The following is a 127213-nucleotide window of genomic DNA, read 5'->3' as shown; positions in this document are numbered from 1 at the left end:
TGAAAATAATTATCTTCATTTAAAAAAAGTTATAAAATAAAACAAAAAACATTTCTATCGCCAATCAAATATTAATGTACCATAAATCAATTAAAGTAATCGTATACGTCGATAATAACATTAAATAACCAACATTTTATATAATAAAAGCAAGTTATCATTGAAAACCATTTGAAACAATTTTCACAAACCTCTATCAATGCAGCTACTGAACTTTCGATTCGTTTTTCACATTTTAATGGAATTGATCAATAAAATAAAAAGCGAAATTTGTTGCTGAATAATTCAAATCCAAAAACCTAATAAAGATATTTGAAAACACATTAACAAACAAGCATGTACATATTTTTTGAACTCTTCTTTTTTTCTTTTTCAGTAAATATAGATAAAGTTCTTTTCCAAATTAAAATATTATAAATCCAATTTTTTGAAAGTCTTTTCATTAAAAAAAATAAAATATAATATTTTTTAAAACAAGTTTCAAGCAAATTCACTATCAATGAACAACTGTGAAAAGCAAAAATAAATATCTCGATTTTCAAGAAATTTGCAGGGGGGCGGGTTTGGCACCAGGGTGCGGGTTAAGCACCCATGGTATTTGTCATTTTTTGTATGTGAAATATAACATTAGAATTTTGGTTTTGTTTAAAAAAACAAATGTATTAAATATTTAGAAGATATAAATAATATTGTGAAAAAAAATTTTTTACAAACATTTTTTCAAATTAAAATTTTTGGAAGATGAATTAAAGAAAATATAACATTTTGCATTTCAATAATTGCTAAACACGTTTATTTGTTAGTTGCAGCTATTTAATTATTTATTGAAAAAAAAAATGATAGAATTCTCTATGAAACTTTTCAAGTCTTTTCAAAATGATAAAAAATACTGAAATTGAAGATTTTATTTGATTTTAAACAGTCAAATTTATTTTATATATGATTATTATACACTTTTAATACTATAAATTGAAAAATTTTTAAAAGTTGAAAAAAATAAAAATTGATCACATCATCCCATAATAATAATATTTTATCTATGAAAACGTTTAAAGTGTTTTTTTTTTGTCAATTAAGTATTTTTAGTGAAATTTGTGTGTACGTTACATGTTTTTAATTGCAGTATGTTGCTTTGATACATTTGTTGATAATCAAAACGCACATTTTATCCATTGAATTTTCAGCTGCATGAAGAAGGTGCAAAAAGGTGAGTGCTTGTGATCACACTTCGGGAATTAAATAAAATGAAGTGAATGTATGTATCTTTCATTCTATATTATATTTTTTCAATATTAAATTCATTTTCAACAGAATTAGCTGTTACAATCTGTTTTTCTTATATTTGAACCGATTTTCATAAAATTATTGGAATGTTAAGTCAATTTGTAGTTTTTCATTGTGTTTCTTCATAATTAATGAAAGATTAGAACATTTAAAGTTAATTGGTTTTTTTTTTGATGTTATGTTTATGTTGTTTTTGGAATTTCATATTATCTTTAAATATTCATTTAATATTTTGTGATTTTTCTATAAATTCACATTATTTCAATGAAAAACTGTTTATTTTAAAAAAATCAGCTTTTTTTTCGATTTTTCCAAAAAAAATAATAGCAAAGATGACTTGTGAAAATTTTATAACTACGTTGTTGGAAATTGCTCTTGTAAGTTAGAAAATATTATTCGAAGAATTGGGAAACTTAAAGATCCACTATCCGAAAAAACACTTAACAGAAAATTGGACTATTTTGAAATGGTGACTTTCTTTATTATTTGACAAAGTATTTGTTAAAATAACACGAATTTGATGTCATCCACAAATCAAAAAATTCAATGTTTTTCTTTCCGAATGATATCAAAACTTTTTAATTAGAAAATTAATGAACAAAAGAAATGCAATAAACAAACATAAGTCACAAATAAAAATTTGTTTTGGAAGTAAAATAATGAAGAAAAAAAATTGTTTTTTCGTAACAATTATCTGATAGCATAAATGATGTGAAAACAATAATTGAACAATACCGTGATAATTGAAAATCAACAACAGCAATTGCAACAAAGAACTGATAAAATTAAATGATGTTGTATTTTCATGATTAAACACAAAATTTTTCACTGCGTTGGAATTAACAAATGCAAAATCCTTTCTTTCTCATTATGTGAAGGCAAATTAACTCATATTTTTTCTTAAAAAGTTGATATTGGTTTTTGTATGTATCATAATTTGTTTATTTTTTATGTTTTGCTTTTTTTCTTCATAAAAACAATATATTTAATTGATCAAACTTATATTTATCATTTGTGAATGAAAAAAGTCATGGATCAGAAAGAAAAAAAAGAAATATGGAAATTTTATAGTGGAAAAAATTGCTATTTATTAAATAAACAATGAAATTATTTATTATGCATCAAATAAAATTTAATAACACAAACCTTCAAAAAGTATGATTTCGGAAATGCGTTGATGAAAACAGTTGGTTATTGAATTAATTCATTATATACGATGTTTACAATCTTGTTTTGTTGATATTCTCTCTTATGAGGGAGTGCAATGTATAAATTTTTGCTGTAATGACATCTGCTCATGGCAACATACAGTTGACCATGAGAATAAACTGGGTTTGGAAGATACAACCCAACGTGTGAAAAAGATTGCCCTTGCGCTTTGTTAATGGTCATAGCGAAAGAAACACGAACCGGGATCTGCAGGCGTTTGAGACAAAATGGCAGCGTCCTATCTCTGGATGTTGTCAGTATTGGAGCAAGAATTACTGAAGAATTTTTATCAAATGAATACGAAATTGGATTGCATCTTATACACTGCTTCACCAGTTGCTCCACTATTCGCCTTGTTCCGTTGCAAAGGCCATTTGCGAGATCCAAATTTCTGAGAAGAATAACAATTGCTCCAACCTTTAAACGAAGCTGGTGCGGTGGCAATCCAGAATAAATCAGTGAATTTAGATATTCAATACTAAATGATGTGAAATCGTCATTGGGATCTTCGAACTCTGCTGAATCTGCACTGGTATATGTTCTAGATTCTGAATTAATTAGATCAAGAATTTGACTATTCACTTCAAATGTGTCATCGTTTTTTGTGCATAATATACAACGATCTTTCATCATTTTTATTTCTTCCACTTCGTTGAATTTGTTTCCGAACACGCTTTGAATAAGTTGATCCTCATTTATTCTCCACCATGAGACATCAATTTTTTTGTTTTCATCCATGATCGATATATCACCATCACCAACTTTTCTGAGAAAGCTTGCAAATGCTGTATCTGCTCCTGTTCGCATGTTTGTTGATAGGGAATGGACCTCAAATGAACTCCATAAATCACAACTCTTGATACTGCAAGAAATCATTTCTTTCCTTCCTCCTCCTCTTTCCACGGGTGGAAGTTGCCTAAAATCTCCTCCCAAAACCATCAAAACTCCTCCAAAAAAATTCTTGTTCTCATGTTAATCTTGAAGAAGAATACTGATAGCAGTTAATGCATTTTTCGGTGCCATTGGTGCCTCATCCCAAATAACACATTTCACTTTTCTTAATGATCGGGCTTCTTCTGAATTCAGTTCCATTAGAGAAATTGCATTATGTTCCTCAATGGGCACAGGAAGACGAAAAAGAGAGTGAACTGTTTTCCCTTTTGGAAGCAAAGTGGCAGCGATCCCAGTCCAAGCAACACATTGACATTCAACTGAATGAGCAGACAAATGATGGTAAATAACATTATATAGAAAAGTTTTTCCGCTTCCACCGGGTCAATCCAAAAAATGACAATTGCATTCTGTTGAACCTCTGGATGAACTCAGGATGCTTTCTTTGATACTCTCAAACGCCTCCTTTTGTTTTTCATTTAACAAAGGAATATTTCTTGAAGCAAGAAACATGTGATCATCTTGCGATAAATCATCAATGCATTTTATGGGTGTAGGTCCGGGAGGGGCAGATATCAGATCTTCAAGATTTTTATTTTCGGAACGAAATAAAAAGTATATATCGTAGTAAGCTTTTGCATAAGCGGAATTTTCCTCATCTCCTTTCATCAAATAATCTTCGGACATATTCTTTTTGAATTTCTTCCACAACACCTCTGGATTCACAACATTGTTGAACAGCAGAATTTGTGCGAATACCCTTCGGAGTTGATTTGGCGATCCAACTGAGGCAACTTCTTCTAAACATTGATCCCAGTTTAAATCTTCTGACAACAAACCTCTGGATGCTGCGGCTTCCTTAAAAGTGTTATGAATGTGGTTGTCGAATGTTTTCAGATACTCATTAGAAGTTGGACCTTTGACATTCAAAAGCAGCAGGCGAAGATAATATCTTTCTTGATCTCTTGGACTGACAGTGTACAACCTTGTGACTATTTTTGATTTGTAACTTCGATATTTCCAGGAATAAATTTTTTTGTCGAAAATGAATTTGCTTCCAACATCTGAATATGTCAAAGATCTTGAATCATGGGGATCATCCGAAATGTTCTCTCCATATTTCTTTTGACTGTCAGCATTCAATTTAAAAAAGGCAGTCAGAGTTGTATCTCTGTGTTGTGCATTTTACATGGCTTCATATTCTTTTCCCGAACGAAAGAAAACAAACTGCTTGTCAGTGAGATGAACAGCCAAACGAACTACAGTGTGCGACATTCTTTGCATTGAATACTCGAACAACCTCCAACATGCTTCTGGGGATCCAACATATCTCATATCAATATAGTTTCTGATTTCATCAATTTTTTCTGTTTTTCTTTTTTCTTTTTCATTTTCTGTCTTTTCAAAATTAGAGATCGTTGAAGATGAATTCGATGCGGATGGAGATGCGGATGAGGAAGTGATTGTTATTGGTCCATCTGAACCTAAAGAAATTTCTTTGTTCAAAATTTTCATGGATGCTCTATCTGGCCCTTTGAACACATATTTGTAAAGATATTTCACACTGAAAACTGAGGAACATATTTCAACGTTGATATGTGCATTGAACTTTCGAAGCAGGTAGGGATTGTACGAAATAATCCATCTATTATCAATTTCTTTTTTGTTTAAAATGACCACTTCACCTTTTCTTCTTTTGTATTTAATAAAACCTTGTCTATCCTTGGTTGTTTCTTCACAAAATTGTTTCGGAAAACGCTTTTGACACTTTCCATCAGCCATTCATTGGGCATTTGGTTTATCGAGCCCACATGGTCCATGAACCATATGCCTCAATACTATTTCTCTCAAATTATTATTTGATCCATCTTCACTGAGAGGGGGAATTTCTGCACATATGCATTTATCAATATCCTCTGATGTTCTTAGTTCGTTTTGATCATTCAAAGTGAGAAGCAAATGGCAATGCGGGAGTCCCCTTTTCTGAAACTCAATTTTATATACATATGCTTTGAGTGTACCGAATGGTATTCCCTTCTTTATGTCTCTCATTAATTCGTCCAGCTTGAGTTTGAACACTCTAGCAATTAGATCTGGCCTATCCGCTTGGTATATGTGAGGTGAAGCGATGTTCTCGATTATTTCAGACCATTTTGGATTGCACGTGAATGTCATGAAGATATCTGGCTTTCCATATTTTGATACAATGCTCATGGCGTCCATATAGCATTGTTTTGACAATCGGGGACTTCCAACAAATGAGGAAGGAAGTATTATTCTTCTTCCCAACAACATTTTTTGATTCACAGAAGATGAGGAAGATGGGGAAGAGGGAGAGGATGAATGAGTATCAACATCTAAATCATTGCTGTTTAACGCATCATTCAATTGATTACAATAACCTCCAAACATTTGCTGTTGGTGTGTATGATAGTGCAAAGTCTTCATTCCTTCGATTCGACAGAATGAATCCACAATATATTGTTGAAATAGTTTCCCTCCATGATGAATTGGAGACCATGAATTTCTGATTGCAATTACGTTGAGTGCATGTGTTCTAATATTTGATCTGAATCTTCTTTTTTTTTTGTTTTGTGTGATCTTCTTTTTTTTTCATTTCACTTTCATAATCTGAATTCGATTTGTTATTGTCACTTTGTTTCTCATCTGAAAATCCAACTTCATCATCATTTGATGAATTTTCTTCTTTTTTGTCTTTCTCCTTTTTATCGTCTTCGTAAACTTCTCCATTTGGAAAGAACAAAGGATAAATAAGTGGATCACACAAAGGATCGTTCATGGAAATAGTTGACAACTTGTTTTCTTCAGCATATATGGTTAATCGCTGCACAGGAGGCAGTCCATCGTCACTGACGAATACTGCAGCAACTTCGTTCGATTGCGGAGCAGCAAACTCTTTCCCAAGTTTTCTGCCTTCTGGATCAAAAGTGAGGCAAACTTTTTTCATTTTTCTTCCCATTTCAATTGCCTTTTTCCGCTCCTTTGAGTAAACATCATTCATCATTTCATAGCTTTTTGCAAATGGATTAGAATTTCGGAACCATTGAAATAGAGAAGAAAATAGATTAAAAGAAACTCGCTTATTATGTGTGTTTCTTTTGAATTTTTCAGTTGCTTCTTCTGTGTCAAGAATATAAACTTGACCAAATTTTGGATCATCATAACTTAATGACTTCATAGGATAGGCTCTTCTCTTCGTTTCTCCTTTAATAGTGAATTGCATGGAGAAATAATCTGGTGTTTCTGCATAAAAAGAACCGCAAGCAAGTAAACAGTTAATTTTTCTGATGTTTTCAAAAAAAATTGTCACTTTCTGGATGCTCATGATTAAAAAGAGAACGGAGAATATCTGGAAAGTGATCGATATCGATTGGAGGTTTGTGTAATCCACTACAACAGTCATTAAAATATATTATTCCATTTCTCTTTCTTTGAATCTCAGATTTGAAATGCAGTGCTCCACATATAGTACATTTAAATTCCATTGGACCCAAATAAAATAAGATGTCGGAATAATTGTTTTGTTTTCTCCTGCACGAAATGGACACTTCATGAATTTCATGTTTTTCAAAATACTTTTCGTTTTGTAAATCATTATTTATAATTAACATATTTTTACGACGAATTTTGACTTTTTCCATCGCTTGAAATGAAGAACATGCTTGTTTGTTTTCATCTTCACAATACAAAGATGATGAACTTTCACTTGAATTATCTTCTTCATCGAAATTTGTTTCATCGTAATCATCGTCAAAAATGGTTATTTTTGCTTTATTTTTAACAACTTTCAATTGTGTTTTGGATCTTAAATAATTAGCAATAAAATATGAAATATATTAATAAAATAAATGTAACTTGAGACATATTGAGGTTGAAGGATACTCATTAACTTTTGGTCTTCCTCTCCCTCGCTTTTTCGGCCTTCCTCTTTTGCTTCTCTTCTTGCAGTTCATATGCGATGAACTATTTAAAACAACTTTGTGAAATATTAAATACAATTATTAAATTCAAATGTTAAATACAAACATTTCTGTATATAAGAAGTTATTATAAATATAAAATTGATCAAAGATGAAATTAAGATTTTTTTAACTACAAATAATATTTGTATATCAATACTGTCAGAATGATTGATTATGATTCAATAAAGAATATTTGACATTATTTTGGAGAATTACACATGAAATGCATGTTAATAATTAACGAAAAGCTCGTGCAATTAAAATCTGTATTCCTTCTGCAAATGACAAAAAAATTCATGTTTGAAAAATTGCAGAAAAACAACGGACAAAGCGATTCTAATAAATTATGGTATGATGTGTGGGAAAAATCCAATTTCCAAAATAAAAATAAAACGAAGTTGCAGAGCCTTCTGAGAATCCAGATATGAGTGTCACATTTTTGATCTTTTTCGACTTTTTTTAATTCCATCCAGCCAGATGTGGGGCAGTTGGCAGAAAAAGGGTCGAATATGGGGTCAACACATGGTGAACAGCACATATACAAAATATAAAAAAAAAAATCTGAGATGTGGAGCCAAATGCATGTTTTAAAGTATTACAATAGATAGATGTTACCAAAACAGAAAATTCGGATAAAAAAATAAATCATAATTGTTAATAAAGAATAGCGTATTTTGTTATCTTTTATTTAAAATATTTTTTTGAGCAAATTGATTATTATTGTTTTTATTATTATTATTCCAATTTAATAAAAAGAATTGTTGATTCCACATATTTTTGTTGCAGAAAAACAAACTGTTATTTTTAATGATTCTCAACTTTTCTTGTTTGTTTTTCTTTTTTGTTTCTCTAGAGAGATATCACATTTAAACGCATTGATATTTCTCTTTTTTATAAATGATTCGTGAAATTCGTGTGATGATTATAGAAATCTAGTTATTTCAATAAAAATTTATGGAATGAAAGTTTTCTTCGAATTACGAAAAATTAACACTGAAAAGTGATAATGTCATTTTCAGATTTGTTTGTTGAGTATTCATCTCAAACATTTCTTTGAGAAATAACTTATTGATATTTTCCATTTTTTTTGGAGAAGTTTTTTTTTTCAATCAATTGCAAACTTTATTAATCACAAAATGCTAAGAAAAAGTGGATGATAAAAATAATATGGGTGATTATTTTTGGAATCACATTTCTTTTGTCACATTTTTTAGTCAGAAAATATGTTTAGTAATTTTGAAGGTGAACATTGAAAAGTGATTGCACAGTCCACAAAATAATTGTCATGAATGCATTTCAAACGTTTGATTTTGTCACAATTGCAAATCAAAAAGAATGAAAATAATATTTTTCAAGCCATTTACAAAAGATCTTTTTGAATACAACACCCAGAAAAAAAGTTGTGATTTCAAAAGTGATCACCCAAATCATTCCATTTTTAGCATTATTATTTTTCGAAAGATTTCATTTTACCATTTTTCTTTTAGCTTCTTCAGTTTAATCTATTCTCACAAGATTTTCATAATCGAATAATCGATCCTAATCATCAAAAAAAGTTAAAAAAATACATGATGTCATGGTAGCATTTGAATCTTCTTTATTTCACAATTAACTTCTTTTTATTATAGATAGTTTTTTTTTCAACATAATGATCGTTCTCACTTCTGCTCCTCAAAAATAATCTCAATACACTCCAAATAATCTGTAAAAATACCGAAGTGTCAGTCATATCTTTTCAGCACGAATGATAAGAAAAAAAGTTCTTCTGTTCAAGTTTCAGATATCAAAAAAAATGAACCAAGTTTTATGAATCATTCTATTAAAATGCAAAAACACACTTTTGATTTATCCGAATTTTCTTTTCAAATTCATTCACAATAATGTCTTTTTTCGTGTCTTTTTCTTTATTTTCCAATTAAAATTCATTTATAATCATCAATCATTAAATGAGAATAATTTCAATATTTCACAGGAATCAAATGGATCTTTTATATTTTTCATTCAAAAAAAATCCAAGTTTTTTGAAAATGATAAACAAAAGAATACATGCAATTCTTAAAAGCTCATTATTCCTTGTTATTTTTTTTTTATGAATATTTCTTTGTTGAAACATATTTATTGACAAGTTTTGTATATCGCAGATATAGCGTTTTATTTTGAACATTATAATTATTGATTACTCGCTTGCGAAGCTCGATGATTGGAAATACAAGAGAAAGTTATCGTAAAACAAACAATTTCGTGAAAATGTCTAACTGAAGTTTTAATAATTTATCACGAACAAACTTACAACAACAACAACAACAACAAAAAATAAAAAAATTATTTTCCACTTTCTTTTCAATGTGGAATATTTTTCTTATCATTTTATTAGTCAATTCATCTTCAACGACTCAACAAATTATCATTTCAAAGATTGAAAATATGGGGGGAAATACTGACTTTCAAGCTTTTTTAGCACAAGGCATTTTAATATTGTTTAGTTCATAACTATATTTCACTTTCTCAGATTTCAAAATACATTTGATTTTCATATCCGAAAACATGCATCGTTGAAATTAAAACATGAAGTTCTGTGACATTCCGATTTTGTCAAAAAATAAACACATTTTTTAGATGTGGTGTGAAATATTGACTTTCAAGCTTTTTATGCACAAAGCATGAAAAAATTGTGTCACTTACAACATTTATAAAACAAAACCAGATTTCAGTTTAAATTGGATTTTCATATCTGTAAAACAAACATCACGATGTTATTTCAAAAAGTTTTGTGACATTCCATAATTGTCAAAAAATGAACACATATATTTCAAATTTTTTGAACACAAAAAGTCTGTCAAAAGTGCATAATTTTTCTTTGAAAATGCCTGAAGTGAAATATTTTACCCCATATGTTTATTTTTATCTGATTATTGTTTAATTCATCTTTCTCATAAAATATGTCTCAATTATTTTGAAAACTTCCATTTGAAAAATTTTCAAATCAAACGAAATTTTCATATTTTCATCAATTTTTTGTTCCCGCTAATAAAACTACAAAAAAATGGAAACATAACCTGAATAAAGTCACTATTTTAATTACAGTGAAGTTTCGTGAGCGTGAACGGAAAAATGATAAAAATGTGGGTGATTATTTTTGAAATCATATCTTTTTTCGGTGTGTTGATATTTCAATGATTGTTTGTTTTTGGGAAAAGATTTTGTGTTTAAATGCTAAAAATTATTATAACTATTTCAGAAACAAATGCATGATCTGAAATAAAAATATAGAGGTCTTGAAAATGCTTTTTCACTTTTCATTATTCTTTTGTTGATACCCAAAAGAATTTTTCGAATCGAAATTATTGAAAGAAAAAATGTGGTTTCAAAAATAATCACCCATATATATAAAATGTTGTCTACGGTCCATAAACTTAGAACTTGTTTTATTATTCATTTTGCTGAAAATTTTTTAATGATTTTTAATAAAAGTGTGATAAAAAATTTTTCAAAAATCCATATAATTTTGAAAGAATTTTCGGTTTTGGATTGAATAATTTTAAAACAGAAACCAACTTATTTTTTTATTATTCAAAATTACTTATTTTTCTGTTCTGAAAAAACTAATTATTTTTTTATCGAAATATTTTTTAACCAAATTATATAACTATTTGAGATCAATAGTAACAGATTGAAATGGCAACTCCTGAAGTTACAATGACATTGGCTCTTATTAAGCCAGATGCATATCCAAAGCGTGCAGAAATTATAGAAGAAATTAAAGCAAATGGATTTACGATTGTTAAAATGAGAGAAGAAAAATGCACTCCTGATTTGCTTAAAGTGTTTTACAAGGAACATGAAGAAAAACATTTTTTCAATGATCTTGTTAACTTCATGGCAAGTGGGCCTATTGTTATACTTGCGTTATCTAAGGTGAATGCTGTACCTGAATGGAGAAAGTTAATTGGTTTGTTGCTTATTTTTTTCACATTTATGTGCTTATATAAATGTTTATAAGGTCCAACAAATTCACTTGTTGCAAAGGAGAAAAATCCAGAAACGCTCCGCGCAAAATATGGAACTGATGGCCAATGCAACGCATGCCACGGTAGTGCAAATGACGACGATGCAAAACGCGAACTTGGGATATTTTTCCCCGAATTATCTGCATAATAGCACAAAGATTATTTTTCTTACGATTCTTTTGGAGACTTTTGTATTTTTGGTTTCTTATGAAACATGAAAAGTGAATTATCTGTTTATATTTTCAAGTTTATTTAAAAAATTGTATTTCTCATTCAAAAGCAAAAATGAAAACTTATTCGATGAAAATGCATTAATTTTTGTTTTTCTTCTAATCTTTCGCAAATAATACCTTGAAGGAGACAATTAAAACAAATTAAAGAAAAAGCACAATAATACAAATAGTTATATTCGGCCTTAAGTGATAATTGTTAAAAAGCTTTCACTTCTTATGAAAATATAAAAAAAAGCACAGAACAAGAATGCGATTTTTATTATTTTGTCCCATAGAACGTTTGCTTGAGATCAGACAACAATTAAAATGTCTCAAGTTTGCAAAAAGCTCGACAAATTTTTGGAACCCAATCAGGTGGTTCAAAAAAAATATAAGAACCTTGTATCTTTATTCGGTTTGAGTATTTTATTCATTCTGCAATAATTTATTTCATTTTTACAGGTTCATTAAAACCTGAGGAATATCAGGAAGCTATTACCAGAAGATGCGATGATATAAATACATACTTTTTTGAATCAGTTGATTTTTTGGAACAAACAACATCGAAAAGTTTGAAAATAACTTGAATTATTTGACTCATGCAATTTATATCTTTTTACTTGTTAAAACGCAATACAAATAAAGAAGCGTTATCCAACGAAGCTTTAAAGGAATTGTATACTGTAATTATTGCTTGGGTGGAATTTTGCCCCCTTGAACGCCTCAAAGCCGAATCAGAGAGATTAAGTATTCTTTTCGTTTTTGACATTTTTACAATATTTGTTTTAAAATTAAAGGCAGATTTATAGAAAGGAGCATACCTATAAGTGTAAAAGGTCCCGCAAGGGTATGTGCTTTTGTCTCGTTAATGCATATGACAAGGAGACTGGGGGATGAATATCCCAAAGCAAAAGAGATCATATCACGATCCTTCTGCTACCAAACATTTTTGGTCGGAAAAAACAAAACGTCGCGAATTCCTTCAGCAAATCAGGGACCGTATTATAAATTTGCTGAAACTACTGAACAAGTGAAAGTTGGTGACACAGTAGAAATGTTTGAAGCCCTTCTGAAGCAAATTGAGCTTCAACCTGAAAAATTTGAATGGTGGTACAAATTGTTTTTGGAATGTGTTGGACAAGTTTTGTTTGTGAAGCAGTTTTCACTCGAAGCAGCGGAAGGCATGTTATTGTTCCTCGAATAATATTCGAAAAGAAATGCAATTGAGTTTTATTTTTTGTTTTAGAGAATTTCCACATTGAAAACATTTGACTTTGTTTAATTCCTTTTTATTAAATTTGCGTTTATTTTACACATTAATTATTCTCGACGAATATTCGTTTTTTTTTTTTTTAATTTGATAATGCAGATCCAGCACTTACGTCACCAGACAGGCAAGGATTTGTTGGAGGCTGCCCCATTCAGCTTCTGTCTGTATTTGCGCCTGTGTTTGCAAGGATCTTGAACCAGCCTGCCACTCACAGCATTCTTTTGGGCAGCATTCCAATGATGGAGGTTGGCATCTCTCTCTCTCTTTTTTTTTTTTAATAAGTTGTTATCACAATAATGTTTATTTATTAATAATTATCACCATTATTATCGCTTATATTATGTATCTATTTGTTATGTTCCATTGTTTATTATCCATTCACATCACAACGCTTCTTCTTCTTCTTCTTCTTCTTCTTCTTCTTCTTCTTCTTCTTCTTCTTCTTCTTCTTCTTCTTCTTCTTCTTCTTCTTCTTCTTCTTCTTCTTCTTCTTCGTCTTCGTCTTCGTCTTCTTCTTCTTCTGCTGCTGCTGCTTCTGCCAACCACAGATCACTCTGACCATCCTCTCCAACATCTTCTCCATCTACCCGTGCGAAGTGCAGAGGGACTTCCATTTTGTGATGGAGAGCTGTGTCTCCTTTGTCGCCATGTGGATCGAAGACACAGGAAAGAAAAGCGGCAGAAAATGGCCAGAGCTGTCGCATGCTGCACAGATGGTGTGATGGATGATGATTATTTGATTGTTAGATTATTTATTTATTTATTTATTTATTTATTTATTTATTTATTATTTCTTTGATTTCTATTCTTTGATTTCTATGATAAATCTGTCATTACCTATCATGAATTGCCTCAATATTATTTTTCTTCCTTTGCAAACTCCCATGACTTTATTGAAATGAACTTATTCATTTATGTTTTCAGAGGTTTTATCTGGCTGTGTCGTCGATGATCATGAAGCCTTTGCTGCAATGTGTCAATCATTCAGTGGTCTGCAAATCCAGTCAATCTTTTTTTTTCCCCTTCTCTCTCTTCTTTTGAACACTAACAATCAACAATATATCATTCTATTCTATTCTATTTCAATCTCTTCCCTCTTCCCTCTTCCCTTCAGGCCGACTTATACCGCCACATTGCGAACACACTCCGCAACCTCTGCTTCTGCCCGCATCGTCTGGACTACCCCACCCGCTGCCAGCTGCTCATCAACTTTGCGCGGCAGACACAGGAGATGGGTGCAATGGGTGAGAGAGAGAGAGACGGAGTCACTCAGAACAACATCGGCCTCATTGCTGAGACGCTGCTGCTCTGCCTGGTGCAGACAGGGGTGGAAGAGGAGGACGTGTGGGATGCTGCGAAGGGGGCTGCGTATCAGCTGCAGAAGGTCAGCGGGTTTGTGCTGGCGTGGCAGAATGTGCTGATGCAGATGACGAAAGGGGTGGTACACTACCTCAAAAAGGCAGCAGCGGAGAAGTCGTGTGGAATTAGAAGAGAAACTGGTGTGATGAATTGAATATGGCTATATTCTTATGAATCTTTTAATTTCATTGCTTTTTCTTTTTCTTCTTTTTTTCTCACCATCCACAGAATCCGATGAACCCCTCCCTTATCCCTCTCTCCATTCTCCTCCAACCTGTTCCTGTGGCCTTCCGCCGTATCGCAAGCCTCCTCGTTCATCCATCGCCACCTCCTCACAAGACAGTGCTTCTTCTTCTTCTCCCTCCTCCTCCTCTTCTGCCTCTGCCTCCTCTTCCTCAGCACACACAGACCCAACTGCACTCAAACCAGAGCCCCTCATCCACATCTCCTTCGGCGCGCCTTCCTCCTCCACACAGACAAAGGCCTCTCCCTTTGCACACGCCCAGTCCCCTGCCTCTCCTTCCAGCGCTGCCCCGCGCGGCTCCACTTCCTCCTCTCAGCAGTCGATCTTGGCGACCCACCGCATCCCCTTCCAGGCCTTCTCCACACAAGAGGAGCACATCTTCAAGTGGCTGCGTGTCGTGTCTATCTTCCCTGCTGCTGTCGAAATGCAGCCAGCTGACCATCTTGTCTTCGTCCGCACCATCGCCTCGCTCGTCGACACCTTTTTGGGCCTCAGCGATGCGCAAAAGAGAGGCGAAGGAGCTATTCTTGGTGGGATCAGCCTGCCGAAGATTGTCTCCAGCCACCTCACTCTGCAATACACGCCCATTCCGATGAGTCCCAGTGGAGCTGACAGAAATGGCCTGTCTGTGCTGTCTGCTGTGTCGATGCCGCGTGTCTCTTCTCCTCCTCTCCCGTCGGCTGCTGCCACGTCTGCTGCACTGGCATCTGCATCTTCCACTCCTCTCTCTTCTTCTTCTTCTTCTCAATCAAGTACTGCTTCCTCTTCTACTCAGCCTTTAAACTCTTCTTCTTCTTCTCTTCCTCAGTCTCCATTTTCCGTCAAGCATCTATCTTCTTCTTCTTCCTCCTCTTCTTCCTCATCTTCACTTGCACCCATTCCATTTGGATCAACCTCTCCTTCTTTCTCTTCTTCTTCTTCACAAATTGGCTCTTCTCCTTCTCTCTCTCCTGCTGCTTCACCTGCACCGGCATCATCATCATCATCATCATCGTCTTCTTCTTCTTCTTCTTCATTGCCTTCTCCTCCAGTTGCCCCTGCTCCTTCTCTCTCTTCTTCTCTCAATGGCCCTTCTTTCTCTTCTCTTCAGGGCGATATCGATCCAAACACCATCCTCTGCTTGTTCTCCAAGTGTCTGTGTGAAGTAGAGAAATTGAAGATACAAGAGTATGTCTAACATTGCTATTCATTTCTAATGTTAATGCCTTTATTTGAATGAATTTATTATTATTATTATTATCATTGTTATTGTTATTTCAGCTATCCCCAATCGGTCTCTCTTGCCCTTGTAACTCTCCTCAACATCCTCTCCCGCCACCATCCTCAGCCCCTTCTCTTCGTCCACTTGGCATCCACCCTTCGTGCCCTCTCCATTCCTTATCAGCGCACAGATGTCCCCCTCATCACAGACATGGTTCTTCCTCATCTCCCTCCCTTGCTCACCACTCATCTCCCCTTCACTCTTTCTCTTCCTCTCCTTTACGTCTCCAACTTCCCCTTCCGCTCTGAAGCCTCCCCCGCCATCCACACCCACTCCCTCCTCTCTCTCCTCCCTCTCCCTCTCCTCCCCTCCTTCTACACATCAGCCTCTGCCCCTTCCTTCCCCCCTGCCTCCTCTCCCCTCGCCAGCAGCGCCCTCTCTTCCACCCTGGCGCCTGCCTTGTCTTCTGCCCAGAGCACAGCCACGCCTGCCGAGTGGAGTTTGGTCAAAGCGCGTATCTTTGAGTATCTCAAGGCACAGACAATGCACACCCTGCAGCTCCTCACTGGGCAGATAGCGATTCCTGCGTGTCCTGTTCCTCTCCTGCAGATGAAGGAGAAAGAGAGAGAGGCTGCCAGAAAAGGAGCGCTGGCATCAGATGCGGTGCTTGTGGAGTGTGCCAATTGTGTCCTGGCTGTGAGGGGACTGCTGCTGCAGTGTATCGACAGCGCATACTCTGGAAAGGACAGGACGTATTTGAGGAGCAACGTGAAGGAGCTGCTCGCATTCTGCACAAATGTGTCAGCCATCATATCCAATCCGTCGTGTATCTCTCCTGCTGTGGTGGATGCACCTGATGTATTTGTGGTGCTGCTGAGAAGAGCTGTTGATGACGTTTGCTTTTGTGATCATTATAAATATGTTAGAATCTTTGAATCTTTGTGTATTCTTTCTTTCTCTTTCTCTTTCTCTCTCTTTAATGTTTGTATTAATAGCTTGGAATTCTCTCTCATTACAGCAGTCTTATCATCAACTTAGACACAGATGTGCCGATGTTGGTGGTCTCAGCCCTGACTGATGCATTGCAGCGTCTTGTGACAATCTCCTTCTCAGCCACTCCTCTCTCTCTCTCTCTCTTCCATCGCTCCATTCTCATCAGAAGCATCCTCTCAACCATTCAGCAGTGGGCTCTGCGATGTGAAGTCATCCTCCCTCAGTTTCATCTGGCTGAGGTTTGTTATTTCTTATTCTTCATTTTTTAATATTGATATCATCTTCTCTTTTGTGTCTTTTTATTTTTTTTTATTATTTTTTAATATTGTCATTCAAACATCTCTTTCTTTCTTTTCCCATTTCTCTTTCAGGCTGTCTTTTCCGCGTGTGACATTGTCATGGCACTTGCCCAGCCCAACCCAGCTGCCCACATCAACCGCCAGCTGACCACAAAGCCGACAATCGCGCTGATCCAGTTCTCTTCTGCCAACTACGCTGCATCTGGCGCCAACGCCCCTTCTGTCCGCTCTTCTGGCGGGTTCAGTCTGTTTGGCAGGGGGAAAGGAGACTCTTCAGACAGACAGGCAGCAAACGACAAGGACGACACGAATTGTGTGCTGGATGGGACATCTCCTGTTTGGACAGGGAGGAAGAGAGGAACAGACCTGCGCCCGTATGCATTGCTGAGTGAAGTGATTAGAGAGAAGAAGAAAGAGGAGGAGATGACATCTGCTGGGGCATCAGGTGAGAATGCCAATCTGGAAGCAGAAAGTGGATATGAGCGGCTGTATGAGGAATCCATCTCATGCAGCACTGACGAGAAGGAGAAACATGCTCCGTCTTCTGCTTCATCCTCACCAGCATCATCATCAACTGAGTGTGCCCTCCCTCCACCTCCCAAGACAGTTGCACCAACACCCCCAGCTGCCTCCAGTTTCATGACTCTTACAACAACAACAACCGGTGGCTCTTCCTCTGCTCTGCCAAATCCATTTGCGAATGCCCAGCAAAGACAGCGCGGCTCTGCAGCATTGCGAACAGTCTCATTTGGAATGGGCAGCGCACTCGGCCCAGCTGCTTCACTTGCTTCAGCCACAAAGACACCTCTGGCTTCATCATCAACATCTGCCCTTGAGCCGCCAAGTGTGCCGTCTCCGCTCCCTTCGCCTTCATTCGGTGCACCTGCCCAGCCGGGCACAACCACCTTGTTCCAATACCCTCCTTCCCCACACACAACAACAGCAGGAGATGAAGTGGTAGCAAAGGCACGTCTCACGCAGAATGCTTCAATGGCATCGCTGGCATCGTCTCTTTCATCATTTGTCTCTTCACTTGCTGACACGAACATCCTTCTCTCAGACAGCTTCAGCACAATCGATGCACTTTCTGCGAAGATCATTGCGATGACTGTTTTGGGAAGGGGAAGAGAATACTCGCCATTTGAGAGCAGTGAGTGGGCTGACTCGCAACTAGACACAGACACAAGACTGCAGCTGCACAAGAGCTCTGAGGCTGACAAAGAGAATGAGAATGACTCAGAAGGAAAAGAAGGTGTAGTGACATCCGAAGGCGAGCCACGCAATCCACGCACACTCTGGTTTGCACTGGGTGATGAGTGCATCATTTCTGTGATTGATCTCCCGATTGCTGCACCGGCACTTGTGCCTTCATCAGTCACAGCAGACAGCCTTTCCCAGCCGATCTCGCATGTCACCCGTGTTGTGCTACGTGACTGTACTGGGAAGCACGTCTGGGACTTCTCTCCAGTCTACTTCGACAGCATCGCATCTTCTCTCTCTGCAGACCAGGCGGAGGGCATCAGCAGCACCAGCACAGACGAAGAGAGCAATTTGCTGGCACCTGCCTCCATCGCATCTGCACTCTCGCCGCCTTACTGCACCTCTCCTGTGCCAGAAACAATGTCTTCTCCCAATCGCTCGGCTGTCTCTTCTCCTGCCCCAATGCCGTTGCCTGCTGCTTCAAATGCTCAGACTGCATTCTCTCTGCCACCTGAGCTGAAAGACACTCCAACTGCAGAAGAATGCGAGCTCTGCCCAGAAAGCGAGCTTGTTCTGCCTGAGCAGCCAGAATATGTTCCGAATGAAGAAGCTGCAGAGGAAGACGGAGGAGCAGAGAAGAAGAAGCAGAAGAGCACATCAGCGTCTTCTTCGCTTCCTTCACCGTTTGTGGTAGGTGGCTTAAAGATGAGTGGAAGCAAAAGCGGGCTGAGGACAGTTGCATTTGGTGCTTCGCCATTTAGAAAGGGAGATCCATCACTCAAAACAGCTGCGAAGGAGAAAGAGGCATCTTTGTCAGCATCTGCTGAGAATGATGCTGAAGGGGATATGTCATATGAGCTGATGTTGGAGAAGCTGAGGGAAAGAGGAAGAGGAGCAGGACTGAAGGAGGAGGGAGAGAAAGAACAGGAAGGAGAAGAAGGAAAAGAAAGAGAGGAAGATGAAGGTGAGCCCGTTGATCCACAGGCGATGCTGATTGAAGAGACAGCTCACAGACATCCAGCAGCAGACATCAAGTGTCCTCGCTTGGGACAGAAGAAGCTGATTCATGTGCTGGGCAATGCCATCATACACGACACAGCACAAATCAAACAGTTCATTGACACTAACAAGTTGAAGTTGGGGTTTGTGATTCCTTTCTTTTCTGGTTTTGCTTTTAAAAAAGTGATTTTTTTTTTCTATAAATATTTTTTTTGAATCTTTTAATCCATTCATATTTGATATATTTTGTATAGTCGTCGTCTTGGTGTCTTTTCGCAGCCTCTGTTTCGACAGACTCCTCTGTCACGCACAAGAGCACTTCTGTCTCAGCTGCACATCATTGACATCTCAATCGAAGGATCACTTACTCTTCTGTCCTCTTCTGAGAAGTCGAAGAATTTGAGGCTGTCATCAACCACAACAACGTCTGACAGCACGGCTGTTGTTGCGCGTTCAGCGAAAGAGGAAGGAAATGCGGCTGTGGCACAACTGCTGTGCAGACACATCGACAGCATTTCAGTCAGACCAGAAAGAGAGATTGCTGTGTGGATGTTGTGTGATGCTGATGTGGATGACGATGCTGGTGTTATCAAGCCAAAGAGAATGAATGAGCTACTGAGGCTGAAGAGAGCGAGTGATGAAAGAAGAGACGAGGATGAAGAGAGTGAGGAAGACAGTGCATGTGCTGTGACTGAGGAGTTCTGCGCGTTTGTGGCAGGACTCGGCAGGGTGCTTGATCCGAAGACACACATTGGCTACAAAGGGACTCCTCTCTGGACATCCACCTGGCCAGCGACATCAGCCTCTGTTGGATTGAGGCCAGATGCTGCGCAGTGTGTGTATCCATCGCGGGTGGTGTATGCCTGTGACCCAGCAATGGAGGCAGTGTTCCAGGTGTGCCAGTTCATCTCGGTGGATGAGACAGAGGCACGCAAATGGGAGAAGAAAGAAGGCAGCACAAAAGATGAGGTGGATGAAGAGAAGCGGAGAGCAAACGATTCCAGTCTGAAAGAGCAGCTGCTGCGCAAGCCTCGTGTGGCTATTGTCTGGTGGGAAGGGCAGCGGACATACAAGCCATCTTATTTAGCACCGATGGAGTATGCTGTCCAGATAGTCATCACTCCACATCCAACAACGCTGCCTTACTACAACGAGACATCACACAAGCAGACAGCTATTCCGATTGCGCACCATCTGTTTGCCATCTCCATCCACACAAACCTTCCTCCACCTTCTCCCACAAACACCCTCCTCCGCTCGTCTCTGTCTGTCTCTGGCTCTTCTTCCCTCCCGCTCTCGTCTGAGATCTGCAACACGCTGGCTCCTCTTTCTATTTCTCCGCTCTTCCACGGCGCAATCGTCCCGCCCCATCTTCTGCCCACTCTTGTGCGTGACACAGCGATCAGCGCAGCAGCAGCGCTGGATTCGAATGCAGGCAGACATCCGCTGACTGACCCGAATGCCATCCGCCTGACAGCCATTTCGAAGGCAATCCAGCTTTTGTCGCCGTCGGAGAATGTGCAGAAGAAGAAGGAGCATTCAGAGGAAGACGCCATCCGCTCTTATTACACACCATTGTTCTGCCCTGTTTAATCCTTAAAATTATAAATTTATTGTATTTTTGTGAAATCGTGCGTATTGACATTATGAAAATTTGTCTTTTCTTTTTCTTTTCTATTATTTTCAAAGGAGTTTGATAATATCTTTTCCATTACAATTTTGGAGTTTTCAAATAATCTTAATTATCTTTGTTATTATTTATTCGTTTTATCACTGTTTCTTCTAATTCATCTAAAATAACTTGCTCTGAGTTATTTCTCCCATCCTTTTAACAGCTAAGAATTCTTTTATTCGCATTTTGTCCTTCTTAATGCGTTCTCTTTGTAAATTGCTACATTTTTTTTTCCTTTTCAATTCACAAACCGTTTGAAACAAATCGCCATATCTTTTTCTTTGGCTTTTTCATCGAAATGGCTGAAATTATCATCAATATTATGATTTGCTAGTTTTTTCTGTGAACAAATTATTTTCTTCTGTTTGTGAATGAAAACAAAAACGAAATGAATAACAGATAAAAATGTGTGAATGTGAAGTGAATAAAAAAAGAAAAGCATAAAATCCTATTTCGGCTTTGCAAACGAGCTGCAAAGACCAGGCTTTACCTTTGCCCAATGCTGTGCACGCTTCAATTTGAGTGCATCAGACGAGGTGGCGCTTGGTGTGCTCGATGAACTGGGTGTGGCTGATGAAGAATCAGAATCAGAAGAAGAAGAAGAAACAGAAGCTTCAGAAGTCTCAATAGATGGAATGCAGTCATTCACTGCCTGCTCAGTTTCCAGCAGAAACAAATGAGAGTTTCCAGTCTGAATGAAGTGAGGCTGTGCAGGCTCTTCCCACGGAGAGAGCGAATATCTCTGGATGAACGCATGGTCCTGCTGGAGCAGAGCACATTCGCCACTCAAAAAGGGCGAGTGGAGCAGGTTTTTGATGCATGTGCAGTCAGACCAGTCAGGAATGACCACCACAAAGCGGAGGGAGGAGTGATGTGTCTGGGCGTGTTCGAGTGCTGCATTCAAAGCATTGCTCATTCGCTCCATCACACCTTCCTGGAAGGGAGGGTTCACTTGGTATGTTCCCTGTGATTGAGTGTGTTTTGTTTCATTTATTGAATGATGAGAAAGAAATTGTTTAAAAATTTTAAAAAAAAAATGGACTACATTTAAAAATATGATATAAAGATGTTTGGAAAAAAACCTCCGTGATTTTATTCTGATGGATTGCATCAAAAAACGATCCTTTTGAACCAAACGGCCAGTCAACATCAGGAAAAGCACTGAAGAATGTTGTGCAATAGCAATTCAGAGGAGAAGCAAAGCACTTAAATAGTACATGAAATTATCAAGCAGAATAAATAAACAAAAATTTGTTTGAAAAAAAAATAGGTGAACAATATTCACACTTCGCAGTTGCAAGAAAACTTTTGATTCAAAAATGCCATGAACGGGTCAGGGCAGCCCCACTGGAATCCCCTTCCCTCGCCTTTTATTTGAAGGGTTTGATATCTGCTGATCAGACAATACATTCGATCTGTTAGCTTCGATTGCCATTCAATCTATTTCATTTAATTGGAAATGGAAATTATAAAAAAAAATGCGAGGCAGAAATTCATTAGTCATCAATATTTGAATCGAACAACGACAATTGAATGAATGGAATGCAAACAGTATTCTCTTTCAGTTTGATTCCAGTCAATTCATGCAGCTGCCTCAGCCGAACAGCCATTTCTCTGAACATTAACAAAATGAATCACTTTGAAAAAAAAGATTAATCCAAAGCATAATAACACACTTTTGGCAGACAATCGTGTCCAACAGCTTCGACCTCTGTGATTTATGTTCAACTTCATACAGCTTCAATTGAACGTAATTCCGACTGCTTTCATCGCACTTCACATAATGCTTCAAAAAATGGATAGATTTGCGTATTATTTTGTCCCAATGAAATTAAAATCATACAAATTTTAACAGATAACGGAGAATAATTAGATAAAAAGTGTATGTTGTGGAAAATATTTATAAAGTCAAATAAAGTCAAATAAAACAGAATAGATCAAAATGAAAAATAAAACGCAAACTGCGCAACTTGTTTTTTTATGTAGAGCATTTCCTTCGTGCTTGCATACTGTTCTTAGCCCAGCTTCAGATTTCGTGGAACATCGCTTTGATGTTAAATCCTCTTCATCAACCTCTTCAGTCTCGGTTAGCTCAGCTGTTCGCCTTCTCTTCTTCTTTTTCTCAATGTCGATGCATTCGTTGCTTTGTTCTTTTTCTTTATGCTCAGTCTTTTCTTCATCTTTCACGTTTGCCTCGCCTCCGCTTTCAATTAACTTCAATCTGTGTGCTTCTTCCTCGGCTGCTGCATCAACTTCTTGTGTAATTTTGAGTCCTTCATTTTCAAGCCAAGCGCACAGCTCATTGACTTTGCTTTCAAATATTTTTGCTAAAGTTGTGCTTATTTCAGAGTGAAATCTTGTCACTTCAGCTGCAATTGCTGAAAAATCTCCTTTTTTGCCTCTAGCTGGAAATTGAGTTTTTAGCTTAGAGAGCTTTTCCGACAATTCGTTGAGCTTCGATAGCTAAAACAAAAAATTGCAAAATCGAAAAGTTTTAATTGCAAAGCACACTAAAGAACAGTTTGAATCGTCTTTCTGCTCCGTTGTTGAAGTAGCAGCAACAATTTTTTTCACTTTTCCAATCCAGATGTTTGAAAACTTTTGGAGTTTTCTTTAATCAGATTATAAAAACTTTTGATAAGAATATAACTTTTTTCAAACTGATATATGTTTATGATTTGATCAATCTCACTGCAATTTTCAAAAGGATACATTCTGCAAGGCATAACTGCATATAACTCTCGCTTAATCACAGATGTTTGACTTGCACATTGTGGCCATTTGAGAAGAGGATCACATGTCGTTTGCCGTGATGGATACTGCCCAACTTGTTCATAAAGCCAGCGATTAAATGTTTCTGGTGGCGGCGGAACTTGTAAAATGTCGAAACATTTTTCTGATAAAATGATTTTATTTCAGTGTTATAATTTAGATCAATGAAAAATTAATAAATAAAACACCAGCGAATTTGCTTCGAAGACTTGAAATTTTTGCATATTCCAAAAATGAAAGATATGGCGTCATTTTCCTTACCAAATTTTCATCATCTTCTTTGGACATTTGTGCTGTAATAACGCGGAATCTCCAAATGTTCCAAAATTTTTGAAAGAATTTTGTTATATATTGAAAATTTTTCAGAATAAAATCTTTGTAAAAAAAATCAACAATTTTTTCCAACATATTTTGCACTTCTTGGATAATAAAATATTTTTTTGAAAATGAATTTTTCGTATGATGGTAAATATTGATCATTTCTTTAAATGATTTCGCCCTCATCGCCGGAGGGTTCATCGCAATCTAATAATTCTCAACAAAATCAACCATCAGAATCTGAGCAAATGGATGAAGGATTGTGCTTGGATGAAACTCTTGAACAACAAGAAAAGCACGATTCTGTAAGTCCATTAAAATCCCATCGTCCTTTTCTTACTCTTGATTCCTTACAAACATGCCAAGAAGACGATCAACAAGATGATTCTGGTCAAGAAATTCTTGAAGAAATTCATCGAAAAATGCAAGAAGTACTTCAAACTCCACCAATTCTTTCACCAAGCAAAACTCCTTCACTAACTCCTTCATCAACTCACAGCAGTCTTCATCTCATTCCAGGTTCCCCTTTGCCGCCTCCATCGCCATATTCTCCGCCTTTGTTAACTTTCACAACACCTACTCTTCCTCCTGAAATTCCACTTTCTCCTCTTCTGCCATCTCCAATGGAAGATCCTCAGTCAATCGATCCAATTATTGAAGCTGATGAATGTTCGCATTCTCCATTTATAAATAATGCGGATACTGAAGATCAGCCCGTCCAAGTGGAACAAACTCAACTTCGAGTTAAACCTTCTCCAAAAATACCTTCGCCAATTCATTCTCCATTCACTCAGCCAACTTTGATTCCTCAAGTGGAAAGAATTCCAGAAAAACGAAATCCATTTTTTGATATTTCAAAAACTGATTTGATCCAGCAATTTAGTGATATAGTTAGGCTGCTTGATGTATGTGTAAATGAAGGAAGCGACACAATCATACAAGTTATGGAGGAAGAGCGGAAAAAACAGAAAGGAGAAATTAAAGGAAAAGCAGATATCGAAAAGGAAAAGCGGAAGCAAGGAAATCAAACAAATCAAAACCAAAATGCCTCTCCAATCAGCAAATCCAACAAAACACTTGTTGAAGTTTTAAAACGACTCGGATTTATTAAAGATGATCGAGAAAAGCTCAAAAAGGTAAAGAAAGGTGCATCTACATCACAAAATTCAGCATCGCCAGTTTCACCAGGAGACATTCCAACGCCTCTGTCATCAGCTGCAGAATCCATCAAATCACCGTTTGCAAGCTCCATTTCAGACGATTCGAAGTTCGAGTGTCTTCAGCGCTCGCCAAAAGGATCAGCATTCTCATATGTCCAGACGATGATGTCTCCCTCACCAGCCTCCACACCTTCTCGCCGGTCTACTCAGTCTCCTTTGTGCTCCTCCCCCTTTTCTCCTCTCGACAACTCGTTCGCTTCGCCCTGCCGTTCGCCTTCGATGTATTCGCGGAGCCTTCTTTCGCAGACGCAGATGACACACGTCTCAGTCACCGATGCGCAGAAGGAGAGAAGAAAGAGAGAAGCACACGCCGTCAAGCGCCTGATGGCTGCAGAGGTTGTATGCGGCGTGGCTGTCCCGCGATGTGTTGTGAAGCTGCTCAACTTGACTGTTGAGGCTCTTTTTATCGTCGACAATCTTCAGCTCGTCCTGCTGCCGAAGCACAGCCTGCAGAAGCTCCTGGCGTCTGCGCTGGTGTTTCTGTCCTTCTCGATGTTCCCTCTTTTGAGCTCGAAAATTCTGAGGTGGATTTCGTCTCTTTATCTTCTCCCGTTCGACATGCAGAGCGTCCTTCACATCGACTCACAGGCTGTCCTCTCTCTTTCTGAGCCCATCCCAACCATCACACCAGAATCTCTATTTCCCTCCGCCCCTTCTTCTTCGCTGGGCTCTCTTGTTGCTGTGGCAGATGTGCTGAATGTGGTCCCATCGCTTCTCTTTGCCTTTCCTTCGTCTCTTCCGCTGCTCGCAAACATTCTCCTTCTTCTAGATCGCACAATCACTCCACTTCCTGTCTCTTCTTCTCCATTGGCTGAAATACCAACTGCTCAGTCTCTTCTGCCACTGCTGGTTGATGGAGTCCTCCACTTTGTGCGAGGCATCTCACAGCAAAAGCAGCTGGAAGAGGAAAGCAGATCAGCCTCAGAGCATTCAAACACCTCCTTTGCGACATCGCTGATACGCCCAGCAGCTGTCTCTCTCCTTCGAATACTGCGCCGGTCGCTCATTTCACAGTGCCCGTCTCCGTCTTCGTCTTCGTCTTCATTCACTTCACTTCCTCCTCAGACTGAAATGCTGCTGGCACTTCTGCTGTCTCTGATTACTCCAAATGCAGCTGAAGAGGGAATGGATGATAGATGCAAATGTGATGCCCAGCCAGACAATGAAGAAGGAACATCAAAAATACGCTCTCTTTCACCAGCAGATGCTTCGCTGTTCTTTTTGATTGTGTCCCTTCGTTCATTCTTCAGCTGTGATTACTGTTTGATGCAGCGTTCAAAGGAAAAGCATACGAGAAGCCAAAAAAGAGATAAAAGGAAGAGAGAAAGAGCAGAAAAGAGGCAGATGCAGAAAGAAGAGACAGAAAAGAAGAGAAAAGCAAGAATTCTTGATGAAAGCGAGGAAGACAAAGAAAACAAAAGGAGAAAAGAAAAAGAAGCAGAAAGAGCAGAAGACAAAGAAGACGATGTTGAAGTCTGCCCCAAACTGGCTAATCCGCTTTATCCATCCACTTCATCAGCGTTGTATTCATCGTCTAACTTTCCTCCTGTCTCGTCAACGTGTTTTGTGCAGAGCGTGTTGTCTTCTCCGTTTGAGACAGAATCTCTTCTATCCACTCACATCGAGCGGACTTCGCTTGCACTGTCCACGTCGATGTGTCGAATTGGCATCCACCCGATTCACAGAGAAGACAAAAAAGAAAATGAAGGCAAAGAAAACAAAGAAAACAAAGAAGATATTAAAGTGGGGAGCACATCGTGCTGTGTGCAATGCCGTGTGATGTCCAGCGAGATTAAGAACTTCCACTGGCATCTGATGAACATCGTGCAGCAGTGTGCAGAGGGAGAGCTCTGGGGCATGTTGGTGTCTGCAGAGTGGGAGAGCCAGCAGCGGAGGCAGAGGAAGTGGAGGAGAAAGCAGAGGAAGTGGATTCTGGCAGCACGCGAAGAAGAGGCAGAGAAGAAAGCAGAGCGGCGGAGACACAAAGAAGAAGTTGAGTTGGCGAAGGAGCAGAGCAGACGAACAGGCGGAAAAGACGCTAAAGAGACAAAGGCAAGGATGGATGGAAAGTTCAAAGAGGAAGATCTCTTTGAGAGAGACGATGCTTCTGTCACAGACGATTATCTGTTTGGAGCTGAAATTGATGAAGTGGATGAAATGGATATGCTGCCTGCTTTTGATGATACTTTTGATGTGAATGCTCCGTTAAGTGGAACAATAGATGCTAAAACCTATTCTGATACATCTGCCACCAATTTCTATTCATCTCGTCCTCTTTCATTCAACTTCACTTCTTCTCCAGTTAAGCAGCAAAAGCTCCACATCCGCACAGAAGTTGACGAGCCCACAAATTTGTCTGACTCAGCTGAATCAGCCGAGACAGTTCGCTTTTATCTTCCTCCTGCGTCTCCCTTCCCGTCTGCTTCCTCCTCTTCATCTTCATCAGCTGCATCTGCTTTGAATTCTCGCAGTGCAATCATTCATTCGGAGGCATCGCTTGTTCCCTTTGGCACTCTGCATTTACAATTTAGGCTGCCAATTGTTGAGTCTCCAACACGCACCATCCAGTCCTTCTCTTCTCAAACATTGTCGTTCTCAGGCTCTTCTCCATTTGCCAGTGAAATGTCGGCGTCTTCTCCCTTTTTATTCACCTCGTCTGCTGTCGCAGAGCAGAACGAGCGGAATCAGCAGAGAATCTCCGAAAAGCAGCAGAAAAAACGAAGCAGGGCGCTTCCGTTCAATTTGACAGCTGCACCATTTGATGAGACTGGCTCGCCTCAAAAACGGCCATCACTGACATCCGCATTGTTATATTCACCTTGCTCTCAGCTCTTTTTGCGCTTTGTGTTGGATGCAGTTATGACGCTGAGATTCTTCATACATGTTTCATCATCATCATCATCTTCTTCTTCTTCTTCTTCTGCTGCTGCTGCTGCTGCTTCTGAGTCTGCGTCTTCTTTATCATCTGCATCAGCTTCAGTTTCTGTCTCTTCCTCTTCATCACTTGTTTCAGAAAAGTCGCTCTGCTCTTCTTCTCATTGTACATCTTCATCACGTTCTGAAGATCAGCTGTCTTTGTGTCTGAGTGCTGTTCTGGATGTCTGTGAACTTATTGCTGCTGAAGTTGTGAATGGCACCAAATATTGGACAGTTTGTGAAGGTGATTCCGAAGAGTGTCATCTGCCAACATGTGAATCTGCTTCTGCTTCTGCTTCTTCTTCTTCTTCTTCCGAAACAAGTTATGTTCATTCATCCAGATCTGCATTGCTCACACACGATTTCTCATCGTTTGTGTCATTTTCAACGGCACTGTCAATGTTTGTTTCGCTTCTTTCGGAATTCCCATTGGAGCTGGTCTTTTCTGATCGGGCATCTTGCGACAGGATAATAAAACTTGCGATAACTCTTTTGAACAACAATAAGAATCTTCATAGGAACATACTTCCATTTGGTATGAACACTCAGCATAATGATTCAGAAATGGAAGAATTAACCAATAAAATTGATGGCAAGCAAGCATCCGAACAAGAACTGTCGGAAGAAGCACTGCAAACTGCACATTCTCTCCAAAGCTTTACTCTTCCTCGTTCACAGGCACGTTCTCCAAACTATCTTTCAACTGACACTCCACCCATTCCTCTCCGGCTGTCTGCCCCGATGGTGAACATATTGGCACAAACTCTTTCTTTGCTACTTTGCTCTGCTTCGAATATTCTCTCCCTTTTCTTCAGAGGCTCTTCCGCTGCATTGATCAACAAGACAGCCAACGAATGCAGCAGCGACCAATGTTTGAATGACAGCTCAGACAAAAATTCAGAGAAAAGCAAAGCAGAAAAAAGCAGTGAAAAGGGTAATCCGTCGTCAACACCTGGTACTGAAGATACTATTCATAATTCTTGTGATGAGGAAAAATGCTCTTCGAACACGCTTGCCTCATCATTATTGGATGCAATTTGCACAACTTTGCAGTGTTTCCAGACACATCCTCTTTTCTTACCTGCAAATGATGAAATGAATGCACTTTCTGAATTAAAAGAAAATCTTGTTAAAGACACAACTTCTTCTATGAATGGACCATTTACTGCAAATCAAGAAACAACAAATGAATGCAATGAAAGAGGTGAAAGTGCAACAGCAATGTCACCTCTGAAAGCTTCTTCTGACAATTCTGTGGATTCGATACCAACAAAATCTTCTTCCACAGATCTTGTGCAGCAGCAGGATGCATCTCAAGTCGACACATCTAATTGTTCATCAAATGAAGCTTGCATTGATTTGCCTTCTGATGTGTGCTGCGATGCGAAAGGGAAGAAAAAAGCACTTCCAATTAGTGAAGATAAGCTTTCAGACAGCAGAGACGAAAGCACAGCGAATGCAGACGAGCAATCAGCATCAGCAGATTTAAAGGCGGCAATAGAATCATTGATGTCCATAACAACAAATTCTAATGTAGCTGAGGATACTTCAAATGCTGTATTCCCAGACAAGTTGAATCAAAGCGAAACGGATAATTTTAGCAATGCGCAGCAAACTTCTGGTTCTATCTCTCGTCTTATTGATGAATCAGATGCTTTCTCATTGTCTTATGATCCACAGCCATCTTCACCTCAAATTGTCGATCCTCAGAACTTCTCTGTTCTTCGATCACGTTCGCTTGTTTCTCCAAAACTCCGCCGCGGAAATGTTCAAATGACACCAAAAACAGATTTTGGAATTGGTGAAAACAATTCATCTTCATCCTCTGCAGGAGATGAATCTTCTGCTTCATCTATCGTTGCATCCACCCCATCTGAGCATAACTCAACAGCTTTATTGAAACAGACTTCATTAGCAGCAGACACTCCTCATAACATCAAGGCGCCTGTTATTCCTTTGCATCCTATTGTTACATTTTCTGATCGTATTTGCATGTTCTCTTCACAGCTCACAAACCTCACTAAATCAAATATTATTTCTGCATTTAACTCTTTTTACAGAACAATCTCTGCCTGCTTTGCCAGCGAGGATCATTCAACACAGATTGCATGTGCTGAATCCAAACAAGCAGAAACATCAATTTTGGAGCAGTCGGATAGGAAACTTCAAGAAGCAATGTCGTCATCTCTGTTCTCAAATCTGATGACAGACAATTCCGCAGATGTGATAGAGGAGCCTGAAAAGATGCCTGTTCATCATTCGCTGATTGCAATTCTCAATGCTTTGTGCAATTCTCTCCGTCATTTCTGTGCACTTTCTTATTTATCTCTCCCATCAGTTGAGGACTTCCAGCGTCGTACACTTTTTCAGCCTTCGTATGCTGTTGATGCCTCGTGGATCTCTGAGCCTGTGAAGAATGCCATTGCAAATATTTCTTCATATCTTGGATTGTATTCATCTGAAGCTGAGCCACTTGAACAGAAATCAAAAATGAGAGAAGGGAGCACCGAAGGTTCTGAGTTGAATGAGGATGGTGAAAACAGAAGCGAAAAAGAAAGGATAAGTCACTTGGAGTTGAATGAAGAATCAAACATTTCAAGTTGTGAGCCAACTTCATCAGCAGAAAAGCATCCATCTTCATTTTTCATGAAGATATCTGGAATTGATGATTCTCACAGAAGAACAATAGCACTGTCAAATACTGATTATCAGTCTTTCATTCGCCTTCAGAGAATGTTGCTGAAAACCAATAAATATCCATCTCCTTCACTTCAATCACTTTCACAGTCTTATTCATCACATCCTCCACAACTGAATAATACATCTCCACAGTTCAATGATCTTATGAGTGTAAGAGATAAAAATCCATCTTTTTCTACAAGCTCTCCTCAACGTCTTGCTTCGTTGCGCCCTTCTTCTTTTATTACTCCATTTCATACTCATTTCTTCGGAATAAAAGATCAAGATACAATCAATGATGTTTCATCTGAAAAGCCAATTGTTGTAGATGAACAGAACATCAAAAGTTCGATTGCTGAAAAATTAGACACAGATGCAAAGGATACAATATCGTTAACTCCAGAATGTGCACAGAAAACATCAAAATTAAAGTCACATTCTTTATTAACCTCTCCAAGAATTAAAAGCAAGACTCAGAAAATAGCATCTGCAGAAGCAAAGACTCCAACAAGGCAAAGAGAGCATAAAGATGTTGGATCTTTGCGCCAATTGGATAAAAGCGCATCAAAACAAGCCGCTTCCTCTGGTGTGGATAATTCTATTGATAGAAAAGAACTGGGAGTTCAGTATTCGTTTGTTGAAAGTGGCTCCTTCTCTCCATTGTGCGAGAAAGCTTTAATACGTCTGCGCTTGTTTGAGAAATCATCGCCGGATACTTCTGTTGCTGTTGGTTCAATTATAAAAGTCGTGTCATATCTATTGCTTGGCTTTGAAAACGAGATGAAAAGACAAATCATGAACTTCAATTCTCAGAATGGAAAAAGCTTCACTCACAAAGAATATGACAAATCTTCATTGAGATGTCCAGGTAATCCAATCGACTCACTTGGAATAACTTTGCTTTTCCTCCTCAATTCTACTTTTCTGCAATCATTTTCTGAATGCTTGTTGTCTGCTGCTGTTTTTCGTGATGCTAGCGAAGCCGCTATGTTGAGTATTGCTTCCTTACTTCGTTTGCTGAAATTGTGGTTTTCTTGTTTCTCCGGAATATCACTTTCTTCAAGTGAAAATTCGAAAACTTCTTCATCAAACAAAATAGAAATAAAAAAAATTGATAAAGCAGAAAAGACGCAGAGTCCCATCAACGAACTTAATGCGGGAAAACGTAAAGGGCAATTTCTTCAGTCTCCCAAAATGCGAAAACAATCAATCGAAAATGCGACGGTTTCTTCTCAAAAAGGGAAAGAAAGCACAGCAATGCAACCATCTCCAAAAATAAATGTTTCTAAGTTGAAAAAAATCATTATTTCCTTCGATTTGGAAGCAGTTGTGGAACCTCTTTCTCCTCCTGATGCTCATCATGAGCAATCAAATATTAATTTTACAACGTCCAACAATCTTTCTTCTTCACATTCTCACTTTTCAATGTCTCGCACTTCCCAAGATCTGAAAGACAGCAAAGCAACAACTGTTAATTCAAGTATCAAGAAAGAGAAACAGAACATTCAGTCTGACATGAAACGTTCAGATTTGTTGCAATCAAATCATTCGTTGGATCAATTCAAGCTTTCTCCAACAACATTTACACTTTTATTCGCGCAAACCCTTTCATTTCATATTCTGTTTGACCCATTTACAAACATATCATTCTATGAGCAAACTTCAGATCATCTAGAAAAAGAGATAAAAATCAAATCAAAATTTTATCCTCGTGTTCTGCAACCATTTCTTTTCGATTCTCTTTGCATTGCAGCTTTGCTTCATCCTGATTTAACAGCCCTTCTTGATTATATTGTATCTGAGTTTTGTCAAGTTACTAACATATTTGTTAATTTATTCTCGCATTGAATCATATGATCGTATTTATTTTTTAAATATTATGTTTTTATAATGTTTAATTTGTTTGAATGTTAAAGCACATTAGCTTTGCTAAATATGTAATGTTTATAAAATAAGGATCAAAAAATCTTGTGTACCATCGTTAAAAAACCCGGGAATTTTTCAAAAACCCGGAGAAGCCTTTTTTTAAATTTGCATTCAAACTTATTCAAAACAAGTATTCCTCTATGATTTCCGCAATACAAACTAATATAAAAGCAGGTATGATTCATACATCAATTGAAATCATATCTGTTCTTTCAATATTTATTGAGTTATATGTTTTAATCATAGAAGAAATTCTAACTGCTTTTTGGCTTTGTATAATTGAAAGTTAGAATTTGTTGTTTGTTTCTTATATTTCCATGCCACTTGTGTTTGTTCGCAAATAAAATTGCTTATATTCAAAACTCTATGCCTCAAACATTAATACGAATTAATAAACTTCAATTATTTCTATTTTGTTGGACTTTTCTGAAATGAGAAAACAATTGTTATATGAATAACGAATAAAAAAATATATTCTTCATGATAAATGCACTTTTCAAGGATTTGATTGAGTTGCAATTGTTTGTCGTTCAAACCAATGAACAATTGTCTGAAGAATTTTCGTTATATCTTCGATATCTTTCTTTGATTATATGCGTCGTCGTCATAATCAATCCTCATGCATTTTCTTTTCCATTTCATTTTGTAGCTATTTCTCCTGCAACTGTTTTCTTTTCTTTTCTCCATTTTCTCTTCTTTCTTTTCTTTTCTTTTCAAATCCAATAAATCTTCTCTCGATTGTTTCTTTTTTTCTTTTCGAAGAATGGAAGCACAGTTGTTTTCTTTCATCTTTTGAATAGATTCATTTTCACAATATCTTTTTTTTTCATCTTCAATTTTCTTTTTCTTTGGAGAAAATTTACCAAACAGCTGCTCTTTATTCTCATTGTCATTCAATGATGCTTCCTTTTCAGGTGTTCCACTTATTCTTTCAAGAACCGGAGTAGCTTTGACCGGCCAAACGCCCGTCTGCCTGAATGCATGCTTAATATTTGAAGGTGCGACCACAGCAGAAAGAGCTTCTGGAAGAATATCGAAGATGGCTGAGCGAAACGCTGCAGAAGAATGATCAGTTGGAGCTTTGAAGCTATTATTTTATGGGTGATTCTTTTTGAAAAGTCACAAATGTTTAATTTTCAAATAAATTAAAAATATCATATTTGGCAAAATATATTGTTAACAAATATCAAATTTAACATAAACGGAATCAAAATCTTGATAATACAATTTCATTCATTCTTGAGGAGATTTGTGAGCTGAAACAGAAATTTGAGCAAAATATGAAATTTTTGATTTATTTGAAAATTAAAGATTTGTGACTTTTCAAAAAGAATCACCCATTGTTTTCTTGAATCGTGCAAAAATTGAATTATCGCACGGTTGTAGAAGATGAGTAAAATTCGGTGGAAACTTTTTTCTGATGATGTTTTTCTTTTTTGCAACCATTTCAACAGCTTCACTGTTGTGGGAAGAATGGTTGTCCATCAGGAACAATGCAAATTTCATTCCTCCATCTTTCATCTTTTTTTCAATATTATCAAGCCAATAATCAAGCATAATTTTTTCGAAGATTTTTGAAGTGATCCATCCTGAAGATGCGAAGATATAATTTATGTTGAACGATGAAAGCATACGAAATTCCACTGGAATTTTTTTCGCAGGCCAAAGAAGAAAAGATGACAAACATGAGCCATCTGCGCAGGCACATAAGCACAATGTTGTATTAGAAGTCTTTTTCGGAAAAGGAGTCGAAGGAGGTTTCTGGTTTTGCAGACATACCACAAGTTTGCAAGAATCCTCACCCAGATGAAGTGAAGTTTCATCAAAATTTAAGATACCTGATGGGACTATTTCTTTCTCATTCACAATCTGCGGAAGTTCATCAAACCACTTTCTGACGGAATCAGAAGATTGGGAAGATATTTTTGCAGTGTCCAATTGCTTTGAAACAGCTGACTTCAATATAGAACTTTTTTGAATAACATAGTATGCGGCTGTTAAACTTGGTATTTTTTTCGCTTCTTCGTCTTTTGAGAATTGTTCCAAATGCTCCACAATCTAAAAATATTTAAAAAAATTAATTTTTATAATAAAAATTAAACATAAACCATTTTGTGCACGTCTTTAACTCTTATTGTTTCACCTTTTGAGAGATGAACAATAACTTGGTTTTCGATTTTTTCTATTAAATCTGGCGTAATTATCGGAGGTCTTCCGTTGACTCCCGCCTGCCTTTTCTGCTTCTCTGCCGCTATTCCTCTGTACCATGAGCCATTTGATATTGTGCCAGAATCAACAGCCACTTTTCTTGTTATTATATGATCCTTACGCAGTTCAAATATTTTTTGGGATGTTGTTTTTAACCTTCTTATTTCGGAGGTTGCCAACTTTTTCCTTTGTTCTGGTAACGACAATTCTTTTGTAATAGCCATTAATATGGGTTTGATTTTTGATCAATTTTTTATGAAAGTGAGTATTAATTATGATTTTTAGTTTAGGCTTCTTAAAAAGGAATCATCAAAGTGTCAAAAAATTGTGAAAATGAAAAATATGACAATTGGAGAATGCTTATTTTTTTTTCTTTTTGAGAAATAAATATATTTCAAAATAGAATTTTTTTGACGATGTATATTCAATAGCAATTAAATGTGATTTGTTTTTTTGATATTTCATTAATAATAATATTCAACGAGAAATAATTCAATTATTGAAAATGCTTTTTGACGTGATAATCGTGAACTGTTTTTTCATGAAGTCCGGGTTTTTGAAAAATTCCCGGGTTTTTTAACGATGGTAATCATTTAGTGAGCAATGAATTTCCGGCATTGGCTAAAAACTCTTTTCACAAGAGCACTTGTTTCACATTCAGATGAAACAACCAAGCTTAAAATAAAAGAATTTGCGAATGATGCAAACCAAAGAAAGTTGATTTGACTTCTTAATGATTCTGTTCCATAGACTCAATACTTTGTTGATGAATGGAAATGTAACTTAAATTGTTTATTGATTTCTCAGCTTTCTCATACACGAATTTAAAAAACTGTTGATTATTCTAAAAGTTTAAAAATTTCTTCGAAAAAAATAAGAAAAAGAAAAAAGCATATTTTGCTTAAAATAATTTGATATTTATTTATCAAATCTGTGGTATAACGTTGTGATAATTTCACAAATAAAATATTCTCAGAAATAAATATTATACCGATAATAATAGAAAAATAAAAAATACATAACAATTAAAAAAATTAAGATACTACATATGCAATGCATGTAGACAGTGAATTGCTAAATGCAATTTCACAAATGTTCAGAATGGAAAAAAAAAATATGCATAAATATTGTTGTAATTGTACATGCGCAAAACGTGCATATATAAGATATAACTTTATATGAATGAATAGGGTTAAACTTCCATTTTCAAAAAATGGATAAAACGGCGAAAATATTTTTGTCAAAATATTTCTGCTCAAAACTTTTTTCAAAATAAATTACGTAAACTTCACTTATAAGTTAAAATTTATAAAAAAAAATTTTCAATAAAGGAAAATGAAAGAAAAAGGCTTCAGTTGGACTTGTCCTATGACAAAGCAAAGCAAAACACTTTACAGATTGACTTTTTTACAAACGAGCTTCCTCATTATTATTATTTTGTTCCTCAGAACTTATATCAATATGAGGTTCGCCTTGTTCGTTGTGTCCTTCATTTTCCAAGGTCGTTGTTTGCGCATCGTGTTTTTCTGAAACATCGGTTGATGCTTCAGAAACTAAACGATTATCAAGATCTGTTGAATCATTGATAATGTTAACATTTTGAACGCTTTCCTCAATATTTGTTTCAGCTTCTTTAATCTCTTTTTCGGAGTTTTCATCGTTCAAATGGTCTGTAGATTCGAACTGATTATTACTTTCAGTGTTCGAGAGTAAGTTAATCTCACTTTGTCTGCTATTCTTTGGATAAGCAACCATTTCGACTTCGTTATCATTTTTGTCTTTCGAAAATAGACGAATTCCAGGTCCAATTGTCGATTGATCATCGGTTTCATTACCATAATTTGATCTTCTTTTTCGGACATAAACTAAGTCAGCAATCACGACTGCTACTGCTATAGCAACAAATACAATCGGTACAACAATTGCAATTGTAATCACTCCACCGTTTGCTTTTTTATTGTCTGTTTTTTCAAGTGGAGCTGGTTCGGGATCAACAGCAGGATTATCTTTTTTCAGGAACTTTTCATAGATATCAACAGGTTTCGATTTGTCATCCTTGGCTCCCACAATCCACCCAGAGTTTTCATCTTTGTAATCCTTCGCAAACTCAAACGCCCCATCCTGCTTGCTGAACTCCTCAAAGTCTGGAGCAACAATGCACAGTGATGTGGATTTCGATCCACTCCCAGTGTTCGTCCCATCAATATCCAGCTTGCCCTCTGCTGGAAGTTTCAGATTCGTAACTGAATTTTTCATCTCAATGAACACAGCCCCTGACTTTCCTTGTGGTGATTTGCATGATTTGAACGAGAATTTCTCTTCTCTTCCCAACTCCACTGATGACGATTCTGATGTCATCTTGATCATCAGCCCTGCGGTTTCTGAATTCTTCGATTCAACACTTTCCATGCTCAGCCCATCAATTACCACACTCGACGCCTCTTCACTTCCATCTACAATTCCGATCGCTGCCCCATCTTCAACTTCAACATTGCTCACCTTCACTCCCTTCAGCGTCACTCCTTTCGCTCCTTCTATATCTATCAGAAGCTTTTGGAATGTCGCTTTGTTACCCCCATCAACACAGCTCACTGTTTCCAAACTCACATCTCCTGCCTTCACCTTCACAAGATGAATGTCTGCAATGTTCTCTCCCTCATTTGCTTGCACTTTCGGTCGAACAAATACGCAATTGTTTATTGTGAGTTTTGAATCTCCTCCTTCTGAAACAATTAACGCAAGTGAATCTGTCACTTCATTGAACTGACTCTTTCCATTTGGTTTCAATGACAATGGAAAGGCAAATGAAAGGTATTTGAAAGTGACACTCTTTTTGCATGTGAATAAATCACTTCCTGAATTAATCTTGCAATCCATCTTTGCAATTTCATTCTTTCCTTCAGCATTAATAATTCCTTCAATTGTCAATTGTTCACTTCTCTCAAAAGATATTGTTTCAGCCTTTATCATATCATCTTTAGCAATTATTCTCATCGAATACATCTTCAAACTTGATGAGAAAGAGAATAAATTGTATGCACTCATTAAACTTCCAATTGGTTCATTGAATGTTAAACCAGAGCTTTCAGCATTATACTTTACATAAACAATTGAAATTGGAGTGGGTGGTTTTGGTGGTTACTCTGGATCAAAATACTCTGTGATGAAATCAACAGCATCAGCACTTCCATCGGCTCCTTTCACTGCAACATACCAATCATAGGTTCCTCTAACATAGTTCTTAGCAAAACTTGATTTCATTGCTTTTGCAATATTCTCATGAAGACCTACTGGCACATCAAGATACAAGCCTGTAATCTTTGATCCTGCTGCATTGCACTCACTAAACTCCAATTTTACACCAGTGCCCCAGCTCAATTGTTTCTCACTTGCAATTCCTGTCATTTTCAGATATATCCCACCTGATTTCCCATTGGTACAAGTGCACGAAGTAAATGTCGTTTTGTCTGTATCTCCAATCTTAAATGTGCTACCTGTTCCGCCGCTTTCCACATGCAATGCTCCACTTGTTTCACCATTTGAATTGCATTCTGTGAATGTACAGCCATCCAGTGTCACTGTTATCGCATCTGATGTCATTTTCACCACAGCACTTGCACTCGATGTAATCTTCTTCAGATTCAATCCGGTCAATGTTACCGTTGATGTTGTTCCCTCAACCAAAAACGGTGTTGTTGAAAATGAAACACTGTTTGTATTATCAGTGCAATCAACTCCTGTCATCCTCAATGAACCTGCACTCACTTTCACAAGATGGATTCCAATATTGTTCCCAGAGCCAGGCCGCTTAAACTCGCAAGTCTCAATTGTTAGAGAAACTGATCCCGTATTAGCATTTATCAGCGCAGATGAAGCCACATTTGCTCTAGATCCACTTGTTCCTGACCCAGATGTTGCTGGGAAGCTAAACACCAAATACTTCAATGTCACCCTTTTCTCGCACGTAAACAGATCTCCTCCAGAAGCTGCGCCGCAGTCGATCTCCACTTTCGTGCTTTCTTCTGCACTGTCGATTCCTTCTATCGTAATTTCTGAGTTCATTGAGAATGTAATAGCTTCCGCTGAAAGCTCATTTCCCACAGTTCCTTCTTTTATTATTTTGATTGTCAAAGCTGAAGTGCTTGTCGATTCTGCTAATAAATTCTTGGCTTCTGTTAGTGTTCCACATGGATTTGAAATTGATCAATCTCCATTTCCTCCGTTCGTCACATAAATTTCTTCTCCTTGTTGAAATTGTAATACAAATGAGAATAGAATCAAAATTCTTTGGAGTATTCTTCTTATTTCTTTTAAGGACATTTTTACAAAAAATTTTCAAATTTGAGATTATTTAAGATCAATTATTGATTAATAACTATTTAATAAAAAATTAAATCAAGGAAATATTTTTTATGTACAATATCTAAACTTTGTTATATTATACAGTGAATTTTTTGAGTGATTTCATTTCCAGGACAATTGTTTTTGATCATTTTCAAAGTCATATGGATAAAATTTTATATATTTGAATGAAAAATATAATTTTTTGTTGCAAATTAAGAACGAAATTTATAACTTTATGTAGGCCTTTGCGACAGACCGACATTTTTTCATCAGCTCGACAAGTCGACCGACATTACAGTCGGCTTGTATTTTATTTTTTTATAAACGAAAAAACAAAACATTTAAAAAAATTGCTTTTTTGTTTACATAAAATTATATTTTTAATAAATTAAATAAAAAAAAAAAATTCCACTTGATTCGGACAAACAAATATTTAATTTATTGGTATTTAAAAATTTCAATAAGTTATCGACAGATCTTTGTAGAGATCAGTCTAACGACAAAGATCAGTCGGTCGAAAAGATCAATCTGTCGAACGAATATTCTATTTTGTAATCGTTTTTTCTTTCAAAAATTGTTTTTTATTTATTCTATTCAAAGAAAATAATTATGAATAAGCATTTAAATAAGACGGAGATAGAATTTGAGTTTTTGATATATTTTTCGATATTTTCATCGTTTTATGAAACATTTTGTTTTACATTTTTCTGTTTATGTATATTAATGTTCAAAAATTTGCTATCAATAAAAAAGAACTGAATTGAAATCCATAATTATGTTTTTTTAATTTTGTTTAAAACACAATACTCCTGGAAACCGCTGGAAAAGATATGTGGAAGGTTTAACTAATCACTTTGCTTTTAAATTTGAATGCGAATGGCAGGACATTGAGATTTGACAAATTATCTATGCTTGTGAAGATATTTTGATATTAATTGTTATAATTTGAATAATTTAATTACGAATGCAAAAGGAAAAGAGACTCATTCAAATGGAAATTGCAAGAAGAATCGAATATATGAAGATAGTTACAATTCTAAAAATTATCCGGAAGAAAGAAAAAGAAAAAGAATTTACTGAGAATTTGAAGAATGAAGATGAAAATACTTTGTCATTTAAAGTCAAAAGAAGAATAGTAGTTCAGTTGAGCATTTTAATCATAGTAATCATTCGTTTGATGTCTTTAAAACATTTAATAGATGCTTTGAAATGCTTTAAATTCAATGGGATATAACCGCGGGATGTGGATTTTTTCAAAAGGGAACATGAAAACAATTTGACATAGAACCTTTCACACGCTTATTGAAATGGTTTTATACACGAAGATGTGAAGACGGATCACAAAAAAGGCTACCAGTGAAAAGAAGCCAGACCTTGTTTCATTCAGTATGAATTGCTCAATTTTCTTCTTCTTCTCTATTTATTTATTTATTAGCTCAGGATTGAAACAAGAGAAATTCGGATCTGAGGCTTATCAATCTGCGTATCTGTGCAATTATCACTCTGCTGAATGCCTCACAAAAGGAGCAGAGATACGGGCTTCATTCCAAGTATCTCATTTCTCTCAATTTGTGGAAGCCATGCAATGCTGTGCTATTTTATAGAAGACAAATACTAGGAAGAATGAAAAGATGGTGTTTGATCTGAAAATTTGGAGGGTTCTGTTTTCCTTGAAGATAAACAACGAGATAATGCAGCTGATTCAGGAGGTGAAAGGGGTGCTGCTGAACTAACTGGGGAGCAAAGGCGATGAGCAGCAGATAAATAGTCACATTGATTATTGTGGTTTGAATGAAAATATCTTTGATCCAGTCGAGCTAGCTAAAACCACAAAGATGATTGTCCATTCGCATTTTTCACTGCCAATACGCATGTGGCTGTTAAATGATATTGTGAATCCTTCCCTTCTCTCTTCGTAGCCTGGGATTTGCACAAGTGAAATGACTAAAGAGCCTCCAAAAGATAGTGAGTCGCAACTATTTTTCAAAGCAAAGTTCATTAGCTGCCTCATCATGTTCCATTTGCACAAACGCATGACTTCAAAAGAGTCAGAAAGCATTTTGTTTAAGCATCAGATACAGGTTCTGAAGACGACTCTGCAGAAGACTGCAAAAAGGACAGCTTCTTGAACTGTGTCAACTTCTGTCTTTCATAGTTTGTCTGCTTCTTCATCTTCATCCTTATCTTTATCTTCTTCCTTTTCTTCTTCTTCAAATACTTCATATACTTCAAATTTTTTTATTTAAACATTTTCTCTAAAGCATTCAGCTTGAAACAAACTTCGCTTCTCATATTCAGAACCTCGTCCATCATTTCTTTCTTTTCACTCACCGTTCTTCTCCTTCATTTTCTTCTTTCCTCCACAAAAAGCCTTCCTTGTCCTCGTCTGAAAGTCCATCGAATAGAAGTCGACGATTCGATGAGCTTCCATTCAAAAGCCATCTCTTCGGAGTGTTGAACGGTAAGATACAATGTTTGATCACAGCCTCTCGAAATCCCATTATGAAAAGAAGGTCAATTTACACACTGGAAGTGGTTGGACGCATCAGGCAGTCAATTGGCGAAAGAGACAAAACAGTTAATGCATCGAAAGATGGAGACAAGAATGCAGAAAAGAAAAGCAGAAACATATATGCAAATACTGCAAATGCATATTATTTTGGAAAAGGTAGAAGAAGGCATTAAGATGAATGCAAATAGAAAAGGAAAAGAGAAAGAGAAAGAAAGAAAGAAAATTTCAAAGCGATGAAAGAGATTGATTGTTATGGAGAAAAAGCTGAAGAAGAAAGAAAATAAGACCGTGTCTTGAAGCAAGGAACTGTTCGTGAGATGAGACATCGATCTCTCCAACAGTAATGCACAAAGCCATCAATCACCTATCATCTCCATCTTCAACATGTCCGTCTTTAACAAGCTCATTGTTATCAACTCCAGCTGCGTGATAAATGTGTGGAACGCAGCGGAAAGGCAAGGGAGTTTCATAAAGTATTCCAGTGTTTGATTTCTATTCGATGTGTGTATCGATAAGAGAGAGAGAAGGGTTATTAGAAATGTTTTCGATGGGATAGTGTTAATCACCAACTGTTACACTGGTGCAGCCTTGAGAGATGAACATCATATTTTTCATCCTGCGTTAGATATCCAGAAGGAAAGGCATGTGATCTTACGGTTCAAAGCACAGAAAATATACATCTTTCTCTGGCAGCGCAAAATGCACTTCTGTGAAGATCCTAAGTTGCTGCTCAAGTCCCACATTGAGTTACAAATGAACCCATCTATCGATTCTGCGAAGTTTTGTAGCTTCCGCGTGCATCATTTTGGAATCGTTGATTGCACACTATAGCTCTCAAGAGGGGGCACAGAGGGAGCACAGTCTGCATACACAAAAACTGATGTGCAAGCAGAATGAGAAAGGACAGAAAGCTCCTTCTCCTTTAGGATTAGACGGGATGCAGTTGGTTATTCACAGTCAATTCATCCTTTTTCTTCTTCTGCCCCAACCCTCTCGCTTGCAGTTGGATGTTTATTCGGAAAACCTGAGCTGCAAAGCGCATATTCTCTTCATCATCTCACATCGCAGGCACAAGGGACATAAAAACTGAAATATAATTCAAAACTTAATAAAAACCAACAATTCCATCGACAAACTGAGTGATTGTTATGTGGAACATAAACGGCGGTTGGAAAATAAATGTTTAATCACATGATGAAAGCATCTTGAGAAGAAAGAAGATGTGAGGAAAGAAAATAAAAAATAGACAGAACAAAAGAAAATAAAGATTCATGAGTTTTTATGGGAAACCGAACAAAAGCAAAGGATCGGAAGCAGATGAAGCAAATGAAGAGAGAAAGGGAACGAAGACAACAAATGCGATCCATTGCTCAGCGGGAAAGGCCAAGAACATTCTTCAGTTTGAAGAAAACGAATACTGCAGAAAGAGGAGCCTTTCCAACTTGACGAACTCAATTCTTTGTATTTGATGAAGTGCATCTCCTCAATTTTTTTACATCCCAGACAGCTGCTTGTTTGCAACATCAGATGGAAGGAAAAGTTCTTTTGAACACATTTAGAATTATATATGCTTCATCTGCATCATTATTTGTGCTTTCATCCACAATGTTGCAATATGACTCGCTTCCTTTATCTTTTTCATCTTCTCTGACTTCAAAACAAATATAGATTCCACTGAACACAGGCACATCCAAATTTCCATGCAAAAAAGGAACAAGATGCTTAACGACCTGCCTCTTTCTGCCTTCATTTTTTCTCTCGAAACGCCATCTTCACACGCTTTATGAATGGCCACCTCCCGCTTTTGTTATTCTCTCAATCACTGATGTTAACAGGCCTCGGAATTCGACTGAAGGGAAAAGGAGAATTAATTGTTCTGTTCGGAATTCCCTTTTCTGCATGCGTCAGAGAAAACAACCTTGCTGAAGAAGGTTCTCTATAGGAAGCACAGACCAGAGGTGTGAAAAAACATCTGCTTCACGAAAAAGTCCTCTCATCACCAATATGCTAAATCTTCTTTGTTTTGTCAAGCCACGCAGAATTCTCCTCCTTCCTGTGCGCACTCGCTGCCCCCTTCAACTGCCGTCTCTTTACATCGAATTTCACTTCCTGTGCCCTATCTTCACAAGAAATCTTTTCTTTTGCTGACTCTCCGCACTTCAAAGTGCAATCTGATGCTGTTTGAAGCAGTTGAGCTGCTGAACTGCTGAACTGGAACGCTTCTTCGCGTCAGGCAATACAATAGTCCTGCTCTTTTCTCACCTTGTGACTCGATCCCCTATCTGCTCACCTCTTTTGTTGCTTCGTTTGCTTTCATCTTGAATTAATCATTGAGGTGATAACTTCCGTTTGTCGCTCCAACATCTTTTCCTGCAACAAATGCAATCCAGCTATGTAATTCTGTCTTCTTTATAAAAAAAAAAAGCCGAACCTTTTTCATCAATCCAGCAATTTCCTATCAACTTCCAATTGCCTTTGCCACGAACAAATACAGTTTCATTGTCAAAAGCAAAATTCCTTCAATTTGTTGGTCCCCATATAGGTCATTTAATGCATCGGAAGTTCAGGAACAGATTTCACTAAACGCATTAACACAGCACTGCTGTATAATCCTTCGTTTTTTTTCCAAATAAACTGAGCTGAATCCGAATTCACTCAAAGATATAATTATTGTTTTTGAATTTGAATTTGAATTTTGTTTTGTGAAAGTGATTTTTGTGAATTATTGTTTCATTTTCCAAAGTTTATGTCAGAATTGTTAACGAAAATTTGTAACGATATGAAAATAGTTTGATGACGTTTCAGAGAAAAGACGTTCTTGAAAAAGACAAACTTTATTTCTCGTTCAAGAAAAATGAATATTAAATGATGATTCCATTCAAAATAAGGCAAAGCGATTCGTCTAAAATGCAAGTTTGTAAATATTCATTAATATTTAAAAACAATAACTTATTAAGAAAAAATTCAAGAGAAATTAAAATGAATATTTAAAAAAATATTTGCAATTAAACAAATAAAATAAATAAATAATCATTAAAAAAAAAAAAAAAAAAAAAAAACATTCGACACAGGCTGAGTTTTTCGACCGACACAATTTGCAAAAACTTTCCTTGTCGCAAAGGCCTAACTTTATGTATTTTGATCCACACTATTTTTTTATAATGTTATTAAAAATTGATTTATTCTTATTTTTCACATTTAAATTAGAATGAGAGGTTTGAAAATACAGATATCGCATAAAATACCGGATATCACACAAAATTCCGGACAAGATCGATTTCACGATAACCACAAGAGGAATAATTCTGACAATTTTCTTCAAAATATATTTCGTCAATACAAATTCATTTGATAAATGAGACTTTCAAAATAGCTTCACTTGTGCACAGAGAAAATATATATCGAAATTTCGGAAAAATAGGATTTTGAGTATTTTTGAGATTTCAATCATAATATTTTTCTGAGCACAAACGAGGAAGTTTTGAAAGTTTTGTATAGCAAATGAGTTTGCATTAATGAGATATATTTTGAGGAAAGTTATCAGAATTATTCCTCTTGGGGTTATTGAGATGTCGATCTTGTCCGGTATTTTTTGCGCGCTCTGTATGATGAGTTGATAAAGAAATTAAATCAAAATATTCGATTTTTGTTTTATCTTAAAATAAAAACAAAATCACTTCACTTTTTTTTTTATTTGATAAATAAAACACCTGTTATCAAATGTGTTGAACAAATTAAATTTTCCTCATATTTCTCACACTTATTCCCCACACATCACTTATTATGATTTTTTCTAACATTTCATCTCTTCTTTATTATCTTTCAATAAATAAAATTTGTTCAATTTATAAGAAATCTTTTATTCTTTTTATGTTTTTTCTATTTGTTAACATTCAACATATTGATTTCGTTGTGGGTTAAAAAAAATTATTATTGAAATCTTGAACGTTTATACGACACTGGCTAATAAATGTTGATTAGAAGTAGAAAAGTTGAAGAAAACTCTTTAAAAAATGTGAACATATATATTTTTTCTTTTTTCAAAAACAAAGAACTTCACGCAGCTTGTTTGATTTCAAGAAGATTGTAAAGAAGCATGAGAAATATTTGAAACAGAAGAAGAAGAAGATGATGATGATGAAACATGAGTTGATGAAATGGAAGTTGTTGAAGAAGAAGCTGAGGGAGTGGACGAAGTGACTGGTGATGGAGAAGGAGAGGCAAAAGGAGAGGGAAGAGCAGCAGGTGAACACGATTGTGAAGAAAATGAACTATGCAATGGAGCAAAAGGCTGGCCATATTCGAAGTGACCAGTTGGTTCAGAGTGAGGAACAGAAGTAGAAGATGAATATGAGAGAGACGAAGACGATGTAGGATGTGGCTTTGAGTTGCTAAATGAATGAGACGGAGATGAGGATGAAAAATAAGATGGTTTAGATGAAGGTGAATATTGAGATGATGGAATGGGGTGCTGTACGAGTGAAGTGCCGAATGTTATTGGTGCCTCCTGCTCCTGCCCATTGAGGAGTATTCTGATGGCGCTCTCTGACCAGCCGCCTCCTCCTTCTCTTCTTTCGCTTCCTTTCACATCTCGCCTCCTTCCCTTTTCTCCACTGTCCTGCTCCAGTCCTCGCTCATATTGATGGGCTTTCATTTTGTCGCTTTCAATGACATCTGCTGATTCACTCTTCTGAAAATAACTGGCACGCGGCAGCGGTGGAAATGGAATACTCCCCAAATACTTCTTTATAATTTTCATGTCCGAAGAATCAGGAACAATTCTTCCACTTAGTCGTTTGTTTGTCAATGCTCGTAATTGTTTCAATCGAGATTCTTCGCTTCTTTTCAATCTCCTTGCAGCTTTAATCTTTCTCTCTTCCATTGTTTCTGAAGCATGTTCACTTCCATCTGTCCAGTCCATTGTCGCATTGTCTTCTCCATCACTTTCGATACACTTTTGCCTTCTTTTTTCGGAGATTTTCGCAGCAAGAAATTTCTGAAGATCAGAGTGATACCTCGTAAACATCTTAAATCCATAAATTGATAAATGAACAGGTGGTGGTCTATTGATCAAAAAACATTTTGGAAATTGTTGTAAAAATACGTGAACAAAAGATGGTCCAAAAGCTGCTCCATCAACATCAAAATGACGTTTTCTTGTTGGAGTATATATTTCTTCGCAGCATGGGCAGAATACTTTTACAGTATCTTGATCCAACTCAAAACTTTTCCCTACAGGAATAACTGGGTGTCCGTTGCACAACACATTTGGACAAGTACCAAATTCGAGATTCTCATATTTTTTTTTCTGAAAGGAAAACATGCCAATGAGTTAAATAAAACAAAATAAAAACAAATGAAAGCAACACACCATTGCCCTCAATCCTTGTTGAGTTGTTATATACCGAGCATGAATTAACATGTAAAGTGAGCATGTGTTTTTGTTCGCGTCATCACTGTTTAGATCAATTTCAGATTCTGAAATAGAATCGTCAAGAATTTCGCTGAGAGCTAAATTGAAATTTGGCACTTTTCCGGAAAGGCCAGTAAGATTATATTCATTTTCAATAAAGCTTCTATCGACTTGGCAGAAAAACTCATTTCCTCGAGCACAGCAAAACCATTCTATCCATGAATCAACTTCGCTATCTTCCTCGTCGCCAGTATCATCATCAAAAGGAAGCATCAAAGTTTCTTAGGAAAGAGCTAAAGAATGAATCTTTAAACTGTTGCTAAAAATCCTTAGCACTCATATTTTTAATTAAAAGAAAGGCATACTTGAAATGTCTGTACAAATTATAGTAATACCCTTAAGATATAAATATAAATTGTTTTGAAAGAGAATAGCATAAAAATGAAAGGATATTCTTCAAACTTAACGTAAAGAATATATAAACAGCTTGTTTTCAACAACATATGTTTTTGCCAGATGAAAAAGAAAAGGAGAAATCGATGAATAATTTATTTTTTAAAAAAGCTAGAAATAAAGTTGTTAACATGACGTAATGAATATTTTACATTTATTACAAGTTCTATATGATTCGTATAATATTTTTATCGATTAAAATAATTCAAATTCATTCTGCGTTTTATTTTATTTTTTTGAAGAGAAGAAATTAATTTTTAGTGAAAAGCTTTTCTTTTCTACTTGTCATATTTGAAGAACTTGTCCACCTTCTTGGAATCGTATTGAATTAGATTAGAATTCACTTAATATAGTTTTGAAGCGTTTGAAATATTGCTGAGTGCTCAAGAAGTTACAAAAATTTTTCTGTTTTTTTTTAAGTTCAAAAATTGAATATATATATTCGCATTTCATTTATTTTCCCTCAAAAGAATGTGAAATGATTTGTGAATTATCTTCATTGGAACTTCCGTTTCAAACAGCTTGCAACTAAATTACAGGAAGAACACGATGAAAAAAACATATTAAAGCAAACAAACAAAAATGAATTCAAAATTCTTCAGATTTTCATATTTTAATGAAACCCTTTTAAAAATGAAGACGGAGAATCTCAATCCAAAACAATTTAATGAATTCACAAACCAAAAATTCATGTTACAAAAATAATTGATCATTCTTTTAAAAAGTGTTCAATGAAAACCAAAGTTTTAAAGCTTAATTAAATTTAAGAATTTTGAGCAGCTTTTCCTTATCGAATAATGAGAAAACAATTTCCAAGCTCATTGCATTCTATCGTATATCATCTTGCGCGTCTTTCGCACATCTTCCAGCTCGAACCCAACAGACTCGCATGGGCTTGGAATCGACGTAAAGGTGTCTGCAAAACATGTCAAAAAATGGGAGTAGAGGGAGAGCATTTACCAAAGAAACATATATCATTCATTAAAAAGTTAAAAAAAAAAATAATATTTGAATTAATTGCAAATCTCAAAACACATTTATTCATAAATTTTACTCGAAGTAACTCACTCGATCTATTATCATAATCCATACCGCTGTTGAGCAGAGAAGCAAACGAAGTGTTGCTGAGGATGCGGACAACCAGCTCCACAATTCCGCTTTCGACTCCAAAGAACGACTTGACATTCATCACATTCCGCGAGCCACTCAGAGGGCGATACAAACCCTGCCTCTTCAGACTGTTCTCCTCTTCCTCGTCGTCAATGCGCTTTTCATACTCCACCTCGTCGTCTCCTTCAAACTCTTCCTCCAACGAGTCATCGCCTGACTCCGAAAGACTGAACTCCTCTTCTGCTTCGCCCTTCTCTTCATCTCTTTCATCATCTCTTTTCTCTTCCTGGCGCTTCCCCTTTCTGGTTCTTTTAGCAGCAGCAAGAATTCGCTCTTTCCTTTTCATTGCAGCTGCCTTCCCCTTCGACTCGCTTGTCATCTTCTCCTTCTCCTTCTCTTCCCACTCTCTGCACCATCCGTAGTCCACATCCTTCCCTCCCACACACCCAACAGACTCCCACCAGCTCTTCACCCAGCGCCACACGCAGCATCTCTTCAGCATCGTCTCTCTTCTTTTCGACTCTTCTTCCTCTGCTTCCTCTTTCCCTGCTGCCGCATCGCTGCCAAAAGCAGCCAGCGGAGGAGCAGACGGGGCAGACGACGAGGCAATGCACAGAATATGGAAGATGACACGCAATGGCAAATCAGCCTCTGCCACTGAAGAAGAAGAAGAAGAAGAAGATGATGATGATGATGAAGAGGCAGCAAAGTATGGCATGCACTCAACCAGTCTGTGGCAGCAGTTGAACAGCGTGGAGAGGATGAAGAAGGCTGAGCAGATGTCAACCAGACACTGAGAAGGAGCAGCAGGCGAGGCAGGTGCCAGCAGAAGGTCAAGAAGAAGCGTAATGCCTCCCTCTGCGATGAACAGCCGGGTGTTTGAGCAGTGCGAGTAGAGGAGATTGGATAGGGCACACGTCGCAGCTGGTATAAGCGCCTTCTTCCGCAGCCGATCGGGAGTTGAATAGAAGTTCGTGGTTGTATTTGTGAACTGCGCCAACAGCTTCAAAATGGCTCGCACAGTTCCTTTGTCGCAGAAGGCATTGCGGAGAAGAGGATCTGATGAAATGAATGATCACATAACATTTAGCAAATATAACATGATTATTACAGAATATTGTATCAAATAATAATAAGAATAATAATCAGTTAAATAGAAAATAAATCAAAAATATCAAAACCTTCTCTTGCAGCATTTGCAATCACCCAGAGTGTGTTTTCGAGTGTTTCGTCATCGTCCTGTGCGAGTGAGTCCATCAGAGTAGCCAATGCACCATCTTCCAGAATGTCCCTCATGCCATAGCCAGCATCAGTCAAGTGGAGGAGACAGCGAGACGCATTCAGACGCAGCTCAGGAATAGGCAGGGAAAGAAGATTGATCAGCTTCACCATCGAATACGAGGCAACTTTGCTTCGATGGCTAAACACAATGGGACAAATAAAATAAGATAAGATAATCAAAAAAGTTAATACATGTTGTTTATAAAAGAATGAAATAATTTTTAGATTAAAAAATAAAATAAAAATAAAATAAAAATTAAACTCAATCAAACCAATCTGTTCTCGTTTCATATTCGACTCCTTCGAAGTACACGCGATGGAAGTCCTTCTTCCCTTCTCCCTCGCAATAGTGCACCATCACATACGACGCCACTGTCAGTATCTCCAGCGGCGCCCCAGCAGTCGCCAGCACATTCGCTATCACATCTATCCCATTCCTCGCCCCTTTCCTCTCCTGCACTCCCAGCGGCTGTGGCTGAGCTATGTCCAGAAGTGTTCTCAACGCCTCGCTGTTTTTGGTGTCCAGTGCTAATCTGTACAACACATTCCACGCGCCAATATCGCTCTCCCCGCCTTGCTTCATCATCCGAGCTGCTTCTGTCCACTTCTCCAAATATGCTGTGAACATTCTGAAATTCGTGGCGTGCCTTTGAATGAAGTCTGAGTACTGACTGGCATTCAGCAGAGAATACTGCCCCACGATCTGCCCTGGTGTCACGACGTATGTGACAGGATAGCTCACTCTGGGGTCATACGGCGGCAGCAGCTGCATATCTTTCGGAGGGATGGGCTGTGTCAGGCCAACACGCGACATCATCACACCAAACTTCTCTTCAGACACGAAGGAGGAGCGGGCGATGGGCTCACGTGGCCATTTTGGAGGGAGTGGAGAGAAAGAAGTCAGCTGCTGCACACGAAGGAGAGAGGGAGAGGGAGAAGGAAGGATTTGAGAAGAGAATGAAGAGGAGGAGGAGGAGGAAGTATCTGAGAACAAAGATTGAGTAGACTGGAAGAGCAGATGATGCGCAAACACGAAGTTGATAAAGAGGGAAGCCTGAGAAGAGAGAAGAGAGGCAACAAGCGAATGCTCCTCTTCAGAAGTGATGGTGAGTGTCCTGTGAAGAGTGCGGGGCAGCGAAAAGGCAGACAGATGAGGAGAAGTCAACAGCTGCGAATTTCTGAAGAGGGCTGAGCCGGATGATGATGGAGAATAAATAGGAGCGGTGAAAGAGAGAGAAGAGAGAGAGGAAGAAGAAAAAGAAGAAGACAAAGGCATTGGCACATTCTGAGCGGAAACCAGAGCAGTTGACATTTTCTGAGAAAGCTGTTCTTGTGCAGCGAGAAGGAGGCAGAGAATGTGCAGAGCAAACACTCTGCCTAAGGGAGTCATCGTGGCTGGGGCAGAGAAGGAGATCAACGCAGACGCCTTTGCCTTCGCTTTTGCAGAAGAAGAAGAAGAAGATGATGATGATGATGACGATGATGAATTCTTCCCTCCTTGCTCAGCTTCTTTCTCTTCGTCCATTCTTTCCAGTGCTCTTCTGTGTTGTGCCTCAGAAAACAGACACGAGGCGACGATGTTGAATGCAGAAGGGACAGCCTGCAGAAGCAGCGAAGGAGCAACAGGGTCCATCACACACACTGAATGCAATGCAAACAGGACAGCAAAGCGGACACAGCGGGACGGGCGCATTCGTGTCTCAGGCAGAGCAGGGATCGCCAGCAGCTCCATCGCATTCACAAAGAAAGACGGATGGCGCGCACACAACTTGGCATTTGCAGGATCGACATAGCAGAAGTGGCCGATGCACGAGGCAGCGAGGAAGCAGCGCTCTTCGGAGGGAGAATAGAGAGACGGAGCTAAAGAAGAAGAAGAAGAAGAAGAAGAAGAGGCAGAAAGAGAATAAGAAGACGATGAAGCCATCGGAAGTTGCAGCAAAGAGATGAAAACAGGAAAGAGCTTGGCGTCTCTCACCTGCACGAATGAGAATCCTCTCTTGCCCAGTTCATGCACTGTATGTAATGCAATCAAAAAGGAGCCAGCAGAAAAGCCACTTGGCTGTGGTGAGTGGGTGATGGCGTCTGCAAACGAGAGGCCAGCAGAAACCTTCACTGTCAGTGCCAGCTTATCTGAGTATGAATAGAAGCGGTTCCCACCCAAATCGCACTTGTTCTTCACAAACACGCCTCGCCCTGCTTCGAAGTTCAGTGCAATCAGCTGGAACAAGAAGCAGAGTGTTTCTGGAGTCGGCGGGGGAACAGAGGCAGATGTCTGTTTGAAGGCGCCTTTTGCTCTGTTGGCTCCGATGATGCGTGTTTCTGTGGCATGGTTCTTGAGCGAGCGGAGGAGCTGAGACAGTTGCGGAGTGAGGGAGAGGGCATTCACCGGATTCTGCTTGATGAACAGGAAGGATGTTGAAGGAGCAATCGACGAGTTGGTAGCGATTCTGCTATTGTCGCTTTTGTGGAGTTCATCATACAGCAACATGTACAGCCTGCTGTTGCTGATTGGTTTGGTATGCACTGCCTGATAAGTGGCAGACGCTGTGTTGTCCAATCGGCTGACAAATGTGCCAGATGAGATCAGATTCAGCGTCAGTTCGTCGATTCCCTTTCGTCCTTCGTCAGATTTTTCTGTGAGAACAAACAAGAGTCTGGCGAGTTCTGTGCGGAAGGGCAGAGAAGAGAGAGGAGAGCTGAGGAGAGAGGAGATCAGCTGAACTGACTGAGGAATCGACAGAAAGGCAGCTGTGATTTCTTCTCTCGTCGCCATCGTCTGCCCATCGCCCACAAACGAGGCAGAACAAGAAAAGCACGAGGAATATGTGGCTGTCTGTGTCTTCTTCCCTTCTCCTCCACTCAGCAACACCCTCAACACTTCAGTCAACACATTCTCTCTTTCCACATGTGCAGACACTGTTCTTCTTGCCTCGTTGAACACGTGGACAGGCGGCTGGCCAGTCATGTTTGTGTAGTAAGAGGCGAGGGAGGAGGAGGTGCCAGCATAATCAGACAGGCAGTTGATGAAGTTCTGGGCGAGGTCGACAAGAGAAGGAGGGGCGGTGACAACAATTGCAGTGGAGGAAGGAGGGAAAGAGAAGGAGGAGACGAACTCGCGACCTGGATCGACTGGAAGAAGAGTGATCAGAGAGGCAGAGAATGGGGCTGAGGGGATAAGGAAATAGATGACAGAACATTCAGATCAATAAAAGAAATAATGATAATTATAATAAATAATGGAGAGATAAAAAAATAGAAATGATAACACACTTGTCCGTGTAGCTTCTCTGATGGCGTTCTCAGCCTTGTTTCTGACCTGCTGTGCAATCGATCTCATTTCACTTGTGATGGTCTTACCCAAAATAGACGATATAATCTCAAAGGAAGATGCAGTCAGCGATGGTTTCGCTTGTTGTGTGGAAGTCATCGCCTTTTTGTGTTGTCTTGCAATCGTCTTCTTCTCTTTCCTCCGCTCAGCCCTCGCAAATGTGATCAGCGCCACCTTCATAATGAACTTCTTCCCTGCCCTCTGGATCATCGCACACCTGTCTCTCATCGTTCGCTCAAACAGCCATTTGTGTGCCCACTCTTTTCCACCCACTTTTGGATTCCACAGCGCCATCTCACCTTCATCGTCTTCATCCTCTCCTTCCTCTCCATCCATTCCCTGTGGCTCTCCCACAACTGCCTTGTCTGCTCTGCTCTTCATCAGCACTGGCAGTGTCGTCTCGTCTGTCAGCTCTCTCAGTGCCCGTATGGCGTAGTATTCAATCCACTTGGCTGTGGGAAGAGGAGGCAGATTGTCCACAATTGTGTGCTTTGCTGGCTGATCTGTGGCTGATGCTGTCTGCATAGCAGCAGATGAAGCAGGGATGCCATCAATATTTGATTCAAGCATTCTTGATGATGAGGATAAAGAGGAAGAGGAAGTGGAAGCTGAAGCCGAAGAAGAAGAAGAGAACAAAATGTCAGATGGCAGATCAGACGACGATGCAACAGCTGCTGTTGGGTCCATCTGCGACTCTTCCATCACTCTCCTCATATCTTCCTCTTCACTCACAAGCTCTTCCTTCTTCTCTGACTCACTCTGCATTCTGTCTCTCTCTTCGTATCCTTCCATGTCTTCATCATTCATCGCCAGCAACACCTCTGCTGGCATCGGCGCATCCACAACTGCATTCCCTTCATCATTCTCACTCTCTTTCAATGAAGGTGATGAAGAAGAACGCAAAGGCAGCGAAAGAAGCTTTCCTTTGTTCTTCTTCAGCGACAGAGCAGCACCACCGACAGATAAAATGCGGAGGATGGTGTTGAACACACCAGCAGCTGCAAGCTTCTCTCTGAACAGCGCTGAAATGTGTGCCACATTCGCCACAAACAGAAGGACGCTGGCGAGTTCAGAGCCGACATGCTCACGCAGAAGGGCGTTGATGAGATGGGGCAGGGGGAGAAGACGAGTGGCAGATGAAGAAAGATTGACGCCCAATGCAGATGCTGCACCATACAACGAGGGGGTGCATTTTGACTGAGGGGGAAGCTGGACAACAGAGACAGATGCAACAAGATGGGCTACTCGTCTGTCTTGTTTCACAAACAGTGCAATGGCACGTGCTGCGTGGATGGCAGGGGGAGTTGGCTGGGCTGAGGAGAAAGGCGCCTGGCGAGTGTTGGAAAGAGTTGGGGGCTGTGTCAGATTCACTGGAGGCGCATTCCACGCAAGAAGGAGAACAAGTTTGTGGAGATAAGGCACGTTTTGGATGCGGAAGGAAGGAGTGTTGGAGGCAGAAGGGGTGATAGAAGAGGCTGGAGCCAGCAAATCCCTCACTCCCAGTCCCAATTCAGCAAAGCAGGACAAACAAGCAGCAGTCAGCGCAGTCACCCGCTGTGAGTGGTTGGAAGGGTCAAGAAGCTTCAAGAGAGAAGTGAAGGTGTAGCCATACATCTTCACTGCCAGCATATCACACACCCTGTTGAACTTCACTCCGTTGTACTCCAACGTCCTTCCACTGGTTGTGGTGCGCATCATCTTCGACGACGGCTTTGCGTGGATTGTCGACAGAAACACCACAAAGAACTGGCACGAGCGGAAGATGATCTCATCTGGCGTTGACCGCAGCCCTGCACTCACCCACTCAATGCCCCTCAGCGCATCCAAAGACATCCGCTCAACGGGCCCTCGCCTCGCAATGGCAATCGAAATGTCGAGCACTCTCGTCTGCAGTGCGGTGTTGGGTATCCCCAACAGAGGCAAAATCTGCGGGAGGGCTGCCTGGATGGTCTCGTAGTTCATCGCTGTCTGTGCAAAAAGAGTGAGCAGCTCAGCAGAAAGCGTCCTGTCGACGTCTGAATACTTCACAATCCTCTTGTCATTCAGCAGCGTCGTGAACACTTTCTCCCACAGCGCCCAGTATTTGTCTGGCGGGTGTGTCTGAGACAGCCTCAGGAGCGCAAGAACAGTCGCATGCTGAATTGTCGGCTCAGCCACCTGCAGACACTCCACCATCCACTCTGTCCCCTTCAGATCTGGATCCAACAGAACATCTTCTCCTTGCAGAAAGACCAAAAGCACGTCAATTGCTGCCTTCCTCAGCTGCTTCAGGTTTGATGACACAGCCGTCGCTATCACAAAGAGACACCCTTTCACAGTCACAGACACATCGTGTCTGAGAGAATAGCGTATCTTCAGCATCGCCTCCAGCGACTTCATCACTGCATAGCTCTTCATGGCTGTCTTCTCACTGCTTTTGGACAAGTTCTCCAGGAACATGAAGTTCATCAGCATCATCATCCCTTCCTTGCTGTTCCGCTCCTTCAGAAAGGCGATGTTCACAATCTCATCAAAGACAGTCTTCCTTGACCGAGAGGCAGTCACAGGGAGAGGAAAGAGAGAGAGGCTGAGTGGCTGAGGCGTCTCAAAGCCGACAGTCGAAGACGGTTTGAGCAGCACTTGCGAGGGAGACGGGGGAAGGGTGAAGAGGATAGGATAGGCAGAGAGGAAGGAGAGGCGGAGGACATGAAGCATCGACTCCAGGGAAGACGAGTTGAGAATGGAGAGATAATCAGAATAGGAGCTGAAGTCAACAGCAGAGGCATCGTTGGCTACTGGGCGAGGGAACATTCCAAAGAGAAGATTGTCATCTGAAGAAGAAGAAGATGATGAGGAAGAAGCAGAACAGCTGTCAGATTCACCTGTTGTTCTGTCCAGCGTCTCCTGCCCTCCTTTCATCAGAGCCTGTCTCTTCACAAACGACGCAAAGAAGAACGGATTCTCAGCCACAATTCGCTTTCTCCTCTCTTCCTCCTCCTTCTCCAAGTCCAGCACTTGTGCATCCTTCATCGTGCGCCAGACGGAAGAGGTGTCGAGCACAGCGCCGAAGAAATAGCGGAGGAAAGAGATTGAAACATACGCTTTTATTTCCGGCAGAGCAAGCAAGCGGCGCACAAACACAGCACATTCGCGAAGGAAGAGGAGGGAGAAGAAGGAAGAGGAGGCATCCTTTGGAGAGGAAGAGAAGAAGACAGGAGGAAGATCGAAGAAGGAGGTGCGGGTGGAGTGGAGAGGAGATGGGGTGATTGTGAGGGTGGGAGAGGAGAGAAGAGAAGTTGGGTTGTCAGATGAATCAGACGGAAGAGCATTAGAAGATGATGATGACGATGCTGTTGACTGATTGTCTTTATCAGCATCATCAACTGCATCGTCAGGACGAATGGGAGAAGATGTGGCAGAAACAGAAGCAGAGGAAGAGGAAGAGGAAGAATCAGAAGAATCAGAAGAAGCAGCATTCACACTCTGCCTGAAGAGAGGAAGATAAGACGGGGACATTGCAGCGAATGGGTTGTATTCAGGTGTGGAGAGGACGCTTCCGATGAAAGAGAAGACAGACGGAAAAGAAGGCAAGGTGACAGTTGCTGGCTGGAGAGAAGGGTGGAAAGAGTTCGCATTTGGAGTGCGGCAGAGGAAGAGGGCGCGGAGCAGATGGAGAAGCACATGCAGCCAGTAGGCAATGTTGGTGGAGACGTCTGTTTGAGACAGCGACTCATTCAGAAATGCCAAAAAGAACGAGAGGCGGAAGGGAACGGTCGATGGAAGGCATTTCGACTGCAGCTGAAACAGAAACGTGGCTGCATCTGCTGCACCTGCCTCAGAGTCCTCGTTCATCCCCCAGTCTGCCACTCCTTTCTCTCCCTGTGCCATCTGCTGCTGCTGCTGTGCCATCCGACTTCTCCGTCTGGCTGCTCGCTCTCCTTCACCTCTCACCCACTCTGCCTCTTTGTGCTCGTCTTCGTCAGGAATGGTGTCTATCTGTGCCAGCTGCAGAATGACGGGAGGGTCGATGCCATTCAGACAGAAGGGGAAGGAGGCTGACTTCACTTGAGAAGAAGACAAAGAAGGGATAGAAGAAGGAGAGGGTGGAGGAGAGGAAGAAGAAGATGATGAAGAGGAAGGGTAGATAGAAGAAGAGAGAGAAGGCGATGGGACAGACGAGTGGGAAGAAGTCATGTTTGAAGGGGCAGTTGAACGGGCACCTGCGAATGAAGGGGAGATTGGTCTGCCTGGATCGTTGGATGTGTTTGAAAGGAGATAAGGCGGAGTGCCAGCAGGGCGGGAAGGGATGGGAGTGGGTGGCTGAGGAGGAAGAGACCGTCTTTGCTGAGATTGAAGAAGAGAGGCAGAAGCAGAAGAAGGAGAAGGAGAGGGAGAAGGAGAGGAAGAGGAGGAAGAAGGAAGCATAGCAGCAAGAGAGAGAGATGAAGAATGAGAAGAGGCAGAAGAGATCTGATCCTCCACAAAATAACAGCAGAGTGTGCGGAGTGCTTCTCTTGCGATGTCCTTGTAGAGACTTGTGAAGTGTGTTGAGTAAACAGACAGAAACAGAAACTGATCAGTTGCACCAACAATAACATTTCCTGTCTCAGTCACGCACACACTTCTCCTTTCTCTCTCTCTCTCTCTCTCTCTTTCTCTTTCTCTGTTTGTATTTGTGCTTGTGTTTGTGTCTTTCTGAGCAGAAGCAGAAGAAGAGGAAGAAGAAGAAGCAGTTTGTTTCTCTCTGTTGTTTCTTTGCTCTCTCTTTCTGTGCATCTTCAGCTGCAGACGCACAAAATGGTGGAATCTGTTGAGCTGCACAAGCAGAAGGAGGAAGTCTGCAATTGTGAATGGGCATCTTTCATTGGGCTTGTTGCGATCATCATTAGCAATAGAAGAAGAAGAAGAAGAAGAAGAAGGGCTGAGGGGGAAGAGGGAGGAGAGGGTGTGTGTGTGCTGGATGGGTACAGCAGGGGCAGTGAGAGGGAAGGAGAAGCGCCGAATGAGTGCGATGAGAGAGAGGAGACTGACACACAGCGTGTTGTGGTCAGCTTCAGTGAACACTAAGTTGGAAGAGGGAAACGAAGGAGCAGCATTCGAAATGAAAAAAGAGGAGGAGGAAGAAGAAGATGATGATGAAAAAGATGAATTCTGAGTGAGTTCATAAGAGATCTGAGAATGTTGAGTTTTGCTTAATGCGACGCAACCTCTGCCTTTTATGATGGCCTCACATACAAGTGATACAAGTGGAGCAAAACACTCAGCAAAAGAAGGAGGCGATGAAGGAGCAATAAACAGAGGGGGCTTGAGGAATGGGCGAGAAGGAGTAGAAGAGAAGGAAGAGGAAGAAGAAAAAGAAGAGGGAGAAGGAGAAGAAGGAGGAGATGAAGAAGAAGGAGAAGAAGATGATGATGATGCAGTTGATTGCAGAGGCTGTGGGATTGGCAGTGGAGGAATGGCAGTGAAAGAGACAGCAGCAGACGAAGAGGACATCAGCAGTGAAAGAGTGTTCTGTATCAAATACGGATAGATCGAGGCAAGTGAGGCAGAAGACGAGCGGAGGATGGCAGAAAGGGAAGGCGGCGCCTGCGAAGAAGAAGAAGAAGAAGGGAGGCAGAAGGAAGATGGAGGAATGAGGAAGGAAGAGGCGCGGAATAAACAGAGTGTGGTGAGTTTGATGAGGGAAGGGGAGTGGATGAAGAAGAACGGGTGCAGAAGAGAAGGGAGAGAGGGAGAAAGGGACATCGATGAGAAGAGCTGAGAAGAGGCAGACAGAACAGCTGTGGTGTTGATGCGCTTCAAAAGAGAATGGACAGCAACAGAGCAGAGGAAGGATACAACACGCGGTGAGGCAAAAAGAGGAGGAGGAGGAGGAGGAGAGGAAGAGGAGGAGAAAGAGGAGGAGGAAGAGGAGGAGGAAGAAGAAGAAACAGAATAAGAAAAAGAAGGAGGCAGTTGAGGCTGCACAGCCATTTTGAAGAGCCAGGGCAGCAGAACAGCAAATGCGCCCTTCTGTTTGATCATTGTCTGCACAAAAGAAATCAAAAGAGGAGCAGATTGTGCCTGTCTCCTCATCGCATCGAAGGCAGAATCAGCAGAGTCAGCTGAATACTCTTCACGTTCATAAAGCAGAGCCAGTTTGAGAGAGGTGTCGTCGGCGGCAGAGAGAGAGAAAGAAAGCAGGAGAAGAGCAACCAACGGATCGATGTTGAGCAGAAGAGCAGAAGAGCAGAGGCTAATGAGTGAGTGGAGGGGAGGGGCATTTGAAAGAGGGAATGAAAGAGACTTCTGCGATGAAGAAGCAGCTAAGGAAGAAGAAGATGAGGAAGAGGAAGAGGAAGAGGAAGAAGAGGGTGAAGCAGAAGATGAAGTGAATGATGTGGTTGAAAGTGTTGTGGCTTGTGGTGTGTGTGGTGGTGCAGACGAAGAAGGAGAATGAAGAGGAGAGGGAGCAGGCGATGCCGAAGGCGATGAAGACGGATTTGCGAGCGGAACCTGCTGCAAAAGAGACTGATGAAGAAGAGACGAAAGCTCAGATGAGGAAAGTGCCTGCATTGAATGGAGATGAGCTGCTCTGTTGGGGAATATGAGAGGGTGGGGAGGTGGTGTGTTGAGTGGAGCTCCGCCAGAAGACAACACTTCATAGGCAGGAAAAGCAGATGGCGTGCCATTCATCAAAATCAGTCGGAGCACGTTGAGAGAGGAAGACACATCCGTCGGAAGTGGAGAAGACGAATCGCTTGTGAGCGAGGCAAGAAACGCTTCCCATTCTGAATCGCCTGATAAAATTTTCTCGTTTCTGCCAATTTCTTTTTCATCGGTTGCACTCTTTTTCACTCCGTTTTCTGCTGCTTCAGCGTCATCCTCTCTTGTTTCGGACGTTCTGTCTCTTTCTTCTTTGGTCTGTCCAAGCTCTTTGCCAAGACAAAATCCTTCTGCAAATTGAGATAAAGCGGAATTTATTCGAACAGGAGTTTTGAAAATGAAGTCGTAATCGCATTTTGTCGGTGCATTGAAGTTATTTTCATCTTTTCGATTTTCTAATTTCTGACTATTTCTTTGAGAGTTGTTTCCAGTTAATGACTTTGCATAATGTGAAGTTGTTCCGGTTGAAAATGAGCACAAAAGATGGGATATTTTCATTTGGTTTTCGGAAAGAAGTTCAAGTTCTGAAACAGAAAGGCCAGATTGATCATGCGAAGATTGAAAATCAGATGCTAAACGAGAGCATCGAATAAAATAGTGAATTGCTCTTATTGAATTTGAAATAGTCTCGCGACTTTGACACTTCAATCCAAGTTGAATGATGTGAGTCAACCTTGTTGAAGGTTTTACCTCTGTATAAGGAACTTTTCGAAAAAAAAAATAAGTTTTAACGATAACATATAACAATAATATCTAAAATAATAAAGCATACGGCAAGCATATGTAATGTAGCAAGTAGGGCAAGCATGCTTTGTTGTTTTTAACTGAACAACAGCGCTTTCATTAAGGCATCTTTGAAAATTATTTATATGTTCAAAAAAAAATTAATTTGAAAAAATGAAACGAAAAAAGTTATTCTTAAACTTTTCACAAATTTGTCGACAGCAAATTCCACAACTTCGCATAGAATTCTTTGACATAAATGCTAAACCACAAGATGGGCATTCATTCTCCTCCTCATTTCGTTCGTAAAACGGAGTAAAAATTGGCACTTCTTTCGCAGCATTTCGGAGTGTGCAAGATTCATTTGTCGTCGCGGTAACTGTTCTTGAAGAATCAAGCATTGCAGCTACCTGCGTAATTGCCAATAATGTTGTATTTAATTTTTGTAAAGGGTACTTCTAATTTGTTTATGTGCAAAAGTAATTGACACAAAGATATAATATGTCATTCAGTTTGAATGAAAAAAACTTTGTCATAATAGGATTTATTTGTTTCACGAAATTCAGACATTTTTACTTTCATCTCTTTTAAGGAAAAATACATAAATTATTTTAATGAAATTAAATAATATCATTGATTGCTAATTATTTCATTATTTTTTGAAATTTTGAATACGTATTTTACAGGGGGAAAAAATCGTTAGAGCTGAAATATGAGCAGCTTAAAAAGCAGAGGGTTTTTCTGTTGTTTTCAAAAAAAACAAAATCAAAAAGAATCTCAGTTACAAAATGAAATTCAAATCCTTTTATATTCCATTTCCTTGTATTCAATATTTTTTTCCCATTTTATTTTATTTTTATTTATTTTATTTTATGTTATTTTATGTTTTATTTTTTTGTTTTTCTTTTTTTTTTTCTTTTTTTTTTTTTGGATATTTTGTCCAGAAAATAAAACATAATCACTTGGAAACAAAGTTTGAATTATGATTGCTTTATGAAGTTTTTTTGAATACGGAAAAATATTATTTTTATTATGAAATGATAAGACATCTTTGAAATAAAGCATTTTTTCGTTTTGAAAAATTAATATTTTGGCAGAAAATATCAAGCATGTTCATTTTTTCAAACCCTGTGAAGAAGATTTTTATTCAATTCAAAGTTTGGATAAAAGTTAATAAATGAACGGTTCGCTATGCTCGGTAAGTGGGCAGATAACGACCGGAAAAAAAATTCGATCAACTTGTTTATATTTATTTATACAATTATGAAAAAACGCAATTATGATATTTCGAAAGTGACTTTAGTATAACAGTGATTTTTAACTGAGAAAACCTGTCTTTATAATCCAATATTAATTTTTATTTAGAAATCTTCCTCACTTTAAATAAAAAACTTTAATCAGTTGAATAAACAAAAAGTTTTCGTTTATCATAACCCTAATAAGCACTTTGACAAGGGATAAACCATCTTTTACTAAATGAAAACCAAAAAGAAATATTCTCTCTTTTTTATCTTAGGGGTATGATCATTAGCTTTAAATAACTACTGCCTTTTTAATACAAAAAAATTTCAGTTTTTTATCGAATATTTCTCTTTTTGAGAATTTTTACGTTCGTGAAAGTGAGTTTTTTAAGGTCAAATATTCTTCTTAAAGACTATTTTTGTACCGGTCGCTATGTACCCTCTAACCCTATGCTCCTTTTTTCAAACAGTTATAATAAATGTTTTTCGAAAATCTCACACAACGACTCTCGAATGCTTTTTCAATAGATGAATTGCACAATTTTTGTGTTATTTTGAAATTATTGAATAATTTTGAAATTTGCATATGTTATTTTAAAATAATCAAGTAATTTTGAAATTTTTCAAAAAATTCGAAAATAAGGCAGTTATTTTTAGTTTCGCCAACAAATTTCAAATTTAATAAAAATTGTGGGAAGATCTTCAATTTTCCCAAAAAAATTTTGGCATTCTCAAATTGTAGTATATTTATCACAAATATTATTAAATATGTTTTGCACAAATTTCAGAACGTTTAACAACAAATAATGCGAAATATATCATTTTTCATATTTTTGTGACAATCGAAAAGAAATAAAATATATTATTTTACGTTTTATACGTTTATTGAAATGTTTCCATGAACAATAAATGATTGCCATTATTTAAAACATTTCAACATTTCAATAAAATGGTTTAAAATTACTGATTTGCAAAAATCTACAGAATACGTCAAATATGAAAGAAGAGAGCTTTTAATATTCAAAAACATTTCAAATATTGATGTTTTGCGCAATAATGAATATTTCATGGAGAAAAAAAAATGACACCTGGAAGAAAACATGTTAAAAAAGTGAAGAAAAAATAAAATTTCATTTTGATAATAAATCAGCATTATGTTTTGTGATTGGATTGACAAAACCATCCAAAAATTTATGCAAATCTCGTTGCTTCTCTCTCTTCCTCTTTCTCTTCTTCTTCTTCTTCTTCTTCAGCACATTCCTCTTCTCTCATCCGCTCAAACATTCCCAGAAACAGCATTTGCATAGACATAGGCGTTTTTTCAATGATGAGAAAATTAGAAGAACATTAGCTTGATAACAAAATTTTCTTAGTATCTTTTTAATGAGGCAGTTGTCAGTTCAACTTATGTCAACTCTGCATCAAGAGAAGAAGTCACCACACACCAGTTCCTCTTTTCTCTCTTCTTTCAAGCCGTCAAAAATTTCATTTCCACTTCTCAATCATTTGCCAAATTTCTTTTTCTGCTGCGTCATCAATTCCTTGATCACATTTTCGGCTTTTAACAAGATTCACCGTAGATGCCTTCCAAAACCTTCAAAATAATTATCTTCATTTCCCTTCCTTTCATTTATATTTTGCACCTGCTCATTTTCATATGCGCCCCTTCAATTGTTGTTTTCTGCCTTCTTTAATGCATTTTACATCCTCTCTTTCCATATTCTATAGGCACATATTCGCAGTAATTATTCATAAAAAATTCCTAGTTTCATCAAAAAATAATAACAAACGATGAAATTAAAAATAATCATAATAAGCAAACCTATATCTTTTATGATGATCATTCTTCTCAAACTTTCTTCTCCTCCTCCAAAAATCGTTCCTTTCTATCAACAAAACCCATCTGCCTCATCTTTGCTTCCCTTCTGGTCCCAAAAATCGTTCATTTCCAATCCTCGGTACTGCTTCCACTCAAATAATCTCCATAAAGTCCATTCAATAAAAAAACTAGCAATGAAGAAGATTTCATCAGAAGAGCCCCTTCCTATCCCTTTCTTCTGCATCACCTTCTTCTTCTCCACATTTCCCACAAAACAACATCAACGCCCCTCCTCCACACATCCTTCATCTCCTCCACAAACGATGGCAAAATTCCTTTCTCCTTCATTCCCTGTTACTTCTTCTCTTAGCACCTTTCTTCTAATCAAAGTTAAATGCCTCCAATATTAATACCTCTCTTTGGTGCAAAACACCCTTTCGTGGTCAGCCCCTCACCTCGCACCATCTTTGTCGCACCTCTGTCTCCACACCCCCAATGCAAAGTGTTGCGCCTGACGTTCCTTCTTCCCGTCTTCCTCCACCTCGGCCTCCATCCCTTGCCCCGAAAATGAGAGGCGCGTCCAAACTGTCCTTTCAATAAAAAATAAAAAAGATTAAAAAATTATCTCTTACTTTTTTTTCTTCAACCCCACTTCTCTTTCTTATCAAACATACATCCACAAACACTCTCCCTCTTGTTCCACCTCATATGCCTCCCCCCTCTCTCTCCCTGCATTTGGAAAAAAATACATCCCTTTTCCATATCTCTCCATTTCCTTTCCATCTCTAATCCTCTCCTCCAGTAAATATATTCCATTCACTCCACCCATCTTCCGTCCTTCTTGCTTTCACCTCTTATCCCACCTCCTCAACAACAAATTCCTTTTCTCAAATAATAAACGCAATTCCCACACCTTCCAACTCACAAAAATCTCAACAACAACCCCTCAAAACCCCATCACAATCCGTCTCCCGCATATCCATTTTGCTTCTTAAATCTCATTAAAACACCTCTTTCTCTTTCCTTCAAAAAATAATCTTCCTTTTATCGTTTATTTCTCCCTCCAAAACCATGTTTATCCTCAATTGAACAAATCCTTCATCCCATACCACAAATCCATTCTTTTATTATCACATTGTCTTCATATGCCCATTCAGTCACAATACAGAGCTGAGCCTTCTTTTCTATTTTTGCAGAAAATATGTGATGGGAATGATCAATCAATGTCAAATGCTCAGAAACTATCAACGGAATGAGATTCCGAGGTATAAACAAGGACAGGTTGACTAAATGAAATATTGCCGCTAAGAAGGATGACACTGCAAAGGCGATATTTATTTGAAGAAAATAAAAGTTGTTCATTTTGATTTGTGGAATGCTGCGGAGCAACTATATTTTCTATGAGAATATGAAATTTATGACGTTCGTATTTTTTTATTATTCAATTGATTGTTATGATGTTCCCATCCGTATCCTCCCCAAAGTCGTGATTCAGGAAAATTATTTAAAATGGACGATTTATTCTTTACAGACGAGAACAGTGAGGAAGCAAGCCAAATGTTTTCAAACAAATATATTAGAGCTTGAACATATTTTGTTACAAATATTTATATACTTATTTTGGACTAAACATGCGCAATGGATAGAAATATGATGAAAAAGAATTTTGCGAGAACGAAGAGCTTCTGGATGTGGAAAACTTGTGGACATAAGAGCTTTTATTTTAACTTACGATGATGATGAAAAACTCTGTCCGAAGAAAAATTTGAAATTGATATTTTGGAAGAAATAAATGATGAGAGAAAAAAATGAAGAAAAACGAGGAAAAATGGCTAAACAGGAAGTTTGATCACAAGCTAAAATGAAACCGCACTTTTGTTGAAACAAGAACTTGAAGAATTGAAGAAAAGATGCCGTGCTGTTGAAATACATCAATGTGATCTTTTTTTTTAGATATTTCATTTTCAAATTTCTTTTTTGGAAGAAATCCTGCAAAAAAAATCTTTGAAATTGAAATGAATATCGTTTATTGTGATTTTTTCCCAATAATTTATCAAAAATCAGCAGTGTTAAAAGGTTTTATTTGAATAATCTTAATTAATCACTTAAAAATATTTTTCATAAGTCTTTTCAATTTATTTTAATTAAAAAAACTGCAGCGTATTTTTTGATAAAATGGGTGAAAATTTTTGAAAAATCACTTTTTTTTAGCCTGATCTATCCCACAAAAAATCAGAACTTTATTTTTGTTAACCGTAATTTATTCAGAAATAATTTATGCATTCTTTTTTACTCTTTGGAAGAGTTTAACATTTTATTAATCGCAAAATTCTTTGTTAACACTAACTGATGAATACAAAAACTTAAGTTCATTTGTATTTTTTTATGTTATTCACCTACAACGTATTCAACTTAAATTTTCCTTTGTAACTTTTTCAATGAAACGAGTTTCACTTATACAGTATAAACCGGATATATTCACGTCGAATATAATCACATTCGTATATTGTCACATTTTTCGATGCACCGACATTTTTTGCTTGTTTTTCATTCATTTTCAATCGCATTTAATCACAAGGATGAAAATATATAATCACATTTTTGATCATAATGGGTGCTTTTTTCATTGAAAAATCATCTTTTTGACCAGAAATCTCAATTTTTGATTTTCAAAAATGTGCTTAAATAAGTCTAAATAATATATGTTTATGTTCAAAAATTAATTACGCAAGTGAAAAAAGTGTATTTGTGAAGAATTTCCAAAAATAAAAAAATCGACCCAAATTTTTTTGAACGATGAATTAATTTTTATTTTTTTCTGTGAAAAGCATCATCGTGTATAATCACAATCAGATATAATCACAAAAAGTTGTGCAAAAACCAATGTGATTATATCCGGTTTTGACTGTATTATGTTTGATTTATAACAATCATTATTAATAAAATCTTATTTGTGAATGAATTAATTTTATATTTGCTTTATATCCGGAGATTTTAAAAAGTTTGATTTAACAATTTTTCGACTTTTTCACTTTCAATGAATCCTAAAATACACAATAATTATTTGGAAAGAACTCATTTACATATTTATTGAAAAGCATTAGAAGATTGTTGTTCATTTAAGCAAAAACAAAAAAGAATTAATAAATGACACAAAAATTATTATTTATCTTAGAGATAAATACGGAAAAGGAAGTGGGTTAGAATCATTTGTTTTTTCATCTCTTATCATTCATATAGCAGTTGACTTCTTCGTTCTTTTTTAACTTTTCTCATCTTCTTCAATACGTACAGCTCATAGAACAACTTTGTCTTCATAAAAACGAAAAAGCGGAGAGATCAAGGTTCTTGATGTGTCTGTGCATTTATTAGGATAATCATCTGTTCTTGCTTATGACCCTTTGAATGCCAAGGTGATATTTGTGTCATTCACATCGGAAGCAGCGATCAACCGCATCGAGAGACAGCTACAGATTGTGGTGCCTGATGCAGCTGAAGTGGATGCAAACACAAGAAGCTGTTTCTGAGAGTGCTGCAGACGCAGAGGGGTTATATTGAGCGCTTTCTGCAATGCTTTTTGTTACGCCAGTTACTCTGCTTCTATCGCTTGCAGTGACGGCAGGCACGAAGTCATGGAGCAAGCGGATATTTGCGGGGTGAATGATAATGATCATTCTTTAATTTATGGTCAGTTTTCTTCATCGCTGATGCTATATGTGAAGGGGCGGCTGATGTCACAACCACTGCAGCAAAGGCTTGCAGATGCGAAGCTGGATGATGAAGTGATAGTGCAAAGGGTTGCAGTGAATGAAGTGGAGAAGAGGAGGAGGTGAAGACGCTGGAGGTAGCGGGACTGAGAATGTGTGGTGAAGTTTTGAAGTTTGCAATAATTGCACTTGCAGCGCCAGAGGAAGGAGAAAAGTTATTCGGAAATTTTCATGCTGCGGCAAAAGATCCGAGGCAACTAGAGGATATCGAAGCAGATGAGCGGGTTGGTCGAGCAGCTGTATGAGTAGGATAAAATAGTCCGGATAAGGAAGATGAAGATTTTGGAGTAAAGCAACGCAGTGGTGAAAGAGCTGTATGAGAAGCTTTCAACGATGAAGAAGAAGGCGGAACAAATGGATGCAGGGACCGAGATGGTGAATAAGCGCTGAATACAGCTGGGAGCGCAGGTGAGTGGTGAAAGCGAGATAGAGCTGGCGAACTTGTGGTTTCCGCTTTCCATGCCATCTTTACTGGCTTTTGTTGTCGCGGGGAGGTTCTATATTATGTTTCTTTTATTCTGCTGTAAGGTCTGTGTGAAAAGTGCTAGGAGAAGTTAACAGCGAACATCGGGGATGGCAGTGTTTTTTAGCTTGGGTAAAACATCAGTTGGAATGAGGTTGTTGTGATAGTTGGGAACAATGAGAATGTTGTGGGAGGGGCAAACATCGGAAAGGGAAAGAGTGTTTGCGGTGGTGGAAGAGCAGATGCGACTGAACGGTAGAAGATTAGCAAAATGAAGAAGGAAACGAAGATGCTGACTTCGCTGTAATGACGCAGGAGCAGACGATATGCGTACAGAAGGCTCTGTTCAAGAAGATTATTGTGAAACAGCAGATGGCACTTGTATTTAAAAGAAGCAGGAGCAAAAGAAAATGAATGCATTGTTAGAAGTTCCATTGCAGCGGCTGCTGACTCCACATAAGAAGGAGCAACAACCTTCGCTAACGCAGACGCTGTCAACGATCGTGAAGAATATGCGGAGACAAGATCGCAGCTGACCTTTGCAAGAGTTGCGATTCTAAGTCAGGAGTTTGAGAACTTTGTGTGCATGTGCATGGAGAAGAAGTACGCAGCGCAGAAGAAGAGCGAGGTGGAGCGGTGGACGATTGTCTTCGGGGTGGAGCTGTTCTGGAAGGACTTTGTGGAGTGTGCCTGTTAGGGAAGTCTATGCAGGAGGAGTTCACGGTAAACGCGCTGCCGTTCTTCTAGAACATCTATTCGATGTTGTTTAGAAAGCTGCAGTCGGAAAAAGGTGAGGAAGAGTTATCTGTGTTTCTAGTGGTCTTGCCGAACTTCGATCTGGTGGAAACAGCGATGCGGAAAGAGGAGGAAAGGTTCTATATGACTCCAAATGTTAAGAAAATGCATCAATTTCTTCGTCTTCATCTTCGTCTACGATATCAGGTGCATAACAAATTCAGAGCTGGAATCTCTTCTCTTTCTGTATGTGTGTACTATCCACAGACGCCGCAGGCGCTGTGGCAACAATTCTTCTGAGATGCATCCCATCTGTTGAGGTGCTTACTGCCATTGTTTGCGTCTGTGCTGGAGGTGTTCTAGAGCAACGATTTTTTCACACTGTATCTGATACATCCAGATGTGTGCGATGCTTCCAACTGCAGATCTCCTCTTTTCCTGTCACAGAACAGCTCAGTTGCGAAGACAGTTAGCCTGTGCTGGATGATCAGGTGCAGGTGCTTTCGGTGGTGTCAGCGGGGGCAGGGCTGAATCGAAGTGTTGATGCTATTGCAGCTCGTGGGGCGGCAGCCGCAGAGCAAACGAGGTGGGACGGCCAATCTGCTTTGGGGGTGCTACTGGGGAACGTGCAGCGTGTGGAGCAGTTCCACAAGCCGATGGCAAGGCAGAGCGAGGGAGGGGGAAAGGAGTCAATGTGTTGTCATGCATCAGCAGTATCTGCTTCTTCGGCACAGCACAAACATCTTCTGAATTGCAAAGAATTGGCAATCAACAACATGTGGCTGTCCTTTGGGTGTGCAACGGGCATGATCGATCCTTCCATTTCTCCTCCTTCATTTTCATCAAAGTTGTTATGTCCATCACAATATCCTTTTTTCCCTTATACTTCTTCTTCTTCTACTAATTCCTTTTCTTTCTTTTTACCATTTCTCTTGGCTCATCTTCAAAAATTCCTCAAATTTCTATTTTCATTTTTCATGTTTTCTTTCTTTTCATTCAAATCATCTTTTTCAGTCTAATTTCTTATAAATATCTTCTTTTTCTTCCAAGTTTTTTGTCAAATCTCTTCTTTTGTCATTTCATCAATTTTTCTGCACTCTCTTTTTGCTTTTAACTTGATTCACCAGATACGCCTTCCAAAACCATCAAAGACCTCCTCCTCTATTCGCTTAAATTTTTGTTCCTTCTCATTCTGCCATACACCCTTCAATTTTTATTTTCTGACTTCTTTAATGCATTTTATATCCTCTCTTTCCATATTCTTTAGGCATATATTCGCAGTAAATATACCTGAAAAAATATTCCAGTTTCAACAAAAATTATAACAAATTATGAAATAAAAAATTATCATAATAAGCAAACCTATTCTTTTAATGATAATCGTTCTTCTCAAATTTTCTTCTTCTTATCCAATTATTGCTTTGTTTTGCTCACAAAACCCATCTGTCTCGTCTTCGTTTCCTTTTTGCTTCCTCAAAATTATTTATTTACAGCCTAAACCAAATTCTGCTTCCGCTCAAATAACCTTCACAAATTTTATTCTAAAAAAAATTGAGGATGAGTAGGATGAAGAAGAAGATAATGAATTCAAACTCTTCAGTTAATTGTTGTTGCATATTTTCATGTTTGGGATACAGATTTTTGGTGAAAAATTCTTGAAATCCATCATTTCAGTCTGTTTATCTGCAATTAAAATAAATAGTGAAGACAAATGTTGAACGATAAAAAAATCAAACCATCTGAAATAAACAAAATGCGAATGTTTCAAATTAAAATTAACTGAAACATTCTTAAATTACCACGCTTCGAAATATGAGTTTGGTTTTAAAAAAGAATAACGAACAGTTTTTCTACGAAAATCTATCACTTTCTGCATGTGTCAATTTCAATGAATATTGCATTTATTCTGATCAGAAAATACAATAAATTACGAGCTGTTCAAATTATCGATAAATATGATTCTGATGTTCTCATGTCCAGTTTATTCTGCGAACATTTGCTTTTAAAGGCTGAACTTGCAAAGAAATTTTTTTTCGTAAATAATAATGGATTGAATTTTTTGATCTGTGGTGATTTTTCAAAAATTTTCACCCAAATGTTTTGAAAAACTTCATACATATGCATAATATATATTTTCTCAGAAAAATTATGTCCGCCTGAGTTATTGCAAAATTTTCCAAAAATTTCAAAATTTCCATAGACAATTTCAAAATAATTGAGTTATTTTGAAATAACCCAATAATTTTGAATTTTTTTTTTATTTCACAATTCATCTAATACTAATTATACATAGAGATGATCATTTCAGTTTCAGGACAAAATGAAGGGAGTGATCAAAATTGAATTAAGATACTCACAATGTCAGAAGAAGCAGATAAAAGCAAAACTGAATACCTGAATGTTCGCGTTAGAAGTGCAACTGGAGGTTTGTTGTCATATTTTTTATTTTCTTATTTTCGATAATTGTCATGATCAAATTTTCAATTAAAAATATTTTTTATTTTTATTTTGAAATTTAGAGGAAGTTTACTTTAAAATCAAAAGAAGCACACCTTTGAAGAAATTGATGGCTGCTTATTGCTCACGAGAAAATCTTATTCCAAGCTCTGTAAGATTCATGCTTGACGGAACACGTGTTAATCCAACTGACACTCCAGAGAAACTCGATATGGAAGATGGAGATATGATTGATGCTGAAGTGGAACAAACAGGAGGATGCTAAGAGTGTTCTTTTGTCTTTCTTATGTGGTATATCCACATTTTTTCTTTCATATCATTTCTCAAATATTTCTTGAATGCCTCATACATAAAGCAATTTTACAACAATTACATACATAGTTCGATTGTATAAATTTCATGAGAACGAAATGTTCAAACAAAGAAAAATAATAAAAAGAATAATTAAACTAACAGAAAAATATATTAGAAATTTAATTTTTCAAAAAAAAGAATTGATGCCACAAATAAATTTCCATATATTTAAAATGTTCAAACCGACAATTTATATGCACACAGATAAGGTTTTTGAAAAGAAATAATTCTTAAAACAAAACAATATCTCAAAATAGAAATAAATAAATAATTTATTATTTGTTTGAATATAAAAAAGAAAGAAAAAATTCAACAAAATAGAAAAATCACACACATCAATTGCTGAGTACTTTTCTCTCTGTTTTTCAATCACTCATTAGATGCTTTAAGATTTTGAAAATTTTTTTCAACGAATAAACTGTTTCACAAAACCATCAATTTTGTCAAATATGAATGTTTTTTTTATTCTTGATTATTTCATGATTGATAAACATTTCAAACCAACTTGTTTCAAAAATTCATTTCACACCTTTCATTTCAACTATTTTCATTTTTCATTCAGTATTATTTTGTAAAACACATTATCATGAAATCAATGATTTCCGGATACTATTAATCTTTAGCAATATACATTTCCGTTGATTTAATTAAAAAAAAAATAATACTGGAAAACACGAAACTTTAAAAAAGAAAACTAAATTTTTGCGCATTTTCTTTTTAGAAAATACATTCACAAAAAATTTTAACATAAAGTTAATATAACAGTCAGCATTTGAATCAAAAAATTCAATCATTTTGCTAATTTGTAAGATTGTCAACATTATGCGCATAAAACCATTTCAAAGAGGCTCGATTGTACAACTAAAGTGTCAAATAAAACAAAATTTCATGATAAAAAATTGCTATTCACGTAACGTTCAAACCCTAAAAGACCCTTTCCTTCCCAGTTCCTTGGAGTTAATGTTAAAACATGGTTTTTCATCTCTGCTCCTTCTTTTCTCAAAACTGCAATTTTTAACGGTTTGCCCTTTGATTGTCCAACGAGTAAGCCGACCTGCTTGCACAAAAGCCTGCATTCTTCTTCGAATTTTTCATCGTCATCATCTACACATGAAATATTACAAACAAAACATTTTTCAAAAGCAGGCAGAACAACAGCAGATAAATATTTGTGTAAATTAAAAGAGAAAGACAGTACAATAATCACATAATCGCTCATGAAAATGTTACAAAATTCTTTCACCCAACACTCTAGCATGAAATTAACAAACCTTCATCCACATTCTGTTCTAACTCTTTGAAGATAGTGTGAAAAGCTACAACAGCATCATCATCTTTCACTCCATCGACAAAAGCAGGAGAAGAATCCAAAACATTTTTAAACACAGCAAAAGCTGATCCAATTTTTAACAAAGTGATTTTTTTAACAATGAAGCATGATAATTGATGTGAATTCATGAATCATTGAAAATTATAATTGATAGATAGAAAGAAAAACATTTACAACAGCGAAAGTTATAAGATATAATTGTAACATTTATAGAATGGTTAACAAAATAATCGAAATATTGCAAACGTGAAAGCTTTTGCGAAGTTGTTAACAACAACTTTTCAATTTCTTCGGGTGAAGGCTCTGAAAATGTCTGATATCTATTTGAAAAATCCTTTTCTCTACCATCTAATGAAGAACACGTACATGAAAATGATGATAACGACAAAGAAGAAGAAGAAGAAGAAGAAGAAGAAGAAGAAGAAGAAGAAGAAGAAGAAGAAGAAATATAAGAAGAAGAAGGAAGAAGAGAAGAAGAAGAAGAAGATGATGATGATGAAAAAGAAGTTTCTAATCCATTGCCGAGTTTATTCATCGGATCTTCAATTTTTGAAACTTCATCATCACTTATAAGACCACCCATTTCATTCACTAACCTTCTCAATCTATCAAATGGAAGTTCACCCAAAGTCATTTTATTCGAAGTTGCATCTTTGGTTATTTGTTCCGATGGAGCTGAAATCGAAATGGCTTCTTCCTCATGTTGATGAAAAATTGAATCAGATTTAAGATCCGCTTTTGGCAAAACGAGCCCAGTTTCAATACAATCACGAACAATTTGATGATGGCGCTCCAATTCCATATCGATCTGTCTCATGCAATCTTTGTGATCATTTTGAAGGCCTTAAATTTTTTAAGTATTCACAACTATTCTTCGGAGAAACATTCATAAAAAATTAGACAAACAAGCATGACGATTTCTTGCCGTTCTAATTTTCAATATGTCAACACCCTCGATAGGAAATCCTTCAGAATCAATTAAGCCTCCTTGAAGTGACCAATGAATATGAAAACTGTATTTAAACAAAATATAAACAGGAGTGAAAACAAATAACCTGAAAATCCTTTTCCTTCCTGAATTTTTTAAATTATATTTTTAAAAAAACGACTAAAATTGCAAAATAAAATCTGTGCATACAGGAGAAAGAAGAAAAGTCCTAAGTTCCAATATTTCTTTTTCAAGTTTGTCTTTCTTGCTCATCAGTCCTTTAATAACATTTATAGATTTATTATAATCATCAATTGTTGGCTGCATTTAAAACTCCTTTTAATTAAGTGAGTTAATGTGATTTATGTTTGATCATGTTCCATCATTTAATTGTTAAAAATGATTTAAGATGTATTTGCTCGTTTTTTGTTTATGTTGTTTTGGAAAAGAAGTTTCTGCTTCTTTCAATGTTCCTGATTCGTTCACTCCCGTTCATTTCCCCGATCAAATTTCTGAATCTTCACAATTTGCATTGGAGATTCTTCTTTGGGATAAATCAGAAAATTTGATGAATTGTTCAGAATTTTTGAAAGAAAGACAAGGATTAACTCTGAAAGATATCTTCAGGGCAACTCTTAGAGCAAAATCTCACAAGAAAAATGATTTATTGAACTCGATAGACGTGCTTTGCCAAAAAACTTCAGCTGAATTTGGTTTGTCTTCAATTGCATAATTTGAAATATTGAATATAAATGTACAAATATGTCTTCTTTATTTAATGCAGCTCGAATTTTACAACCAGGATTCGAGGCAGTTATTCTTCGATTTCCTCGAAGTAAAGTTTTTGGAGAATATGCACTTGAAATAAAATTTTCTTGCATTGAATCTTCAAAGTCAAACAACAAAGAACAACGTTTTCTTGCAGCAAATGCTGACTCTGCGTGTAATGGTAGAGCTCTTTGGGTACCATTGAAAATATCTTCAATTGACGATGAAGGTGCGACGCTAGCCAACCCACCAGAATCAATTATTATTAACACTTCACCAAATGGTTTGATTCTGTTTTTAAAAATAAATATGTAAATGCACTTTTTTTTATTGAATTAATTTGCAGAGATTCTAGGGATAGTGTTGTGTACTGTTCTGTTAGTATTCACTTATCTTCTTCCAGTCATATTTTTCTTCATTATACCATGGTGGAATTCATTTTCATTGACGTTTCATCAGTTATTCCCTTTCCTTTATCGGCTGAAATCTAAAAGAAAATGAGATTTGAATTTTTCAATTCTTAAAATCAATAAACAAAAATTTCCAAACAGAATAAAAGTGATTCATTCATTTAACTTTGTTTTTGTATATGCGTTTCACACGTGTGCATTTCAAATATTTTTAAAAACAAATATATTCCAACATTTCCTTCAATTCCATCTATCGATTTCTTCAAACCTTCACTTGATATCACTTTAATTGCGAACACACGAATTAGAATAATATATGAAATCGTAATTGAAAACAACAAAATATTTATCTCTCTTTTTTTGTGCCAGCACCCAGAATAAAACTTATCTGACAGTTGGATTAAAAATTAAGTCAGTTTTTGAATAATATAGAAAAAATTTAATGATTTAAATGCAATTATCAGATACCACAAGCACTTTAGATTCTGAGGCAAAGGCTTTACTGATGAAACTGGATGCTTTCAATGAGGTTTGTAAGTTTTAGAAAATTTTCCTGTTTGCTTAGCAAAAAAGACATTTCAAATATCAAATTCTCAAAAATGTATTCCATAGGAAACTCTTATAAATCCAAAGGAAAAAAGTGCCTTTTCTCAAACAAGAAGGTCAGTTTTTACAAAGATGATGAAACCAAAATTCAAGTTTGCATTTGATAACACGTGTCAATATTTTAAATACTTTGCATTATCGAAAGGCACCCATCTGGAGTTTCTTTGGAAGAACTTTCAAAAGAAGAAATCGCTGATTTAACCGAGCAATTATCAAATATTGCAAAATCTCAGTCTGGGGTAATTGACGAAGAAAATGTTTGGAGCACATTAAATTGAAAATGCCTTTAAAAACGATTTCTTGATTTGCTCACTTATTAATAATTTAAGTTTATCAGCGTTATGTCTGATTTTGTGACAACACCAATATCAAAGTTAAGATTGATGTTCCGTTCGATGGACACTCATGGAAAAGGAATTATTCAACAAACAGAGATTAATGAATTTGTTTTGAATCAGCTATCAACAGGGTACACAGTTGAGAAGACAGTATGCAAATGTTTCACATTTTCATCCAAAGTCAAATGTCTATTTCTGATTCACAATTAATTAACTTATTTTTTGAATGGTAAATTAAATTTATTTTCGTGAACTATTCAATTTCTAGGATTATCATTTTCAACCAGCTGAGAATGTTCCGAGCTTGTCTCGCAGAACGAACATCGAATTGCTAGAAGTGCATTCTGGGAAAATCCCTTCAGATGATTTCATATTTGTTTGCGGGTATGCCTCTTCATTTTTTTCACGTCATGAAGCAACTTGCACGTTCACATTTCTTATATCTGACCTATTCGTTATCTGCTGAAAATAACATTTCCCCTCTCCAATAATCAGAAGAGACAACCAACTTCTTGTGGCGCGAGCAGACACTCACGACATCAAAGTGACGCTTCTTGTTCCTGACAGGTCTTTGCTAACTGTCGCAAACATCGATGCAGAAGATCTCGAACCGTCGGACATTCGACAGACGAGGCATTTTTTGCGACTATGGGATCGGAAGAAGAAAGAGAGGGAGGAGCAATTGGAAGAGTTGTATGGGATGTGCCGGGATGTCGTGAAGGAGACGAGAGAAAAGATGAGACAGTCGAGGAGTGCTGTCAGAAGTGAAGACAGACGAGAAAGAAGAAGAAGAAACGAGGAGCAAGAGGCGGAGAGAGGGAAACTGGATGAGGAAAAGAGAGGAAAGAAGAGGAATCAGAGTGAAGAAATCAAAGAGAATAAAATGAAAGGGCACAAGAAAAAAGAACTGCAAATAGAGGCAGAGACGCGTGATGGAGAAGAAAGTGAATGCAATTTGATGTATTCTGACAATTTCTCAACAGGAAATGGAAAAGAAGATGAAGACGAAGAAGAAGGAAGGCAAATGAGAAGAAGCAGAGAAGGGAAAAGCACAAAAAGAAGAAAAGAACAGAGAATCAACAGAAGCAAACAACGAAAACACAACAAAGAGGAAGACGATGCACAATCTATTTCCTCGTTCTCTTCGAATTTCACTTTGAGAAGAAGCGAAAAAGGAAATGAAGAAAACGAAAATGGCGAGTTGCATGAAGCTTTCTCGCTTTCATCGATCGCAGATGAAAACGAAAGCGAAGAAGAGCACAAAAACAGGAGTGCAGACAGCAGAAAAAGAAGCGATGTTGTTTCTGTTTGCTCACACGAAGAGAACACCAGCGGAGACGAGAAGAATATTTCTCGAAAGAAAGATGCCTCAGAAGACGGAGCTGATTCCTTCCGCATTCACGTTTCACCTTCCTCTTCTCCTGCTCTGTCTGCTCATCAATTGGCCTCTCCATCTGCTCTTTCTCATATGCCTTCAACTTCGCCCGCTTCTGCAAGCTCTTCTCGACCAACACCAAAAACATTCCGCAGCATTTTGACACCTCCTTCATCCTCAAAAAGAAGCATGGTTTGATTCTTGTTTATTTTTTTTTCAAAAGTTCTGAAAACTTTTTATGTATGTATTTATTTTTTCCATTTCATTTCATTGAAATTGAGCAGAAGCCATTGACGCCAGGTGGAACCCCTTCTTCTCAATCACTCATGTCTCCTTGCTCCTTCACTCCACGTGGCTCTTCCCAAAAGAACCCAACTTCCACCCCTTCTTCCCAGTCATCGCCTCCTCTCCACCCTTTCGTGTCTCCATTTGCTCCATCAGAAAAAGTCGATCCAAACTTTGCCCCAGCCATTCCTCAGGTGATCAAAGAGAACGTCCCTCTTCCAAAGCGAAAGCGATTCACTTCTGCGGCTTCTTCTTCCTTTTCTTCGCCTTCTCCTCTTTCTCCTTCTGCTTCGACTGCCTCGCTTTCTCACTATGCAAGCTCATCTTCGCTGTCATACTCACAATCTTCTCCCGTCACACGCTCTGCGTCGACCCCTCATTCTTTTTCGTTTCTCTCCAATTCACATTCACATTCACATCAAGCTAATCTGCCTTCAAATCTTTCGATTTCATTCACTTCATGCTCTCCTTTAGCTTCTCCACAGCAGTCATCATCTTCTTCTTTCTCTTTCGCACCCCAAAAATCTGTTCGTCATCCTTTTTCTGCTTCAACTCCTTCGTCACTTCGCATGTCTGCTTCTTCAACATCCTCCACACCTTCTTATCTGTCCTCATATTCGTCTTCAGCTGATGCTTTCCCTTCATCATCATCATCATCTTCTTCTTCTTCACATTTTGGTAGCACTTTCCCATCTCACCGCAAATCAGACTCATTCTCTCAATCAATTGTATCATCTGCTTCTTTTGCTATTTCTCCATTTCGTTCGAATGCTCCTTCCTCAGCTTCTTCTGCATTAGCATCTTCTCTTTCTCGCCCGCAAGTTCCTCCACTTCACCTGTCTTCTTCTCTTCCAACTGAAGATCTTAGCCAGTTTTCGCGGCGGATACAAACACAAAACAAAGAAATTCGTCTTTCTCTGCTCGACTTCCAGTTTAAACTTCCTTCGGATGCTTCTTCTTCTTCTGCTGCAGCTTTTCGTAATTTGAGCCAGTCACTTTCTGTTGAGTTACCTTCAAACGAAGAAAGAGAGGAATTTTTGTCAGGTTTGCTTTTATCTTTTTAATATGATTAAGCGCTTTTATGCGTTGACTGATCTATTTGATTTTGTTTTCTCTTTTTTCATAATATTTCAATCATTTGTTATCCTTTCCCCCTCCTCTCTCCATTCGCGATTATTTTCTTCAGCCACCCATCGGCCTTCCCTCCATTCACTCCACATGCAAAAGAGGTCGCTCCTTCTTTCTCCTTCTTTCAACGCCACACTTCCATCTCGACTCATCAAAAGATTGGATGAGAGGAAGATTGAAGGAAAGCCTCGGCTTTTGGAGGAACTGCCAACACAAGTTGCAAAAAAGCAGTTAGAAGCAGAAGAGTTGAAGAAGAAAGAGGAGAGAAACAAACAATTTGGGGCATCCAAGCCAGAAGCCACTTCTTCACCCAGAGAAGCGAGTGGGAGAGACAAGAAGAGCTCATTTGACACTCTTTCTGGATCGTCTTTGCCGCCCCAGCAGCATATCCCTTCTTCCCTCCCATCGCTCACACGCAAATCGCTTGCCCAAACAAAGAGCATGACGCGCAACCACAACAAGAGGCACAATCTTCAGGAGAGCGGGCTGATCATGCCCGAACGCCCAGAAGACGTCGAGATCACATCGCGGTTCACTGAAAAGCAGCGCCTGCGGCTCGCCTCTTCTCATCCAACGACGATGCGTGTGTGGCCAGCTGATTTTATGAAGCGGACAGAAGGGAGGAAACATCGACGAAGAAAGAGGAAAAATCGGAAGGGGCTAAAGCAGGATGGAACGGAAGGGCATCTGGATTCAATTGGAGACAGCAGACAGAACGAGGAAAGCGATGAAGAAGATTACGATGGCACAGACGATGGAAGCGACGACAGCACAGACGATGATGAGGTAGATGAGTACACAGACGAATACAGCAAACTCAGCTCAAGTGACGATGGAATGAAGAAGAAAAACTTAAAAGGCCAACATTCATCTCGTCCAAAGCCACAAAAAAGCAGCGAAGGCACAAAGAATGCAAGCTCATTTTCAGAAACAGGAAAAAAGAGAGATTTTGTTGAGGAAATTAGGCGGCGAATGCAGCTGGAATCGGACTCAAAAGGAGTTTTTGACCACACTCCGACAGAGCTGGCGCTGGATGAATATGGAGGAAAGAGGAAAGAGAAGGGATTTGGCTATTCGTCTGCATTCTTAGAAACGCTTGCGATAATGGAAGGGAAAGAACCCTCATCCTCTTCTTCATTCTCCTCATCATCTTCAGCAACGGCAAACACATCATCCCCACTTTCCACTCCGCGAATGACACCCGAAGACAAAGTCAGAGCAATGGACAATCACTCTCCTACAAAGCAGCCTTCTTCCTCCTCTTCAGCTCCTTTATCTCTTCCATTGCCTTTATCGTCCACTTCTTCCATGCAGTCGATGTACTTCCTTCCGAAAGGGCACTCACAGCGTGGCGTTTGGATAACATGTGCGTTGCATCTCCCAAACGAAGGAGCTGTTCTGGTGGGGACAAACAGATTTGCTCTGATTGCGTATTCTTCGTCAGACTTCACTGAAATGCGCCGTTTGACTACATCTGCACAAATAACAACTCTGTCTATTGCTCCAAGTGACTGTGTTGTATCGTTCAAAGAAGAGATCATTCTTGGAATGGAGCGAGGAATGGGGAAGAACGAGGCTGCGAAGATTCTGGAGCAAAAGAAGAACTTTTTTGAGATGGAGCGGATGACAAGTCCTTCTTCAATAATCCAAAGAGAAAGTGGCGAATACGCAACACAGAAAAGATCACCGAGTCTGTCTCGTTCTGGCCTTCGAAGTGGCAGTTCTGCATATGGCTCGAACTCCTCATCTTCATCCTCTTCCAAATCTGTTGGGTCTGGAGTGACATCAGCAGTAGACACCTCTTTTATGTCTGACACACATCTTGTCCTCGCTGGAGATGCCGAAGGAGTGTGTCATTTATTCAACCCGCTTCTGAACGAAGGACCTGCCCAGCTTGTTTCGCATTTTAAGCTCCACACAGGTAAGATCACCAGAATGATAGTTACATCCTCACATTCGTTTGTGTCGTGCTCTTTGGACGGGACGCTGTGCTTTGTGGAAATGGTCAAGAAGCAGTGGGAGGTGGTGAAGACTGTAACGCTTGAGCAGAACTACCAACCAGACTGGACTGAATATCCATGCGACCGCTCGCGCTTCATCATGTCGCGGATGAAGGTAAAAGCTGATGGGACAATTTCATACGGAAAATCTTCATCCATGAAGGGCAATTTGAATGGCACAACAAACATGCTTGCATCGCAACAGTTGTATTCAACATCGCGTGATGTTCCCTCACATCTGAGCGGAATGAAGCAGCCGCCCTTGGAAGCAAGCGACGGAATTGTGAGCAAGCATGGGTTTACAGACATGGCTGTGTGTAAATCAAAGAGCATGCTCATTGCTACAACAACCAGGGGGCAGATTCTTATATACAATGATTTGACAGGCAGACAGCTATTCGCGTTGGATGGACATTCGTGTTTTGTGAAGCGCTGTTTTCTGGATGAACAGCGGCAGCTGCTAATCACTGTGTCTGTGGACAAAACGATCAAATTGTGGTCACTTCAGTCTCTTCTGCTAAAGCAAACAGTTGTAGACCACTCTGAGTATTACCCACAAAACCAGTACACGGCTGTCGCATATGACGAGAGAAGGCACATTTTGCTGACAGCAGGAGATAAAATCAAAGCGTGGAAGTTGGATATCACAGCTGATTTGAATGCACAGAAAGAGAAAGAAAAGGAAGAAAGATTGAAAGAAAATAAAAGCCTAACCGGAATTGGGAATTCAGGAATTGTGGACGATTCAGATGACCAGGGCTATTCTTCTGAAGAAAACGGATATCAATCAATGAACTATGTGGAGAATAAGAAGAAAAAGAAAGGATTCTCAAAAACGATATACCCAACACAATCTGATGAAGAACTGATGATCAAAGAGAACACCAAATTTTTGCTTGAGAACAGCACGAAACTGAGCCAGACGCTAAAATCCTTTTCAACTCTGTCGAATACATCAGATCTTTCTCAAATTCAAAGCAACACAACTACCCCGATATTTTCAGCTGCTCATATTCACCCAATTTTGAGTGTGCTGTTTTCATCAGCGTTCTGCCAGATAGTTTCAATTGATGTGTCTGGGATGGTTTGCGTATGGAATGTGAAGACAGGAAATAATGAAAAGAAATTCTCCATTCATCCAACTGCACCCCCACTTGTTTGTGCTGCGCTGGATGGGCTGCAGCGAGTGCTGGTCGTGGCAGATGTGCTGGGAAATGTGTCTACGTGGAACTTTCAGTCTGGTGAGATGCTTATTCATACACCGCCCCGCCCAAAAGATGTTGACGAACCAGACGACAGAAGAAAGCGCAATCTTAGAGACTGTGAGTCGCTTTCTCCCTCGTCGCCTTCTTCATCAAGATCGAAGAAATCCCAGTCATTCAAATACAAGAATGTTGCAAGCAGAGTGTTCGCACCAGACAAAGATGAATCAAAAAAAGAAGACAAGCATCTCCTGCCCACTCCTTCTTTCTACTGCTCAACTTCTTCATCTCTGTACAATTCTCCTTCATTTGTTCTTCCTATCCCTTTTGCATCGTCTGCATCATCTAAAACTCAATCACTTGCGCTCACGGCAACTTCTCTCGTTTCATCATCTTCTTCTCGTTCAGTTCGTCGGATTAATCCTGCTTCTGACGATCCTGTTGAATGCCTTTGCTTGTGTGTGTCACCATTGTGGCATCCGACAATTGCAGTTGTTGGGATGTCCAAAGGATTCATGCTTAATGCGTCAATAGAACACTTACGGCTCAACTTAGGCAATTCTCTTTTGAACGGAGTATCTTCGTCTCGCCCTTCCTCATCTTCAAATAGAGATATTGTTATTGCTGCGCGGGACGTCCAACCAGATTGGCAAATGCTGAATGGGCACTCATTTAAGTGCGATGTAGTTGACTGCTGCTGTTGTTCCCGTGCTTCTGGTCCGCTTTCTCTGCTCTTCAATGAAAAAGGACTGATGCCTTCTGCTTTTCTTTCATCGACAAATGATAACGTACCTGGAAATGGTCTTAATTCAACTTCTGTTTCATCTTCAAATCCACTTTCAAACACATCCAAATCGCTATCCAGTTCAATGCGAACAAACTTTTTTTCTCATCTTTCAGAGACTTACACAACTTCTTCACAAAAGAACTTCACTTCAACGCCTCCAGAGCTGATTTGCTCTGTTTCAAGCGATGGAATGATGATGCTTTGGAACCTGCCTCTGACAACACGCCCATCCACGCAGATGAAACTGCTTGACGTCTTGTGCGATTCGCCTTTGTTCGTTTCACTTGTTACACAAATAGCCACAGAGCCCAAAGAAAAAACCAAGACCACTGCAAGCAAGTCCGAACGGGGAAGAAGAGGAGGTGTTGGATTGGATGGCAATCCATATCAAATGCCAAATGCAATTGTTAATAGAAGCGATTTCGTTCGGGAGCGAAGAGGAAGCGAGTCATGTGCCTCTGTCCATCTCGCCGATTCAGTTCGATCTTTCAGTCAAAGAAAGATGCAACAGTTTGTTTTGCAGCACACGCCTATCAAGCCAAGCGATCTGCAGCCTTCCACAATTGGAAAGATCTTTTATGTACCCGTTTTGGATTTGCTAGGGGTGTTTGAGACGCACACTGACCCGCCTGTTGTTGCTGTTAACTCAAGTGCTTCATCGTCTGGTGGTGCTGGGCAGAGCCATCGGCAGAGAGGATGGCTGCATGGAACGAGTGCTGCATCCTCTATGCACCATCCTTCATCCTCTATTTCCTCGCTCAGCAGCATCGGATTTTCCGGAAGGGAAGGAGGCGAAAGAAAAGAACTTGGTTCATCTTCTCTTTTTTTAAGTGCAACTTCGAATTCTGGATTTTTAGGAGCAGCATCAGCCACATCTGGTTCTCCCCAGTCATTTTCTGGCTGTTCTTCTCCTCGTACATTTTCTTTCCCTTCCACATTTTCACCGCCACCACCAACCCCGACAACTCCTGGAGGGACATTTGTTGATCCTTTTCCTTTGACAAGCAATAACACACCAAAAATGCCAGCTTCGTCGTCTTTATCCTCTTCAACAACACCGCTTAATTCACTGGAAGCACGAAAAGCGACGCTTGATTCTGTTTGTGAAAAGAATGAAGACGAAGCAAAAGGTGATGAACAGAAAAGTTTAAATGCAAGTGGCAATCAGTCGTTACCAAAACAATCACATTTGCTCTCCCCTTCGATTTCAGAGAGTTCTCCTCTATCGTCTTTTTCTTCAACACTGTTGGCAAATCAAAGCTCTTCGCATGAACATTCGACTTCCACAGCTTTGCCTTCTTTATCCGCACATGCATTGGCTGATAAAGACGACATTTCACCTTCTTCCTCTTCTGCTGCAACTTCTTTGACTCCTTTCAACAACACTTCTAATCCAACATCTTCTCCAACACTTTCATCTCTTTCTGGCTCATCTTTGGTCCCAACGCTTTCTCCTTCAATGACCCCCAAACTATCTTCTTCGTTTGGCTCATCGTATGCAGCATCACGTTCGCCTTCTATTTCTTTATCTCCGAATGCACCATCAATTCATTTTGCAACACCTTCTTCATCTCCTTCATCGGCTTCACAGCCAGCTGCCTCATCTTCGCGTCCTCTTCATACATTCTTGAATCTTTACAGTGTTTCCCAGTCTGTTTTTGTTGGACACTTTAATTTCACAGAGCTTCCTGTTGCTGTTGCTGTAGACTCCCATGCCACTCGCATGCTTGTTGCATACTCACAGTCTCTTTTGGTAATGTCTCCAACCAATTTTAACTTGAGAATGGAGCTATTTGACATTTCTCTCTGGCCGGCTTCAATGAGCCGAATAAGAAGATATGATTCCTGCAAAAGCAAGGGCATTTCTTCCTCTTCGTCTTCTTTTCAGAAGAATTCAGCATCTCTCTTGCCAAATAATTCTGTTTCTTCATCTTCTCCTTCATTGGTATCAAAACCTCAACTTCTTCATGGCTCAATTGAAGTACCCGAGCAGTCAATTCCTTTGGTTGCAGCACACACAGAGCCTTGCAACCATTTTCCTGCTGAATCTGCGCAATATTTGCGCGCTGCGAAGGATACGTCTTCATCTCCTCTTCTTTTTGAAAGTGAAATTACATCCATTACAGTTATTCCTCAAGAAAACGAGGATTATTTTGTTGTTGGCGATTGCGATGGTTGGATCACAATTCTCGGAGCAGAAGATGGAAGAAAAATTACAAATGTCGGGCCTCAGGATGAAAGTGCGAAAAAACAGGATGTTAAGTTCAAAGAAGATGATAAAGAAAGCAAGACAGAAGATTTTATAATTCATTCATCGGATTTTGAAGAACGCGCAACTTATTCTGTGCAAGGATGGCCATCTGGTTTAATGAACCTTTCTTCAAGAAATGGCTGCACCATCGTTGAAGGTATCGATTTTCTTTAAATTTTTTTTAAATATTGCATGGAGATATTTATGAGAAAAAATATTTTTTTAAATTTTTAAGAGATGATTTTTTGAACCTTTTTCATTTTAATGTTTATTATTTTTGTTTGATATATTGTAGAATGGCAAAGAAGAAGGGAAATATTCAATCAGCTGTATATAAAGCCAACCACTTGACGACTGATAATGCATCAAATCATATTTCAAGAAAGATAATTTGTTCATAATATATGCATTCAATACTATGATAATCTTTATTTTGAGAGAAGAACATTGGACTATCCTTCAAATTGAGCACTCAAAATTAACTTCAACTTTATTAACAATTTTTATCGGGATTAATTAAGTTTTACGGAATTATTTTATTAAACAATAATAAAGATACACGTTAATGACTTTATAAAAGATTAAGTTTAAATTTATTTTTACTTGTTATTTTTTCTGTTCAAAATTTCTTCAATCAAAACAAATATTGGCAATATTCAATACGATATACACACTAAAAAATCGTGATGTCAATTTTATTTCAAAAATCAGATACACCAAAGAATATTCAAAGTCGGAAAACTTTCAACCAAAGTCGGAAAACTTTCATTCAAAGTCGAAAGTTCTCATTCGAAGTTGAAAAAGTTTCAATTAAAGTTGAAAAAGTTGCAAACGAAATCGAAAAACTTTCAAGCAAAGTCGAAAGTTCGAAGTTTTTCAAAATTTCAAAGAGTTGACAAAATTCAATTAAAGTCAAAAAACATTTTTATTGTTGAAATATCAATGATATTTGTTGTTTTAATGATTTTTCATCTTTTTTCCGATGTTTTTCTTTGCCTTCTTTTGTCCAATTACAAAAATAAGAAATGTGAGAGAAATTCTGATATATTTTTATCTTATTTCATTTGAAAGAACACTTCTTTTCAATAGATTTACAAAAAAATATATAATTAATATTTTCACATAATTAATGAAGAAAGATGCACGCAATATTGGTTCTCTTATTTCGAGTTTTTCATATCAAAAAACTCCTTTCTTGTTGAAGGAAACAAATGTTTTTGTTTTGTTTCGAGTTCATTTTTGAGTTTATTAAGGTTCGAAATCATCAAAATTTTCAGAAAACAACAACACAAACATTGCTTATAATTATCACTATAATTAAAGAATTATATTGTTCTTCAATTGAATTCTCTTTATTTAATTCTTAATTTTTATTTCAAATTTTCGATTTCGATTGAAAGTTTTTCGACTTTTGTTGAAAAATTTTCGATTTTGAGTGAAAGTTTTTCGACTATGAATAATTTTTGGTGAAAGAAGTTTTGTTCATTTGGGTGATTATTTTTGAAATCATAACTTTTTTTGGGATTTCGAATTTTTTATTTTCGTTTGTCAATGGATTGAATATTATCTTTCCAGTATTTTATAAATTGCTATTGTTTAAAAAAGCATACGTTTTGGCATAGGTGTAACTGTCTACCTTTTGGAATTCTGCGTTTTAATTATTAATTTTTGAATGTTAAAAAAGCAAAAATTATTTTAAAACTTTTGTATGGACCGATTTTTCGCAAAAATTTTTGTTTCTCGTGAAAAAACATTTTTAAAAAATGACCCATAAATATGAGTTTTTTTCAAAAAAATTAATAAAAATTGATAATTTTGAAACAAAAAGTAGATGAAATGTTATTAAATGTTATATTGTCCTATTTTAATAATAAATATTTGAGAAATAAAACATTTTAAAAATTAAATTAAAAAATTTAAATAATTTGATCAATCCCACAATGAAATATCTAGTTCACAAGAAATTAATTTTTTGGCTTTTTGGCATGATAGGCTATGCAAATGCAGACGAATCCTCCTTGAACTTTATGAAAATGTTATTGCAGATAATTGGATCGGAATGAACTGTTGAATTTGCTTTAAATGGTCTGGCATTTTCATTTTGAATATCAAAGATCATTCTTGTTCATTTCAGAAACGTATCAGTTTCGAAAATGTTATTTTTTAAATCCTCAATTTTGTTCGTATTGTATTATGTTGCCTTTTTCTCATATGTTCATTTATCTTATATAAATTTTATTTTTGTCTTTTTGTGCTTTTTTCAGCATTCTGATTATCAAAATTAGATTCAATTTGATTATTATCAATCACTATTTGTGTTCATATTGCTATTTCTTTTTAATAATAAAGGAATGAATTTAAATAGTTTCTCCTGAAAAAGTACTTCGTTGAAAAAAAATTATAGTCATTTCATATTTGTTTTTCCTTTTGCTTTTTAAATTTTTTATCAGTTCATCGAGGAAAAAGCGTGTTCTTTTAATTCACATGCCTTTCCGTTCCGAGCTTCACTCATTTGAAAGATTAAAAAACAATGTGAAAATGCATCATTAAAAAATGATAACAAAATAACGGAATAAACAATATTTCTATTTCAAAAAGTTTCAAATTTTTTATCTGCATTTCTCTCTTCTTCTTCTTCTTCTTCTTCTTCTTCTTCTTCTTCTTCTTCTTCCTCCTCCTCCTCCTCCTCCTCCTCCTCCTCCTCCTCCTCCACTGCGCCTCTGGTGACATCTCCATCGTCACCATCTCAAATGCCGTCGGATCCTTCTTGATGTTATCATTCACAATCTCTCTCAGATCGTTGTTCTCATTCTTTGCCTTCTTCCTCCGAACAGCCAGAACAACAGATACAATCAGAACAATCAAAAATAATACTCCCAATACAATCACAATAAACAACCAATAAGATTTCCCTTCTTTTCCTCCTTCAACCACTTTATCATTTCCAGTCTTTGATTGTGTTTTGTTCTTCAGAATCTGCGGAGAAGTTGCAACCCTTTGCTTTCCAAACAAAATCATCACTGAAATCTCTGTTTCATCTTCAATCGTTGAAATATTTGCTGATGGGATTGTTCCAATCACTTCTGCTTCTGAAACAAAGCTATCTTCCTCAAATTCATATGTCTCGACCAACTCCACATCCCCTGTTTTATACACAACTCTGAATGACAAGTCACAAGGAATAATAGGCATCCATTTGAATATCAATTTCATTCAATCTGCCTCTTCTTTTGCTTCCACACTCTCCAATGCAGGAATGAAAAATGATGAATCCCTCTCAGAAGCAATCCCTTCAAAACTGCACCCTTCATTCAACATCCAAAGTGATGAATTGTCCTTCAATCCGTCTTCTCCTTTCAAACTCTTCACATTCAATGTTCCTGAATCTGAACAGATGATGTTTCTTCTCAATGATGGATATCCTTCAATTGAGGGATTATTGTTTGAAAAATTCCCTGCTTCAATAAAAACAATTCCTCCACTCATTGTTATTCCACCTTCTGGTGAATTCCAGATTGTTGAATCCTTCATCATCACAGAACTCTTCACAACATCCACAAGTGATCCTTCCCATTTGCACATCTCCTCTTCAGCATTCAAATTCTTTTCATTTCTTTCATTTGAACTCCCGTCAAAAATGCAACTGTCCATTTTCACATCTGTGCAATTCTCCACTTTCATGAATTTTCCTTTTGCTTTGTTTGAACTGACTCCGCCTATTGTGCAATTTGTCAACTGAATTGTCTTTTTCATTGACAGGCAACATATCAATGATTCTTCATTTCCTTCAACTGTGATATTTTCAACCTTCAATCTGTCCATATTCAATAATTTCAACAAGAGAATGAGAAACTGTTGAATTGCTGATCTCAAACAAATAAATCACTGATGGAAGTGATGGTGATAGATATATTGAAGATTTTTGAAGAATTAGATTTGATATTGTGCATCCATCAAGTTGTAATTCTCCTTCTGCCGTATTAATGATGTGAAATGGAATGTTTGCTAATTCTATATTTCTTTTTTCATTAGATTGTTTTGAGTCAAATGAGCAATTTATTATCTCAAGAATCCCTTTATCTGGTGATATTAGCGATTCATGAGAAGAGATGTAATTCGAATCAAACACAAAAATCACCCTCATCAACGAGACTGTTTCTCTTGTTGAAATCAAAGAATCCTTTGTTTTTTCAATCTCCGATTTCACCTCAACTTCACACATCTCTCTGCTCTTCGAACTCAGACTCATCTCCTCCAGATTTATCTCTTCACAAATCACACTCTCTTCAACAATGAATATTTGGCTCACATATTCAGATGTCAGATGCACCAGCCCATGCTCAATTGAATAACATGGAAGTGTGTTTGTTCCACATTGTCTGTCGTTTGATCCATTCAAACTGCTCACAATTATTGAATCACTGCGATGAATCATGATAAATCCAATCTGATCCGTATCATATGGGTAATTGAAATTATCTCCTCCATTTGTTTCATTCAAAATATCGTAATGGTCTTCGAGAAAATCAAATTGAAATTAGACCTTACTAAACATTGATGTTATAATGAAACGTTCAAGAAAAAAATAATTCTGCCTTATTGCATTGTTCGTTCGGAAATTCATCCTCAAAAATATGAAATCAGAATTGCTTCTTTTCTTTATTCAAAAATAATCATCTCATTCTCTCCCTGTGCTTTAATGCATCTTTTTCACTCAATTATGCTTTGTCTTCAGCATTCTTCTTATATCAGGAAAAAATATTCAATGTTAATTGAGAACTGTCAAAAAATTAGAAAAAATATTGTTAATTATTGAAAAGAACGCAAACAAACGTTTTTCCAATGCTTCTTTATCATTGTCACCATGACTTTATGCGAATGTCCTCCTACTGCACAAAGTTGATCAGCTTAAAAATCATAAACAAAATTCAAAAAAATTTGAATGATATATTGATAATCATTCATCACATACTTTAAAACTATATTTATGTGAATGATTTGTTATATAATCTCAAACGAGGGTTCAATTCTTATCGATAGAAAGCTGAAATTAATTTCTTGTGAACTAGATATTTCATTGTGGGATTGATCAAATTATTTAAATTTTTTAATTTAATTTTTAAAATGTTTTATTTCTCAAATATTTATTATTAAAATAGGACAATATAACATTTAATAACATTTCATCTACTTTTTGTTTCAAAATTATCAATTTTTATTAATTTTTTTGAAAAAAACTCATATTTATGGGTCATTTTTTAAAAATGTTTTTTCACGAGAAACAAAAATTTTTGCGAAAAATCGGTCCATACAAAAGTTTTAAAATAATTTTTGCTTTTTTAACATTCAAAAATTAATAATTAAAACGCAGAATTCCAAAAGGTAGACAGTTACACCTATGCCTACGTTTTAAATGCATTAATGACATTTTTGTTGAAGACGGTGTTATTACTTTTCTATGTGCACTGACAAATATGCAAAACAAAATTTCAATCCAAATGTTTTTACAGAAAAAATAAGATTTCTAAAATAATTACCCATTTATGTGATTAAATGGATGTTGAATGTAGTGTTATTAACAATTTTTATCTGAAGAAAAATGAAGTTTTTTTTTGAGTTGAGAAAGATCATTGTATAATAAAAAATTTAATTGTTTGACAAAGAAAAAGACGGACATCTCAATCAATTTTGCATTTTTCACATTAATACTACATTATCGGGTGATAATTTTTGATATCATATTTCTTCTGTCGAAATTTTCTTTCCGAAAATTTGCATTGAATATGAATAAAAGAACACCAAAAATCTATTTTCCATTTGATTATAATTTCTCAATGAATTAATCTTAAACATTCGCTCATTAAAGATGTGTTTAACATTTCTCAAATTAAAGAAATATTTCTTGTCAAAGATGAACAATCTTTGAAATATCAACACCCAGAAAAAAGTTTTGATTTCAAAAATAATCACCCATATGAATTTGTTTTCACCGAAAATTTTGGTCTTTTTTTGGATAACAAGAAAAAAAGTGTGTGATGATTGTTTTTGGCTTTGAAAACATAAATGTGGCTTAACCTTTCAAATGTTTATTTGATGAATATGAAGAATCTGATAAACCAGGTGATTTATCCTTGAATACAGAAGAAGAATCATTTATTAAAGATTATATTTATGGAAGAATTTTGAAGAATTGAACAAAGAAGTTATCCACAAAGTGATTATCACTTTTCTCTCTTTTTCAGTCTTTAATGGAAATATTGGTTTCTTTTAAAAGCTCATTAATATAATAAGTATTAAGTTTTCGGGACAAATAAATACAATATCTTGACTTAATAATTTTGATAATTCATGTTGCAATTGATTTCATTTGTGTTTCTGAAGAAATGATATTTATCTGAAGATATCGTTATATGTTTTAAAAATTTCGAATCAATTGATTTTCATTCAAACTTAACAACTGAAGATTTCTGCTTTTTCATCAGAATAATCGAAAGCATCCTCTCCGTCATCAATTCCAGACGAATCTTCATCAATTTCAGCATCGTGCTACTCATGTTGAATTTCATCCGTATCAGGAATTTCTTCATTTTCTGAAAAATCAATTTCTTCTTCCACAATTAAGGGCTTGACATACTGAACAAAATGTGTTATTTATTACAAAATATCAGCAAAACTTGGATTGAGATTCCTTTGAACAAGCCACATGCACAAGCGATTTATTTTGAATGTTTTTCTAATACCTTACTAAGTGAAAAAAGCTCTTCAATGACTCCACAACCCTTTAACGGAATTGGTGCAAGCACCTGTTTCTGGGTCTTTGTCGTTCCTTTTGTGGAAAACAAGAATATAAACATATCTTTTATCTTTCAGTCAATTGCAGCTTTTCCATTCGTCACTTATAATTGTTGTGCCTGCTTATATCCTTTCTTGAATAATAGGGATCAATGTTTCTTTTTTTCTGTCTGGTACGATGATAACAAAATTTGTTCAAGCTTCTCCTCCTTCCATCCTCTCAACTTCACAGAAAATCCACAGCATGTCTTTTTTTTTCCTCTTCCATATTTCCTTCTCCTCTAAACAGCCTCATATATTTCGATGCATTTCCCCGTTCATCCTAATTTTGAAATCGTTTCATTCCACGTTTGTGTTCAAACAACTCGAACAACGCTTATCCAATATTCGATCGTTGGATAATAAACACATGTAAGTAAATATATTTGTTTAAATCCAATTTCAATCCAACAGCACTATAGAGTCTGCAAATTTATATTCATCGGAAGTTTCATTTTGGAAAATATGGAATTCTTATATATTGAGGTTTTTTTTCTGCAAGTTTGACACCAAAGATATTTGTAACCTTCAGTTTCCTCCCTGATTCTCCTTTTGCTTCTGCATTTTAGTCAATCCTTATCAGCGAAATACTTATAACGTTGGAAAACCCAATTCTACGTTTCTCCTTTATCATGGAAGATCGTATTCAATAGTAATATTGTTTCTTTATATTTTTCCGTTTCAGATTTTGTCATTAAATTCATAAGATCATGAACATTCGATTGGAATTTTAATAACTTTTCCATATTTTTCTGGGTTAAGGGTTAGGGTTTGTTGAAAGGGCTTTCCGATTGTTGAAAACTTACAAATTGCATAGATATGTAGCATATGTGTCATTCTTTTTGATAAGTCGCAAATGTTTAATTTTTGGGTTTAACAAAATTGAACACATTTTGATAAATTCTTTCTTTAAATAATGAAAACTTTATAACATATTGAATTTGAATTTTCAAACCTATTTGATGTGAGAAAAAGTGCATGTTGGAGAAATCTGATTGATTTTATACAAAAAAAAGATCAAATAAGGTATATTTTTATATGACCCAAAAATTTAACATTTGTGACCTATCAAAAAGAATAATCCATATATTTCTTTTATTATTTTTTGTTCGAAATTGAGAGTATACATCCATGACCTGACAAATCACTTGAAGCCTCGTCTGTCACAAAGAAAAAAAAAAAAAAAAAAAAAAAAAAAAAAAAAAAAACTTGGAATGCTTGTTGAATTACGAAATGTTGTGAAAATTAACAATAACGATAACAATAAAATTTTGCGTGAAAAGATTAATAATAATTTATTTTTTTCAACATTTACAAAACAGTCCGACAAATTACATATAATACAAAAAATTATTATATATTTGTGTTTTAAAACCAAAACATTTTTACAGTTTTGTTGAGTAATTAATTGATGAAATCAATCATAACATTTTTGTGTTACAAAACAAGTAACACTCATTTCCTTAGATATACACAAAATAATTAGAAATTATTTTTGAAAAACTGCTACAATATTCTCTGAAAAGAAAACTCAATCTTTTGTGAAAGCTTGCAATGATATCTTCATATCCTTCTTCTTCCATCTTTTCAAATATCTCCATTTTTGTTGCCTTTCTTTCCTCTTCTTCCATTTCATAATCTTCATCCTTTTTCAGTCTTATTGATATATGCGAAAAGAAATCCAAAGATTCATACATCATTCTGTTATTCAACGTTGACCGCTGTATCTCCTCCAAAAATGCATCAACTGCTTCACATTTCAGCAAACAATTTATTGGCATTGCATAGTTTTTCATCACACATCTCAAGAAACGAAGACATTGGTAGTAAATTTTTCCAGGAATTTCCTTTGCCGCTCCACAAATCTGGACAACACTACAGAAAAGCTCGGTAGATTCTTCATTCCACAATTTGCATGATAATAAGTAATCATCAATTACATAGAGCCATCTCTCAAAAACAAGCACATCTTTCTCTTCTTTCCTTCTCGTTTCATTTTCTTCTTCTTTTTCTCTCATCCAATTTACGCTCTTTGCCAGCTCTTTCAATTCTCTCGATGATTCTCTAGCAAAATGCAGTTCCTTCACAATTAAGCTTTCCAGATCTTCGTAGTCGTAGTATAATCGGTTTTTCAAAAACTCCCAAGCAGATTGATATTCAAATTGAGTTAGATTGTGATGTTCCTGATGATATAGGATAATTTCCTTGATTTTTTTCCAGAAAAGTTGGCGTTCCACTTCCTAATTAGAAAATAAGAAAAAGAAATCAATAATATCAAAAACGAATTGAAATTCACACACATAATATTTGTCAATGCATCTTAATGATAGAAAAATCATTTCCACATCTTTTTGATTACAATAGATTTCTTTCATCTTCAATGCAGCTTCCAGAAGGCAAGGCACACACACAGAAACAGTTTTTTCTGAAAAATTTCTGTCATTCTCATGTAATAAGAGATAGCATTCACACAGATCAATCAGCAGCTTTTCATTCTTTTCCTCTTTTTTCTTTAGATTTTCTTCAGCAATCATCTTCTCAATTCTTTCACCCAAAGAAATTTTTTCAAAGCCATAAAGAAGTATTCCTTTCAATACTTTCAAATATCCTATGCGTTTCAGCAACAATAATATATTTTCAATCAATAATCCTTTTTCTTCAATTATTTTGGATATTTTGTTGAATATTTCTTTGTTGAAAATTGATTCAAATTCATAATAATTCATTTCCTTCATCACATCATCCATTTCTTCGATTTTATGTTTCTGCTCAGCATCAGTTAATTGTTCCAACTGTGACAGTTTCTCTAAAAAAAGTGAAAAATCAAAAGAGAAAAAAGAAGCATTTATTTTTTAAACCATTCGTTTCTTCAAAAATTCTGTCATACCCAGAAATATTTGTCTTTTTGAAGGAGACTGCGAAACAGCAAGTTGAATTTAAAACAACAAAAAAATTCATTTTCATGATTGTTGTGCAATTGAATCAAATGAATTAAAACACCGTCAAATATCTAATAAAACAGGATTCGAAACCTCTTTTGTCATCAATGGTTTTTGCCTCAAAAAAGAAAATCTATGAAACAAAATATTCTTCTTTTTCGTTGAAATAAATAAGGGTCTGCAACCTATAATTTTATTAGTGAAGATTTTTGATAAATTATTTGCTGCAGCCAGAGCATGTTTGAGCTGCTTAGGTTTACTTCCACGGATGCAACTATGCGAGTTATAACACTGCAGAAGGGCACGGATTTTGTCTACAGATGGATGAGCGAGTGGCTGTTTTCCAATATAACTTACAAAAAGGAAGTTGGTGGAGAATATCTGCATGAAATTTGAACTTGGTTATATATTGCAAAATATATGATGCAACACCAGATGCATAATTTTGAATGAAAAATAATTTAAGCAAGATGCAGAAAAAAAAGCGAGGAGAATATCAGAATGATTGAATTGCACCGCTTGTTCATTTTGAGGGAACCGCAGTGCACTTGGCATAACTATTGCGCAGGATTTATTTTGTGGAAAAGGAAAGGAAATTGGGGGGATTGAACAATGGAGGAAGCTAGCAGAGCGAGACACTCAATAGGCCTCAATATCAATCGCATTTGCATTTTACACGAAACGTGATGGAATTCCGTCGGCAAGGATATGACGTTGAATAAGTCTTTGAAAAGGAGTTCATTACTTTATCATTTGGAGAATATAATCTTTGACATGACTTCATGATTGGTTTCACAATGGATTCTCTGCTTTCGATGACGTTCTTTGCAAGCCATTTATTGTACAGTTGTCTGTTATTTTATGCAGAAAGAGGCAATTTTGGAGAACAAGAAAGCTAATTGGGTTGATAATTATCAATCCATTGGAGATGGGAAAATATTTCAGTGCCAAAAAGATGGTTTGATTTTTTTATTTCATTCATTTTTCTTTAAAGGTATTCTTTGAATGAATGAAGATTGGCCACGAACAGAAATGCCATAGAAAGAAGCCTTTTTATCGTTTTTTTAACAAAAGAGCCAGGAGTTTTGAGGTTATCTATTGTTTGGATTGCACTCAACGATGACAGATGTGACTTCTGCCATCTATTTTGTATGATGCATAGCCTGACAATGCTTGACATGATCTCAAAAAAGAAGAAGCAGTTTATTTGGCATTTTTGTTCTATATGTTTTGCAGTTGCGACTCTTTTGTCGGAGCTGATGGGCTGGCTGGGCATTCTCATTCAGAACACATTCAGTTTTTTCTATCGCCCAACATGACTTGGAAAAGCTGTTATCTTCTATTTTTCTTCATACTCATCTTCACCTTCCTTATCTTTCTCAACAGTCTCACTTCAACAAAAAATGTTAATCGTTAGAATCGATACGTCAATCACATAATCATGAAATTCTTCATTTTCTTCTTTTTGCATTTGAAAATTTTGCAATTGAAGTTAATTTCTTCAATCGTCAACGCCTTCTTCGATTTCGAATTCTTTTTTGCCCATACCCTCATCAGACGTTTCGTTCGTTTGAACAACGAACACCAACGGACAAACTCAATTATCCTTTTTCTGAAGGAAAAGTAGGTTAACCACATATAATCAGTCAATGATTTGTGGACTTCCATCTTCATCAGTTTGTATCTCACTGACTTTCACATATTTTGTGATGAAGATTGTCTATTTCATCTGAAATCAACTCATCGAATGATATGTTTTTATCAATCGACATCATTCAAGTTATTTTCAACTTCTTTATTTTAAGTATTGGATCCAATTTGCTATTCTCCATCACTCCTCCTCCTCTTCCTCCTTCTTTTTCTTCCTCCTCCTCTTTTTCTTCTTCTAATTCAACAACATCATATCACGCAACTTTTCATTCGTCATCATCATCACCATCATTAAAAACATCATCTCATTTGATATCTTCATTTTTTGCAACAACAGAGATTGAATTCAAAATCAAGGAGAAGAAAAAGAAAAGAGAGATTTCAGAGAAAAGAAGCAGAAGCAGAAGCAGAAGCAGAAGTTAAAGGAGAAAGTCGAAGAAAATGAGAAAGAGTTACAAGGAGAAGAGAAAGAAGATAACGAATAAGCATTGAATACAATATCAGATATTGAAGAAGAAGAAGCTTTTGAAGAAGATGAGCAGTATGAAGAAAAGGGATAATTACACAAAATATCTGTTGATAACAAAAAATTAGGCAAAAAATAGTTGCCAGAAGGAAAACATCTTTGTTTTATTTCTAACGATTTTGAAATCATTAAAGTGAAAATAGCTTTTCTGAAGCTGTACAGATATTAAGTTACCATATCACAATTAGCTACGGGCTTGCTTTTGACTTCAATGAACGCGTTCACACTTTTCTTTTTTTTTCAGTCACTTCCTCTTCTGGTTTTTTCAGATTATCCCAGCCAGTTTTTCATAAAAAAACGAACTTCTTTCCAGTTAAACAGAATTCTCCTCACTAGCCTTTTCTCACGCTTTTTCTTCTGAACACAGAATGCAAAACTTGCGAACTTTCTCTTGATTCAGTCGACAACATTAACCACCGATAAAATTATTGTACATATCCAATTTCTCACTACTAATCAGAAAGGTTCAAAAGCGAAGTAGCAATCATTATCTTCTTTTGTTCAACAGTCTGCTCGATATCTTTCCATAACAATGAAATTGCCACCAGCCAGGAAGTATTTTTTTATCATTTCTAATATTCTGTGCGTTTTTTTTAATCTTTTCTTCATCCTCTTCCTTCTGATATTTCGGAAACTACAAATGAACCGATACACATCTTTCCCCCTGCGCTGTTGCATTATTTAATGACGAGGAATTATAAACACATTCATGTTCCATTTCGCGCCTCTTTATTTAACAAGTCTTCTTCCTTCATTCTCGTTTGTTACACTTATCGAGAAGAAACTGATCTCAATTTTATCAAAGAATTTACAAAGTGATATCTTAGCATCAGAAGTTGAAAATGCCAGTATTTTATCTTCTTTAAGTTATCCAGAACAATTACATTCATGATCGGGCATGAAAGCAGAGGGAAATACGAAGCTTATTTATAAAGTCACTTTGTGTCGGTTGAGCCAATGAGATAATAAATGTTCATTTCACCTTCATTCAGTTGCATAATAAAACGTATCTGTGCATTTGCATCTCCAATCTATTTCAACAACAAAAGAAGTCCATATCTGTCATTTCTTCGCATTGTTTGATCTCTAACACAAATCGCGCATTGCTCAGGGTCAGCATCTTGAAGGTTTTTAACAATGTCATTTGCTTTTCGCAATCCTGTTGAAGGAAGAATGAGCCATTCCTACTGCAGCCTTTCTCTGAGGCATTTGAATGAAAAATCCTCAGTTCCAATTAGAAACCTTTGAGATCGCCGTTACACGTTTCAATCAAAATGAAACTCATTTATTTTCCCTCTCAGTTCTCTCCTGCTTTTCCCCAAGTTGCATCTTCTCCATTGTTATCAACATCATTTTTATCCTCCATTATTTCCATTGAAGCCGAATACTTCTCTTCTGATGAATAGTCTTCCTACTCAAATCTCTTAACTTTGAATTGTGCTCTGCCAGAACTTCGAAGTTCAATCGAGTAACAGCTTTCCATTGCTATTTCCATGCTCACACGCTCAAATGCTTCTTTTTCATCATTTTCGAGAGGATTTTTAGCCAAACATAACTGCAAATTGAAAGATTCTGCAGAAGATACTTATCCTACTCGATGAATTGATAGCCTTCGTTGTACTTGAATGACTCTTTGGTGAACATGAACTTCTGCTCAAATGGAGTTGTAAAGCAGGTTTTTCTTCATCTCATTTTGCAAAAATCGTCTTTTGCTGTATTTTGATAATGTTAACATTGATAACAGATGATGAGGAATGAACTCTTTGAATAATCAAAACACACAGAACGATTAATGGATGAACTGCTATGAATTATGCAAAATAGTCAATCTGATTCAGAAATAATTCCTAAATAATAAATTATATTTCTTTGCAGTGGAATATATTAAAAGTGATTAACTTTTGCATGCAAAGAAGATTTCTAAGCCATTGATTCATGTTTTGTTTGCTCGGAGGGAAGAGGAAATGAAAGAAGAGAAGGAATTGAGATAAAAGAATCCGAAAAAGAGAACAGAAGCCAGAGAGCGAAGGAATGAAGGGCGATTAGCCTCCAACTGAAAAGGCGGCTTTTGAATGCAGGCTGCAAATACTCACAATAATCAACGAAAATCCAGATAACAAGTTTTTTATTGATTATATGCTGCTTCGGTTTTTTTGTGAAGCTGATGAAGTTTGATTCGTCCTTCTTTCATTCTTTTAATATTGAAAATTTTCATATATTCAAATTTTTTTCCTTTGATTATCAAAAAAAATAAATGTGTTATTATTAATGTTTCATTTGATAAAAATGTTTTCAAATTCATTTTTCGATTCTTCAAATGAAAAGTCACTTAGCTCCTCTTCTTCAATTCACAGCCTTCCGCTTCTTTGAGCATTTTTTGACTAGAAACAATAAACACATTCAGCTTCTTTTGCTTTGGCCATCTTTCTTCGATGCCTTCACAACAAATTTGATCTCTTCTTCATCCTATTTGATCCACAAGAAAGCGCTTCTTGTATACAACATTGATGCTGGAACAGCCTCAAAAGCATGCACGATCCTTTGGTGAAAGAATGCGTATTATCTCTGGCAGATTGCATTGATAGGCATACAGCGCACAATATCATGCACTGAGGGAGCTTTGGAATGTGAGGATGCCTAACAGATCAGTAGAGAGGTGAAGGAGGATGCTGGCCGAGGCAGGGAGAAGTGATGTGATTACTCAGATAATGAAAAGTGAAAGACCTCAGAGCATTGCATGAGAGACGAAGGGCCAGCTATGTACGCTTCTGGAGTAAAGCGGAAGGAATGAGAGGAAAGAAAGAAGAAAGAAGAAGAAGAAGAGGGAAGAAGAAGAAGGAAGAAGAGAAAGATAAGAGCAAGCGAATAATACCAATGAATACACGAGAAATATTTCAAAAAATTAGCTCAACTATAAGTGGTAAAAGGCAGAGAAGTCAGCGAGAATGATGGGGAAGAGATGAGATACACAAATTCTTCGATTTTTTTTTGTGGTTTGAAGCATCGTTTTCTTCTTTTTTCACACCAAATGGACAAGTTACTCAGATTTTTGATGCATTTTCTCTCACTATTTCGGAGACCTCAATTGAACAAAAGAAAATACAAATCATTCTCTTTGTTCAGCTGCTGCTCAGATATGCAGCAGAAACTTTTTTCTGCTTCATCTGCTTATTCAACAGTGGTAGCACTCCGGTATGCTTCTCCATACAGGAGGTGGAGAAGCGAAGAGAAGGTGACAGGAGATGATAATTCATTTCCGTCTTCATCTGCATCTTCATAATCAGCGCCTGCAATTGACCCTTTGGATGCTTCGGCAGTGGAGGCTTCATACACATCGGCAGCAGCGATGGACTGCATTGAAAGACGGCTGCGAATTGTGGTGCCAGAGGCGGCTGGGGTGTATGCGGACACATGCCGCTGTCGCTACAGCTGTTGCTGTCGCTGCGGGAGCTGCAGACGCTGACGGGATATGTTGTGACTCGGCGGGTTGTGCTGTATGGAGGTGTTGTGTGTGCATACGATGTGGCGCTTTCAGAGATGCTTTCGGTTCCGCTGGTGGCGCAGCTTCCGTCGCTTGCAGCGTCGGTGTGAACGAAGTCGGGGAGCAAGCGGATCTTTGCAGCGCCAGGCGTGAATGCGTTCCCGTCTATCTACGACCTGTTTGACCCTTCACAGCAGATATGGCGATCACCTCAGTCGAGGTGTGCAGTGGTGAAGCTGGATGACGAAGTTATGAGGCGAGAGGTTGCTGTGTGTGAAGTGGGGGGGATTGTGGAGAAAGGGTTGGATGCGGAGGGGCTGAGGATGGAGGATGTGGTTCTGTCACCAGCAGCGATTGCTCTGGATGTGCTGGAGGAGCGGGAAGAGGCAGAGGAAGGAAAAAGGGGAGGCAAAGAGGGAAGGAGAGAGGAAAGTAATGGGAATGAGTCAAAAGGAGGCAATCCAATAGCACACAGGTAGTTTGTGGAAAGAATTGAAGAGAACCAGGGGAAGTTGGAAGAGGTGATAACACCGTTGGTTATGGATGCACTTGTGCTGGCTCTGCTACCTCCATAAATAACTGCAATTGAGGCGAAAAAACTCAATTCTGTTACGGCAAATCATCTCCGCGCTGTTCTCTTCCCAACCTCTGTTTTCATTGCTCCCATCCTCTCTCCAGCTGTTTTGACACACCCAGGCACCCGGATCTCAAAAAAAAATCTTCCATTGCGAAACATCTCCAGCTGTACGCTGTTGGGAAATAAAAAACGGTTAATATCACTCTCAGAAGGTGCAACACGTTAACGGTTTCCTCTTGAGGAAAACAAAAAGACACTCATCCACGAGCTTGGCAGATTTGGTAACATTATGAAAAGAAACAATGCAACCAGCCAACACTCCCCAGCCCCACTAACACTCTCTCACTCACTCAACCTATTTTCATTATAGCGCATGCTTTGAGGTTACACAAACATATTTCACATGCGTGCTAATCACTTTGACCAAAAAAATGAAGCCAGATTTAACAGAACTCCAATTGTGCTGCAGCTTCAACCCCTCGAAAATCTTATTCAATGTCACAGATGATTTTGTGCGCAATGCCTGCAACAGGTATCAGCGATATTCTCAAAATGATTTGTGTGTTTTTACAAATTATTTTTTCAATTTTAAATTTATGAACTTTTCTAAATATTTTTTTGTAAATACTTCAAAAATGGAAAATTTAATGATTAATTGAATTTTTTTGAGTGAATTTCAATTTACTTACTTTTATGACTTTTGCAAAGTTAGATCAAAACATTCATGTGTGGTGTTCATCTAGTCTGGAGCATCCACCAGTGAAAGAAAGGATAATGTGGAAATTGGAGAATATTGTGAGCCATTTATGAAGCTGAACGAAAAAGAGAAATTAGTGAAGGGATAAGAGGGGAGAGAAATCAAAAGCATGCGAGGAAATTACAGAGAAAATAGGGATTATGATGTTTGGAGGCTTTAAACCAAAAATCGTAACTGATTTTCAAAGTTCGGGAAGGAATTCCCCATTTTCTCTTCATTGTATATTTCTAATGCTGCTTTATCTTAACTTTCTTTTTATCAGAAACAGTGACTGATGGATCATTCATTTTCATCTGTTCTTTTTCATGGAATGCGAAACAAGACTGAAAATCATCCAATGAAAAATAAGAAGCTAACAACCATGATGACAAATTCAAAAATATGGATTTTTCCATTAATTACTGCATTTGATATTGAAGGAAGAGAAACTTTTATTATAATGTTCAAACTCACTTTCAGGACAAATGTCGATTCTATTTGGAACAAGATGAAGAACCAAAATTTGAAATGCGTTTTCGAAAAGAAAATTTTGAGACATTCGATTTAATCTTTTATTATCTCATTTAAAGTTATCATGAACTTCAAAAACTTAAGAAATCTGATGTCAAGTTCATTCTAATCAAAATAAAAAAATCTAAAGCATCAAATAAATTTTGCATTGAGAATATTTTTTGGTTGAATTTCGAAATTTCACTCCTTTTAACACTTCTTTAAATTACGTTCATTTTATTTGAAATAGAATAACAATTTTTTTACAATAAGCATTCAAAAAGTTGAATTTAAATCACTATGTTGTTACCTGTTGTTTCTGAATTCAAAAATCGTTCAAAAAATCTTCGTTGAACAAATAATCTTCTCCATCAAATGAAACATTTTTTCAATAAGTATTTTTCATGAAGTGACTGCGGTAAAATGTTTATCAAAGGCTTTTGAATAACATCAGTGAGTAATAAAAATGAAGTGAAAAAAAAAAGTTACTCATAAATTTTTTCAAGAAATCACAATTTATGTTAATTAAAAATAACTACAAAAGTCAATCTTCGAATTGCGTTTCCTTTAACATCAAACATTCATCATTATTGAAAAATGCACATGCAAATTTTTTCCAAACAGATTCTGGATCGAATTTTTAATGCAGCGGACGCTTTCTAAATCGTAAGAATAGTCTTCAAATAGAAAGCAGGCTCACAAAATTACTTGAATTAGAAGAACAAGGTGCGACATCGCTGATTTCGAATGCATTTTGATTCTAATTATGATCAGTTATTTGCGAAGCACAAACAAAGTGTTCCTTTCAATATAATTCTTCCAGACTGGTGTCGTTCCCATCAGGATTTTATAAATTCTTGAAAGCGAATGAAAAAACTGTTTAAAGATGAGTTTTCCTTTCAAATCTCACAATTTTTCAAAAGCATTATCATTTGAACGCCTCTTTCTTGCAAATACTTGTCCAATTACTACGGATATCACAATGAGACCAGCAGCAGCAACAAATACAATCCACCATGGAAACATATTTGATGTGGATTTTGTTTGATTAACTTTTTCATTGCTGTTCGAAATTATATCTTGCAACATAACAGGATCTGTCTTCACCAGTTGGGTTATTCTTCGTCGGGAATCATAAACTTCGTCCTCCTTCAATTTCAGTACTGCTTGCACAAAAATCTGGCCTTTTAATGAGTTTAAAGTGAATTTAAGTTGAGATTTTGATGCTTCCACAACAAATTCCTCTTGGCTCACAAAGGTACAAGTTATAAACGGCAAAGATATAATTTCTTTCTCCGAAGAAGAACTTGAGTTGTTAAAAATAAAAACTTCATAAGATACGAGGCACGGAAGAAGATTATTTCCAATAAAATGAATCATCATTTTGTCTCCCTTTTCGCTTTTTGTAATCTCAGAAATATGAGGTCTGCAAAATTGATAGGCTTTTTGTGGAAATTCTCGTAATTCTGTATCTGCTGTTTCAATATCTTCCATCGGATTCCAATTCATCAGCCCACTAACTGTGCACCCTCTGTTTTTCATCCAGAGTTCCAGATACTCTCCTTCCCGAAGATTATCAGGATTTCTGATCCCTGATTCGTCGGAAAATGAAGCAATTGACAGTGAACTATTTTCACATAAAATGTTTCTTCGAACAGAATTGAACTGGGAAAAGTTTGCTGTGTTGTTCAGAAAAGTCACATTCTTCAGATTAATTTCTCCATCTCTCACAGACAAGGCACCAGCAGAAGAATTTGCAAAAGTTGTTGATTCAATTGAAGAGCTACAATTCCTGAGATATAAAAGCGATCCTTCAAACTGGAAACAAATTTGTCGTTCATTTTGATTTTCTCCGTTGCAAGCAATGCTCCGCAAATTGTCGACTCCAGAAATTGTGCAATTAGACATTTTCACAGTGCAGTTTGAGACGTTGACAAGAACACCATGAGCAGCAAAATAATTATTGACGCAAAGCATTGAATCTGAAATTGATACATTAACGAACTCCAGCCTCAAAAGCGAATCATTCCCAATTTTTGTAATATTTCTTAAAAAGAAACTTGAAATTGAAATATTTGGTTTGATTGAAGGCATTGAAGATGTTCTGTTGATTATCAAAGACGAATAAAACGTTACGTTCTCAAAGAAAACATTGTCAGCTTGACATGCATTGAATTCCCTGCCAAAAGCAAAAACAGAGATGAATTGAAATTTTGAATCAAAGCAATTGAACCTGTTGACTTTAAATGTGCCACCTTGAATATAAAAAATGCAATTATTGCTTGCTGAAGATAATTGCTCAATGCCAGATTTAAAATCAGAACTCAAAATAGCATAAGAATTTGCGGTTGCAAATCCGCATGCTCCACTAAAAATAGTTTTATGAAATGCGACATTCTCAAGCATGGTTTCACCGGCTTTTGCTGTAGTAAAAGTGAAGCTGACAGCTTGAGAAAATGATGAGACTGTAACGTTCTCCAACAAAAATTTGTGATACGATTCAAAAACAGAATTGTATCCCTTAATTCTTGAAGGAAGAATAAATTGTATGCCACAAAATTCAGTATCAACGTCTAATTTTATTAAGCTTCCATTTGCAGATCCATTCACAGCAGCAATATTTATTACTGCTTGATTTCCATTAAGCCCTTCAATTCGAACACGATTCCTTTCAAATAACGCAGTGTCTGTCAGGCTAGATTGATTACAGATACTGATAACAGGAGTATCGCCTCGCTTCATAAGAGCATATTCAATTGTTTGGCATGCAAACTTCAATAGCCCGCAATGAGGATAATCTATCCCTTTCCCTCTGCTTCCGTCAACAACGACTGCGTATTCAGTTTCACACAAATACACAAACAACGGGAATATGTAATCTTCAGTTCCATTTTCAGTTCCGCACAATCTCCTCGGATCCAAAGGAATGGTTGAAGTGTCAAAGAATTCAAATGAAATCTTGCTAATCTTCGTTTTAAGCAATATTCCATCACCGCATTTAACAAAAGCATCTTTTCCAAACATAGCTTCGTTTTGATTTTCCTCTGAAAATCTCACTTGCGATCCAATCATCAATTTACTTGTTTCGCCTTCTAAATATGCCATCATCCCTCCTCCTTTTCCTCCAAAAATTGCTCCACCTTCCGAAACGCATCCTCCAAATCTTGCTGTTCCGTTAACAATCGCTATTCCACTATCTTGCACATCAACATGCACCCCGCCTCCATTTCCACCAACACAACTGCACCCATTCACATTGCATCCATCAACTGTCAACGTTCCACTTCCTCCAACTGTTCCTTTCATCCATCCTCCATCTCCACCATTCTTCACAACTCCACTGATATTGCATCCAGAACAAATCATACTTGTCATTCCTTCACAAAACTCAATGGCCGAGTTATCATTGAATGTCAGTCCTTCCTCCATCACAAATCGTTCCATTTTCAGATTCCCACCTTGCACATTCACAATGCTGTATCCAAAGGACACACTCGATGTGCTCTCCGACATATGAGCAACCGAGCAGTCTGTGAGTGTGAGTGATGAACTGGTCAAAACAATGAGTGATGTTGCACTTGACAACAGAAATGGAATTTGGAACGCAATGTTCTTTATTGAGCTTGCCCTCTGAATATTTATCAAATACGAAGATGTCATTCCACCAGGCGCCCTCACATTCACATTCGTCTTGTTAGTCTCACAATACACCTCCCATTCATATGACCCTGCCATCGACACAACTTCTCCCAGCTCAAACCCTGAATCCAACACAATATTCTTCTTTGACGAACTGAATCTGTTCTGTGAAGCAAACTCGATTGTGGAACATGGAAAATACCCAAACCCACAAAACCACGAGTTATATCCTCCATACCCATTTTTCTTTATCCCCACATGTGCTGCTCCTGAAAATGCCTCCAAAAACACATTCAATGGGAACAGCCCCATTGTTGTGTCACTCCGATCGTATCCCATCAGCTCATCGAATTTTGAACTGTCATGTTGGACATTCAGCTTTTCTATTGTTATTCCCCAGCTTGCAGAATTGCTCCCATTCACAAACACATAATTCCCTCCCAATGAAGCGGAACAACCTGTGAAGTCAACTGACACAATCGAGAAGTCAATCGAGTTGTCAGCCAGATACAGCATCATCCCTCCTCCATATTTGTTACACTTGCATCTGTTCAAATTTGTTACTTCGTTTGCCGCGGCTGATGAAGTCCCCACTTGCAGCTTGCTTGAAGATGATTCCAACTCGACCTTGATCCCTCCACCACTTCCAGCCTCGCACTCACAATCTTCGATTGTCACATTCTGAACAACAAATGTCTCCCCTTCCTTCACACTCTTTGCCACAACCACTCCATCTCCTTCAGTCAACTTCACATTCTTCGCAGACAAGTTTGCCAGCATGCTTTCTCCTGATGTTTTGGATGTCAGATACAGTGCAGATGACAACGATGACGACAATGAAGAAGAAGAAGGAGAAGATGGATTCGGCTCAGAGAACAATGATTTTGAGACATTCATATTTATGATCTCCACACAAACCATCGACAGCTGCGACAACTGCACCACAAACACTGACGATGACATCACATAGTTTCCTGTTTTGCTCGTGGTGATCACAACATCTTCCAATGAGAGTGACCCACTCCCATCAGACACCACAACCACACTCGGCGAAGAAGGACTTGCATTTGAGTTGCAATCAACTTTCAAATGACTCATTCCAAGATGACCTGTCGTCACACTGAACAACGCTCCTGTTGATGAAAGCGCTCCTGTTCCAATCGAACTCTTATCTTTGCCTCTCCCAATGACTGAAATCTTCTTTTCTCCAATATCAATTGTTGTTGCCTCGCTTTGATGATTCCCATCCAAAAGCGTGATTGCCAAGCTTATCTGCACCTCGCACATCTCGAAGGCCTTCTTCACTGTTTTGCATGGATTTGATTCATTTGCCCCGCATAGCTCATATCCATCACTCCCATTCACTGACACATAAATCGTCTTGTCCTTCAGCCAATCCTTTTTTGATGTTTGATCATATGTCCAAGCGCTTGCAATTGCATAATTATATCCATAACATACTCTCTGTTCATCTGTGTTTGTTGTGTAGCATTCATAAAATGGATTATTTTGGGATATATAGAGATTATTTTTATCATAATACATCACATCATGCCCATAAGGGGGATTGGCTGAACATTTGCATTCATGAAAAAATAAAAAATAACAATAGATTCCATCATCAGGTGCGGTTTGTCTGAATGGATACAATCTCATTCCTCCACCATATGCAGTTGCAGAGCAAGAAATGAACTGAATGCTCCTCATCTTGAATGCAGCTGGAACACTTTGGCAATACATCCCTCCGCCAGCAGTATTTGTAAGAGAGCATGAAGTGAAGAAACACTCAAACACACAAGCGCTCTCACCTTTCCCACTTTCTGTTCCAATACAGCCAGATCCAGAAACATCAAAAGAATTTAGAAAAAGTCCTCCTCCATTATGTTTTGCAGAACATTTCTGGAATTCACATCCGCTGATCCGAACACACGCAGAAATCGATAAAACACACAGCCCCCCTCCAATACTTGTTTCAGAGGAACAGGCACTGAATGAGTTGTTCTCAATCTCAACCGATTTGATGTTGTAGCAATGAATGCCTCCTCCCGAATAATACGCTTCACATCCGCTGAACGAACAGCATTTCACTGAAAGCGTTCCCGATCCCAGATTATACATGTAAATCGCCCCTCCGCTCGATATCCCATCTGAATAAGAACTACTTGTTCCAGTGGTTTTTGACCCATTCCATACACACCAAGTGAATGAATTCGCCCCATTGTCTGTCTGATTCTGTCTCCCTGGCTTAGATGGATTCCCTTCACTCCCGCTGATAGCAATATTCCCTGATCGATAGCACCTGACAAACGAGGAATTCGAGGCGGTCAACGAAGATGAGGGGCTGTTCAGTGAAGGGACAATGCCCCCATCATACACATCCCACATCGATGAAAATGAGCACCCACTCATCAAAGTCGAACTTGTAGATTCACTTGCATTGGTGAAGTTTTTTGATAGAGAGAAAAAAGAAATGTTGAATAAGCTGATTTGAGTTAAAGAAATCCTCTCAAAGAAAGAGGATGATAAAAATGGTGCAGATGAAACAAAAAACGAAGAGAAATGCGAAGAACTCACGCAAACACTCCCAAGATCTGGCGAATTGTTGGAAAATTGTTTAAACGTAAAAAGAGGATGCAATATTTGATTGTGTGAAGTTGATGTTTGAAGCGAAATGTTTTCGAATATTCCGAATCCCCCTCGAATATCAAATGGTGAAAAATAGTTTCTTTCAACAAGCGCGCATTGGTTAACAATCGCAACGCTCCATCTATCTGCATTGATGTAATGCAGGCTTTTTGAAAAACCTGAAAATTCTAACTTCTTCCACAGAACAGAAGAATTCTTTAATTCCATCTCTCCTTTGATTTTGCTTTCTTCATTTTCGTTCTTAAATATATTTGTAAAATAATTAAATCGCACTTTCGCTTCTGTTCTTTTCAGTATATGCATCTGAGAAGTTCTACTCCTTACAACAGAGTAACTGTCATTTTTTGCTAATGAATCTTCATCCTTGTCAGATCCTTCTATAACTTCATTTTCTGTTGTGAATTTTGGATGTATTAAATTATTGTTTGTTGGCATTTCGGATGTCTTACTCTTAAGCAATGCAGCTTCTTGAAAAGAAGATTCCGTTTCGTTACGAAAACTAGATAAATCAGAAAAGCTGTCTGCAGTTGTATATCCGCTTGTAGTACTGCATTGCACATTGTAAATCAGAATATTAATAGTTAACGCAAAAATACACATGCTAGATGTAATAACCAAACAGAAAACTTTTTCAATTATTAACAAATTTATTATGGTTTATTAATCTTTAGAAAAGAACACACAAAGCCACAACACCTCTTGTAATAGAAGTTAGGGGCCTATATTAAGGGATCAACATTTGCAAATTGAAGAAAAAATTGTGGATGGGAGAAAAGATGAAAATATTGAACTTATGATATAGAAACAAGGAAATTGTGCAAAAACACAGTGCACAGAGGTTGTTTTGAAGCAAAACGAATGAAAATGCAAACTGTGAAATAATAGAAATACTCAAAGGATGGGAAGAGTTTGACTCATGGTGGGAAATAGATGTGTTATTGTTTTGTTTGATCTTTTCGCACAAAAGTGCAGAGTACCTTTATTCTCCAGAACAAACGATCAACAACAACATCTCTTGTGATAGAAGTGTAAATAATTGAGAGCTTCTTTAAGTCTGCCTGAAAGAGCTTGATTTCGCTTGTTTGAATTGTGCAAATTGAAGTGAGCTCCAAGTGGTTGCAAGCATTGGCAAATTATAAATATAGTCAGTGTTAATAATTGCGGACACTTTCAATAACTGTGGACAATGATTTTTATTGTGGGACAATTTGATCAAAAATTTTGAAAGTTTTGAAAGAAATTTTTTTCTATTTGAAAATTATTTTTTTCATTCTAATGCGTGATGTATTAAAGTTGATTTTACTTAACAAACTTTTGATTTCGGGATATCACATTGATGAAATAGTTATTTTGTGGAAAACAATTCCGCTTCTTCGGATTTGGAAGTTGCACATAACAAAATGTTATATTTGTTTGAATTATAAATAATAACTATGACAAAATATTACTGTCAAAAGATGAAAATATCAAGAACTTATTTAATTCAAACGGAAAGGAAATAACTAACTTCAAAGAAAAAACAAAACAACAATTTGGAAAAATGTTTCAAAATTTAATTACGATTTTTCTGATAAAGTTTCTATAAACAAAAGTTATAAATTTCCAAACTCAAAAAGACAGCTGAACAGAAGGAGAAGTGTTGCTGTTAAAGATTCCTTGAAAAAAAAAGAAAATACATAACAACTTCTTCCAAATAATTTCTTCTTTCAGGTTGTGAGATAAAGAAAATTTTTCTTGATAAAAACATAATTTTCATAATCAAACAATAAAAAAAAGACGATCAGAAAAATTATAAACAAATCAAAACAAAACAAAAAACAAACAGATATAACATGAGTTTTCAAAGAAAAAAAAACAAAAAAATTATCAGTTCAAAAAAATAATTGCTTTTTATGAACATTATTTCATTGTTGTTTCGAAAAAGAAAAGTCAAAAGTTACTTCGTTCTTTATTAAATTCTTGTTCTTTAGTATCAATTTTCCACTCTTTTTCATATATCTTTTGTATTTCTTTCATTTCCTTCTCATTCCTTCTCATTTTTCTCACTTATCTTTTTCATCATCTTCATTTGTTTATTCACATTCATATGAAAGAGGTTCTGCTTTGATTTTGGTCGTCACCGCAGAAATTCATTTGTTTATTCTACTGACAAATTCAATAAAAGTACTTATTTTACTTATTGTTCATTTTCTCCTTCTTTCTCCTCTTTCTCCTCTTTCTCCTCTTTCTCTGTCTTCTCCTCATATCCATCCCATTTGATCCACAGCCTCACATCCTCTGCGCCTTCTCCTCTGCTCTTCACAAGCACACACACTGCACACACTTAATTCACAAGTGCAGGCGTCGAATGAACAGCACTCAGCATCACAGGCTCCAGTGGCTGCAGCACAAACAGCGATTGTCGGCTGTGTGGAGAGAACTGCTGAATACGCCTTGCCCAGCGGAGAAGACAAGGTCGATGCAGAAGATTCTCAACAAGAAAAGATATTGAATTGTTTGACATTCACTTCTGATTTATTTGATTTCTGTTGGTGTTGTCATCACTTTCATCATCAACATGAGTCAGCGATGTAATCACACTCTCTTCGTCATCGTCAAGCGACACAGCAAGAAACAACAGAAGAGAAAAAGAGACAGGCAGTTCGTTTGGATTGCGATGGGGGAAAGAAAGGAGGATGTCTATGAGAGAGATGGAGGAGTGTGTCATCGATGCAGGTGGAGTGAAGGAGAGAGAAAAGGCCAAAGGATACTACTTCTCAAAGATGAGGTGTGGAGGAGCAGGCACATCGGGAGGTGGAAGAAGAGAATCAGTTTGAGAAATAATGGATGAAGGCGAAGGCGAAGATGAAGCACTCTCAGAAGAAGACTTGGAAGAAGAAGCTTTTGATGCTTTTGAAGAAGATTTGGAAGAAGCTGTTGTTTCTGATGATAAAGACGATAATTTATGAGGCGATCTCAGTTGATAAGAGTCCATAAGAGAAGTCCAGTTCTGATTGAATTGTGTTCAAAGAGACTGTTCTGTGAGTGCTTTCAAAGCATCTCGAAGTACAAATCCAGAAGACGAGGAATGAGAAGACTGAACAATTGAATCATCAGACGAAGATGAATTATTAATTGAATTCTCAGACTCACTGTGATGAGACACTTCATTTCCGGTTTCATTTCCTTTGCTGTCTTCACCTTCACACTCACTATCCTCTTCTTCTTTTCCTTTAACTTTTCTCTTGCTGCAAGTGCTGGTACAAAACAGAATGCTCAACCAGCTGCTCGTTTGTGAGTGTTGTGCTGAGTGATGAGTGGTTGAACAGAAGCGTCACAGTCTCAAACTCCAGCGGAATGGACACGTGGCTTGTAATCATCACATTCACACGCACTTCTCTAGTGGCAGACACTGCAGCTGCTGGGAAGTGGGCTCTGCAGCTGAAGATAGGCCAGTTCAGCGGCACATCCACAACAATCGGCTGACTTCTCTTTTGCTGCTGCTGTTGTTGTTGCTGCTGTTGATGTGCTTGGTCGCTGCCTCCGCAGCGAATGATGCTCAGAATGTTCTAATCCACCTAAAGAATGTTCCTCGCAGACGCTCCGCAGTCAGCCAGAAACGCAGCAAAATTGCAATTTGGTTTTCGAGTCGCTCATCTCAGCCACATCCAGTCTGGCTTTTGTGAGTACATTCGATGTGAGTGTGCCCCACCGTCCGTCTCTCAGCACAACAGCAGCAGACGAGACACGCTGCTTGTTCTCAGACGACGATGCACTTGCAGAGAAAGAGGCAGCTGCGGAAGTAGAAGAAAGAGAAGAAGAGGAAGAAGAAAGAGAAGAAGAGGAAGAAGAAAGAGAAGATGAAAGAGAAGAAGTTATTTCATTCATTTTTGAGTGCTTATCATGAATAGATGAAGAGGGCGGAGGGGGAATGAAATATTTGTAGAGGGGATGGCGAGAGAAATATATATTGCTAACAGAAGAAGAAGAAGAAAAAGAAAAAGAAGAAAAAGATGCCATTTTCTGTCGAATTGACCGGAAGAACTCAGTTCAGACAGACATCAAGACAGCACTCGAAGCACCTCGTGGAATGTCTATTGATGTGCTATCTCATCGCCTAGCCTCAGACACATTCGCCAGAAGATATACTGTTGTGGGGTTATCTTCTTCGTCGTCGTCCTCTTCTTCCTCATCTTCTTCGTCTTCTTCTATTTCTTCATTTCCTTTTTCTTCCTCTTTCTCCTCCTTTTCAGGCGCAGCAGTGCTTGCTGTTTCAGCAAGACAAACAACAATTACAACAATGACGATGATGACAACAATGAAATCAATGATAACAATAATGACAATGATAATGATAATGGCACAAACTCACCCAGAAATCCCATCATCACCTCGCCACGACCATAGACGAAGACGATATGTTCTCTTTGTCTTCCTCCCGCCACACCTTGTTCAGCTCCTTCCACTCCTCCTGCCGCTCCGTCATGGACAGCTCGAAGCCCAGCTCTCGCTCGCTTTCTACATCTCTATCTGGAATAGGCACAATCACAGGCACAGGAGATGGAATAGTCAACAGTATAGACAATAGCATATACAATAAAGTTGGTATATCAACAGTTATTGCTTCAGAGATTAGCATTGGAGGATCTCTAACGAATCGCTCGTTGAATGAAGAAGAAGAGGAGGAGGAAGATAGAGAGTATTTGAATAAGCATCAGTCAGTGACATATTCTGTTGGGGAAGAGGCAGCTGATGATCTGTTCTCACTTACCAGGGACAACAGCAATTAACTCAATGAAAGCATCATTGGTATCAATAATAACAACAATAATAATAATTTCATGAATCATAACAACAATAATAACACACCTCTCTCCCCCATGCTCCCTTATCCCTCCTCCCCTCTGGACGGCTCCCAGAACAACTTCTCCGAAGGAGCGCTTCCTGACTCTTTTGACCCCTTCTCCTTCTCCTCTCCCCGCTGCTCCTCCCTCAGCGCCTTCACCCATGTCAACAGCAGCAGCGCTGGCACTTTCTCTGCCAACTCCTCAGCCATCAGACCTTCCGACATCATCCTCCCGTTCCCTTAATTATCACTCCCTAAGCCCCGCTCTTTCTCTGCCTCCTTGTTCGACTCGGTGAAGCAGGAGAGAGGGACAGCTGCACATTATAGCACATTCACTGAGACTGATCTGCTCTCTTTGCAGGACGTTATGGGCGATGGGCCAAACCCGCCTTCCCTCGTATTCTCTGACCCGTTTGAAAGACCTCCGATCTCTTCATCCCCTTTGGCATCATATAATAGAGCAACGCAGCATCTGCAGCCTCAGCACAGCTTTTCTGGCCCCATCGCGCCTTCCTCCCTGTCTCTTTCTCTGAGCGCTTCTCTGCCTCATCCGTTGTCCTCATCTTCCCCAAACACACTTGCATCTTCTCTGGATTCGGTGCATTCAGTGCATTCAATACATTCGGTGCGTTCAGATGCCTCTTCCTTCTACCCGTCGCTTGCCGGTATTGCTGGGCTGATAGGGCTGAGTGGAGTAGCGAGGCATACACAGGGAGCATTAACAGTCAGTTCAGACACAGCTACTATTGCAGATTCTCTTACAGATAATGTTCTAACAGATGCTGTTACTGAAAAGGACGATTAAGTGAATAAGGAATTAACCAAAGAAGGAGAAAAAGAGAGAGAAAGAGGTCGAGAGTTAACTTCAGATAATTGCTTTTATCTGAGTGAGAACATAAGCCTGAACCGCTCCCGCTTGCGCACAGTTAATGATATCCCTCTCTTTCTCTCCTCCGCCTGGCATTAGCACTGGCATTGATGTTGATGTCGGTGTTTTTCCAGAAGGCACAGACACAGCCGCCACTGCAAATGCATCTGCAACTGGAACTGCAACTGCGAATGGAACTTTGACTCGTCTGTGGAGCTCTTACTCGACAAACTCGCTGCTCCACACTGGCGTGTGTGTGGGTGGGGGCTTTGGTTCTTCTATTTTTGAATGATTCTTCTTCTGCTTCTTCCTCCTCCTCCTCTTCTTCTATCTTCTTCTATCTTCCTCTATCTTCTTCTATCTTCTTCTTTCTTCTTTCTTTTTTTCTTTTCTTTCTTTTTTTCTTTTCTTTCTTTTTTTTTCTTTTTTTCTTCTTTCTTATTTCTTCATTTTTTCATTTTCTAATTTCCTCATTTTTCTTCTTTCAATATTTTTTCTTTCATAAAATCATTTTTTTTTCAAATAAATGTCTCTTCCTATTCTCAAAGTTTTGTATCTTCGAATTATCTTCTTATTCTTCTTTTTCTTCTTCCATTTCAGCAGCATTGGAAATGTCTTTAAGTCGAATACAAACAGCGGCAGCGACAACAGTGAATCCATTAAGAGAAGAAGAAGAAGAAGATGGAGGAAGTGGAAGAGAAGGTGAATGATGAAGAAAAAGAAAAAGAAAAAGAAAAGTTGAGTGATAATTATGAAAGCAATTGTTAAAAGAAGATTGAAGATTCTATCAATGAGATTTCTTCATACTCAACTTCATCTTTGTTATTTTCCATCCAATCTCCTTTCATTTCAAGTTTGCAATCTGCTTTTTCTCCTCCTGCAACTTTGCCATTCTCTTTGAAATCGCTTTTCATATCGAACTAACAACATAGTTCTTTTTTTTTTTCATTTCTTCAGTTCTTCCAATTGATAATTCAATCAAAAGCAGGTGCCATTATCATTTTGACTTTTCTAACTGCTTCCTTTTCCAATTAACAGCTATCTTTTCATCTTCCAGTATTCTTCAGCATTTTTCATACAATTTTTTATCTCTCTTGGTGAGTTTCACTTTTTTTTGAAGTTTCCAATCTTCATTTTCCGGAGCTCCAAATTCCTATTTTTTCCATAAATAATCATTTCATCTTGATCTTCTGGTCTTTTTGTATGGAAGCATAGACTTCTCTTATTATTTTTTTCCATCTTCAGTGAAAAGCTATTCTTTGGTGTTAATTGAGCACGCTTTTTCTTTTTCATAATGTTCTTTTGTGCAATCTTTTATTTCATCAGTTTATTCTTCAAATCATCAACAACATAACAATTTTCTTCTTCGATATGTTATTGACATACTTATTTCAACATTTTTTTCATCATCTGTATTGTTCAATCATTCAGTAATTGCCACAATTTTTGTCTAATGTAATTCGTATAAAATTAAATGAAAAACAAGTATCTTAAAAAGTTGAAATTTCATTCACTGAATATATTTTGTGATCTTGACAAATATTCAATGCAACAACAAATTTTCTTCAAATGACGTTTTCAAAACTTGTTCTTGGCATTTCCTATATTGATCCGTGTGAAATGTTTTCATTTTCAGTCGTTTCTTATCTTGTTTTTTTGGTCTTCCATTTGCACTTTATTGAACTGACAGAAGCATCTGTGACAATGTATATAAAATATTCACATGGGATAATTGAGAAAAGGAGAAGAAACTCTTGAAGAAAAAAGAGAAAATTTTTTATCATAAATAAACAATATTGTGAAGAGCACACTAACATTTATTTCTATAAATAACTGTTTAATGAATTCTGGATGATAACGATTTCTGTCAATGAACATAGCTTCAATGCTTAATGATTTTATTTGTTGGTAATCTCTAATATCTTGTGAAGATGATATATTGTTGTTGCAGTCTTCTTGGACAACTTTTATTTATTAAATGTCATCATCAGATGATTCAAAATCATTTTGATAGATATTGGATTATTTTTGAATTCGAATGCTTCTTGTGTGATATACTGGGCATTTGCATTCATCACTGGGCTCAGAATTACTTTTTTCATTATACTTCTGATCAAGATCATCGTCACTTTCACAATTTTCTGTCTCATCATTGCCTATCAATTTCAAATTGATGTCCATATCGTTGTCATTACAATGTTCACAATCGTTATCATCAATCTCTGTTTCTGTTTGGTTTGCACATATGGCTGTGAAATCGTTTGTCTGAAATAGGCATTGGCTTTTATATCTGCAGCTATTTTCACATGTGAATTCGTAAGCCTTTCTTTTTTTCTTAGCAAGTTAGTGTAATCGAAAAGGCGAATGTAACCTCTTTGCTCATTGAATTTGATTTTTCTTCTGTTGATTTCAATCTTTCCCATTCTCTCCGTGTTGTCTTTTTTCGACTTGTATTTTTTGTTATTCTTTCGTTTCATTAAAACATGCTTTGAATTTGATTAGGGTTAGGTTAGGGTTACGTTTTTTTTGATTAAATTTTTGATCTGACGATCCAGATCGTAGCAAAATATTGATTAACAAAATTTGCTCATTTTTTGAACCGGTATATTTGGAGTAAAATACAAATCATAGAGAGATTTATGATTTTTTAAATATCATTTTTATAATAAAGTTTGATCATAATGTATTTAAATTTTTTCAACAGAAAAGGTTTTAATTGACTGGTTTACGTACACTTATCAATATCAGTGTTTCAGTGTTTTAAGCGGGTGTGAAGTCGTTTTTAATAAAAAACATTATTGACTATTGATTGTTTCTTTTTCTTATATGCATATGAAAATTGAAAATAAAAGCAAAGTTATTGATATCCATTAACAGTGAGCCTTTTAACATTTCAATTCAACAGAATCATCTGATTTGTATAAATTTTATAGCTGTTTGGCAGGTTCTTTTTTCAATTAAAAAGTCTATAAACAACAATGAACAATTATTTTGAACTTATGAACTTTTTCTTTGCTCTGAAAAACTGACTTGGAAGATAATTCCAATTGACTATAATAAATAACTTTATAGCGAATAATTATTTGCATGATTTCAATATTAAAATTTTCTAATTGTTCACAAAAAATATGAATATTGTGATTTGATCAAAAATATTAATAAAGAAAAGAATATTTTTTATTACTGAGCAAACAATTTGAATGCAAAGCTTTCAAGCCTATCGCATTAATACGTATGCACTTCATATTCTAATGATTTGTAAACTAATTCTGAATTGCTTCTGGATTACAGTCATAAGAATACAAAAATCGGAAGTTTGTATTTGATTTAATGTTTAAAATTATAATATTAATTTTATTATCAACTTCAATAATAGAAAAAATCAGGAAAATTCAGAAAGAAACATTTTCTTCGGAAGATGACAGCAGCGACAGCGATGAAAGTGATGAAACAACATCCGATGCAATTCTTTCCCCTTCACAACCTGGTTTTTTTTCTCCTCCGCCATTCTCTCCAGTTTATTTTCATCATTCTCCTTCTCATTCTCCATCACCGCGATCATCATATTCTCACTCTTTTTCACCTCCATTTTCTCCTTCATCTTCTTCTTCAATTCCTTGTCCGAGCTCTCCATTGCATCTGGCTTCAACTACACAAGAATACGAATCTGTAATTTCGACACCAATGTTTTATTGCCCAAGGTTGGCTTATAAAAAACAACATGATCAAGAAAAAGAAGAAGCAGTGTCCAATGAAAAAGAAATAGAGAAAAAAGCCTTATTCAGATTCAATTTCAAACTGGCTTCTAAATTTCATGAAAGAAGATGAAATTCCTTCTGTGGATTATTATTCAACGCTGTTAAAAAATCTTTCACCACAACCTTCATTAGATCACCTTCGAGATTATCAACATAAATCTCCATATCCGAGACCTCTTTTTATATCCCGAAAAGAAAATTTGGACAAGAAATGTTTGGAACACATGGAATCTTCAGACGATACTTGCACAAACGCGAAACAGAATAAGGCAGAGGAAAAACAGGAATTCAATTTGAAGAAATCGCACCCATCTTCTCAAACTGCACATGAGCAGAATGAGAAGAAAAGAACAAGCAATAAAAAAAGAAAACACAGAAGAGCGAAATATTCAGAAAAGAAATCAAATTCCTCAGAAAATGGTTTGCGTTTAAATCTAAGTTAATCTCATTCTTTAACTTTTCAAAAAAAGAAAAAGATAATGTTTTCTCAGAAATCTCAGAAAATCCATTTACAGAATCGATATGCAATCAAAGAAATTCAGCTTCGGCTTCTGCATCTTGTTCGATTTCAACGAGCAACATTTGTTGTGACACTTTTGAAAGAATATTCATGGAAGAAGATGGAACCGAGTTTATTTCGAATAAAATTGAAAAGAAGAGCGAAAAAAGAGAGAAAATTCTTGAAGAAAATTTAAAGACAAAACCTGACAGTCAAAACGAAGAAAATATTTCGTTGGAAGATAATGAATGCTTTGAAGTCGACTGCAGCACAACTCAAAGGAAATCAAAGATTGATTTTATGAAAAAACTTCCTTCTCTTATAAAGTCATCTTTTGAAGATTCTCAAACTGATACAGATGATAACACTTATGATTGCCAAACAGACATGGAAAATGCCAATTCATGCTATGAAGAGTTTTCATCTTCTCTATCAACAAAAGAAAACACAGACGATGATGAAATGAAAGATTCCGAATCAACAGAAACAAATTGTGATTTTCAATATTGTGATTGCCATCCTTCAAAAATTAGGCACAAAGATAGAAAATCTTCAATTTGGTCCGCAATGCAATCATCCAAAAGAAGAAAGGTCTCAGTTCTTGTCAATGATAAGAATTTGTCAATTATTTCTGAAAAATTGGATGAATTGGAGAAAAAGGAAAAGGCGATATCTGAAAAAGTTTCATTTGAATCAAAAGATGCATTCGCTCTTGATTTCAAAGACTTATATGGAAATATTAATGCAACAATGTTAGATATTCTTCCAGACAATTCTTCATCACCTTCAACAAACCCTGCATTGACAACACAAAGATATGCTTATGATTCTCCTACAAAGTTTTCAGATATGTTGAGATCCTATTCAAGAGAAGAGTTACAACCATATGTGGAGAAGGGTTTACCATTCTGTGACGAAACTGTTAAAACACACAAATGGGTTTGTGGAATGTTCATTGATTATTGCAAAATGGCAAAGAAGGAACCTTTCCCATTGAAGGCAAAACCTGTGTATGGATTTATGAAGTTGCTTGGAACTGCAGTCGGTTATTCTGTTGAAACAATAAAGAATGGCATTCGATCATCTCTTTTCAATATATCTGAGACAAAAACTGGAAAACCTGTGAAGGATAAAGTCAGAATGAAAGTTCATCGAGCATTAATGGAAATCAAAACATGGATCAGAAAAAGAAAGAAGAAAGGATTGCCTTTGCCAAAAATGAGAGAGGAGAATGAAAATAAATGGAAAAAACAGCCTCTCATCGTATCAGATTTGCAACGTATTTTAGAATGCTATCCCGACTGGATAGTTGAGAAGCCCCAAGAGGCTTCCTTGTTCTTGTTTGCTCTTTCAACGGGAGCGAGAGCACAAACATGTGCTCATATAAGATTGAAGGATATCATCCGAGTTTACTCTCCTCCCAACTCAAATTTTATCAAAGTTACGTTTAATCTTGAGTGTGGGAAAGGGTGGAATGGTGACAATCACTGTGTTACGGTGGAAGGAGCAATTAACGAAAAGCATCAACTTAACGTAATATGGTGGCTGGAGCAGTATTTGGTGGAGGAGTTTGGACTCTCCCTAACCAATTTTGACAAATGGGAGCTTAAGGAGTTGGAGGAGCAATTTATCTGGCAACTTAGAAAGGGTGCAATGAGAGTTCGACTGAAAAAAAGAGCTGTCCAAGCAGGTTATCCTGATAACCTGTTTGGCTTTCATTCCTTTAGGTCGGGTTTTATTTGCTCAGCTTTGCTAAAAGCAGGGGAAAACCAGGAAAAAAGGAAACAGGTGCTTGAGGCGACAGCTTTTGTAGGTAATTGGGCCTTCATTTCAAAATCCCAGTGGGAATATGTGAAAGAGACTGAGAAGGCTGTAATAATTGGTAATAGGCTTGGATTCCAGGATGAAGCAATTGAATCCGATGATTACTATGATATGACTTTAACAAGTCCTGCAATATATCACAACATCAAATTAAATGAGCCAATTTGGAAGGAGGAATCAATTATACTTGCATTTGACTTTTATGTTCTCGAAATAATAAAAGCCACGTGCAGTGAGTTCTTTTATCCATATAATTGCGTAATCCGATTGAATCGGTTGGCTGCTTCATCGTATTTGAATAATCATAATGTTAAGTGTGAAAAGGGAAACACATTCATGAAGCAAGCTAGAATCGATTTATTACAGAAACTGAAGAAGAATAAAAATGTTGTGGAAGCAGTACGTTTATATTTAGCAGGAATACAAGAGTATTTGAATGGAAGCACGAAACTCAAATTTCATAGACCAAAAGAAAAAGTTCCACTTAGAGAGAATAGACCCATCAACAAGATACTTGGAACAAAATCAAGACGCAGATGGACAGCAGAAGAAGATCGGATACTGATGAAAAGTTTTTTGCAGTCTGGAGATTTCAAAACTGCAAGTCAGCAATTATTCGAAAGAACTGCAAACTCTTGCAGAGATAGAATACGACACATCACGAAAGATAGATCAATGAGTGACTATTCAAAATCCATGACAAAATATGAACAATTTAAGACGGATCATCCACAATTGGGAAACTTGAACTCTGCACCTGAGAAAGAGAAAGGAGGAGAGAAGAATTGACACTCTTTATTATTGTTTGGAAGTTCATTTCCACAGGGCGCTTACTGTTTGTTTATATTCTCATTATCTTTTTTTCATATTCAATCAGTACAATTGTTTTTTATTAATTCATACACAAACATTCCGATAAAAAGAGAGGTTTTAATAAAAGCGTGAAATGTTTTAAATTGAGTTTTTAATTTTTCGTGTTTTGCAACATTAAAAACACCAATCTTTCTGTGACAAAAGATTATATATGTGGACTGAGATAAATGTTGCAACAAATGAAGGATAATTTAATTAGATTTGAGTAGGAAAACAAAAGCAAACTTGTTGTTGACGTTTTAAGCCTGGTGAACATTCTCAATGATGGAAGGAGGTTGCAGACAGCACAATGAAAGCTAATTAGAATAGGAATCCATGAAACGCATATTTAATGAACGAATACGATGATCACAAACAAATGAATTGTGATGGTTGATCATTAAATATCAATGAGTTCATTCAAGTCATTCATCATCGTTTCTTCTTTAAATGAGATATATTCACAATCAAATGCATTGCAACATTTTTCAGAAATTGAGTTTATCAAGAGTTTTTGTTATTCATTTGTTTTGCAAAAGAAACAAATGGCGATTCGAGAAATGTTCTTAGAAAGATTTGTTTTTGTCTCCGTTCGATCGTTGAAAATGGCGATGATAATTAATTTCTTTGTCATCTGAACAAGAGGAATTAAAGAAAGTCGAATGAAACAATCATCAAGTACAAAGAATAATGAATTGGTTTTTGGAAGATCATGTTGTTATCGATTATTCTAACGAGAAAACAAAAGCAAAATTGAATTGTTTTAGTTAAAGAAAAGTTATTCATGATAACACAAAAATGGGCAAAGTACTATTTCACCAAAAACTGCTGAATGATGAAATTGGAAAATTCATTTGAATCATGTGAAATGTGAATGATTGCTTTCTTTAATCATTTTGTTGGAGCATCTTCATTCAATCTGAATGCAGAAAAGATATTTCACGATGCATCCAAATACCAAATAACAAAGCACAACGAATAGCAAAAGTTTTGAATCAGAATCAGTTTCTTTCAATTCTGTTTGAACACATAACTTGGTTTGGTTTTTTTTCAAATAATCTCTGTTTCAAAGGTAATTCTCAACAGTGCGCATGGATAAATCTTTGCATTCACTCTATTGAATAGAGATGTTCGATATTTGCATGAGGAAGAAAGCAGAACAAAATACAAAATAAATGAGACAAAAAATATGTGAATCAGACTGCACTATTACAGATTTTAACATAATTGAAGAATAATTTTCAAACAAAATAAGGATTTTGCGTTTCATTTTTATTTCACTTTGCTGATTTCGATAAATAAATTGTTATTGAATGTTTTGTTCTATATATTTTTTTGTATGGTATTCATTGTGATCATAATTTGATACAGCAAGTTTTTTTCAAACAAATCAGAATTTTGTCAAGCAGTCATTCAAACATTAGATGATATAAAAAGTGTGTGCATTGTTAGCGAAAGTTATTTTATAAATGTTTATATTTTCATTGATTAATGACATTAAAAGAAAGAATTTATGTTTTGAGCAAACGAAATAGCTGTGATGAAGTTAAAAGATGAACGAAGATAGCGCAAAAAGAAAAAAGTAATTTGTTAAGCTGGAACAAGATGCAAAGATGGAAAAATGCTGATAAAGGAAAATCCACTAAAGAAAAAATTTTCATGAAATGAAGTTTGATCGAATATGAAACATGAATGACAGTCGACATTTTTTCTCAACGCATTGGCACAAATTCGTTGTGAAAAACAATTGATGATATTATTCGGATCTGTTGTGGAAGAAAAGAATTGGCTGGAATGAGCTTGAAATGAAATCAAGAAGGACATTACGTTAATTGAAAGGACATCATCGATGATTTTCATTATCAACAAGATAAACTGTTGATAATAATAAGAATATACATTTTCATTGAAGTTCATTGATTAATGTCATTATGATTACTTGAATTCAGTCTAGTTTTATTTGAAGTTTTAATGAAATCAAGGTTTGACATCAATATTTAATAAAAAATAAAAATATTCAATTTATTTGATAATTTTTTTGACTTTTTATTGAGAGTGATATAAAATGAAATGTAGTATTTCTCAAATTATCATGAAATTGCTTACGAACTTTCGGAAAACAAAGGACTAGAAGAGATACTTGTTGTTTGTTGCATAAAGGTTTGAAAAACAATTATTGAATGAACGATAAAATATTTTCTTTAAGATTTCTCTTGATTTGTTGCATTCATTGAGATCTGAAAAAATAATGTCACAATTATTGCGAATTGTTATGATGGAATGAAATCGGATGAAGAATAAAATTTAGTGATGAAGATCTTTTGTCTGTAAAAGATTTGTAATGAATATTACGATGATTGCACGAAATACAAACAGCTAGTCAAGAAATCTATCACAAAATGTGCAACATATCAGAACGGAAAAATAAATGTAAAGAAAACAGCACATACATGAAACAAGACGTAAGAATGATTTGTTAACGAATGTTGAGGATGTATCACTCAAAATCAATTCGTTTCATAGTTTTTGCAAATGCTATATTACATAAAATTATAATATGGTATTTTTGATAATTTTCAAAAAAATATAAAATAAATACATTCGATGCAAAATGATAAAATAAAAATTTAAAAATTAAAAAAAAAAAATAATAGCGCTCCCCTAAGCTCGACGAGCAAAAGTCTAAGGAGCGAGCACGAAATGCGAGCGAAGCGAGCATTTTGTGCGAAGCGACGTGACTTCGGCTCGTCGAGAGTGGGGAGCGCCTTGCAACGCTCTCCCATCACACTCTCTTGCATTGTCACATCACTTGGTGAAGTTTTGAGAAATATTTCATTGATATTTTTGGGTGGGAAGGCTTTTTCCCTCTGAGAAGGCCCTCTCACCCGAAATATCACTCAACACCAATTATTCTCAATACTTCTTTTTCGACAAAAATTACAAAATTTGTGTAAATAGCCCCCTGGCTCCTGTGGCCTGCTGTGCAGGCCACACCACTCACCGCGCCCTCCCCGCCCCGCAAAAAAAAAACAAAGAAAATTCGGTTAATAAGGGAAATTGACTGGAAAAGGCCTAGGGCAGCGCGCAGCGCGTTCCTTCCGGCTCGTCGAGAGTGGGGAGCGCCTTGCAACGCTCTCCCATCACACTCTCTTGCATTGTCACATCACTTGGTGAAGTTTTGAGAAATATTTCATTGATATTTTTGGGTGGGAAGGCTTTTTCCCTCTGAGAAGGCCCTCTCACCCGAAATATCACTCAACACCAATTATTCTCAATACTTCTTTTTCGACAAAAATTACAAAATTTGTGTAAATAGCCCCCTGGCTCCTGTGGCCTGCACAGCAGGCCACACCACTCACCGCGCCCTCCCCGCCCCGCAAAAAAAAAACAAAGAAAATTCGGTTAATAAGGGAAATTGACTGGAAAAGGCCTAGGGCAGCGCGCAGCGCGTTCCTTCCGGCTCGTCGAGAGTGGGGAGCGCCTTGCAACGCTCTCCCATCACACTCTCTTGCATTGTCACATCACTTGGTGAAGTTTTGAGAAATATTTCATTGATATTTTTGGGTGGGAAGGCTTTTTCCCTCTGAGAAGGCCCTCTCACCCGAAATATCACTCAACACCAATTATTCTCAATACTTCTTTTTCGACAAAAATTACAAAATTTGTGTAAATAGCCCCCTGGCTCCTGTGGCCTGCACAGCAGGCCACACCACTCACCGCGCCCTCCCCGCCCCGCAAAAAAAAAACAAAGAAAATTCGGTTAATAAGGGAAATTGACTGGAAAAGGCCTAGGGCAGCGCGCAGCGCGTTCCTTCCGGCTCGTCGAGAGTGGGGAGCGCCTTGCAACGCTCTCCCATCACACTCTCTTGCATTGTCACATCACTTGGTGAAGTTTTGAGAAATATTTCATTGATATTTTTGGGTGGGAAGGCTTTTTCCCTCTGAGAAGGCCCTCTCACCCGAAATATCACTCAACACCAATTATTCTCAATACTTCTTTTTCGACAAAAATTACAAAATTTGTGTAAATAGCCCCCTGGCTCCTGTGGCCTGCACAGCAGGCCACACCACTCACCGCGCCCTCCCCGCCCCGCAAAAAAAAACAAAGAAAATTCGGTTAATAAGGGAAATTGACTGGAAAAGGCCTAGGGCAGCGCGCAGCGCGTTCCTTCCGGCTCGTCGAGAGTGGGGAGCGCCTTGCAACGCTCTCCCATCACACTCTCTTGCATTGTCACATCACTTGGTGAAGTTTTGAGAAATATTTCATTGATATTTTTGGGTGGGAAGGCTTTTTCCCTCTGAGAAGGCCCTCTCACCCGAAATATCACTCAACACCAATTATTCTCAATACTTCTTTTTCGACAAAAATTACAAAATTTGTGTAAATAGCCCCCTGGCTCCTGTGGCCTGCACAGCAGGCCACACCACCTCACCGCGCCCTCCCCGCCCCGCAAAAAAAAACAAAGAAAATTCGGTTAATAAGGGAAATTGACTGGAAAAGGCCTAGGGCAGCGCGCAGCGCGTTCCTTCCGGCTCGTCGAGAGTGGGGAGCGCCTTGCAACGCTCTCCCATCACACTCTCTTGCATTGTCACATCACTTGGTGAAGTTTTGAGAAATATTTCATTGATATTTTTGGGTGGGAAGGCTTTTTCCCTCTGAGAAGGCCCTCTCACCCGAAATATCACTCAACACCAATTATTCTCAATACTTCTTTTCGACAAAAATTACAAAATTTGTGTAAATAGCCCCCTGTGGCTCACACAGCAGGCCACACCACTCACCGCGCCCTCCCCGCCCCGCAAAAAAAAAAACAAAGAAAATTCGGTTAATAAGGGAAATTGACTGGAAAAGGCCTAGGGCAGCGCGCAGCGCGTTCCTTCCGGCTCGTCGAGAGTGGGGAGCGCCTTGCAACGCTCTCCCATCACACTCTCTTGCATTGTCACATCACTTGGTGAAGTTTTGAGAAATATTTCATTGATATTTTTGGGTGGGAAGGCTTTTTCCCTCTGAGAAGGCCCTCTCACCCGAAATATCACTCAACACCAATTATTCTCAATACTTCTTTTTCGACAAAAATTACAAAATTTGTGTAAATAGCCCCCTGGCTCCTGTGGCCTGCACAGCAGGCCACACCACCTCACCGCGCCCTCCCCGCCCCGCAAAAAAAAAAACAAAAGAAAATTCGGTTAATAAGGGAAATTGACTGGAAAAGGCCTAGGGCAGCGCGCAGCGCGTTCCTTCCGGCTCGTCGAGAGTGGGGAGCGCCTTGCAACGCTCTCCCATCACACTCTCTTGCATTGTCACATCACTTGGTGAAGTTTTGAGAAATATTTCATTGATATTTTTGGGTGGGAAGGCTTTTTCCCTCTGAGAAGGCCCTCTCACCCGAAATATCACTCAACACCAATTATTCTCAATACTTCTTTTTCGACAAAAATTACAAAATTTGTGTAAATAGCCCCCTGAGCTCCTGTGGCCTGCACAGCAGGCCACACCACTCACCGCGCCCTCCCCGCCCCGCAAAAAAAAACAAAGAAAATTCGGTTAATAAGGGAAATTGACTGGAAAAGGCCTAGGGCAGCGCGCAGCGCGTTCCTTCCGGCTCGTCGAGAGTGGGGAGCGCCTTGCAACGCTCTCCCATCACACTCTCTTGCATTGTCACATCACTTGGTGAAGTTTTGAGAAATATTTCATTGATATTTTTGGGTGGGAAGGCTTTTTTCCCTCTGAGAAGGCCCTCTCACCCGAAATATCACTCAACACCAATTATTCTCAATACTTCTTTTTCGACAAAAATTACAAAATTTGTGTAAATAGCCCCCTGGCTCCTGTGGCCTGCACAGCAGGCCACACCACTCACCGCGCCCTCCCCGCCCCGCAAAAAAACAAAGAAAATTCGGTTAATAAGGGAAATTGACTGGAAAAGGCCTAGGGCAGCGCGCAGCGCGTTCCTTCCGGCTCGTCGAGAGTGGGGAGCGCCTTGCAACGCTCTCCCATCACACTCTCTTGCATTGTCACATCACTTGGTGAAGTTTTGAGAAATATTTCATTGATATTTTTGGGTGGGAAGGCTTTTTCCCCTCTGAGAAGGCCCTCTCACCCGAAATATCACTCAACACCAATTATTCTCAATACTTCTTTTTCGACAAAAATTACA

General features: G+C 37.4%; 25 protein-coding genes across 25 annotated transcripts; 10 read left to right on the top strand and 15 right to left on the bottom strand.

Moving 5' to 3' along the window:
• Positions 1-2475: 2475 nt before the first annotated feature.
• On the bottom strand, positions 2476-3300 carry MONOS_6864 (putative DNA helicase; the record flags this gene model as incomplete). The annotated part of the gene is made up of 1 exon (XM_067877134.1): positions 2476-3300. The coding sequence occupies one exon, from the start codon at positions 3298-3300 to the stop codon at positions 2476-2478; it is 825 nt and encodes a 274-aa protein (XP_067720743.1).
• A 1866-nt stretch (positions 3301-5166) lies between these two features.
• MONOS_6863p1 (putative Helitron helicase-like domain at N-terminus) lies at positions 5167-5832 on the bottom strand (the record flags this gene model as incomplete). Its single annotated transcript, XM_067877132.1, has 1 exon — positions 5167-5832. One exon carries the CDS (start codon positions 5830-5832, stop codon positions 5167-5169), a length of 666 nt encoding a protein of 221 aa, XP_067720742.1.
• Positions 5833-5941: 109 nt separating this feature from the next.
• On the bottom strand, positions 5942-6409 carry MONOS_6863p2 (uncharacterized protein; the record flags this gene model as incomplete). The annotated part of the gene is made up of 1 exon (XM_067877133.1): positions 5942-6409. One exon carries the CDS (start codon positions 6407-6409, stop codon positions 5942-5944), a length of 468 nt encoding a protein of 155 aa, XP_067720741.1.
• A 4606-nt stretch (positions 6410-11015) lies between these two features.
• On the top strand, positions 11016-11689 carry MONOS_6862 (nucleoside-diphosphate kinase). Its single transcript, XM_067877131.1, has 2 exons — positions 11016-11316; positions 11368-11689. Exons 1-2 carry the CDS (start codon positions 11043-11045, stop codon positions 11520-11522), a joined length of 429 nt encoding a protein of 142 aa, XP_067720740.1. The 5' UTR covers positions 11016-11042; the 3' UTR covers positions 11523-11689.
• Positions 11690-11913: 224 nt separating this feature from the next.
• Positions 11914-21161, top strand: MONOS_6861 (uncharacterized protein; the record flags this gene model as incomplete). The annotated part of the gene is made up of 13 exons (XM_067877130.1): positions 11914-12001; positions 12049-12156; positions 12232-12333; positions 12384-12767; positions 12956-13101; positions 13405-13572; positions 13781-13846; positions 13971-14355; positions 14444-15626; positions 15720-16554; positions 16656-16892; positions 17025-19294; positions 19406-21161. 13 exons carry the CDS (start codon positions 11914-11916, stop codon positions 20742-20744), a joined length of 7311 nt encoding a protein of 2436 aa, XP_067720739.1. The 3' UTR covers positions 20745-21161.
• Positions 21162-21172: 11 nt separating this feature from the next.
• On the bottom strand, positions 21173-23883 carry MONOS_6860 (putative phosphorylated CTD-interacting factor 1; the record flags this gene model as incomplete). The annotated part of the gene is made up of 9 exons (XM_067877129.1): positions 21173-21787; positions 21906-22028; positions 22111-22263; positions 22374-22437; positions 22500-22609; positions 22786-23286; positions 23335-23434; positions 23485-23719; positions 23784-23883. 9 exons carry the CDS (start codon positions 23881-23883, stop codon positions 21272-21274), a joined length of 1902 nt encoding a protein of 633 aa, XP_067720738.1. The 3' UTR covers positions 21173-21271.
• A 200-nt stretch (positions 23884-24083) lies between these two features.
• Positions 24084-33051, top strand: MONOS_6859 (uncharacterized protein; the record flags this gene model as incomplete). Its single annotated transcript, XM_067877127.1, has 1 exon — positions 24084-33051. One exon carries the CDS (start codon positions 24084-24086, stop codon positions 32574-32576), a length of 8493 nt encoding a protein of 2830 aa, XP_067720737.1. The 3' UTR covers positions 32577-33051.
• Positions 33052-36269: 3218 nt separating this feature from the next.
• MONOS_6858 (uncharacterized protein) lies at positions 36270-37832 on the bottom strand (the record flags this gene model as incomplete). The annotated part of the gene is made up of 1 exon (XM_067877126.1): positions 36270-37832. One exon carries the CDS (start codon positions 37830-37832, stop codon positions 36270-36272), a length of 1563 nt encoding a protein of 520 aa, XP_067720736.1.
• Positions 37833-38000: 168 nt separating this feature from the next.
• On the bottom strand, positions 38001-38924 carry MONOS_6857 (uncharacterized protein; the record flags this gene model as incomplete). Its single annotated transcript, XM_067877125.1, has 1 exon — positions 38001-38924. One exon carries the CDS (start codon positions 38922-38924, stop codon positions 38001-38003), a length of 924 nt encoding a protein of 307 aa, XP_067720735.1.
• A 6427-nt stretch (positions 38925-45351) lies between these two features.
• MONOS_6856 (putative casein kinase ii subunit beta) lies at positions 45352-47521 on the bottom strand. The gene is made up of 3 exons (XM_067877124.1): positions 47497-47521; positions 47090-47444; positions 45352-47026 (listed from the first exon to the last, which is right to left on the bottom strand). The coding sequence occupies exons 2-3, from the start codon at positions 47402-47404 to the stop codon at positions 45794-45796; spliced, it is 1548 nt and encodes a 515-aa protein (XP_067720734.1). The 5' UTR covers positions 47405-47444; positions 47497-47521; the 3' UTR covers positions 45352-45793.
• A 500-nt stretch (positions 47522-48021) lies between these two features.
• MONOS_6855 (uncharacterized protein) lies at positions 48022-61051 on the bottom strand (the record flags this gene model as incomplete). The annotated part of the gene is made up of 7 exons (XM_067877123.1): positions 48022-48500; positions 48677-49753; positions 49876-50114; positions 50248-53140; positions 53246-60631; positions 60700-60779; positions 60852-61051. 7 exons carry the CDS (start codon positions 61049-61051, stop codon positions 48403-48405), a joined length of 11973 nt encoding a protein of 3990 aa, XP_067720733.1. The 3' UTR covers positions 48022-48402.
• Positions 61052-64161: 3110 nt separating this feature from the next.
• MONOS_6854 (uncharacterized protein) lies at positions 64162-64482 on the bottom strand (the record flags this gene model as incomplete). The annotated part of the gene is made up of 2 exons (XM_067877122.1): positions 64162-64300; positions 64385-64482. 2 exons carry the CDS (start codon positions 64480-64482, stop codon positions 64162-64164), a joined length of 237 nt encoding a protein of 78 aa, XP_067720732.1.
• A 3164-nt stretch (positions 64483-67646) lies between these two features.
• On the bottom strand, positions 67647-67943 carry MONOS_6853 (uncharacterized protein; the record flags this gene model as incomplete). Its single annotated transcript, XM_067877121.1, has 1 exon — positions 67647-67943. One exon carries the CDS (start codon positions 67941-67943, stop codon positions 67647-67649), a length of 297 nt encoding a protein of 98 aa, XP_067720731.1.
• A 583-nt stretch (positions 67944-68526) lies between these two features.
• MONOS_6852 (uncharacterized protein) lies at positions 68527-68975 on the top strand (the record flags this gene model as incomplete). The annotated part of the gene is made up of 2 exons (XM_067877120.1): positions 68527-68624; positions 68711-68975. 2 exons carry the CDS (start codon positions 68527-68529, stop codon positions 68973-68975), a joined length of 363 nt encoding a protein of 120 aa, XP_067720730.1.
• A 2032-nt stretch (positions 68976-71007) lies between these two features.
• MONOS_6851 (putative ubiquitin-like protein) lies at positions 71008-71593 on the top strand. Its single transcript, XM_067877119.1, has 2 exons — positions 71008-71100; positions 71195-71593. The coding sequence occupies exons 1-2, from the start codon at positions 71034-71036 to the stop codon at positions 71395-71397; spliced, it is 270 nt and encodes an 89-aa protein (XP_067720729.1). The 5' UTR covers positions 71008-71033; the 3' UTR covers positions 71398-71593.
• Positions 71594-72083: 490 nt separating this feature from the next.
• Positions 72084-74130, bottom strand: MONOS_6850 (putative 26S proteasome regulatory subunit N4). Its single transcript, XM_067877118.1, has 7 exons — positions 73955-74130; positions 73872-73890; positions 73723-73803; positions 73063-73659; positions 72758-72880; positions 72410-72590; positions 72084-72347 (listed from the first exon to the last, which is right to left on the bottom strand). The coding sequence occupies exons 1-7, from the start codon at positions 74069-74071 to the stop codon at positions 72326-72328; spliced, it is 1140 nt and encodes a 379-aa protein (XP_067720728.1). The 5' UTR covers positions 74072-74130; the 3' UTR covers positions 72084-72325.
• A 1182-nt stretch (positions 74131-75312) lies between these two features.
• On the top strand, positions 75313-85473 carry MONOS_6848 (uncharacterized protein). The gene is made up of 9 exons (XM_067877116.1): positions 75313-75451; positions 75535-75620; positions 75674-75785; positions 75858-76016; positions 76135-76250; positions 76362-77433; positions 77526-78570; positions 78713-85051; positions 85190-85473. The coding sequence occupies exons 1-9, from the start codon at positions 75374-75376 to the stop codon at positions 85243-85245; spliced, it is 9063 nt and encodes a 3020-aa protein (XP_067720727.1). The 5' UTR covers positions 75313-75373; the 3' UTR covers positions 85246-85473.
• A 2634-nt stretch (positions 85474-88107) lies between these two features.
• Positions 88108-88716, bottom strand: MONOS_16384 (uncharacterized protein; the record flags this gene model as incomplete). Its single annotated transcript, XM_067869292.1, has 1 exon — positions 88108-88716. The coding sequence occupies one exon, from the start codon at positions 88714-88716 to the stop codon at positions 88108-88110; it is 609 nt and encodes a 202-aa protein (XP_067720726.1).
• An 11535-nt stretch (positions 88717-100251) lies between these two features.
• On the top strand, positions 100252-100800 carry MONOS_14008 (uncharacterized protein; the record flags this gene model as incomplete). The annotated part of the gene is made up of 2 exons (XM_067866770.1): positions 100252-100425; positions 100516-100800. 2 exons carry the CDS (start codon positions 100252-100254, stop codon positions 100798-100800), a joined length of 459 nt encoding a protein of 152 aa, XP_067720725.1.
• Positions 100801-103050: 2250 nt separating this feature from the next.
• Positions 103051-108192, bottom strand: MONOS_14007 (uncharacterized protein; the record flags this gene model as incomplete). Its single annotated transcript, XM_067866769.1, has 1 exon — positions 103051-108192. The coding sequence occupies one exon, from the start codon at positions 108190-108192 to the stop codon at positions 103051-103053; it is 5142 nt and encodes a 1713-aa protein (XP_067720724.1).
• Positions 108193-111178: 2986 nt separating this feature from the next.
• MONOS_14006 (uncharacterized protein) lies at positions 111179-112296 on the bottom strand (the record flags this gene model as incomplete). Its single annotated transcript, XM_067866768.1, has 3 exons — positions 111179-111418; positions 111690-111977; positions 112099-112296. The coding sequence occupies 3 exons, from the start codon at positions 112294-112296 to the stop codon at positions 111179-111181; spliced, it is 726 nt and encodes a 241-aa protein (XP_067720723.1).
• A 222-nt stretch (positions 112297-112518) lies between these two features.
• Positions 112519-112999, bottom strand: MONOS_14005 (uncharacterized protein; the record flags this gene model as incomplete). The annotated part of the gene is made up of 2 exons (XM_067866767.1): positions 112519-112672; positions 112800-112999. The coding sequence occupies 2 exons, from the start codon at positions 112997-112999 to the stop codon at positions 112519-112521; spliced, it is 354 nt and encodes a 117-aa protein (XP_067720722.1).
• Positions 113000-113621: 622 nt separating this feature from the next.
• Positions 113622-114059, top strand: MONOS_14004 (uncharacterized protein; the record flags this gene model as incomplete). The annotated part of the gene is made up of 1 exon (XM_067866766.1): positions 113622-114059. The coding sequence occupies one exon, from the start codon at positions 113622-113624 to the stop codon at positions 114057-114059; it is 438 nt and encodes a 145-aa protein (XP_067720721.1).
• Positions 114060-114183: 124 nt separating this feature from the next.
• On the top strand, positions 114184-114414 carry MONOS_18174 (uncharacterized protein; the record flags this gene model as incomplete). Its single annotated transcript, XM_067871167.1, has 1 exon — positions 114184-114414. The coding sequence occupies one exon, from the start codon at positions 114184-114186 to the stop codon at positions 114412-114414; it is 231 nt and encodes a 76-aa protein (XP_067720720.1).
• A 4076-nt stretch (positions 114415-118490) lies between these two features.
• MONOS_16191 (uncharacterized protein) lies at positions 118491-120992 on the top strand (the record flags this gene model as incomplete). Its single annotated transcript, XM_067869106.1, has 1 exon — positions 118491-120992. The coding sequence occupies one exon, from the start codon at positions 118491-118493 to the stop codon at positions 120990-120992; it is 2502 nt and encodes an 833-aa protein (XP_067720719.1).
• Positions 120993-127213: the final 6221 nt, after the last annotated feature.

The sequence above is a fragment of the Monocercomonoides exilis genome, assembly GCF_001643675.1.
Source record: "Monocercomonoides exilis strain PA203 chromosome Unknown scaffold51-639645, whole genome shotgun sequence".
NCBI classification, from domain to species: domain Eukaryota; phylum Preaxostyla; order Oxymonadida; family Polymastigidae; genus Monocercomonoides; species Monocercomonoides exilis.
This window is presented reverse-complemented; position numbering and strand designations above follow the sequence as displayed.

Bases quoted from the DNA above. Each gene is read 5' to 3' on its own strand.
- MONOS_6862 (XM_067877131.1), top strand. From the start codon at position 11,043: ATGGCAACTCCTGAAGTTACAATGACATTGGCTCTTATTAAGCCAGAT. The intron at 11,317-11,367 runs GTTTGTTGCTTA...AATGTTTATAAG, and splicing joins TGAATGGAGAAAGTTAATTG to GTCCAACAAATTCACTTGTT.
- MONOS_6856 (XM_067877124.1), bottom strand. From the start codon at position 47,404: ATGCTTCCTTTTGATGATGATACTGGCGACGAGGAAGATAGCGAAGTT. The intron at 47,027-47,089 runs GTGTGTTGCTTT...TTTTCCTTTCAG, and splicing joins AACAAGGATTGAGGGCAATG to AAAAAAAAATATGAGAATCT.
- MONOS_6851 (XM_067877119.1), top strand. From the start codon at position 71,034: ATGTCAGAAGAAGCAGATAAAAGCAAAACTGAATACCTGAATGTTCGC. The intron at 71,101-71,194 runs GTTTGTTGTCAT...TTTGAAATTTAG, and splicing joins CGTTAGAAGTGCAACTGGAG to AGGAAGTTTACTTTAAAATC.
- MONOS_6850 (XM_067877118.1), bottom strand. From the start codon at position 74,071: ATGCAGCCAACAATTGATGATTATAATAAATCTATAAATGTTATTAAA. The intron at 72,881-73,062 runs GTTTGCAATATT...AAATTGGATCAG, and splicing joins AACTTCGCAAAAGCTTTCAC to CTTTTGCTGTGTTTAAAAAT. The intron at 72,348-72,409 runs GTTTGAACGTTA...TTGACACTTTAG, and splicing joins GAAGGAAAGGGTCTTTTAGG to TTGTACAATCGAGCCTCTTT.
- MONOS_6848 (XM_067877116.1), top strand. From the start codon at position 75,374: ATGCAATTATCAGATACCACAAGCACTTTAGATTCTGAGGCAAAGGCT. The intron at 75,452-75,534 runs GTTTGTAAGTTT...TGTATTCCATAG, and splicing joins AACTGGATGCTTTCAATGAG to GAAACTCTTATAAATCCAAA. The intron at 77,434-77,525 runs GTTTGATTCTTG...GAAATTGAGCAG, and splicing joins CATCCTCAAAAAGAAGCATG to AAGCCATTGACGCCAGGTGG.